The sequence below is a fragment of the Dendrobates tinctorius genome, unplaced genomic scaffold (assembly GCF_039654945.1).
Source record: "Dendrobates tinctorius isolate UK_male_01 unplaced genomic scaffold, ASM3965494v1 ptg000155l, whole genome shotgun sequence".
NCBI classification, from domain to species: domain Eukaryota; kingdom Metazoa; phylum Chordata; class Amphibia; order Anura; family Dendrobatidae; genus Dendrobates; species Dendrobates tinctorius.
This window is the reverse complement of record NW_027361822.1, coordinates 19729272-19873450: the sequence shown is the minus strand read 5'-3', so window position 1 is coordinate 19873450 and position 144179 is coordinate 19729272. Positions and strand designations below refer to the sequence as shown.

The 144179-nt window shown below is 43.7% G+C and overlaps 1 protein-coding gene across 1 annotated transcript; it reads right to left on the bottom strand.

The window, feature by feature from the left end:
* Positions 1-38405: 38405 nt before the first annotated feature.
* LOC141051184 (uncharacterized) lies at positions 38406-143846 on the bottom strand. Its single transcript, XM_073548047.1, has 24 exons — positions 143527-143846; positions 130718-130865; positions 130409-130588; positions 130202-130325; positions 130021-130118; positions 128240-128330; positions 126560-127519; positions 93856-94010; positions 93547-93726; positions 93349-93472; positions 93168-93265; positions 92879-92969; positions 88109-89190; positions 77678-77817; positions 52335-52485; positions 52026-52205; positions 51818-51941; positions 51637-51734; positions 51386-51535; positions 51082-51258; positions 50875-50998; positions 50694-50791; positions 50405-50495; positions 38406-40270 (listed from the first exon to the last, which is right to left on the bottom strand). Exons 2-24 carry the CDS (start codon positions 130793-130795, stop codon positions 38910-38912), a joined length of 5955 nt encoding a protein of 1984 aa, XP_073404148.1. The 5' UTR covers positions 130796-130865; positions 143527-143846; the 3' UTR covers positions 38406-38909.
* Positions 143847-144179: the final 333 nt, after the last annotated feature.

Sequence of the window (144179 nt, the reverse complement as noted above, 5' to 3'; positions counted from 1 at the left end):
TCTGCCCATTGGTCTGAGGGTGAAAAGCATAGGAGAAGGACAACTGAATTCCCAGCCTGGAACAGAAAGTTCTCCAAAATCTAGACACAAACTGGACTCCTCTGTCAGATACAATGTTCTCAGGAATCCCGTGCAAACGAACCACCTGTTGTAAAAACAGGGGCACCAACTCAGAGGAAGACGGCAACTTAGGGAGTGGTACAAGATGAACCATCTTAGAGAACCTATCACAAATCACCCAAATAACAGTCATCCTTTGAGAGACAGGCATATCAGAGATGAAATCCATTGAAATATGGGTCCATGGCCTCTTGGGGACAGGCAAAGGCATCAACAACCCACTAGAGCGAGAACACGATTTAGACCGGGAGCACGTCCCACAGGACTGCACAAAATTCCTGACATCACGAGACAAGGAGGGCCACCAAAAAAACCGACTCACCAGATCTCTAGTACCAAAAATACCTGGATGACCAGCCAAAGCAGAGCAATGAACTTCAGACATCACTCTCATGTTCCACTGGTCAGGAACATACAACTTTCCACTGGGACAACGCTCAGGTTTGTCCTCCTGGAACTCTTCCAGAGCACATCTCAAATCGGGCGAGATGGCAGAAAGAACTACCCCTTCACCTAAGATGGTAGCAGGCTTGGTCACCACAGGAGAATCGGCAAAGAAGCTCCTAGAGAGGGCGTCTGCCTTGACATTCTTCGTTCCAGGAAGAAAAGAAACCACAAAATCAAAACGTGTAAAAAACAAGGCCCACCTAGCCTGTCTAGGGTTCAAGCGCTTAGCCGACTCTAGGTAAATCAAATTCTTGTGGTCAGTGAGGACCACGACTTGATGCTTAGCTCCCTCCAACCAATGTCTCCACTCCTCAAATGCCCATTTCATGGCCAACAGTTCCCTATTCCCCACATCATAGTTACGTTCAGATGGAGAGAACTTTCGGGAAAAGAAAGCACAGGGATTCATTTTAGATGTTACAGGATCCTTTTGGGACAAAACAGCTCCTGCACCAATCTCAGAAGCATCCACCTCTACATGGAATGGAAGTGAGACATCAGGTTGCCGCAAAACCGGGGCGGAGGTGAATCTTCGCTTCGGCTCCTGAAAGGAAGAAACAGCCTCCGGAGACCAATTTAACACATCAGCACCCTTCTTAGTCAAATCAGTCAATGGCTTGGCAATACTAGAAAATTTTGCTATAAATTTCCGATAAAAATTAGCAAAACCCAAAAACTTCTGGAGGGCCTTCAAAGAAGTGGGCTGAACCCAATCGTAAATGGCCTGTACCTTGGCCGGGTCCATTTCAATAGTTGACGGGGACAAAATAAATCCCAAAAAAGAAATCCTCTGTACTCCAAAAAGGCATTTAGATCCTTTGACATACAGGGAATTCTCCCTCAAGATCCGGAACACAGTCCGAATATGTTCCACATGAGAATCCCAATCCTTGGAGAAGATCAAAATATCATCCAGATAGATAATCAAAAATTTATCGACAAAATCTCGGAAAATATCGTTCATGAAGCACTGGAAGACAGAAGGGGCATTAGTGAGCCCAAAAGGCATCACCAGGTACTCAAAATGTCCCTCCGGAGTATTAAACGCCGTCTTCCATTCATCCCCATGCTTAATGCGAATAAGATTATACGCCCCCCTGAGGTCAAGCTTGGTAAACCAGCAAGCACCTTTAACTCTGGAGAATAGATCAGAAATCAGGGGTAACGGATACTGATATTTAACAGTAATTTTGTTGAGAGCACGATAATCAATACAAGGTCTTAATGATCCATCCTATTTGGCTACAAAAAAAAACCGGCACCTAAAGGTGACGAGGATGGTCTAATATGACCCTTCTCCAACGCCTCCTTAATATAGGATCGCATAGCCTCGTGCTCGGGTACAGATAAATTGAAGAGCCGACCCTTGGGAAATTTACACCCCGGGCTCAGTTCAATTGCACAGTCATAACTCCTATGAGGAGGCAGAGACGCAGACTCATTCTCACTAAATACATCATAAAAGTCCGCCAAATAATCAGGAACATCATGCGACTGAGGAGAGGTGGAAAACACCGGAGCCTCACTAAAGGCACACCGACAACACCAACTCACCACAGACACAGATTTCCAATCCAAAACTGGATTATGAATTTGTAACCAGGGAAACCCCAGAACAATAGTATCATGCAGATTATGCAACACCAAAAATCTGCAATTTTCTTGATGGTCTGGGGCAACCCGCATTACCACCTGGGTCCAAAACTGAGGTTTATTTTTAGCCAAAGGAGTAGCATCAATCCCCTCAAAGGGATAGGCGTCTGCAGAGGTGTCATCGGAAATCCACAACGTTTAGCAAAATCCAAGTCCATTAGGTTTAGGGCTGCTCCCGAATCCACAAAAGCCTTGGTGGAAAATGTGGACAGGGAGCAGATCAGAGTAATAGCCAGAAGAAACTTAGGTTGAACACCCCCAACAGAAAACGTGTGTGCAAAGCGTTTCTCTCGTTTAGGACAGACAGAAATAATATGCGAGGCATCTCCACAGAAAAAACACAACTTATTACGCCTTCTGAACTCCTGACGCTGCTCTCTGGAAAAAACTCTATCACATTGCATAGGTTCAGACATTTGTTCAACAGGTGGCAACACCTCTCGTGCAGCTTTGCGTTCGCGCAAACGCCGATCAACCTGAATGGCTAATGACATAGAATCGTCAAGACCAGAGGGAACAGGAAATCCCACCATAGTATCTTTTACGGCTTCTGACAACCCCTTCCGAAAGAGAGCAACCAAGGCATTATCATTCCAGGTAGTAAGTACTGCCCACTTTCGGAATTTTTGACAGTACAATTCTGCAGAATCACGACCCTGGTTCAATGCCAGCAGGGTCTTTTCAGCCTGATCAATGGCATTAGGTTCGTCATACAACAACCCCAAGGCCTGAAAAAATGCGTTCACATTAGTCAGACTAGGATCATCTGGTTTCAAAGAAAACGCCCAATCCTGGGGATCGCCACGCAGCAAAGAGATGACAATTTTAACCTGCTGCGCGGAGCTCCCTGACGAGTTAGGCTTCAAGGCAAAAAATAATTTACAATTATTTTTGAAATTTAAAAATTTAGACCGATCCCCAAAAAATACATCAGGTGTAGGAATCTTTGGTTCAGCAGCATGTGAATGAGCAAGGTAGGCGGAAATTCCCCACACTTCCGCAGCGAGCTGCTCCACAGGATCAGACAATTGCTTTATCTCCATTGAGAGAAAAAAAAATTCCCCCTACGGCCTCAGAGATATAGAGGAAAAAATATACACACTTTTTTTTTGTACAATTCTTTTCTGCTATTGAGTACCCTAGGATCTGCGGTAGGGCGGGTGATTCTGTTACGAATGAGTCACCGTAGGAGGCAAAAACAGAAATACAAGCTAAGTCCAGAAAACCAGAGAAGTTGGCAACTATCAGATTGCAGACCCCTGAACCTATCAACACAACTAGCAGTAGCCGTGGGGGGTTCCTACGATGCCCTAGACCCCTCGATCACAGCCGGAGAATTAAATAGGCCTAAAGAAAGAAAGGGGAAATCTAAACTGCCCCAGAGCAGACCCCAAAGCAATAGGCAGCCCCCAACATATAATGACGGTGAAGCAAGATGAAAACACTAACACAGACAGAAAGATAGACTGAGCAAAGACGGGGCCCAAAACTACATAGATAGGAAAGGACAGGAAGGCTGCTGTCTGCAATCTGCCAAAACCCTATCAAAGACATAAGCCAACAAGCTGATATGAAAAAGGCCCTGAAGCAGCTAGGCTTCAAAAACTAAATCAGCACTCAGGTATTTTCAGAAGACAGAGCTAAAGGAATTCAGCAAACCCCAGCAGGGAATGGCAGAAATCCAGAAAAACAAAGCAAAACAAAGTCAAAGCACCAATGCAAAAAGCCGAGCAGCAAACTTAGCTTTAGAGGAGCAGGAATTCAGACTGGTCTCCAAGGATCCCACTGAGAAATCACCCGCAGGGCAGAAGGGCGTCGGCAGCCTTATATCCAGTCAGGAACTCCACTCAGCCAGTCATCATCATCAGCCTCAGGTGTTTGATAATCAGGCTCACTACCTTTCTTTACCAGAAGAGGGAGTTCCTCGGGCCTCAGTAGTGAAGGGGAAAATGAACTCACAACACCCTCCCCTCCTTCATGTTTTTAACATTTTAATTTTTTCTTTTATTAAGGAACTCTTTTCTTCCTTTTTTATTGATGTCTCATGTGATGATGGATAAGTCGGAATTCTATGCTACATGAAGAGATACATATCTGCGGTTGTCCACGATGTCCACTGCAAATCCATGGATGAAGATCTATACATATATATATATATATATATATACTCTCTATATACTCTTTAATATTTATTTTTCTTCTTTTTTATTTATTTAATATTTATTATTATTTTTTACTTATTTTGTTTTTTATTTATTTTATTATTATTTTTTGCTTATAATTTTTTTCTTAACATATTTTTTCACAAAATTACTTCATTGTACCCTTATGTGGCAAACTATTTGTGACATATTTTATATATCTTATATGGTACTTTAAATGCAATACGTCACCATTTTATAATGATGTAATTTTACAACTATATGTTTAAATTGTCTGTTGTGGGTCCTCTCTCTTTTTTTGATATTTTTGTATAGAGATGTATATTATCCTTATGGATTTACTACACATGCATATATGTACAATTTTTACTGCCTTTTTTCTCTAACATTGGTAGCATATACTCTGTTTTTCCATCAGATTATATATTTTTTATTTTTATTGTTATTCACAACAATTTCATTGCGCTCTATCTAATATATAGTATATACCCCCTTATGAAGCTATGTGCCTGGGAGCTGGAGGTGCGCGTGCGCGGTGAGTGACTTGGTGTTCTCGATATGTGTGCTGAAATCCCCATTCGGGTCCCTTTCGGACATTGTCAGAGACATCCAGTCTTGCTCACTGCGCATGCGCCGTCATATCCAGTCCCCCTTCCACATTTGGAGCAGTGTTTGTATCATGAGAGCGGACGGCCTGTGCGCGTGCGCAGCCGGAGCCTCGATTTCCCTGCTCCTATGTCCGTGTCTGGTATTCCCGTTGCTAGGTTACTGGTCACTTGATGTGGGGGCGGGTGTCATGTCTGAGACATCATGGCGGCGTGCGCGCCGCAATAGGTTGAATCGTATCTCATGTTTCATTCACAGGAGTATTTAGGGAGACCTGTTATAGCACACACCACCCCCTGATGAAGGATTCATTCCGAAACGCGCGTAGGGGCTGTGTTGCTCGTTTACCAGCGGTCCTTAAAGGTATACACCCTTATTTGTCCTTGTGCACTTTCATTCCTATTTTTTTGCACTCAGCACTCTAATTTGCACAATATGGATGAACATTTCACTATTGTTGGCTTATATTGCACCCTTGCAGTTTTGCCTTGAATATACCGACACTTTGTTTGAGCCTAGACATATTTGGTTTGGCTCTTTATATTTTTTGTCACTTCTCTATAGGACAAGTTTTTTAAAAAGGTGTAATTACATTACCTCATATATGTGGACCGTTGTGTATGTTGTCTATTAAACCTATACAGGTATATATTTTAATCAATCTGAGCACACATTGCTTTTCTATATATATGTACCACTATTATATAATAAAGGTATTTTAAATCTCATTAATGTTTTAAAAAAATTTTTTTTATTTTAAATATTTGTACTATTGACCATAAAATTTTTTCCTTGTGGTTCGGTATGTAAGTTTCTCTCGAATGGTCTACCATTCCCCCATGAGCATCCACTTTTAAACGTTGGAAATAGGAACCTTAAATGATTTCTGTTATATATTTCTTTTTAATTTTCTACTTTTTTTTTTTGTGGTATTGCTGGTAAACAGGTCATTTGGTTTCATTGTTATGTAAAAGGTTGAGGTGTACCCACAGGGGAAAATGTTGGACAGCCAACACACTTAGTGTAAGAGCATTCCAAGTCTAGGAGACCAGCTCCTTTTTAATGGGAAATTTTTTGTTAAGAGGCTTTCCTCCATGTTTTTTCCAAGGGGGGATTGGGGTTATTGAGATGCATATGACTTGGTAGCAGGGCAGACCTTGCAGTCAATGCATAAGAAAAGAGTTTGGGATTACGAAATGAATAATGTGAAGTGGATTTTCCAGTGGCCATCCAGTACGTGGCTTGAAAAGCTTACTGGGGTGCATGTAACTATGGGGAAAGCCAGGCCTTGCATTCAATGCAACATTTTTTCTGGAAGCCCTCCTGGACCTCTCGTGAAAGGGGTATTGGGGTGCGTCGTAATTCTTGTCAGCCCATCCACTCACTGCATAGGCTTCAACAGTTTAGGAGACCCACTGTTTAATAATGGCCGTTTAAGAAGATTAAAGCCGCCTGATGCCCTGGTAAAAATAGGCTCTGTGACTTTAAGAGTCCCTCCTTCATAAATGAAACAAGATGTGTCTGCTTATGTGTCACACACCACATGGCCAGCTAGGGTTGTTAAATGTTACAATGACATTTCCCAGTGAATGCATTTGTATTGGTTGAAAGCAATGTTAAAGTTGAAAAACGCTTCAAAAATGCTGCGTCTGAATATAGCCCAACTGGTGGAGGAACATTTTGATCTGGGGTTAATTATTTTGCCTTATATACAAGTCATAAACCTGCAAAGGATGTACCTTAACATATTTCCCAGCAAAATTTGTTTTGGTATGATTTTTGGTGCACCGGTAAAAATGGCATGACAACATTGTTTAAAGCTGTGAACTAGGAGTCAGGAATGCTTCCAGAGTCGATTCCCCATGATGTTCCTGTGTCATTTGAGCAGCGTTTCCATCATTTTCAGATGTTTTTAGACCTGTAAAGGACCCCCGGGAGGGATTGCAGTAAAAATGCTCAGGTCTCCCAAAGACTTACAGTGCCTTGCAAAAGTATTCGGCCCCCTGGAACTTTTCAACCTTTTCCCACATATCATGCTTCAAACATAAAAAGATACCAAATGTAAATTTTTGGTGAAGAATCAACAAGTGGGACACAATTGTGAAGTTGAACGAAATTTATTGGTTACCGTATTTTAAATTTTTGTGGAAACTCAAAAACTGAAAAGTGGGGCGTGCAATATTATTCGGCCCCTTTACTTTCAGTGCAGCAAACTCACTCCAGAAGTTCATTGTGGATCTCTGAATGATCCAATGTTGTCCTAAATGACTAATGATGATAAATATAATCCACCTGTGTGTAATCATGTCTCCGTATAAATGCACCTGCTCTGTGATAGTCTCAGAGTTCTGTTTGAAGCACAGAGAGCATCATGAAGACCAAGGAACACAACAGGCAGGTCCGTGATACTGTTGTGGAGAAGTTTAAAGCCGGATTTGGATACAAAATGATTTCCAAAACTTTAAACATCCCAAGGAGCACTGTGCAAGCGATCATATTGAAATGGAAGGAGTATCATACCACTGCAAATCTACCAAGACCGGCCGTCCCTCTAAACTTTCATCTCAAACAAGGAGAAGACTGATCAGAGATGCAGGCAAGAGGCCCATGATCACTCTGGATGAACTGCAGAGGTCTACAGCTGAGGTGGGACAGTCTGTCCATAGGACAACAATCAGTCGTACACTGCACAAATCTGGCCTTTATGGAAGAGTGGCAAGAAGAAAGCCATTTATCAAAGATATCCATAAAAAGTGTCATTTAAAGTTTGCAACAAGCCACCTGGGAGACACAGCAAACATGTGGAAGAAGATGCTCTGGTCAGATGAAACCAAAATCGAACTTTTTGGCAACAATGCCAAATGATATGTTTGGCATAAAGGCAACACAGCTCATCACCCTGAACACACCATTCCCACTGTCAAACATGGTGGTGGCAGCATCATGGTTTGGGCCTGCTTTTCTTCAGCAGGGACAGGGAAGATGGTTAAAATTGATGGGAAGATGGATGGAGCCAAATACAGGACCATTCTTGAAGAAAACCTGTTGGAGTCTACAAAAGACCTGAGACTGGGATGGAGATTTGTCTTCCAACAAGACAATGATCCCAAACAGAAAGCAAAATCTACAATGGAATGGTTCACAAATAAACGCATTCAGGTGTTAGAATGGCCAAGTCAAAGTCCAGACCTGAATCCAGCAAAAAGTGGCGCAACTGAATGGGAGGAGACACAGATTAGATATTAGAAAAAACTTTTTGACAGTTAGAGTGATCAATGAGTGGAACAAGCTGCCACGAGAAGTGGTGAGTTCTCCTTCACTGGAAGTCTTCAAACAGAGGCTGGACAGACATCTGACTGGGATGATTTAGCGAATCCTGCTTTGAGCAGGGGGTTGGACCAGATGGCCCAGGAGGTCCCTTCCAACTCTACGATTCTATGATTCTATGAACAAAGTATTAAGTTAAAGGGGCCGAATAATATTGCATGCCCCACTTTTCAGTTTTTGAATTTCCACAAAAATTTAAAATAATCAATAAATTTCGTTCAACTTCTCAGTTGTGTTCCACTTGTTGATTCTTCACCAAAAATTTACATTTGGTATCTTTATGTTTGAAGCATGACATGTGGGAAAAGTTCCAGGGGGCCGAATACTTTCGCAAGGCACTGTATATTGGGCTCATTGTTCTGTCCAAGTACCCAAGTATTCCAATTTGCTCGACCTGAGCAACGAGCACCTGAGCATTTTAGTGCTCACTCATCACTAGTGTTCTATGTTGTCTTTGTCTCCTCCATTCATTCCCTTCTGTTTTTTCCTTCCCCAATTAGATGTTGGAAAGTACCTGTATCTGAACCGGATTCTTGGTGTGGCGCCACTGAGGCTCAGTCGCCACAGAGGTACTGCACCTTCTCCTAAGGTGTAGTGCCCCACCGCCTAGGTAAGTTGGGGGCTCCTTTCCACACTCCAACACTCACACCCCACACAACAGGGTAGTTCTGCACAACCACATTGCGGCTCAGTGCTTAGAGAGTAGCAGAGTACCTTTGGTGGTTCCCTGCTTGGAACACTGGATGTGCTGGGAGGTGGGTGGAGTTGAGATCCATATAAAAGGTTGGGAAGGTTTAGAATTAGAGATCAGATCAGTCTGAGGAGAGGAGTCTGGAGGTCAGTCTGACAGGAGGTCAGGCGGGAGACGGACAGTCAGTCAGGAGAGTCTGAGGACGGGTCCGAGGAGAAGGAGTGCTGCAGCTGCCTCAGTGATCTGAGCCAGCTGGCACGGGAAAGGAATAGAAGGAGAAAGATGTAGAACTGCAACCTAAGCTTCCATAAGAGAGAGAAAGAAGAGTGTGGAACAAAGGAGTAGGAGAACAGAGAGGAGTTGTGGGTCGGAAGAGGAACCCTACCTATAGGTTCTCAGCACAAGGCCGGGGCCCGGTCCCCGAGGTTGTATGGACACTTATGGTTCTGCAGCAGACAGCGGTGGAGTAGTTGGCTGTAAATACATTACTCCCATCTAAGACTCGAGGCACAACAGCAACTGAATAGAGAGCCAGGACTCCGGAGAAAGGAGTCCCCGAGAGAGGCTACAGCTGTTTGCCATACGAGTAGAGTTGTTAGGAACATCTGACAGGAGGAACTTCAGAGTACCACGGTACTGGAGTTCTTCACACCTTAAGGCGCAATAGAGGAGTCGTTCAAGAAAGGTACATGTTGGCGGAGTGTTGGAGAGGAGAATCCTGACTTGCCCGGGAGGTTGATTGAGTCTCTGCCCCGGAGGACACGGCACGGAGGCAGGCACCAGTGTGTACCACGGACTGTGAGTAAAGCTTTGGAACTGCAAGCCCTGATGTCTTCCATTCATTTGTGCGCTAACACCGTCAGCACCGCTACACCTGGGTACCAGCATTCCTCACACCGCCTGTGCCTATCCTCATCTATTGCAATTACACTGCCCTGGGGTTACAGCTTCACCTGTGGGGAGCTACAGCATCTATGCTGCAACACACCATCAGCCCCAGAGGATCTGCACGCAGCGTTGACTTAACATCTTACTTGCCAAACACCACAGGTGGCGTCACGAACAATTCCATTAACTACATATACATTCCGCCATTGACTGGGGCGCCCAGGGCCACGGACCGGGTCACTGCTGCTGTGACACATTCCCCTGACACCGGCCCGGTACCGAGTACCCCACAGCCCTGGGAGGGGGACCCATAGGCACATGAGATTTATCACTTTTTCAAAATGTTACGTTTACTATCTCTGAATGTCAAGGGACTTAACTCCTCTGGAAAAAGGAGGTTGCCCTACGGGAGCTGAGATCCCAAAAAGCAGATATTGCCTTTCTTCAGGAAGCACATTTTGACAATACGGGTTCCTTTAGATTCGCTTCTGGCTCCTTTCCCGTGTCATACTCTGCGTTCTCAAACAATAAGAAAGGGGAGTGGCTATTCTGATCTCCTTGGGTTGCCCTCAGCAGGTGCATAAGGCATATTAGGATTCCAGGGTAGATATATCATTTTGGAGGCCTCTTTAACCCCTTTTCCCCCAAGGGTGGTTTGCACGTTAATGACCGGGCCAATTTTTAGAATTCTGACCACTGTCCCTTTATGAGGTAATAACTCTGAAACGATTCCATGGATCCCGGTGATTCTGACATTATTTTTCTCATGACATATTGTACTTCATGTTAGTGGTAAAACTTAAGTCATATAACTTGCACTTATTTGTGAAAAAAATGGAAATTTGGAGGAAAATTTCGCAATTTTCCAACTTTATATTTTTATGCCCTTAAATCACAGAGCTATGGCACACAAAAAACTTAATGAGTAACATTTCCCACATGATTACTTTACATCAGCACAATTTTGGAACCAAAATTTTTTTTGTTAGGAAGTTATACGGGTTAAAAGTTGACCAGCGATTTCTCATTTTTACAACACCATTTTTTTTAGGGACCACATCACATTTGAAGTCACTTTGAGGGGGTCTATATGATAGAAAATACCCAAAAGTGACACCATTCTAAAAACTGCACCCCTCAAGGTGCTCAAAACCACATTCAAGAAGTTTATTAACCCTTCAGGTGCTTCACAGGAATTTTTGGAATGTTTAAAAAACAATGAACATTTAACTTTTTTTCACAAAAAAATTACTTCAGGTCCAATTTTTTTATTTTACCAAGGGTAACAGGAGAAATTGGACTGCAAAAGTTATTGTGCAATTTGTCCTGAGCACACTGATACCTGGTATGTAGGGGGAACCACTGTTTCGGTGCATGGCAGAGCTCAGAAGGGAAGGGGCGCCGTTTTACTTTTTCAACGCAAAATTGGCTGGAATTGAGATCGGACGACATGTCACATTTGGAGAGCCCCTGATGTGCATAAACAGTGGAAACCCCCAACAAGTGACCCCATTTTGGAAACTAGACCCCCAAGGAACTCATCTAGATATGTGGTGAGAACTTTGAGCCCCCAAGGGATTCACAGAAGTTTATAATGTAGAGCTATACAATTAAAAATTAAAAAATCATATTTTTTCCACAAAAATGATCTTTTCACTCCCAATTTTTATTTCCCCAAGGGAAACAGGACCCCAAAAGTTATTGTGCAATTTGTCCTGAATATGCTGATACCCCATATGTGGGGGTGAACCACTGTTTGGTGCATGGCAGAGCTCGGAAGGAAAGGAGCGCCGTTTGACTTTTTCAAAGCAAAATTGGCTGGAATTGAGATCGGATGCCATGTCACCTTTGGAGAGCCCATGATGTGCATAAACAGTGGAAACCCCCCAAAAGTGACCCCATTTTGGAAACTAAACCCCTCCAAGGAACTTATCTAGATATGTGGTGAGAATTTTACACCCCCAAGGGCTTCACAGGAGTTTATAACGTAGAGCTATACAATTAAAAAATCAAAAATCATATTTTTTCCACAAAAATGATCTTTTCACATCCAATTTTTTTTTCCCAAGGGTAACAGGGCCCCAAAAGAATTTTGCAATTTGTTCCGAGTACGCTGATATGTGGGGGTAAACCACTGTTTGATTGCATGGCAGAGCTCGGAAGAGGAGCAGCGCCATTTGACTTTTTTGGCTGGAATTGAGATTGGATGCCATGTCGCGTTTGGAGAGCCCCTGATGTGCATAAACAGTGGAAACCCTCCACAATTGACCCCATTTTGGAAACTAGACCCCCCCAAGGATCTTGTCTAGATATGTGATGAGAACTTTGAACCCCCAAGGGCTTCACACAAGTTTATAACGTACAGGAGTAAAATGAAAAAATCATATTTTTTCCACAAAAATGATCTTTTCACCCCCAATTTTTATTTTCCAAAGGGAAACAGGACCCCAAAAGTTATTGTGCAATTTGTGCTGAGTATGCCAATACCCCATATGTGGGGGTAAACCACTGTTTGGACGCATGGCAGAGCTCGGAAGAGAAGGAGTTCCATTTGATGCAAAATTGGCTGGATTTGAGCTTGGGCACCATATCACACTTGGAGAGCCCCAGATGTGCCTAAACTGTGGAAACCCCCCACAAGTGACCCGATTTTGGAAACTAGACCCCCCAAGGAACTTATGTAGATGTGTGGTGAGCACTTTGAACCCCCAAGTGCTTCACAGAAGTTTATAACGCCCGGGCGTGAAAATAAAAAATCATATTTTTTTACAAAAGATCTTTTAGTCCCCAATTTTTTTATTTTCCTAAGGGTACCATGAGAAACTGGACCCCAAATGTTGTTGTCTAATTTTTCCTGAGTACGCTGATACCCCATATGTGAGAGAAAACTACTGTATGGGCACACGTTGGGGCTCGGAAGGGAAGAAGTGACGTTTTGGAATGCAGACTTTGATGGAATAATCTGCAGGTGTCATGTCGCATTTGGAGAGCCTCTGATGTGCCTGAACAATAGAAACCCCCCACAAATGACCCCATTTTGGAAACTAGACCCCCCAAGGAACTTATCTAGAAGTGTGGTGAGCACTTTGAACTCCCAAGTGCTTCACAGAAGTTTATAATGCCCCGGCGTGAAAATAACAAAATCATATTTTTTCCTCAAGCTTGATCTTTTAGTCCCCAATTTTTTTTATTTTCCCAAGGGTAACAGGAGAAATTAGAACCCAAAATTTGTTGTCCAATTTGTCCTGAGTACACTGATACCCCATATGTGGGAGAAAACTACTGTATGGGCACACGTCGGGCCTCGGAAGGGAAGTAGTGACGTTTTGGAATACAGACTTTGATGGAATGGTCTGCGGATGTCATGTCACGTTTGGAGAGCCCCTGATGTGCCTAAATTGTGGAAACACCCCAACACTTGACCCTATTTTGGAAACTAGACCCCCCAATGAACTTATCTAGATGTGTGGTGAGCACTTTGAACCCCCAAGTGCTTCACACAAGTTTATAACATAGAGCCATAAAAATAAAAAAATCATATTTTTTCCACAAAAATGATATTTTCCCCCCAACAGCAATTTGTCCTGAGTAGGCTGATACCCCATATGTGGGGGTAAACCACTGTTTGGGCACATGGCAGAGCTTGGAAGGGAAGGAGCACCGTCTAACTTTATCAACGCATAATTGGCTGGAATTGAGATCAGACACCATGTCGCGTTTGGAGAGCCCCTGATGTGCCTAAACAGTCAAAAATCCCCAATTCTAACTCCAATCCTAACCCCAACACACCCCTAACCCTAATCTCAGCCCTAACACTAACCCTAATGGGAAAATGGAAATAAATACTTTTTTTTACATTTTATTATTTTTCCCTAATTAAGGGGGTGATAAAGGGGGGTTTGATTTACTATTTATAGCGGTTTTTATGTTTGGCATCTGTCATACGCTAAAAGATGATTTTTATTGTAAAAATAGTTTTTGTATCACCACATTTTGAGAACTATAATTTTTCCGTATTTTGACCCACCGAGTGATGTGAGGTCTTATTTTTTGGGGGCGAGTTGACGTTTTTATTGGTACAATTTTTGGGCACATGACATTTTTTGATCGCTTTTAATTCCGATTTTTGGGACTCAGAATGAACAAAAACCAGCATTTCATGAATTTCTTTTGGGGTGGGGTGCGTTAACACCGTTCCGCGTGTGGTAAAATTGATAAAGCAGTTTTATTCTTCGGGTCAGTACGATTACAGTGAAATCTCATTTATATAATTTTTCTATGTTTTGGCAATTTTATACAATAAAAACAATTTTATATAAAAATTAATTATTTTTGCATCGCTTTATTCTGCGAGCTATAACTTTTTTTTATTTTTTTGATGATGATGCTGTATGGCGGCTCGTTTTTTGCGGGACACGGTGACGTTTTCAGCGGTACCATGTTTATTTATATGCGTCTTTTTGATCGCGTTTTATTGCACTTTTTGTTCAGCAGTATGATGATAGAGCATTGTTTTTTGCCTTGTTTTTTTTTTTTTGAAGGGGTTCAGTAATGGGGTTAACTAGTGGGACAGTTTTGTAGGGCAGCTCATTACGGACACGGCAATACTAAATCTGTGTATTTTTATTGTTTTTTATTTACAAAAAAAGACTTTAGAATTTATTTGGGAATTTTTTTTATTTATTTAGGAATTTTTTATAAATTATTTTTACACATGATTTTTTTTACTTTATAGTAAAGTCACAGTGAGGGACATTACTATAAAGTGTCAGATCGCTGATCTGACACTTTGCAGTACACCGTGTCAGATCAGCGATCTGACAGACACAGCAAGAGGCTTTCTCAGCGCCTGCTCTCAGAAGGCACTGAGAAAGCCGCCTCCCTACAGGACTCCGAAGACCCCCGTGGCCATATTGGATCCAGTGGCCTGCAGGGAGGAGGCCCTAGGACCAACACGAGCACATTGCGTTGTTCCGAGGGGCTCAGGGAAGCATGCAGGGAGACCCCTCCCTGCGCGATTCTTCTCTATGCCCCCAGTACACTGCGATCATGTTTGATCCCAGTGTGCCAGAGGTTAATGTGCTGGGTGTCAGCTGTGATAATCAGCTGACACCCGGCCGCGATTAGCAGCGCTCCCCTTGTGAGCGCCGCTGATCTATGATGACGTACTATTCTGTCCTGGGACTTAAGTCCCAGGTCACATGGACGGAATAGTACGTCCAATGTAAGGAAGGGGTTAAGAGGCAATCCCATAACCCTATGCAATCTCTATGCTCCTAACTTGGGCAGATAAAATTTTTGAGAAAAGTTCTTTCCCTAATCCAAATACTTATGCCGAATGCTTTGCTACTGGGGGGAGATTTCAACGTCCCCTTCTCGGAGGAATTTGACAGATTCCCTGTCACTGGTAAATCCCCTTCACAAAACTTGATCACTTTAACGAGAGAGTTCAGAAGGTTAATCAGAACTAACTCTCTGTTTGATTTGTGGAGAATAGACCATCCCAGGGACAGAGCCTCCTCTTTTTACTCTCCTCCCATTGCACCCATTCCAGAATAGATTATTCTTTTGTGAATACTCCAGTCTTCAGGATGATGGCAAAGGCAGAGATGGGTCAGGTCACATTACCTGGTCCAATCACGCGCCTGTGATTTTGGACCTTAAGTCTTCTCATCCGGCTTTTAGGAAATGTCACTGGCGGTTGAATGAGTTTTTAATTAAGGACCCAACAATTCGGAGAACCCTGTTGAACCGTCTCACTGACTTCTTATGTCTGAATGAGGGATCGGTTTCTTCTTCGACAATGCTATGGGAAGCTCATAAGGCGGTTATGAGGGGGTGCTGCATAAAGGAAGGTTCTAGATTAAAAATAAACGCTAGAGCGGAATATGATACATTGACCTCTCAATTGGCGACTGAGGAGCGAATGTTGGTAGCCTCGCCATCAGTAAGGGCCTTGAATAGGGTTGTGGGGCTTAGAGAGAAATTGAAAGATTTAACATCACGCAGAATCAAAAAACTCCTTTTCTACTCTAAACAAAAATATTATGAAAAGGGCAATAAAGCCCATACTCTTCTAGCGAGGATTTTAAAAGATAGAGCCTTAAATTCTCATCCTCAAGCCTTGAGGGGTTCTGATGGTATGATCCACTATGATCTTGCTGTAATTTCAGATATGTTCTACAATTTCTATAGCAAAATGTGCAACTTGCAAGACACTAAATATCCAAAAATATTTGATAGGTAGATTGCTGCATTAGTTCCTCTTAAGCCTAAACCTTCCAACTCTCCCCATGGAAGCCTTCGTGTCACGATGCATTTTTGGATCTGCGTCAGATTCTGGATTTTCTTATATAAACTTTTTCCCTTTCAGGCCATCGGGGGTTAATATTAGTTTTTGCCCCCGGTGGCCGCTGGTGTTACTACAAGTTTAGTTAGTCTGCTGGTGGGTTTTTTCCCCCGATGGTCGCTGGTGTTACTACATGTTTAGTTAGTCAGCAGGTGGAGACCACTCCCACCTTCCTATATAAGGTCACCTGGTACACCAGCTGACTGTTGGTAATACAGGTCCTTTGGAAGCCAACCATTCTGAAGAGAGGACCTATCTGGAGCAGTGGTGTCAGCAGCTTATCTGGTGCAGTGGTCATACAGCTGAAAGCGGTGTTCGGGTGCCTTACTCTGCTGTCCGCTGCATGACAGCAGAGGAAGGTAAGTGCTGTTTGTTTTTCCGTCTGTTATTTTTCCTTGGTGTTTTATTAGTACAGCGGTGGGACCAGTGACCACATTGGCCAGTTCCCTAGTAAGTGATAGGTGCAGGGCAAGTGAGGGACCTAGGTATCCTGGTTGGCGACAGGTTGCAAGAACCTGTATAGGGAACATCAGGAGAGTTCAGGGCACTTCCTTAGGTGAGTGCAGGAGGTGTCCATTTCCCCGGTCCCTATTGCAGGGCCCACCGTTGTAATTGTTTCCCCGGTGTCCCCTTGTTTGTCTTTGTTGGTTTTGTGACCGACCGATCGTCGGTTCGCGTCACGCAGGGCCAGTCACATGGTGGCACTTGGTGTCTCTTAACCAAAATGTGACACGGGAGATCCTCGAAATAGTAGCTGATCTCCCCATGGGCAAGTTTCCTGGCCCTGATGGGTTGACATACAGTACCTGTATTATAAAACCTTTGTAGAAGAGCTCTCCCCTCACATGGTCAATTTATTTAACTCTTTTCTGGAGGGTCCCCCCTGTTAGGTGTCGGGTTCCTGCAACTGCACAACAGGAATCCAGAGCCTTGCATTCAGCGGTCTCCCATTCTCCACCGACCGCTCAGGAGCCTGCACAGCAATCCCAGCATTCCAGATGCCCTGCTCAGACCAACTCTGTGGATCTGGCTGTTGCTGCCACCTCTGGGCCAGCAATAGCAGCGCGAGCTGCTCAGCAGCAAGTCACTCCAGAGGCTAAGTCCTCCCATCGCGCTACTGGGCATGCTCATGAGACGATCTCCCTTTGGAGATCGGGAGTCACATGCTCAGGTCCTTCTCGTGATCTGATTGGTCCATCTCAGGAATCTGGAAGCTTCCGGAAGTTTCCGGCTATAAAAGGTTCGCATGGCCGCTCGGCCATGCGCTAGTATAGACTCTACTTGCTACATGTGTGAATGATGACGGATGCATGAAACTGCGAATGACTCATTAAGACTCCCCTCCCTCTGATATTATGTGTGTGGATAGGGACTTAGTCATAGAGTCAGCGCCAGTAAGTGGCACGCTACAGGCCACAGTGCATATCATCACCTAACTAGCGTCCGACAGTGCGCCCCTCCTGGGCACTGTCGTATAGTGGCTGTGTTATTCGCCGCGCTGCAGTCTGCAGCACTTGTGGGCGTCCGCGGTAGCAACGCCGCATGCACGGTAGGTCTAGACGGACTCTGACCCTTTGCCTTGGGTCCAGCTCCTGTGACCATATACCGTGCGTGCATTTCTCTGAGACCTGTGAGTCCAACAGGCTCAGCACTTATGTTTATGTCTTAAGCGACTCTGTAAAGTTAACAGAGTACGCCCAGTGCACACCGGGTGACGTTCAACCCATGTGCGATATACCGTCATATTGTGCGTCTGCCATTATATAGCAGCAGTTTAACACCTCTGCACGGTGGACCCCGGGCGGCGAATGCACTATTATTTTATATTTACTGCTTTCTGCCGTCCCTAACACCCCCCTGCTGGAAACATTGGCCCATTCCTACTTGGTTCTTGTCCCAAAAGTGGGGAAATATCCCTTGGCGTGTTCAAACTACTGGCCAATAGCGCTGCTGAATTCTGACTTCAAGATTTTTATCTGCTTGTTGGCTAGTAGGTTGAACTGTTGGCTCCCTCAGCTTATCAACAAGGACCAGGTGGGTTTTGTTCCTAACTAGCAGGGGGGAGACAACACTAGAAGGGTGATAGACTAAATTGATGTGGCTAACAAAAACAAGCTACAGTCTCTGATGTTGAGTCTTGATGCGGAAAAGGCATTCAATCGTCTTAGCTGGCACTTCATGTTTGAAACCTTAAAGGCCTTTGGTTTTTCGGGCCCCTTCCTAGCAGCTATACAAGTTTTGTACAACGCTCCCTTCGCCTCAGTTAAGCTCCCCTTTCATTCGTCTTCTCCTTTTAAAATATCCAATGGGACCCCCTCAGGGTTGCACTTTATCGCCCCTATTATATGCTTTATACATCAAGCCACTAGCGGCTATGATTAGGCAAAACCCGAACATTTCAGGGATAGAGGTTCGGAATAAGGCATTTAAGATCTCTTTATTTGCTGACGACGTCCTTCTAACTCTGACTTATCTCCATGTTACGTTACCTAATCTGATGGAAGATCTTAAAAAATATAGTGACTTAACGGGATATAAGTTGAATATGTCAAAAACGGAGGCCCTCCCATTTAATATTCCCTCAGATATATTAGATCACCTGAAATTGAATTTTAAATTTAGGTGGAAAGCTGAGAATATTCAATACCTGGGGGTGAAACTTTCCTCCTCTTACAACAATCTATATAGATCCAATTACCCGCTGCTTCTGACTGAGCTGAAGAGATTGTTAGAAAAATGGAAGCCGCTCCCTTTATCATTTTTGGGTAGGATTTCCTCGCTCAAGATGTCCCTTCTGCCTAAACTACTTTATTATTTTGAGACCTTGCCGGTCAAGGTTCCCATGAGTGAGCTCAAGTCCCTCCAGGCAGCCATGATGATGTTCCTTTGGAAGGATGGTCACCATCGGATCTCTTGGCATGTCCTCATCTCCCCTAAGTCGCAGGGAGGACTATCGGTCCCGGATACAACTAAATATTACTGGGCTGCTCACCTTTGTAGATTCCCTTCGTGGTCCTCATTTTGGGCATACAATAAATGGACAGAAATTGAGAAGATGTGATTGGCCCTTGTCCATCCCAATTCTCTCCTGTGGTCTCAGAGGACTGCGACAATTCCAGATCCCCTTTTGGGCCCGATTCGATTTACAACTGAAATTTGGCACTCATGTATGAAGAAGTTTTGGTTTAGCTTCCCCAAATTCGCCTATGATCTCCTTCATATTCCACCCCCTCTTGCCGAGCAGTCTGGATCATGCAATTGGTCCTCCGCGGGCCTGTTTAGATTTGCAGATGTGGTAGACGGGAGCACGCTTGAGCTGCTTGCGTTTGATGATCTTAAATCTAAATTCTCTGTTACTAATAAACAGTTTTTCCAATACTTACAGATCAAGTATTTTGCCTCTTCCCTTTTTGGTTCTACAGGAATCTCCCTGCCAACTGATTTTGAGAGGTTCTGTAGGAGGGGAACAGCTTAATTTCAGAAATTTATAAAATTCTCTGTTCCCCTCAAGACGGTTGTCAACCAAAACATCCCTACATGAGCAGAATCTATTCTGGGAGAGGAACTCTCACCCCAGAAGTGGCATATTATTTGGGAAAAGGCGGCTAAATCATCTATGTGTACCCTCTATAAAGAGAATCAATATAAGATATTAACCCCTTTCTGACATCTGATGTACTATCCCGACCATGGGACCCAGGGGGAGCGCAGCTGGTTGTCAGCTGATTATCACAGCTGACACCCGGCACTATGTGCCAGGAGCGGTGACAGACCGCTCCCGGCACATTAACCCCTGGCACACTGCGATCATGTTTGATCGCAGTGTGCCAGGGGTTAATGTGCCGGGGGCATTGGAAAGAATCGCGCAGGGAGGGGGCTCCCTGCATGCTTTCCTAAGACCCTCGGAGCAACGTGATGTGCTCGCGTTGCTCCAAGGGCCTCTTACCTGCAGGCCCCCGGATCCAGTATGGCCACGGGGGCCTTCGGGGTCCTGCAGGGAGGCGGCTTTCTCAATGCCTGCTGAGAGCAGGCACTGAGAAAGCCTCTGCAGTGCCTATCAGATCGCTGATCTGACACAGTGCACTGCAAAGTGTCAGATCAGCAATCTGACACTTTATAGTAAATGTCCCACATTGGGACAATAGCAAAAAGCAAAAAAAAAAAACAAGAGTAAAAATCATTTAAAAAAAATTCCTAAATAAATTAAAAAAAATTCCCTAATTCTTTTTTTTGTAAATAAAATAACAATAAAAGTATACATATTTAGTATCGCCATGTCCATAATGACCCGCCCTATAAAACTGTCCCACGAGTTAACCCCTTTAGTGAACCCTTTAAAAAAAAAAAAAACCCACAAAAATTAATCTTCATACCGCCGATTAAAAAGTGCAATAACGCGATCAAGAAGATGTATATAAAAACTGGGTGACTAGACCTATAATTCCGTATCTGCTGAACTGGGAGGGGGAATTGGGGGACTCTATTTTCGAGTATGTGATAGAACCGATATACATGTTTTTGGTGGTTTGGATGGATGAGAGTATGGGAATTCTAGTTATGCCTATGCTTCAGTTTGAAGAGGTTCATGGGCATCCCTTGCTGTTTTTTCATGACCATTATTGGTTAGTGTTTTTTCCTTTAATCAGAAATTTAGCTGGAAACAAATGTTGCATCTTTACTTTATTATTCAGAGAAGATATGTATGTAACGGAGCGGATGGTGAAAGAGGTGAATGTTATTTTGGGCACAAATTTGTTGTGGAGCCCTCATGGCATTACTTAAATTACTTAAATTTTTTTCGTGGAACATAAGGGGACTGGGGACTGCTAGGAAGCGGAATATGGTGTTTTCTCAGATACGTAAGACACAGGCGCAGATAATCTACCTCCAAGAGACTCACCTGACACCAGACACTATATCTAGAATGAATAAACCTTGGATACAATGGCAGACACACGCCACACACACGTCTTATTCTAGAGGGGTGGTCATCATGATTCACAGATCCTTGCGATGGTCGGCACAAGTAGTTAAAAGAGATCCGGAAGGTAGATTTGTCTTCATTTATGCATTTATAGATATGGTGCCTTATGTGTTGCTCAATATTTATAATCCGCCACCAGCTAAGGTGGATATACTCCAACAGGCTGCGATTTTTGTTGCACAATACCCTGAGGCTAAAATGATATGCATGGGAGACTTTAATATGATTCTTAAAGCCCATTTAGATAGACTAAGTCCTACAGGTTCTACAGTTGTGGCCAAAAGTATTGACACCCCTGCAATTTTGTCAGATAATACTCAGTTTCCTTCTGAAAATGATTGCAAACACAAATTCTTTGGTATTATTATCTTCATTTAATTTGTCTTAAATGAAAAAACACAAAAGAGAATGAAGCAAAAAGCAAATCATTGATCATTTCACACAAAACTCCAAAAATGGGCCAGACAAAAGTATTGGCACCCCCAGCCTAATACTTGGTTGCACAACCTTTAGCCAAAATAACTGCGACCAACCGCTTCCGGTAACCATCAATGAGTTTCTTACAATGCTCTGCTGGAATTTTAGACCATTCTTCCTTGGCAAACTGCTCCAGGTCCCTGATATTTGAAGGGTGCCTTCTCCAAACTGCCATTTTTAGATCTCTCCACAGGTGTTCTATGGGATTCAGGTCTGGACTCATTGATGGCCACCTTAGAAGTCTCCAGTGCTTTCTCTCAAACCATTTTCTAGTGCTTTTTGAAGTGTGTTTTGGGTCATTGTCCTGCTGGAAGACCCATGACCTCTGAGGGAGACCCAGCTTTCTCACACTGGGCCCTACATTATGCTGCAAAATTTGTTGGTAGTCTTCAGACTTCATAATGCCATGCACACGGTCAAGCAGTCCAGTGCCAGAGGCAGCAAAGCAACCACTAAACATCATTGAACCTCCGCCATGTTTGACTGTAGGGACCGTGTTTTTTTCTTTGAATGCCTCTTTTTTCTCCTATAAACTCTATGTTGATTCCTTTGCCCAAAAAGCTCTACTTTTGTCTCATCTGACCAGAGAACATTCTTCCAAAACGTTTTAGGCTTTTTCAGGTAAGTTTTGGCAAACTCCAGCCTGGCTTTTTTATGTCTCGGGGTAAGAAGTGGGGTCTTCCTGGGTCTCCTACCATACCGTCCCATTTCATTCAGACACAGATGGATAGTACGAGTTGACACCAGGGGTGGATTAAGGGTAGCCAGGGCCCCGGGCTGTTCAGACTCTGTGGGCCCCCCGGTCATGTGACGGGGTCATGTGACGGGGTCATCATATACCTGAAACAGATTATTCCACAAAAAGAGTTGCTGAGTGAAACTATAACCTGTCAAACATCCATTGATCTAGTCAATTTACCCTTCAGTTAGGAAGAAAAAAAAATTGCACCAGGTGCCACCCACTCGATCGGATTAACCTGTTCCAATGTGCAAGGCTCCACCCCTCCCCCAATCAGCTGCGCCTCTTCCAGTACATGGGGTCCAGTAGCCCAATAAATCAATAAAGGTAAAACAGGTTCCTCTAAATCGCAATCAGGGCCAGTTTTAGGCAAAGTGGAGCCCTAGGCAAAGTTTAAAATGGGGCCCCAAATGCTAACATATTGCACATCACACAGAAGCATTTCAGTTGTATTTACATGCGCTGAGTTCAGGCCGCTAAACGAGTGTGATCGACAATACGGAAATCGTTCAACACTTGTTTCCTGGCCTCTTTCCACCGTCTGAGAAAGAATGATGGGGACAGAACAATCACTAATGGATCAATCTGTCCCCATACAGTATCATGTTATCAGCAGCACATCAACAGTTTACACCCCATAGTCCTCCATATAATATAATGTGCTCCATAGTCCTCCATATAGTATAATACACTCCTCAGTCCTCCATATAGTATAATACACTCCTCATAGTCCTCCATATAGTATAATACACTCCCTATAGTCCTCCATATAAAATGTGCTCCATAGTTCTCCATATAGTATAATACACTCCTCATAGTCCTCCATATGTTAAAATACACTGCTCAGTCCTCCATATAGTATAATTCACTCCTAATAGTGCTCCATATAGTATAATACACCACCAGTCATCCATGTAGTAGAATTCACTTCCCATAGTTCTTCACATAGTATAATGTATTTCCCATAGTCCTCAATACAGTATAATGCAGCCCACATATAGTATAATGCAGCCACCCCATAGAGCATAATGCAGCTACCCCACAGAGTATAATGCAGCCCCACCATACAATATAGTGTAACCCCCTATAGAATATAATGCAGTGTGATGCAGCCACCCCTTATAGTATAATGCAGCCACCCCACAGAATAAAATGTAACCCCCCATAGAATATAATGCAGCCTCCTCATAGAGGTTAATACAGCCCCCCAATAGAATATAATGCAGCCCCTTATATAGTAAAATGTAGCCTCTCCATAGAATACAATGTAGCCCTCCTCATATAATGAAGCCCCCATACAATATAATCTAGCCCCCCCTAGAATATAATGTAGCCCTCTCATAGAGTATGATGCAATCACCCCCCCTAGAATATAATAAATATAAAACAGCCACCATTAGAATATAATGTAGCCCCGAATAGAATAGAATACAGCCCACCTCCCAATAGAATATAATGTAGCCCCCCATATTATATAACACAGCCTCCCCCATAGAACATAATGTACCCCCCATGGTATATAACACAGCCTCATGGTATACAGCACCACATGGTATACAGGCAGCGGCACATGGTATGCAGGCAGCGGCTAATGGTATACAGCACCACATGGTATACAGCACCACATGGTATACAGGCAGAGGCACATGGTATGCAGGCAGTGGCACATGGTATACAGCACCACATAGTATACAGGCAGCGGCACATGGTATGCAGGCAGTGGCACATGGTATGCAGGCAGCGGCTAATGGTATACAGCACCACATGGTATAGAGGCAGCGGCAGATGGTATACAGGCAGTGGCACATGGAATACAGCACCACATGGTATACAGGCAGCGGCACATGGTATACAGGCAGCGGCACATGGTATACAGCACCACATGGTATACAGGCAGCGGCACATGGTATACAGCACATGGTATACAGGCAGCGGTACATGGTATACAGCACCACACAGGCAGTGACACATGGAATACAGCACCACATGGTATACAGGCAGCAGCACATGGTTTACAGCACCACATGTTATACAGGCAGCAGCACATGGTATACAGGCAGCAGCACATGGTATACAGCACCACATGGTATACAGGCAGCGGCACATGGTATACAGCACCACATGGTATACAGGCAGCAGCACATTGTATACAGGCAGCGGCACATGGTATGCAGGCAGCGGCACATGGTATACAGCACCACATGGTATGCAGGCAGCAGCACATGGTATACAGGCAGTGGCACATGGTATACAGCACCACATGTATTCGCAATAAATGGAAGCCAGAGCCGCAATGTGTGCATTACACCACAGTGACTGTATACACTAACTTTACCAGGCTTATGACACACAGCAGAGCGCTAGTAAGCGGCCATGTACCCCAATCACACAGGATGACTGCCATGCAGCCACAGCCCCAGCAATGGACACAGTGAGATACTTACACTTCCGCTGAGCGCCGGTGAAGGGTGCGGAGCAGCTACCGAGTATCACACATCTCCCACCCTGATTACTACAATCCCTTCCCGCCGCTGCATTCAAGTTTAGTATCTACTGTCTAGAGCAGCGGTCCGCCCACCTGAGATGCAAAGCACCATGGGAACTGTAGTGTCCCAGAACGTCCCAAGCAGTAAGGTTCCAAGGCAGAGGAGACTACAATTCCCGCAATACAATTGGGCAGCGTGGAACAACGCATGCGTAAAGTGTGCAGCTTGATCAAATGAGTCAGCTTTTTCATTTAAAGAGACAGCGTCCCAGGTAACCAGTATAGGTCAGCAGTAAAGTTGCACGTCCTGAAGCCAGTGGCGGATTATAATGGGGCAATTTACCCTGGGCTGGAGGGCCCCCCCACACCACAGAGCCCTGGGCTTCCGCCCAGATTGACCTCATTATAATCTGCCACTGGTTGACACTGTTGTACCCTCAGACTGCAGGGCAGCTTGAACTTGTTTTGATGTTAGTCGAGGTTCTTTATCCAACATCCGCACAATCTTGCGTTGAAATCTCTTGTCAATTTTTCTTTTCCGTCCACATCTAGGGAGGTTAGCCACAGTGCCATGGGCTTTAAACTTCTTGATGACACTGCGCACGGTAGACACAGGAACATTCAGGCCTTTGGAGATGGACTTGTAGCCTTGAGCTTGCTCATGCTTCCTCACAATTTGGTTTCTCAAGTCCTCAGACAGTTCTTTGGTCTTCTTTCATTTCTCCATGCTCAATGTGGTACACACAAGGACACCGGACAGAGGTTGAGTCAATTTTAATCCATGTCAACTGGCTGCAAGTGTGATTTAGTTATTGCCAACATCTGATAGGTGCCACAGGTGAGTTACAGGTGCTGTTAATTACGCAAATTAGAGAAGCATCACAAGATTTTTCGAACAGTGCCAATACTTTTGTCCACCCTCTTTTTTATGTTTGGTGTGGAATTATATCCAATTTGGCTTTAGGACAATTCTTTTTGTGTTTTTTTCATTTAAGACAAATTAAATGAAGATAATAATAACAAAGAATTTGTTTTTGCAATCATTTTCAGGAAGAAACTGAGTATTATCTGACAAAATTGCAGGGGTGTCAATACTTTTGGCCACAACTGTAGGTTTGGTAACCAAACCACTACGATGCTGGAGGCTTTTATAACAGAGATAAGATGGGTGGATTTGTGGAGGCAACGACATCCCTTTAAGAAAGAAATTTCCTGCTTCACGCCGGCTGCCCGCTGTTTGTCCAGAATTGATCACGCATTTGGAAATAATGCTGTATTTTAGGATTTAAGTGAAATAGAGTACCTCCCCAGGGTGATATCTGACCAAGCTCCACTAGTGATCAGCCTCTGGGTGGCCCTAATAGACCCAAGAGATTCCGCATATACCCATTTTGGCTTTCCCTCATAGGGGAACAGGACAGAATAACGGACCAGCTGGAGGTATTTATAACGGACCACGGTGACTTCCCTGATAGATTGGTGGTATGGGATAAACTCAAAGCATATCTGAGGGGGGGTGTTAGATCCACGATCTCATATATTAAAAGAGAATCCTGTATGAGAGAGCAGAGACTAGCTGAGGAATGTAAACTTTTGGAGGGTGAATATATCAGTAACCCCTCGGACAATTCTTTACATAGATGGCTTGGGAAAGGGAGGGAATATCTGTTGCACTTGCAGGAAAAAGCTCAGAGAAAACTTTTTTTCTCTAAACAGACTTATTTCGAATTGGGTAACCAGTCGAGTAAATTCTTAGCATATATAGTCCAGCAAAATCAATTGTCCCCACCTGTACTAGCCATAAATACTAAAGAAGGAACCCCGCTACTTAAATCTGATCAAATTGCAAATAGATTTGAAGAATATTTCAAAGATCTGTATAATTCGCAATTGAATCATACTACAGAAGAAATTGACGAGTATTTAGACCATATAATATTCCCCTCACTGTCGGATGAGGATCAGACATTTTTGGATAAAGATGTCATGCTGGAGGAGATCCAGGAGGCCGCTATGTCCCTCTCTAATGGGAAAACCCCAGGCCCTGATGGAATGCCCATATAACCCTATAAAAGATATATTGATCAGATAGGTCCGGTGTTGTTGCAGACCCTTTCCGAGGCATTGGCTGGACACTCGCTCCCCCAATCTTTTTATGATGCCACTATAGTGGTAATTCTAAAACCGGATAAGCCTACTGAGGAGTGTGGCTCATACGTCCCATATCTCTACTCAATACTGACTATAAAATACTCACCAAACTTATCGCCAATAGACTTAAAGCAGTAATTCTTAACATAATACATGAATATCAATCCGGCTTTATGCCAGGAATATCCACCTCCTCTAATATCAGAAGGATGCAGGTATTAACGCAAATAGGACATAAATATGAGAAACCTTGGGTGATAGCCTCTTTGGACACTGCAAAGGCTTTTGATTCAATGGAGTGGGATTTCTTACAGCGAGTGTTTTGGAAATTTGGTTTTTCGGATAAGTTTCGTGGGTGGATTAAATTATTCTATCATAGACCTAGAGCTAATATCCCTGTTAATGGCCTATTATCGGAGTATTTAGAGTTGGGCAGGGGAACTAGACAGGGCTGCCCACTGTCCCCAATGCTCTTTGCTCTTGAGCTGATTGCATTGAGGATCAGACAGGATGCTGGGGTGGCAGGAATTAATATAAACTCCAGGATGGATAAGGTGGGATTATATGCTGATGATCTAATACTTTTTCTGGATAAAATAGACCAAACCTTGCCTAGGGCAATTAACCTCATTAATCGATTTGGGGAACTATCCAGTCTTAAAATCAACTGGGGCAAGTCGATGATTATGCCGCCGATGGATAACATACCTGTGCCTATGCTATGCGGCCTACAGGTAGTACAAAAATTTCAATATTTAGGTATCATAATAAATCAAAACCCGATCAACGACCTTAAAGATAATATCTACCACCTGTAAGATATGATCAGGAAAAAATTTGTGACGTGGTCCCGACTTCCCCTATCTGTTGCGGGTAGGATTGGATTAATCAAAATGATAATTCTTCCCAAATGCTTATATATGCTGGAGCACATATCAATAAGAGTTCCTAAGGGTTTCTTTAAACAAATAAATAGTACGATGGCAAAGTTTGTATGGGGATCGTCTAGATCTAGGTTGAGTATTGGATCCCTGCAGAGACCCAAAAATCAGAGTGGTTATGCTCTCCCAGACCTGTACTTATACTACTTAGCTGGTCAATTGAGTCATCCAAAACACTGGTTATTTGGAGCAGGATTCAATAATGCAGAGGCACATCTCATGCACTTTCTGGATGGTCTTACACAGTAGGCAATATTGGAGGGCTTATATAGACCCCCCTAAGGGATTGTTATTTGCACATAAATTAGCGATACAAATTTGGCAAGAAAGTAAGCGTATTGTGCAATTTACTGATCAGATTGGGGATGTTCTGATATGGGATAATCCTGAGTATCCACACCTTCAGAACTTGCAGGATCCAAATTTTTGGAAACAGAATGGAATAATAACACTTAGATGTTTGAAAATGGAATTTTATTATCGTTTGAACAAATGCATGTGAGATTTGGAGTCTCTTATAGATAATTTTATAGATATCTGCAGCTGAGACACGCCATAATGTATTAATTCCCGTTTCCTAGAATGAGAATATCTAAATACCCATTGATAGGAATATTATCAACTCAGGGGCCTACAGGGATGATTTCCTCTTTCTACACCTTTTTATTGAACTCTAAGATTGTATCCACTCAGCTCGTTGTAGAGAGTAAATGGCGCCGCTTGATACCTTCTATCACTGATGTACAGTGGAATGACGCCCTGGAGGCACATACGATGGTGTCACCAGCTGCAACAACAAATTAATCCAATTGTATATTCTTCACCAGTCGTATTTGACCCCAAACAGACTTTATAAATTTGGTAGAAGGGCAACGGATGAATGCCATACATGTGGGGAATCGGGGGCGGATTTTTGCCACCTTATCTGGAGCTGTGGCAGCATACGGGGGTATTGGAGTGATGTCATGTATACATTGGAACGAATATTGGGAATACCGATTGAATGCACTCCTGAATTATGTCTCCTGGGTGTTGTGGATGAAGAGACGTGGGTTCATTATGATAGAATATTTCTCCGAGAGGTTTTATTTATGGCTAAGAAGGCAGTGGTGATGACATGGATGGGAGGGAGATCCCCTTCGATTAATCAGTGGAAGAAATTGGTGAATGACATAATTTCTTACGAGAACATATTATGTAAAAACAGGAAATGTCCCCAAAAGTTCCATAGGATTTGGGAAAGGTCGTGCGACTCCCCTTTAACACACTTGGCTCCTAATGATATGGTCTCTTCGATTTCGAGATATGATCCATGATGTGTGTTGCTTCTAGACTATGCAAGCTTTGATTTATGTGAATTTTAGAATGTGTATCTTCTATAATCTGACCTGATACGAGCTCACGGATCCTAAATCGACCCTGTAAGCTAAAAGATGCAACGAATGGTATACTGTACTGAGTAAGAATATTGCGTTGTAACTGTTTTGCTTGATGTTACTATGAATAACTCTGACTCTATATTGTAATGTTCTATGTTTGATATACTATGTTGTGGAATCCTTCAATAAAAAGAGTTTAAAAAAAAGAAGACGTATATAAACATGGTACCACTGAAAAGTCATCTTGTTCCGCAAAAACCGAGCTGCCACACAGCGTCATCAGCAAACAATAAAAAAGTTATAGCTCGCAGAATAAAGCGTTGCAAAAATAATTATTTTTTATATAAAATTGTTTTTATTGTATAAAAGCGCTAAAACATAAAAAAAGAGGTATCGCTGTTATCATACTGACCCAAAGAATAAATCCACTTTATCAATTTTACCACACGCAGAACGGTGTAAACGCACCCCCCAAAAGAAATTCATGAAATTCTGGGTTTAGTTCATTCTGCGTCCCAAAAATCGGAATAAAAAGCGATAAAAAAAGTCACGTGCCGGAACATGGTACCAATAAAAACGTCAACTTGTCCCGCAAAAAAAAAGATCTCACATGACTCTGTGGATCAAAATATGGAAAAGTTATAGCTCTCAAAATGTGGTGATGCAAAAACTATTTTTACAATAAAAAGCGTCTTTTAGCGTGTGACAGCCGCCAAACATAAAAACTGCCATAAATAGTAAATCAAACCCCCCGTTATCACCCCCTTAGTTAGGGAAAAATAATAAAATTTAAAAAAAATTGTATTTATTTCCATTTTCCTATTAGGGTTAGGGCTGAGATTAGGTTTAGGGGTGTGTTGGGGTTAAGGTTGGAGTTAGAAATGGGGGTTTTCCACTGTTTAGGCACATCAGGGGCTCTGCAAATGCAACATGGGGTCTGATCTCAATTCCAGCCTATTCTATATTGAAAAAGTCAAACGGTGCTTCTTCCCTTCCAAGCTCTGCCATGCGCCCGAACAGTGGCTTACCCCCACATATGGGGTATCAGCCTACTCAGGACAAAATGCACAACTTTTGGGGTCCGATTTCTCCTGTTACCCTTTGGAAAATAAAAAAATTGGGGGCAAAAATATAATTTTTGTGGAAAAAAATTATTTTTTTATTTTTATGACTCTACGTTATAAACTTCTGTGAAGCACTTGGGGGTTCAAAGTGCTCACCACACATCTAGATAAGTTCCTTGGGTGGTCTAGTTATCAAAATAGGGTCACTTGTGGGGGGTTTCCACAGTTTAGGCACATCAGGGGCTCTCCAAATGCGACATGACACCCGCATACCATTCCATCAAAGTCTGCATTCCAAAATGTCACTACTTCCCTTCCGAGCCCCGACGTGTGCCCATACATCAGTTTTCTCCCACATATGGGGTATCAGCGTACTCAGGACAAATTGGACAACTTTTGGGGTCCAATTTCTCCTGTTACCCTTGGGGAAAATAAAAAATTGGTGACTAAAAGCTCATATTTGTGGAAAAAATATGATTTTTTTATTTTCACGCCCGGGCTTTATAAACTTCTGTGAAGCACTTGGGGTTTAAGTTGCTCACCACACATCTGGATAAGTTTCTTGGGGGATCTGGTTTCTAAAATGGGGTCACTTGTGGGGGGTTTCCACTGTTCAGGCACATCAGGGGCTCTCGAAACGCGACATGGCATCAATTTTGCATCAAATGACGCTCCTTCCCTTCCGAGCTCTGCCATGCCCCCAAATAGTGGTTTACCTCCACATATGGGGTATCAGCGTACTCAGGACAAATTGAACAATAAGTTTTGGGGTCCTGTTACCCTTAGGAAAATAAAAATTGGGGGTGAAAAGATCAATTTTGTGGAAAAAATGATTTTTTAACTGCACGGCTGTACGTTATAAACTTCTGTGAAGCCCTTGGGGGTTTAAAGTTCTCACCACATATCTAGATAAGTTCCTTAGGGGGGTCTAGTTTCCAAAATGGGGGCAATTGTTGGGTTTTCCTCTGTTTAAGCACATCAGGGGCTCTCCAAACATGACATGGCGTCCTATCTCAATTCCAGCCAATTTTGCGTTGAAAAAGTCAAATGGCGCTCCTTCCCTTTTGAGCTCTGCCATGCACCGAAACAGTGGTTTCCCCTGATCAGGTATCAGGGTACACAGGACAAATTGCACAATAACTTTTGCTGTCCAATTTCTCCTGTTACCCTTGGTAAAATAAAAAAATTGGACCTCAAGTAATTTTTTTGTGAAAAAAAGTTAAATGTTCATTTTTTTAAACATTCCAAAAATTCCTGTGAAGCACCTGAAGGGTTAACAAACTTCTTGAATGTGGTTTTGAGCACCTTGAGGGGTGCAGTTTTTAGATTGGTGCCACTTTTGGGTATTTTCTATCATATAGACCACTCAAAGTGACTTCAAATGTGATGTTGTCCCTAAAAAAATGGTGTTGTAAAAATGGGAAAATTAGGGTAAACTTTTAACCCTTATAACTTCCTAACAAAAATAAACTTTGGTTCCAAAATTGTGCTGATGTAAAGTAAACATGTGGGAAATGTTACTCACTAAGTTTTTTGTGTGCCATATCTCTGTGATTTAAGGGCATAAAGATTCAAAGTTGGAAAATTGCGAAAATTTCAAAATTTTCGCCAATTTTCCCTTTTTTTTTCACAAATAAACACAAGTTATATGAATGAAATTTTACCACTGACAAGAAGTACAATATGTCCTGAGAAAAACAATGTCACAATCACTGGGATCCATGGAAGCGTTCCAGAGTTATTACCTCATAAAGGGACAATGGTCAGAATTGTAAAAATTGGCCCGGTCATTAACGTGCAAACTGCCCTTTGGGGTAAAGGAGTTAATGTTTTGGCATCACACTCCTGATCTTCTGAATAGACTAAATTCTGAGATTCCAAATGTGTGTTAGCAATGCGGCTTAGATGTTGGTACACTGTATCATATCTTCTGGACGTGTCCAGAGATTCAGAATTTTTGGATGGACGTAGGCTCACTGATTTACAAGGTGCTTTATGCTGAAGTTGGACTGGATCCGACTGTATATCTGTTAAATCTTACCCCTGGGGGATGGGGAAGAGGGCGGCAAAGCTGTTACTTCACATTCTTACTGCGGCTAGATGTCTGATTGCTCTTAACTGGAGACAGACATCTGCGCCACCCCTCTCCCATCTACTCCACAGAATTAAAGACATTAGACGGATAGAGTATATGACAGCGATACTTAACGCAAGGGTGGAGTATTTTGACTTGGTCTGAGCTCCTTGGGATTAATTCTGGGCATAAACATGAGAATAGATCAATATCTGATCATTGTTCTCCTCTCCTGCAGGTGCTTGCTTTCCGCTTTCCTCTACCTTCCTTTTCCTCCCTGTGGTGTGTCTCTTGTCTTTTGGTATGTCCATGTTAAGGTTACATTTTTGTCAGATTGTTTTATTTTTTTTTTTACAAACTGCCTTAGTTTCTCTTTTCGGTGTGTTGGAAGAGGTATTGTCTTCCGACTTTCTCTGCTTATGATTGCAAAAGACAGTTGTGATTGTTCGATATCTCTTAATAACTTATGTATCAATAATAAAAATTTACAGTTAAAAAAATAATTAGGTCAGATTTGAGGCCATCTATGACGGAGGATCTGATGGAGGCGATACTATTTCTCAGAACAAATTCATAGACTGCACAAATGTTATTAAGTATTTTTTTGTTGAAAACTTTTTTCCACTTACTACATAGTGAATAATAAATTGTAAATATGCAAAAGTTTTTTGTTCTAAAGTTGTATTCCAATAAATATATTTTATGTCCATGTAAATGGCTTGATTATTGTATCATAATAAAGATTAAAAACCCGATGTTACCATACTACAGTAAATTTAACACTTAAACATTAGCCATGTATGAGGGAGCCGGTGTCGTAGAGTCGGTGTCAAGGAAATTGAGGAGTTTGAGGTTTGGCTTACCAATTCCACAGCCCTGAGTGTGGGAGACGCTCAATGTGTGGTTGGAAAGGTATGAGGAGAGCCAGGATAGGGTGAGGTCTTTGCTGCAAAAGGAGAGGATCTGTAGTAGGAGGCAGTGGTTAACTGTGTCAAAAGCAGAGGACAGGACTAGAAGAAGGAGTATAGAGTATTGTTCGTTAGCTTTGGCTGTAAGTAGGTCGTTAGTAATTTTGGATAGTGCAGCCTCCGTGGAATGATGGGGACAGAAACTAGATTGTAGATTGCCAAAGAGCAAGTTAAGTGAGAGGTGTAAGGAAAGTTCAATGTGGACGTTCTGGTCCAGGAGTTTGGAAGCGAAAGGGAGCAGCGATATTGGGCGAGGGTTGGCCTTTTAAGGATAAGCGTGATTATGGCATATTTGAAAGCAGAAGGGAATGTACCAGAAGTTAGTGATAGGTTGAAGAGATGGGTTAGGGATGGGATGTGTAGTGGTGAGGTTGGGGAGGAGGTGATATGGGATGGGGTCTAGTGCACAAGTGGGGAGGTGTAATTTGGAGGAGACAATTAAGCTCCCTTTCAGTGATGTTGGACAGGGAGTTTATGGGATTTAGGCATTGTTCTGGTATACAAAGGGGTTGTGATGGTTGAACAATAAAGACTTGCCTTGTTTGATCGATCTTATTTTTGAAGTGTGTGGCAAAGTCCTCAGCAGAGATGAGGGAGGTTGAAGGGGGCAGTGGTGGGCAGAGGAGGGAGTTAAAAGTTTTGAATAACTGTTAGGGAAGATACAAAGGTTGTGAAGTAAGCCTGTTTAGCAGAGGTGAGGGCAGATTTGAAAGCAAGCGTTGCCTGTTTGAATGCAGTGAAATCATCTTGCAAATTTGTTTTCTTCCAATGTTGCTCTGCAACCCTGGACACTTGCTGGAGCTTTTAGGGGTGTTATTGTGCCATGGTTGTCTATTGGTACGTCGCACTATGCCATGAACGAGAGTTCATTGTAGAAAGCATTGGCACTGTGTCGTAGAGTGAGGATATAGATGCCAGTGGTAGAATAGAGTCAGAGAGCGTGTGGGTATCTAAGTTTGTGAGATTTCTGCTGGGGTTCGCATGTTGCTGGATATGGGTGACAGGTGAGGAAGACAGGGATGATAAAATGAGCAGATGGTTGTCAGATAGAGGGGAGGTGGTGTGAAGTTAGATAGAGAGCAGAGGTTGACTGAAGGGTATCAGTGGGAATGTTGAAGTCACCCATGATGATAGTGGGTATGTCAGTGGAAAGAAAGTGAAGCCAGGTAGAGAATGTCAATAAAGGCAGTTATCGGGCCCGTAGGTGGGTATATGATGGCCACTTGGAGGTTGGAGGGAGAGTAGATGCGGAGAGTGAACTTCAAAAGAGGGGAGGCTAAGGGAGGGTAGAGGTGGGATTGGGTTGAAGGTGCAGTTAGAAAAAAGGAGAATCCTTGTTCCGGGAGCTAGAAAACCTTGATACACCATTGTCGATGGTCATTTAACTGCCGTCATCTACATAACTATACCGCGCATGAGAATAGCATTATGTCCCTCTTAAGACTTTTTACTCTGTTATCAAAGCTAGCGATGAAAAATATTTTGCAATGTTTAAGTGCATAAAGCCATCAAAATAAAAGCAAAAAAGTTATATTGAGTTTTATAACAAAAAATACTCTCTGATGGGCTTTAATGTTTTATTTCAAGAATCATATATTTTATTTTTCCATCAACATAGCTGTATGAGGGCTTTTTTTTTTAATGTTGGATGAGTCGTAGTTTTGGATTAATCCATTTATAATATGCTGAATAACATGAAAATTCCAAGTGATGTGAATTTGTGGAAAAAATACAATATGATATTACTTGGGTTTCATTTTTGCAGTGTTCAGTGTGTAACATGATTGTTCAGATCAGTATTATTACGGCAATTCTAATCTTATAGACAGCATATTTAACTCTTATCCCCTAAGCCTGTTTTCACCTTCCTGACCAAGCCAAATATTCCAATACTGACCAGTGTCGCTTTATGAGGTAATACCTTTGGAATGCTTCAACGGATCCCATCAATTCTGAGTCTGTTTTCTCGTGACGTATTGCTCTTCATGATACTGGTAAAATTTGTCAGATTTCACTTGCATTTATTTGTGAAAATATCAAAAATTTTGAAAAATTAGCAATGTCCAAACTTTAAATTTGTATGCCCTTAGATCAGTTACATTACACAAAATATTTTATAAATAACATTTCCCACATGTCTATTTTTCAGCACAATTTTTGAAGCATACATTTTTTGTTGATAGTTATAAGGGTTAAAGGTTGACCAGCGAGTTCTCATTTTTCTCAACTAAATTTATAAAACCATTTTTTTGGGGACTACATTACAGTTGAAGTGACTTTGAGGGGCGTATATGACAGAAAATACCCAAAAGTGAAGCTATTCTAAAAAGTGCACCCCTCAAGATGCTCAAAACCACATTCAAGAATTTTATTAACCCTTCAGGCGCTTCACAAGAATTAATGGAATATGGAAGGAAAAAATGAATATTTTTCACCCAAAAATTATTTTAAGCCCAATTTTTTTATTTTACCAAAAATAACAGAACAAAATGGACCTCAAAATTTGTTGTGTAATTTCTGTTGAGTTTCGGCACACTGCAGACCTTGAAAGAGAAGGATCACCATTTGACTTTTTAAAATAAAAAATTTGCGGGAATAATTACGTTTGGAGAGGCCATGATGTGCCTAAACAGTGGAAACCACTCACAAGTGACCCCATGTTTGAAACTAGACCCCTCAGGGAAGTTATCTATATGTGTTGTAAGCACTATTAACCCCCAGGTGCTTCACAGAAATTTATAACGTTGAGTTGTGAAAATACAAAAAACAAAATCACATTTTTCACACAAAAATGTTTTTTAGCCCCAAATTCTGCATTTTTACAAGGGTAACAGGAGAAATTGCACTATACAATTTGTTATGCAATTTCTCCTGAGTACGCCAACCCCCATATGTGGGGTAAAACTATTCTTTCAGCGCACGGCAGGGCTCAAAAGGGAAGGTTTGCCACTTGCCTTTTTGAATGCAAAATTTGCTGGAATCATTAGTGGTTGTCATGTAGCAATTGGAGAGTCTCTGATGTGCCTAAACAGTGGAAAATCCCCATAAGTGACCGCATTTTGGAAACTATACCCCTCAGGGAACTTATCTAGATGTGTAGTGAGCACTTGGACCCCATGTGCTTCAAAGAAGTCTGTTATGTTAAGACATAAGAAAAAATCTTAGTTTTTCCCACAAAAAAAGTTCTTTTAGTCTCATTTTTTTTATTTTCACAAGGGTAACAGGAGAAATGCATGCAGATACCCAATATGTGGAGGAAAACTACTATTTGAGTGCAGGGCAGGACTCGGAAGGTAGAAGAGCCATTTGACTCTTTGAATGCAAAATTTGCTGGAATCATTAGCGGACGCCCTGTCTGATTTGGAGACTCTGATGTGCCTAAAGAGTGGAATCCCCCCACAAGTGACCCATTTTTTTTGCAAAAAACAAAATCAGTTTTTATGAAGAGGTAAGCTATAGACTAGACCAAGGTGAGTCATTGGATGTGGTATATCTTGATTTTTACAAAGCGTTTGATACCGTGTCGCACAAGAAGTTGGTACACAAAATAAGAATGCTGGGTCTAGGGGAAAATGTGTGTAAATGGGTAAGTAACTGGCTTAGTGATAGAAAGCAGAGGGTGGTTATAAATGGTATATTCTCTATCTCGGTCGCTGTGACCAGTGCGGTACCGCAGGGGTCGGTGTTGGGACCTATTCTCTTCAACATATTTATTAACTATCTGGTAGAACGTTTGCACAGTAAAATATCAATATTTGCAGATGATACAAAACTATGTAAAGCAGTCAATACAAGAGAAGATAGTATTCTGCTACAGATGGATCTGGATAAGTTGGGAACTTGGGCCGAAAGGTGGCAGATGCAGTTTAACAATGATAAATGTAAGGTTATACACATGGGAAGAAGGAATCAATATCACCATTACACACTGAACGGTAAACCACTGGGTAAATCTGACATGGAGAAGGACTTGGGGATCCTAGTTAATGATAAACTTACCTGGAGCAGCCAGTTCCAGGCAGCGGCTGCCAAGGCAAACAGGATCATGGGGTGCATTAAAAGAGGTCTGGATACACATGATGACAGCATTATACTGCCTCTGTACAAATCTCTGGTTAGACCGCACATGGAGTACTGTGTACAGTTTTGGGCACCGATGCTCAGGAAGGATATAATGGCACTAGAGCAGGTACAAAGGAGGGCAACAAAATTAATAAAGGGGATGGGGGAACTACAATACCCAGAGAGATTAGCAAAATTAGGATTATTTAGTCTAGAAAAAAGACGACTGAGGGGCGATCTAATAACCATGTATAAGTATATAAGGGGACAATACAAATATCTCTCCGAGGATCTGTTTATACCAAGGAAGGTGAAGGTCACTAGGGGGCATTCTCTGCGTCTGGAGGAGAAAAGGTTTTTCCACCAACATAGAAGAGGATTCTTTATAGTTAAGGCAGTGAGAATGTGGAATTCCCTGCCTGAGGAGGCGGTGATGGCGAACTCAGTCGAAGGGGTCAAGAGAGGACTGGATGTCTTCCTGGAGCGTAACAATATTGTATCTTACAGTTATTGTTAGGTTCTTTAGAAGGACGTAGATCTGGGGATTTATTCTGGCACAATTTTATAGGCTGAACTGGATGGACTAATGTCTTTTTTCGGCCTTACTAACTATGTTACTATGTAAAATCACTAATATCTGAATTAGAATTGGAAGAAATAAACAGAGAGTCAATCTTTTACCAATATTTGTGAGAAGATATCCAGCCTGATATCCAGCCTGCATAGGCCAATATTCTTGCATTTAAAATTTTTGTGACAAAAAATTGCGGCACTTAGAAAGGCCAGAGGATGTCCAATATAATACTAATAGAGGGGTGCCTCTAATAAGGTGCACAAATCAGTTTATAGATGCTTTATTTCCATTGTTTTATTTTTGATAACAGATGTATATTGGTAATTGCTTACATTTATTAGTCATCATTTAGTGCTTTAAACTTGTTTTCCATTTCTCTTGTATGACGACATGTGGATTTACATTGACTGTCACTCATACAATTTGCCAAGTAAATTATTTAAAAGACAATGTCTACCTGCCCGTCTGATTTCTCTGAGTAAAAAAATAAACATGTAAGAAAATTTTCCCCGCATTCTGAAAATGAAAATGACTTCTCCCCTGTGTGACTTCTCAAGTGTGTAACTAGATTTCATGTGTTTGTAAAACATGTCCCATATTCTGATCAGAAAAATGGCTACTCCCCTGTGTGATTTCTCAGACGTCTAGTAAGAGTTTTTCTCTGTTGAAAACATTTTCCACAGACTGAACATGAAAATGGATTCTCCCCTGTGTGAATTAGCTTATGTTTAGTAAGATCCGATTTTGAAGAGCAGTATTTCCCACATTCTAAACATCTCCAGTGTGACATCTGTGATGTCTAAGTAGTTGTGATTTTGTTGTAAAACATTTCCCACATTCTGAGCATGAAAATGGCTTCTCTTTGTGAATTTTCAAATGTGTCTCAAGATTTGTTTTCTGATTAAAACATTTCCCACATTCTGAGCATGAAAATGACTTCTCTCCTGTGTGAATTTTCAGATGCTGAGCAAGAGATGATTTGTCAGAAAAACTTTTTACACATTCTGAGCATGAAAATGGCTTCTCCCCTGTGTGAATTTTCTTATGCTGAGTAAGAGCTGATTTGATAGAAAAACTTTTTTCACATTCTGAGCATGAAAATGGCTTCTCCCCTGTGTGAATTCTCTGATGGTTAGTAAGATCAAATTTTGTTATCCAACATTTCCCACATTCTGAGCATGAAAATGGCTTCTCCCCTGTGTGAATCTTCCGATGCCGAGCAAGAGATGAATGGTCGGAAAAACTTTTTATACATTCTGAGCATGAAAATGGCTTCTCCCCTGTGTGAATTCTCTGATGTTTAGTAAGATCAGATTTCGATATACAACATTTCCCACATTCTAAGCATGAAAATGGCTTCTCCCCTGTGTGAATTTTCCTATGCCGAGCAAGAGATGATTTGTTTGAAAAACTTTTTACACACTGTGAGCATGATAATCGCTCCTCCCCTGTGTGAATTTTCTGATGCTGAGCAAGAGAAGATTTCGTTGAAAAACTTTTTTCACATTCTGAGCATGAAAATGGCTTCTCGCCTGTGTGAATTTTCAGATGTGCAGCAAGATTTGTCTTCCGATTAAAAAATTTACCACATTCTGAACATGAAAATGGCTTCTCCCCTATGTGAATTTTCTGATGCTGAGCAAGAGAGGATTTGTCAGAAAAACTTTTTTCACATTCTGAGCATGAAAATGGCTTCTCGCCTGTGTGAATATTCAGATGTGTAGCAAGCTTTGTCTTCCGAATAAAAAATTTACCACATTCTGTGCATGAAAATGGCTTCTCCCCTGTGTGAATTTTCTGATGCTGAGCAAGAGCTGATTTGTCAGAAAAACTTTTTTCACATTCTGAGCATGAAAATGGCTTCTCCCCTGTGTGAATTCTCTGATGTTTAGTAAGATCAGATTTCGATATACAACATTTCCCACATTCCGAACATGAAAATAGCTTCTTTCTTGTATGTGCTCTTGGATGTTCACCATCCCTTTTGTTATATTTATTTTTATTACGAAGGACGAGAGGTATGTCTGGTGTAATGGGATGCTCTTCAAAAGTATCAGCTGTGATACCAGGATCATTTGCATTAAAATGTGAAAATATCTGGTAATTCTCCGAGATCACGGTCAAGTTAGCTGCAAAAAAAAAAATTAAATGTATATTTATTTTTCAATAGACCTGGAATGAATCAATGCTAAAAATTGATCTTGGGTTGCTCCTGAACTGCTTCTTGCCTCATCCAATGCTTATACATCCATCTGCCTCACTACTCTGCATGACCGGGATTATTTTTTAACTTCTTAAACTGTAAAATGCCAGTCAGCGACTAATTCCTACTTCCTAGGGAGTACCTGCATGCCTGTCTACCAGATATTTCTTGGATCCACTGTCTGTTTCGGCCATCATCAGCTTTCCACAGTTTGCAAAACCTTGCTGGTAAGCATGATCATGACAGATCAACTAACTAATACCATTGAAGGGGTTGTTGCCTTTCAAATAAAATATGTCCATCGCTGCCTTTGGCTTTAAAAAAAACTATCTGCGGTGGACTCACAATATGCCAGACTTACCACACTCCTCAATATTGATATTGTAGCACCCAGAAAGAAAAGTTGTGAAGTTATGGAAATCACAGGATCGAAATACATGTTAGTAATTTGGAAATGATAAAAAATGGAAACAATTTTTTCAAAACATTTTTATCTTTTCTGTATCGAGTATGAGTGTCTTGTATAAATATGCGCTTACATGCTATGGTTGATATCAATGAAGTTATTAATGGTCGTATGAGGAATGTTCTGCCGCACTGAATGCACATGGGCAAGAAAATCATCAAGATCCGCTGCTGGCAGCTCAATTTGCAATTGCCAACCAATGATGTCTCAGAAATGCTCAATGGCAGAGAAGTCAGGAGACGCTGCAGAACATGAGAGCACGTTTAGACCACGCAGGCAGCTCACAGTACCACAAGCAATATGCAGCCTGGGGTTGTTGTGTGTAGAAATACACCTCCTGAGATACTTTGGAGAACTGGCCAGATCACTGCAACGCCAAGCTATTAGTACACTTGGAATAAAGATTATAGGGGTCCAGATACAGTACATTATGCCACCCCACAGTATAATCATGGGAGTAGGACCAGCGTGACATTCCCTCGTTAAGGCTTCTTCTCTGCATGGTCATCATAGTCTCCAGACCAATCTCTCGCTATCGTTGGAATCATCGCTGAAGAGGACAGACCTCTATTCCTGCCTCCTTTGCCATCTTGTTCTGCACCTTGATAAGCCGGTGGCTTAGTCGCTTACAAAAATTCAATACTTTGTAAAGAAAAAAGTGGCTGTATGAATCTATGCTATGATGGGAATAACAAATATGCTAACTTTTAAAATTCCTTTATTTTTAAGAATAGGTGAGTGATTTGGAGTGGGTTTCTTATGCTCTTAAGAACCTTTTTTAACCCCTTCATGACCTTGTGAATTTCCATTTTTTGCAATTGCATTTTCTTTCTTTCTTCCCAGAGACATATATAAATTTTTCTGTCAATATAACCGTTTGAGAGCTTGTTTTTTGCAGGACGAGTTGTAGTTTTGAATAATACAATTTTTTTAATATATCGTACTGGAAAACAGGCAAAGTGCAATTCCACATTTCTGTTTTGTGTTTTCCATTTACCATGTTCTCTAAATGCTAAAACTGACCTGGCAATATTACTTAGGTCATTCTGAGTTTGTAAATACCAAACATATATGGGTTCTTTTTTATTTACGGTAAGTGGTGAAATAAAATTAGCTTATGTGACCATTTTCTGAGACCCCTAGCGTTTCCATTTTTTGGGATTTGGTGCTTGTGTGAGGGCTTATTTTCTGCTCCCTGAGTTGATGTTTTTATGGATACCATTTTGGGGTAGATACAGTGTTTTTATTGCCTGTTATTGCAATTTTGCAGTGGCCAAAAAACGCAATTCAGGCATTTCAATTTTTTTTCTCATTAGGCCATTTACCGACTGGATTCATTTACTTCATACACTGCTCAAAAAAATAAAGGTAACACTTAATCAACAGAATATAACTCCAAGTAAATCAAACTTCTGTGAAATCAAACTGTCCACTTAGGAAGCAACACTGATTGACAATCAATTTCACATGCTGTTGTGCCAATGGAATAGACAACAGATGGAAATTATTGGCAATTATCAAGACACCCTCAATAAAGGAGTGGTTCTCCTGGTGGGGACCACAGACCACATCTCAGTACCAATGCTTTCTGGCTGATGTTTTGGTCACTTCTGAATGTTGGCTGTGCTTTCACACTCATGGTAGCATGAGACGGACTCTACAACCCACAAAAGTTGCTCAGGTAGTGCAGCTGATTGATGGCACATCAATGCGAGCTGTGGCAAAAAGGTTTGCGGTGTCTGTCAGCGTAGTGTCCAAAGGCTGGAGGCGCTACCAGGAGACAGGCCAGTACACCAGAAGACGTGGAGGGGGCCGTAGGAGGGCAACAACCCAGCAGCAGGACCGCTACCTCCACCTTTGTGCAAGGAACAGAATGAGCACTGCCAGAGCCCTGCAAAATGACCTCCAGCAGGCCACATATGTGCATGCGTCTGCACAAACGGTTAGAAACCGACTCCATGAGGATAGTACAGTATGAGGGCGCGACGTCCACAGAGGGGGGTTGTGCTCACAGCCCAACACCGTGCAGGACGCTTGGCAATTGCCAAAGAACACCAGGATTGGCAAATTCGCCACTGGCGCCCTGTGTTCTTCACAGATGAAAGCAGGTCTACACTGAGCACATGTGACAGACGTGACAGAGTCTGAAGATGCCGTGGAGAGTGATCTGCTGCCTGCAACATCCTTCAGCATGACCAGTTTGGCAGTGAGTCAGTAATTGTGTGGGGGGGCATTTCTTTGGAGGGCCGCACAGCCCTCCATGTGCTCGCCAGAAGTAGCCTGACTGCCATTAGGTACCGAGATGAGATCTTCAGACCCCTTGTGAGACCATATGCTGGTGCGGTTGGCTCTGGGTTCCTCCTAATGCAGGACAATGCCAGAACTCATGTGGCTGGAGTTTGTCAGCAGTTCCAGCAAGATGAAGGCATTAAAGCTATGGACTGTCCCACCTGTTCCCCAGATCTGAATCCGATTGAGCACATCTGGCACATCATGTCTCGCTTCATCCCCCAACGTCATGTTGCATCAGACTGTCCAGGAGTTGGCGGATGCTTTAGTCCAGGTCTGAGAGGAGATCCCTCAGGAGACCATCCGCAGTCTCATCAGGAGCATGCCCAGGTGTTGTAGGGAGGTCATACAGGCATGTGGAGGCCACACACAATACTGAGCCTCATTTTGACTTGTTTTAAGGACATTACATTCAACTTTAATTTTGTGTGTGACTCCAAATCCAGGCCTCCATTGGTTAATGAATCTGATTTCCATTGATGATTTTTGTGTGATTTTGTTGTCAGCACATTCAACTTTGTACAGAACAAAGTATTCAATGCGAATATTTTAGTCATTCAGATCTAGGATGTGTTATTTGAGTGCTCCCTTTATTTTTTTGAGCAGTGTACTTTGATAGAACGGACGTTTCTAAATGCAGCGAAATCAAATATGCATTTTTTTTCATTTATTTTTTGTAAACTTTTTTTGTATCTTTTTACTAGCTTCAATATATCTCTTAAGAGACTTAAAGCTGTAATCATCCGATCGCCTGTGCTACACATGGCAGGGCTTCAGCACCGCTATGGATAGGAGAAGTCATGATCTCCTATGAACGCTGGCCACGAGGTGGATCACGGATCCATCTGCGGCTGTTATAGGCTCATGATAGGGAATTAGATCAGCACTTTCTGGTACTCTTTACATTTCGAATTTATATTTTTCTTATTGTGATACTACATCTATTTTTCATTTATGTGTTTTATTACTTTACTTACACATGATTAGGGCTTTTGGAGTTGCTATTTTAGCGTTTTCTGGATATTTTGTACTTATTTGGACATTCAATTGGCTTTGGTGTGGTATACTGTGAGGTTATCATATGGATTTACAGTCAGTTTCTTATAGATATGTTTATTTCCTTTGGCTGATTTCACATTTGCATTGGGCAGAGCTGCGGAGGGCTGTGTACTTCTTCCGTTAAGCCCCGCCCACTGCCACACCTCTTCCATTCAGCTCCGCCTATGTCGGCATGCGTCCTGCGTACCTATCTTTAACATTGGGTACGCAGGCCATGCAAATGTATGTGGATGCCTCCGCATGCGACGTTTTGATGCTGCACCGAACTGCGTTGAACGCAACATGTTGCATTTTGTTGCGGTCGGCGCAGCGTCAAAACGACGCATGCGGAGGCATCCACATACATTTGCATGGCCTGCATACCCAATGTTAAAGATAGGTACGCAGGACGCAAGCCGACATAGGCGGAGCTGAATGGAAGAGGTGAGGCAGTGGGCGGTGCTTAACAGAGGAACTACTCAGCCCTCCGCAGCTCTTCCCAACGCAAGTGTGAAATCAGCCTTTGTGATTATTGGAACAACACAACAAAATTAGAGAAAGAAAAGTCAAAATGGACATTACTTCACTTACAACCACAAAAATGGGCAGGACAAAATTGTTTGTCCACAGGTGTTCAATGGGATTTCAATCCAGACTCATTGCTTGCCACTTCAGAACTCTCCATCGTTAGTTTCCATCCATTCCTGGATGCTTCTTGCAGTATGTTCGGGGTCATTGTCCTGCTAGAAGACTAATAACCTAGAACGCAAACCCAGCTTTCTGACATTGGGCACCACACTGCAACCCAAAATCCTTGGGTAATCTTCAGATTTCATGATGCCTTGTGCACAGTCAGGGCACCCAGTGCCAGAGACAGTAAAACAACCCCAAAATCCACAGTTTTGGAAAGGTGCTAACAGTTTTGTCAGGCTCATTTTTGGGTTATTGTGTGAAAATGATGTCCAGTTTGCCTTTTTTTCTTGTTTTTTTGTGTTGTTCTAATATACACAAAGGAAATAAACATGTGTATAACAAAACATGAAAGATTGTGATAATTTTATGGGATAAATTTGTCATTTTCTGGAACAATTCCAAGGGTGCCAACACTTTTGACCATACCTGTATAGCTAACTGCAATTATTTATTTCACCTAGGGATCCTTTAGTGCCTATACTGCTACACTGGTATGTGTTTGATTCTAATGCTTCAACTCTGAGAGATCTAATAGTGATTATTATTCTATATATGCATGATTGTGATAAATCATATTAATGGATATTGATCCATATAGAAGTGCTTCTCACAAAATTAGAATATCAAAAAGTTAATTTATTTCAGTTCTTCAACACAGAAAATGAAACTCATTATATAGAGTCATTACACAGAGTGATCTATGTCACGTGTTTATTTCTGTTAATGTTGATGATTATGGCTTACAGCCAATGAAAACCCAAAAGAAAGTCATTATCTCAGTAAATTAGAATACTTTATAACACCAGCTTGAAAAATTATTTTAAAATCTGAAATGTTGGTCTACTGAAATGTATGTTCAGTAAATGCCCTCAATACTTGGTCGGGGCTCCTTTTGCATCAATTACTGCATCAATGCGGCGTGGCATGGAGATGATCAGCCTGTGGCATTGCTGAGGTGTTATGGAAGCCCAGGTTGGTTTGATAGCAGCCTTCAGCTCATCTGCATTGTTGGGTCTGGTGTCTCTCATCTTTCTCTTGACAATACACCATAGATTCTCTTTGGCGGGGGTCTCAAACTTGGCAGAGTAAATGTGCCGCACATAAAAAAAAATTTAAGCTGGTGGGCCACATTCCTTTCAAACAATACAGTCACAATTGATAGCGGTATCTAAGGGGTTAAACGGCCGCGATCGGTGCTAATACTGATCGTGGCCGTTTAAATAGGTTGTCAGCTGCGATGTACAGCTTACCTCAGCGGATGATAGTGTCGTCTCTGCATGTGAGCCTGCACTATCCTCTCGCTGTATACGCACAACCAGTCACCTGCAAAATCCAGCAATTGGGGGAAAGTCACACCTCCGCTCTCTGCGCGCTGGCGTGATGTCATTACACAGCGCCAGAGGGATGTCAAAACGCAGGTCCACAGCCACTACAGAGCGGCACACTCCTCCTCTCTTCTAGCGTGAGCAGTGGCGTAACTTCAAAGTTATGGCCCCCCCTATGCCAAAATACATGCACGTCTCCACTCAGCACACCTCGTACATTCACATCTCCACTCCGCACACCTCGTACACATGCGGCTCGGCTCTGTACACCTCGTACACGCACGGCTCTGCTCTCTACACCTCGTACACACATGGCTCCGCTCCCTACACCACGGTCTTCGTACACACACGGATCCGCTCCGTTCACCTCGCACACACACGGCTCTGCTCCGTACGGCTCCGCACACCTCGTACACACTCGGCTCTGCGACATCCACATTGTAAACCCCTCCTGACCCCACACATAAACTTACCCGCACCCAGCACCATGACAACCAGCACAGCATAGTCCTGCCTACACAGAGGCCCGTGATCATGTGACCCGACTCCTCCCCTCCTGTGACCTCATCCCAGGTACTGTGCACACAAGAAAACACAGCCATCGCGCTCTTCTGAATGCGTGCCCTGCCTTCTCCCTTCTACCTGCCTCAGGGGGTGAGACATGTGGTGCACCGCGGGCCGCAGAGGACTGCCTCAGGGGCCACATGCGGGCCGCGTGTTTGAGACCTCTGCTCTATGGGGTTAAGGTCAGGCGAGTTTGCCGGCCAATCAAGCACAGTTGTGCTGTTGTTTTTAAACCAGGTATTGGTACTTTTGGCAGTGTGGACAGGTGCCAAGTCCTGCTGAAGAATGAATTTTCCATCTTCAAAAAGCTTGTCAGCAGAGGGAAGCATGAAGTGCAATAAAATTTCCTGGTAGATGGCTGCGTTGACTTTGGTCTTGATAAAACACAGTGGACCTACACCAGAAGATGACATGGCTCCCCAAACCATCACTGATTGTGGAAACTTCACACTAGACCTTAAGCAGCTTGGATTGTGGCCTCTCCACACTTCCTCCAGACTCTGGCACCTTGATTTCCAAATGAAATGCAAAATTTTCTTCCATCTGAAAAAAACAGCTTGGACCACTGAGCAACAGTCCAGTTCTTTTTCTCCTTGGCCCAGTTAAGACGCTTCTGGCATTGTCTATTGGTCATGAGTGGCATGACACAAAGAATGAGACACTTGTAGCCCATGTCCTGGATATGTCTGTGTGTGGTGGTCCTTGAAGCAATTTCTCCAGCAGCAGTCCACTCCTTGTGAATCTTCCCACATTTTTGAATGGCCTTTTCTTAACAATCCTTTCAAGGCTGCTGCTATCCCGGTTGCTTGAGCACCTTTTTCTACCACACTTTTTCCTTCCACTCAACTTTCCATTAATATGCTTGGATACAGCACTGTGTGAACAGCCAGCTTCTTTAGCAATAATCTTTTGTGGCTTACCCTCCTTGTGGAGTGTGTCAGTGACTGCCTTCTGGACATCTGTCAAGTCAGCAGTCTTTCCCATGATTGTGGAGCCTACTGAAACAGACTAAGGGACCTTTTTAAAGGGAATCTGTCACCTATTTTTTCGCATATAAGATGCGGCCACCGCCATCAGGGGCTTATCTAAAGCATTAAAGAATGCTGTAGATAAGCCCCCGATGTAACCTGAAAGAGAAGAAAAACGAGTAATATTATAATCACCCATTCTGTAATGTTGTAGAAAAGCCCCTGATGGCGGTGGCCGCATCTTATATACGAAAAATAGGTGACAGATTCCCTTTAAATGCTTAGGAAGCCTTTGCAGGTATTTTGTGTTAATTATTCTAATTTACTGAGATAATGACTTTTGGCTTTTCATTGGCTGTATGCCATAATTATCAACACTAACAGAAATAAACACTTGAAATAGATCACTCTGTGTGTAATGACTCTATATAATATATGAGATTCACTTTTGTATTGAAGAACTGAAATAAATTAACTAATTGATGATATACTAATTTTGTGAGAAGCACTTGTATGTCTATAGGGAGGCTTTCATTTTACTTGCTTTTAATCTTGGAGCTATATGGTGTTTAATAAAATGTAATTGCTTTTGTACTCTTAGGTGTGCACCTTTTCTGTATTGTTTTTTTCTCTTGATAGTATTGAAAGGGTTAACAAGACTTCAGGAGGAGGAAAATTGAAAAGAATCGTTCTAAGAGAGGAGACAAAATGAATACTAGATCTTGAAGCTCGAAGAGAAAGATCTCATGTAAAAATGTCAACATCTTATAATAATAAAAAGAGAAAAATATATTGTACATATCTCTTTTCTATGTTATTATGATTTATTTTTTACTGTTGGATTAAGTGATTATTCCTGTACCATGTAATCACCAGTGTTTAATACTCTGATAATGGGTATTGTTCCCCGAGCTATGAATAAGGGCTGTGAACAAGCATGAAACGCGTCGGCGGGGATGTCGCCATAAGTGTATGTGTTTTTTGTTAGCACATACCTGCACAGAAGGAATAGTTTTTTTTTGTTTTTTTTTTTTTCCCCAATAGTTTTTATTATTTTCAAAGATAAAATCCAGACAATATCGCAGTTACATACTTTTTTGGGGTCAATACACGAAAATTTTGATACTGTACAGCCTTTCAAGTCCTGGCCCCTTATCTGAATAGATTTATATACATAAAACATATCCATACATCAAAATACATAAAAAAAAAAAAAACTCCCCCCCTCCAAGCTATTAATTTTTCTACTTTGTCACAAGTATGCAGAGTTTATATTTCGAGTACACCATCCCTGCCGCTACCTTTCCTCATCCATTGCGTTATGTGTAACTATCTGTTGGCGGACCACCGGCACCTTCAGTTTCCCAAGTGAGCCGTTTATATCCACCAAGAGATACCACTCAGTGTATGTAAATGGCTTCATGTAGTTCACTATTTCCTGGTCTGTGTGATAGCCCAACAAGAATGCTTTCCATTTTTCTATAAACGGCTTTATTCCCTTCTCTTTATTTCGTTCTGCCTCCATCCAGTCTAAGTTAATCATTGACTTGAGTTGAGTTACAATCGCGCCCACCCCCGGAATCGAGTCATTCAACCAATACCTCAAGATATTTCTTTTGACCATGACGCATATGGAATGGAACAAAATCGGTACTGCCCTTTTTCCCTCTAAACGACTCTCCTCTCTCTCTCCTACATAGTGGAATAGATATAACATGGGATTCAGGGGTAGATCCCTTTTCCATAAGTTATTCATCATCCTTCTCACACTGTCCCAGACTTTCCTTACTAACACGCACTCCCATAACCCGTGAAATAAGTCTGTGTCTCTCCGCTTACATTTCGGGCAGTGTATTTTCCTATCCCTCATAGCAGCCGAGATCGGTATATTAAAAGCTATGATTGCTTTGTGCATAATGTGGAAGTGTGAATCTCTCCACACCTCGCTCAATACACTCTTCCTCAAGGTCTGCCACCCATCAAGTATCTTCTCTCCTGTGTCCTCGTCTGCAATTCCCAATTGCCTTACAGAAGGAATAGTTTTAACCAGGGAATAAAAGTGATGTATTAACCTTTCTATGTGTTGCTGGATTATCGCTGTACAAGTCCTGCGTCTACATATTCTCTGAATCCTTAACTTGAGGTCATAGACGTCTATCGCATAAGGGGTTACTTACCTCTTCTGTACTGTCACCGCATCAAGTCCATGGTGGGACTAATACACAACACATGCCCTATACACGCTGATGCCAAGTCCATGGCCCTCAAGGGTTTATCGCTCATGAGATATAATTATTACTAATAATCCCCTTTCCCTGATGGCCAGGTGCCCCGCCAGTCTCCATGCCTCCTCTTTAGGATGAACTAGTGACCGATTTATCCAATCACTATCCGCAGCCGAGACTAATCCTTTCCTGCTGTGGATGAGTTAGGCTGGAGCAATCACGTGATCAAACGGTCAGAGCAGATTGTACAGAGATCGGCCCTATATTCTTTTTTTGTGGAGAAACTATTACTTTAGTTTTAGCCTGTGAAATGTTGTAGCTAAAATGCTTTAATAGATGTTTAAGAGGGTGTTCTTCTGTTTAAGCACTAAATCCTTCGGTCAGTAAAAACGCACATCAAAAAGTTTTGAGAGCACAAACCCTAAAATGAAAACTAGAATTCTACAGGAAGGATAATCTGTGATTTCTCTGCAGTTAGTGGTCACTACTCACCTGGGCGCTTATCTGTAGGAATCTCCTCTTTACACCGCTCATCACCCCTCACATATATCTCTGTAGTATTAATATGGGTCAGATCTTTACCCTGAAACAAATATTGTAAAAGTCACAGACAGATGGAGAAGTCACATCTATGATCAGCTCTAATCCTGCCATCTCCACCGTTCTCATTACACAAGTATAAAACATATAATACTGGTGGATAAAACAAGACTGAGCACAAGACCTTCACAGTTATCTACACATCATAGGGGAGATCTCATGACACCTTCTCTCCATCTACCTGATGATCCTGAGGAACATTGGGATTTTCTTCTTTACAGTCCTGTGGAAGAAGAGGATGGAGACATCTCTCTGGTGTTGTCCTCTTACTGCATACAACTGGAGGAAACACATACAGGGACTGAATTCATTCTTTACATACGGATAATTATAGGCCATGTGTATTTAGTCCTGTCTATTACCTGGTGATGTGAGGGGCTGGGGAACCTCCATCATGACGTCCTTGTACAGATCTTTGTGTCCTTCTAAATACTCCCACTCCTCCATGGAGAAATAGACAGTGACATCCTGATTTCTTATAGGAACCTGATACATACAATGATACCGTCATCCCCCCAATCACTTCATAGTGTTAGTGTATAATATCCCAGCATTCCCAGCAGTGTCACCTCTCCAGTCAGCAGCTCAATCATCTTGTACGTGAGATCTAGGATCTTCTGGTCATTGACTCCTGCATGTTTCAGGGGGTAAGGTAGAGGCCCCATGATTGGCCTGAGGGGTCTTTCCCATCCCTCAGACACCAGGGTCTGACAGCGCTCACTAAAGATTTTCACTACTGTGTAATCCTGGTTATGGAGACACATTAATAAATCTCACTACAGACATTTCCAGAGTCCTCACCTCTCCAGTTCTGTCCATCTGTTATTCCTGTAGATAATTATTATGTAATGTGATGTCATCAGAATCTCTCACCTCTCCAGTAAGCCGGTAGAGGATCTCTAGGGTGAGGTGTAATATCCTCTCCGCGATCTTGTACCTTCTCCTATCCATCGTTGACGGGTCAATCAGGAAAATTCTCTTATATAGAAGATCTCCACTGAGAGGATCCGATATTGTTGGGACCTGAACGGCAAGAAGATCAACCAATGTAACATCATGAAAAAATCTATTCACAATGTTAAGAAATCTTCTCCATATAACATCTTCGTGGTGGCAGCATTTACCTGATGATCCTGAGGAACATTGGGATTTTCTTGTTTACAGTCCTGAGGAAGAAGAGGATGGGGACATCTCTCTGGTGTTGTCCTCTTACTGGATACAACTGGAGGAAACACATACAGGGACTGAATTCATTCTTTACATACAGATAATTGTAGGCCGTGTGTATTTAGTCCTGTCTATTACCTTGTGATGTGAGGGGCTGGGGGACCTCCATCATGTTCTCCTTGTACAGATCTTTGTGTCGTTCTAAATACTCCCACTCCTCCATGGAGAAATGGACGGCGACATCCAGACACCTTATAGGAACCTGATACATACAATGATACCGTCATCCCCCCCGATACCTTCATAGAGTAACGGTATAATGTCCCAGCATTCCCAGCAGTGTCACCTCTCCAGTCAGCAGCTCAATCATCTTGTAGCCGATTTCCAAGACCTTTTGGTCATTGATGTCCTCATGTATCAGGGGGTGAGGTGGAGGCCCCATGATTTGACTCAGGGGTCTTTTCCATCCCTCAGACACAGGGTCCAGACAACGCTCACTAGAGGTCTTCTTCACTACTGTGTAATCCTGGTTATGGAGAGACACATTAATAAATCTCACTACAGACATTTCCAGAGTCCTCACCTCTCCAGTTCTGTCTATCTGTTGTTCCCATAGATAAGAATGATGTAATGTGATGTCATCAGAATCTCTCACCTCTCCAGTAAGCCGGAAGAGGATCTCTAGGGTGAGGTGTAATATCTTCTCCACCATCTTTTTCCTGTCCTTATCCATCCTTGATGGGTCCATCAGAAAATGTATCTTATTATAAAATATCTCCACTGAGAGGATCCAATATTGTAGGGACCTGAATAGAAAAAAAAGATATAACATCATAAAGATTCTATGTTATGAATAAATGTTTTCCACGTTACATCCTCACGGTGGCCGCATATAGGAAACATGATCTCAGTAAACTATCATGCAACAGAACAGTTACATCTCAGACATACCGGCATCCAGTATCGTCATTGCAGCAATGTAAACAGACTGAAGGAAACAATGGACGCCTGAGTGATGGAGTGGAAATATGTCATAAACATGGAGTGCGGCCTGAACTCGATGTGTATTGTGTCCATTCCCCAGAATCTGCCATCTACACGGATAATGGTGCAGATTATTAATACAGGAGACGTTCTGGTCACAGGGACTCCGAAAATTCAAAGAGCAATGACACTGGGAGAGTCCTAGGGAGCGGCCATGAGGGGGATTTACAGGAGTCATTCATTGTAACTACCGCACTTATAAATGTCGTCTGAAGAAACCGCAATAGAAACAAGTCCGGTATATAGAACCACAGAGAGGCCTCTACAGGGGACATGTGCGCTTCTCTCTATTCATTGTCTATGGGACGGAGGAGAAACGAGCGCAGCTCTAACTGGTGACAATGCTGGAAGATGATGAGAGAATCACTGACGTTTTCTACCCTCATTGTGACAGGTTCCTTTATATCAGGGGTTGGGAACATATGGCTCGCAAGTCAGATGTAGCTCTTTTGATGGCTGCATCTGGCTCTTAGACAAATCTTTAATAGAGATGGGCAAACCCGAATGTCACGGGGTCCTTCTCCGATACCACACAATCAACAGAGCGAGGGAAGTCTGAACAATCCCAAGACCTTTATTATAGGCAAAACTAAAAGGTTCATAAACAATCCACCACACTGAGGATACAATAGTTCAGCACACGGATGCAATTCAGTAACAGGATGAATGTCCAAGGAGATGAGAGTCCAATAATTCAGCAGACAGAGGATAAAATGGGTCCATATGCTTCCCCTTCTCTCTGACGTGCTGTCCTCACACGATCATCACCACACAGGGTCTGACTTGAACAGCTCCTGTCCTCCCCAGCCCCCTCCTTATGTCCCGGGGTAGTTAGACAGGTTGGGGTGGTTTTCAGGCCTCCCAGACCTGACAAAGGTGCCTTGGGGATTAAGGCACTACAGGGGGTTCATCAAGAGGCATAGATACAGTCAGGCTGCAGACAGTAAGTGAGCTAATTCAATTATCAGACTTTTGGAAGGTAATTGAGACTCTAGACAATATGGGAATACACGGAATGATACAGGGCAACAAGCGAACACTATGGAAATCCGTAAAATATAAATATACACAAAATGATACCCATATAACATATCACACCGAACAACTACTGTTTGGGTTCGGCTGCCTCAACACCGGGTTTTTAGTCATTGTTACGATCGTGGATGCAGCGTGGCCCAGTCAATGCTCCCATATTGTCGAACAAAAACAATGACAAGGTATGCATCCCAGGTGATTGTGGAATGTGGACCCACTGGACCACAGGGGGGACGCGGCCTACCCGGAGGAGGGAAGGGCAGTGAACGGGGTGTGTGGCAGCTGAGCTTGTAGACAAGATGGCCATATACAGGATTAAAAGACACTGCACAACTTCAGGTATGAAGAAACAAAGTTTACTTAAATAAAGCAAATGACATCAAAACACCAGGTTCCGGATTATGCACCTCACGAAGGAAACACATCTCAGGTTGACAGGCGAAGCAAGAGGTCATCACGGGTTGACGGAGTCCAGGGTCGTCTGGCACAGGCATACTAGGATGGCCTCTCTCTCAGCCCTCAGGCGTAGCACAGGCACAACAGGAGAACATCAGACACCGACCTCAGACTAGCTTCAGACAATGGCAAGAGGGCATCACGGGTTGACGCAGTCCAGGGTTATCTGGCACAGGCATACTAGGATGGCCTCTCTCTCAGGCCTCAGGCATAGCACAGGCACAGCAGGAGAACATCAGACACTGACCTCAGACTAGCTTCAGACAATGGCAAGAGGGCATCACGGGTTGACTTAGTCCAGGGTTATCAGGCAGAACATCAAAACATAAGCAAAACACGGATAGCACAGGTCCAGAAGCATTGGCACTACAGCACCGGGCATCGGCTGGTCAGGTCCAGGACTCACTGGCAGGACCGTCACCGGGGAACAGAGCTAAAGACTCCCGGAAACCATTGATGAGGAATCCATACAGGAACACAAGTGGGACAGGCTCAAGAGCACAACTTGGACCACCAGAACCACGGACTGGACATCTGGACACAGGCAGGACATCGGAAAATGGACTGGACATCGGAACACGGATAGGACATCGGAACACGGATAGGACATCCGGACTCAGGCAGGACATCTGGACACAGACGAGACACCAGAACATCAGGGCTCGGGTCTGAGATAGAACATCAGAACACTGGCATTGGACTCCGGACATCTGGCAGCGATCGACAGGCTACGGACATCAGGCTGCAGAAATCAGGCTCCGGACATCAGGCCGCAGTCATCAGGCTCCCGACATCTGGCCATAAAAAGGAACTCAAGCGGTCTGGTGCAAGCCCCGCCGGGTTGAACTGGAGCCGGCCGGGAATTGAACCGTATAACAAGCTGAGCACAGAGTTTCAGAAACTCAGCGGACACACCGGACTCCTAGTTCCAAAATGAACCCAGGTTAGATCACAAAAAGTCAGTTAGCAAAGAGTCACAGTCACTGGGCACAGGGTTCAGGACACAGAAGAACTTCAAGAACATAACACAGCAGGAATCAGGACTAGGACTTCATAACACAGCAGGAATCAGGACAAGGACTTTGGTACAAACCCATAAACAGGATAAGTCCAGGAACTCAGACATCAGCTGACCCAAAGAAAAAACACCACAGGCAGGTGAACTTTATATAGTAGCTGCCTCACAGCGATAGGCTGGAGCAGCAATTCTAGCACACACCCATTCCTCATAAAAGCAGTGGAGGTGTGGCCGCGCGCATCCTAAGCACAGCCAGACACAAATCATCATAGCAAAGGACACCTCGCAGCGGCTCCAAGTCCGAACACACGAGGTAAGTCATGCACAACTGCAGAGGACCTTGCAACCCGTGGATAGCTTTCCACAGCAGCAGCCAGGGACCGCACAAGCGGGTGGTCATGCAGCGCAGCGGAGCCACTCACGCATGTACGGCTGCGCAGCGGAGCCGGGAACTGATCAGCATTCACACAGGTAACTGACAAAAGCATTCCAGCTCGTTAGAGGGAAAGGAGCGAAGGGTTAAAACAGAGATACACAGAGTAACGCCTGGTAAACAGAGTATAAACATAGCAGCGTTACAGTATCCCCTCCTCAGGCCCTCTCTTCTGAAGACCCAAGCAAAAAAAAATTCCCCAGAAAACTCACTTGGGTTTGGCAGATAGTCCCACAGTTCACACAGTAGCAGCAGAGTCCAACGCTCAAAAAATCCCATTCGCAGACCATGCGGGGAATAGAGCAATTTAGTTTACTTACTACGTGGGATCCGAGCCATCTAATTCGCTCACCAGGCGGGCTTGGAAATATCCTGCAGTCCTTATAGGCTCAGCGGAGTCCATGGCCAGAGCTTCCTGTTACAATCGCGGACGCAGCGTGGCTTACCCAGCCAACGCTACCGTGTCGTAGAACCATAACGACGATGGGGTATGCGTCCCAGGTGATCGTGGAATATGGACCCACTGGACCACAGGGGGGACCCGAGTCTACCCGGACTAGGGAAGGGTAGCGTCCGGGGTGTGTAGCAGCTGAGCTTGTGGACAAGATGGCCATATGCAGGACTAAAAGACACTGCACAACTTCAGGTATGAAGAAACTAAAAGTTTACTTTAATAAAGCAAATGACATCAAAACACCAGGTTCTGGATTATGCACATCACAAAGGGAACACATCTCAGGTTGACAGGCGAAGCAAGAGGTAATCACAGGTAAGACCCCAGGGAACAGGCAGGACAGGTGCTGAACACCAAACAGACAATAGAAGACACACAAACTTAATGTGAAGCTCTGGCAAGGCTCCACAGGGCAGGTGAACTTTATATAGGAGCTGCCTCACAGCGATAGGCTGGAGCAGCAATTCTAGCACACACCCATTCCTCATAAAAGCAGGGTAGGTGTGGCCGCGCGCACCCTAAGCACAGCCAGACACAAATCAGCATAGCAAAGGACACCTGGCAGCGGCTGCAAGCCCGAACACACGTGGTAAGTCATGCACAACTGCAGAGGACCTTGCAACCCGCGGATAGCTTTCCACAGCGGCAGCCAGGGACCGCACAAGCGGGTGGTCATGCAGCAAAGTGGAGCCACTCACGCATGTACGGCTACGCAGCAGAGTTGGGAACTCAGCACCAACCGCACAGGTAACTGACAACAGCATTCCAGCTCATTAGAGGGAAAGGAGTGAAGGATTAAGAGATATGCAGAGTAATGCCGGGTAAACAGAGTACAAACGCAATGGCATTACAGTCATGCTGTCATGTGCATGACAGCGCGTAAACACCACTTCTGATCGGCGGTGAAATCTTCCCTATCAGTCAGAAAGCCGCGGCTCCCACGCTGTCAAAAGACAGCGTGAAAGCTCAGCTGTGATCGGAGGTAAAAAGTTTACCTCCGGTCACTGGTGTCAGCTGATGGGACTGATTCCATCATCTGACACAAGCTGCCACTAATTACAGTGAGAGCAGGAGAGCGGATGGAAGCATTCATCAGCCGCTCCAGCACTGTAAATAAATAATAAAAAAACGGCTTGGGTTCCCCTAAATTTTTGCTAGCCAGCCAGGCAAAACTCACAGCTGGCAAACACTGGATGTTCAGACCCCCCATTCAAGTGAATAGGGTTCGAGTCCGGGTACTGTTCTGGTACCCGAACCCAAACTTTTGTAACAGTTCTGCCGAACCTGCTGGACCTGAACATCCAGGTGTGTGCCCATCTCTAATCTTTAACAAAAAAATAATGAAGGAAACCACTGATTTCCGAAACACGTAGGATAAGTTTGGTCCTTACGGCGCCTCGCATCTGTGGCAGTCACATGGGCTACATGTGACCACTGACGTCATGCAGGTCCTGCAATCTCCGGTCACCATCCTACGACAGTAAAAATAAAAAATATAAAAAACTAATCTGGCACTCAAAAGATCAATGCTAATAATGAGTATTTTATTTTATTTCAGAGGGCATAATCCAAAAAACATGACGTTTCGGTCTATTCATTGACCTTCATCAGACGGTTTAAGATTGAAGCCTATTAGAAGAGAGAAATCACGGGAGAATCATGAATAGGTCATAGGAGACAATCTGATGCAGAAGCGCTGTGCAGTAACGGGTAAAATATTCATTATTAGCATTGATCTTTTGAGTGCCAGATTCATTTTTTATATAGATTAAGGATTGGTTACCCTTATCTGGGCACCACCATTGTCATGTCCCACGACTTGGGAAATCATTTAATATTTGCATTGTTTGTGTTGCATCTCTGTTGCTAGGCAGAAGTTTGCCTTTCCCTGTATTTTGTTCCAACTCTCTCCCTGTAGTCCTGTGATGTATGTTTGTTCCCTCCTTTATTCTCCATTTTGTGATCGTCCCTCCATCTGTATGCTTCCTGTTACATGTCCTCTGAAGAATATTCCTTTTTACCTGCTGCTTTCATCATAATACAAGAATTTCAGTTAAAGCATCCCTCTTTTCCTGGAGTCTTCTTACATGAGATCGTGGCTGAGTTAAGCTGTCTGATTAATCGGTATGAACGTGAGTACAGGTTGATACGGAAGGGGCCCAGAAAGAGAGGTCTATCCAGGCACCATACGTTCTACATATCCATGAGTCAGAATAGTAAAAAGGAATAACCTGCCTTCAGAGACAGTAACTCAAGGTCTGTGCTAAATCTCAGTGGAAAAGGACATTTCCCAGATAGACTGTAACCCAGTTCCAGCCAGACCCCAGCGCGCATAGAAGCTACACACTGCAGCTGAACAGAGAGGAATATAACTCCCATAATTACACAGGACCCTGCAGCTGCTCCAGCATTAGATACAAAGTATCAACTCTGTGCAGAGTCTCTGTGTATTTCCTGTTGCTGAACAGTGGGAAGTATAACCTCCATCATCGACTCTTCCTGCCTGCAATCTAATCATGTCTGAAGCAAGGAATACAATGTCCCTACCAGACTTACAAGCACAGGAAAGAGACCCAGACCCCCATCCACCATCTAGCGAAAGGGGAAAATGTACAGTCAAACCCACATGGAAAGTCATGGAGAATTTAGAGACTGCAAAATGTGAATTATATAGTGATGTGTCTTCAGTATGGAAGAAAGTGGTGAGTCACATAGACACTGTATCAAGGCCTGCTTCTCATGAGTTACCACCAGAGGGAGTCCTAGAACAATTATGCACAGCATACCAAATGTATATGGAGAAGAGTGACCAATACATTATTCTCCTGAAGAAACTGAATCTCTCAGAGACTTTAAACGAATTGCAAGGTTTCCAGCAGCTTAATTCTGAAAGAGACTGCACTGTACGTGACATTAAAGCCAAGATAGAGGCTAGAATCGCACGAACACCAGATGCATCAACTCGCTCATCCAAATCGTGTAAGCACTCAAAACGTTCATCTAGGTCAAGTTCATCAAAATATTCTACTCTTACTGAGCAGCTTATAAGAGCACGTGCTAAGGCTGAAACTACTAAGGTACAAGCTGCCTCTGCACAAAATAGAGCAGAAATGGATGCAGAAGCGGCACGCGTGAAAGCGGAAATGGAAGCTCTAGAGAAGGAATGTGAGCATGCAACAGCCATGGCAGAATTAAAAGTACTCGAGCAGGCTATCAGTGGGAGTCAAAGAGACAGCGTCAGTTTGTGTGAAATGGAGGCAGAAGACCCTATTGAACGCACAAGAGACTACGTGCTAAGCCAAGATGGCGAACCGCAGATCATCACTAACACTCTTGATGGTGTTGACGCTTCTCTAGAGCACCAGGATGCCGATCCACTTACAGAATCCTGCATTCAAGGTCATTATACCCTCGACAACCACACAGTGCCACCTCCACATGTAGCAGAAACTATACCCACCAAACCAGTTGCTGGACTAAATGCATCTGCCACTCCATACTTCCCCATGTTTCAAGGTCAAGACGTCTCCACCTCTATGTACAACACCGCTCAGCCTACAATTGTGCATCCTAAGTCAGAAAGAACAGACATGTCCGACTTCGCAAGGTACATGATTCGCCGTGAACTTACTAAAACCAGTCTCACAAGGTTCGACGACCAACCTGAAAATTACAGAGGTTGGAAAAGTGCCTTTAGAACCGTAAATGGTGACCTCGGCATCACTGCTGCGGAAGAGCTGGACCTGCTGATCAGATGGTTAGGACCACAATCCACAGAGCGTGTCAAGAGACTCAGGTCTGTACATATCAGTAATCCAACGGCTGGGCTCATGGCTGCATGGGAAAGACTAGAGAGAAACTTTGGCAGTCCAGAAGCCATAGAGGATGCACTGTTCAAGCGACTACAGAATTTTCCAAAGATATCAAGCAAGGACAGTTCAAAGTTCCTAGAGCTCAGTGACCTGCTGTTAGAGCTCCAGCTGGCCAAGGCAGACACCCACCTACCTGGCCTTAGCTACCTGGACACTGCTCATGGAGTAAACCCCATTATCTCCAAGCTACCATACAATGTACAGGAGAAGTGGACTGCAATAGGGTCAAAATACAAGAAAGACCATCAAATGTCATTTCCTCCGTTCTCCTACTTCTGTGAGTTTATAAAAGACATTTAAGAATGTAAGAACGACCCAAGCTTTTCCTACAGAGAATCCAGTGGCCCAGTTTCACCTCCCTCTAAATACGTGAGCACACGCTCGAATGACAGAAACCGCAGGGGTCCAGTGTCAGTGAAGAAGATGGATATTCTTCCCTTACCAACATCAGCCCCAGGCAAGAGCAACAAGGGTGAAAAGATAGAGAACCCAAATCGTGAGTGTCCCATCCACAAGAAGCCACATCCCTTAAAAAAGTGCATCGGCTTCAGGAAGAAACCGCTCCAAGAACGCAAGGAACTTCTAAAGAAGTTCGGGGTATGCTACAGATGTTGTGCTTCTACTGAACACCTTGCTAAAGACTGTAAAACTACAATTAAGTGTATGGAGTGTGACAGTGAGGATCACGTACAAGCACTCCACCCATACCGTCCTGACTCTACACGTACTCCTTCCCCCACCACGAGCCATGGCGGGGAGGAAGCAGCTCAAACTGCAAGTCATACCACAATATCTTCTTCGTGCACAGAAGTCTGCGGAGAAGGTCTCTGGGACAAGTCCTGTGCGAAGATTTGCCTGGTGAAGGTATATCCCAACGGTCACCGAGAGAAAGCCGTGAAGGTCTACGTCCTCTTGGATGATCAGAGCAACCGATCACTTGCAAGGTCAGAACTCTTTGATATGTTTAACGTAAAGGGAAATGCTTACCCTTACACCTTAGGTACCTGCAGCGGTGTTACAGAGGTCTCTGGGAGAAGGGCCAGTGGTCTTATAGCGACATCCCTCGCCAATACCGTGGAGATACCCTTACCGACACTTGTCGAGTGCAACCAGATTCCATCCAATCGAGAAGAGATCCCAACGCCAGAGGCTGCTCTTCATCACCCACATCTCAAGGGGATAGCAAACAAGATACCAGCCCTCAACAACAGCGCAGATATCCTGATTCTGCTTGGCAGAGACATTCTCCGGCTGCACAAGGTACGTCAGCAAATTAACGGACCACACGACGCACCATTTGCCCAACGCTTTGATCTAGGCTGGGTAATTATAGGCGATGTTTGCATACACAAGATGAAGAGACCTAATAACATCTCCTCTTACAAAACACACATCTTGTCAAATGGTCGCAGCACTCATTTCAGCCATGCCCACATCATTACTGGGTGAAAGAGAAAGTGAGCAACACCAAGAGGCAACAGGAATCCTTCAACAACATGAACATGCTCCAGCCCTGGGACGAAAACCTCGGGTCAACAGTGTTCGATTCCACAAGTGAAGACAACAAGTTAGCACCCACAAGGGAAGATAAAGAATTCATAAAGGTTATGGACAAAGAATTTGTTCAAGATGACTCCAACAGTTGGGTAGCTCCTTTACCCTTTCGTTTCCCAAGAGCGAGGTTGCCAAACAACCTGCAGCAAGCAACTGCAAGGTTCTCATCCTTAAAACGTACCCTAAAGAGGAAACCAGAGAAGGAGAAGCATTTCATTGACTTTATGCAGAACATCTTTGACAAAGATCATGCTAAACCTGCGCCACCACTGAAGGAAGGAGAAGAATGTTGGTACCTTCCATCCTTTGGCGTCTATCACCCTCGCAAACCTAACCAGATCAGAGTGGTGTTTGACTCCAGTGCTCAGTATGAAGGCCTCTCTCTCAACAACCTGTTACTAACTGGACCCAACCTGAACAACAACCTCCTTGGAGTACTGATCCGCTTCAGACAAGAACCTGTTGCTATAATGACTGACATCCAGCAGATGTTTCATTGCTTCATCATGAAGGAAGACAGCAGAAACTATCTTAGGTTCCTATGGCACAAAGACAACAATGTCAACAATCAAGTCATAGACTACCGGATGAAGGTCCATGTCTTCGCCAACAGTCCTTCACCTGCTGTGGCGATCTACGGACTGAGATGGACAGCCCAGGAAGGTGAGAGAGAGTACGGATCCGATGCTCGTCAATTCGTAGAGAAGAAATTCTACGTAGACGACGGGCTCAAGTCCTTGCCCACAAGTGAAGAGGCAATTGACCTACTCTCCAGGACACAGGAAATGCTATCCACATCAAACCTCAGACTCCACAAGATCATCTCTAACAGTCAAGAAGTAATGAGCGCGTTTCCATCTGAGGACCATGCCACGAACCTAAAGGACCTCGACCTAGGTTCTGATGTTCCTCCCACACAGCGCAGCCATGGTCTACTGTGGGATATCAAACAGGACACCTTCACCTTCCAAGTGTCGCCCTGTGACAAACCCTTTACAAAACGAGGAGTCCTATCTGTCATAAACAGCATCTACGATCCTCTCGGGTTTGTAGCATCCATCACTATTCAAGGCAAGATACTGTTAAGGCAGCTCACTACCGAGAACACTGATTGGGACACCCCGCTTCCGACTCAGAAACAGCAAAGGTGGGAGACATGGAAGAAGTCCTTGAAGTTCTTAGAGCAACTCCAAGTCCCACGTTGTTATTCTCCAAGATCATCTTTGGCTGCAACCAGAAGAGAAGTCCATATATTCTGTGATGCATCTACAGAAGCCATAGCCGCAGTAGCTTATCTGAAGACCTTAGAAGCTGATAAGGTGCATTGTGGTTTCGCCCTGGGTAAGGCCAAATTATCTCCGAAGCCTGCACACTCTGTACCCAGACTCGAACTTTGCGCTGCAGTACTGGCAGTAGAATCATAGAATCATAGAATCGTAGAGTTGGAAGGGACCTCCTGGGCCATCTGGTCCAACCCCCTGCTCAAAGCAGGATTCGCTAAAACATCCCAGTCAGATGTCTATCCAGCCTCTGTTTGAAGACTTCCATTGAAGGAGAACTCACCACTTCTCGTGGCAGCCTGTTCCACTCATTGATCACTCTAACTGTCAAAAAGTTTTTTCTAATATCTAATCTGTGTCTCCTCCCATTCAGTTTCATCCCATTGCTTCTAGTCTTTCCTTGTACAAATGAGAATAAAGTTGATCCTTCTACAATGTGACAGCCCTTTAGATATTTGTAGACAGCTATTAAGTCTCCTCTCAGTCTTCTCTTTTGCAAACTACACATTCCCAAATCCTGCAACCTTTCCTCATAAGACAGGGTTTGCAGATCGGTCACCATTCTGGTCGCTCTTTTCTGAACTTGCTCCAGTTTGTTGATGTCTTTTTTAAAATGTGGTGCCCAAAACTGGACACAATATTCCAGATGAGATCTGACCAAAGAGGAGTAGAGGGAAATAATGACTTCACGTGATCTAGATTGTATGCTTCTGTTAATGCATCCTAGAATTGCATTTGCCTTTTTTGCTGCTGCATCACACTGTTGACTCATATTCAGTCTGTGATCTATTAGTATACCCAAGTCTTTTTCACATGTGCTGTCACTTAGCCCTATTCCTCCCATTCTGTATATGCTTTTTTCATTTTTATTGCCCAGATGTAGTACTTTGCATTTCTCCCTGTTAAAAACCATTCTGTTAGTTGCTGCTCACTTCTCCAGTTTATTTAAATCTTTTTGAATCCTCTCTCTCTCTTCTCTAGTATTAGCTATCCCTCCTAGCTTGGTGTCATCAGCAAATTTAATCAGTTTACCCTCAATTCCTTCATCTAAATCGTTGATAAAGATGTTGAGCAATACAGGGCCCAGGACAGAGCCCTGTGGTACCCCACTTGAGACATTCTTCCAACTGGATGTGCAGCCATTTACGACCACTCTTTGGGTCCGATCACTAAGCCAGTTATGAATCCACCTAACAGTTGCCTTGTCCATTCCATACTTAGTCATTTTTTCAATAAGGATTTTATGAGAGACTTTGTCAAATGCTTTGCTGAAGTCAAGATATACTATATCTACAGCATTTCCTTGATCCACCCAATCAGTGATACCGTCATAGAAGGAAATTAAGTTAGTCTGACATGACTTATTAGTTACAAACCCATGCTGACTCTGTTTAATCACTTCATTCTTATCCAGGTATTGACATACATGTTGTTTAATAATTTGTTCAAAGATCTTTCCTGGTATAGAAGTCAGACTCACCGGCCTATAGTTGCCTGGGTCCACCTTCTTCCCCTTTTTGAAGATAGGAACAACATTTGCTCTTCTCCAGTCTTCTGGCACTTCTGTTCTCCAAGAATTTTCAAAGATTATGGAGAGGGGTTCAAAAATTTCTTCTGCTATCTCCTTCAGTACTCTGGGGTGTAATTCATCTGGTCCTGGAGACTTGAATTCATTTAGGTTAGCTAAGTGTTTCCTCACTATCTTTCTGTTTATAGATATCCTGGATTCCTCTATTCCCTTAATAGGACAGTGAAGAACAGTTGATGTTACATTTCCTTTCTGAGAGAAAACAGATGCAAAATAGGAATTTAAAAGTTCAGCCTTCTCAACATCCTGTCTTACCATTTCATCATTTTCATCCTGTAAAAATCCTATAGCATCTTTGACTTTTCTTTTACTTTTGACATATCCCCAAAATCCTTTATTATTGCTTTTGACATCTCTTGCAAGCCTCAATTCATTTTCAGCTTTAGCTAATCTGATTTGTGCCCTGCAGGTTCTGCAAACAGCATTATATTCTTCTTTAGATATGCCTCCCTCTTTCCATTTTATAAACATTTTTTTGTTCCTTTTTAGCATGTGCTTAAGTTCTGTGTTCATCCATCCTGGTTTCCTTAAATGCTTCCTATTCTTCCCTCTTTTCGGAATTGTTAACAACTGTGCTTTGAGAATTTCATTTTTCAAGATTTCCCATCCTTCCTGGACATTTTTGTCTTTAAGGATATCCAGCCATTGGATCCCTCCAATTCTCTTTCTGAATCCCTTAAAATCTGCCTTTCTGAAATCTAACCTTGACGTCTGAGTCTTCACAGGTCTTCCTCCTCTAGTTATCCAAAATTCTAAAATAGCATGGTCGCTACCTCCTAGGGTCCCAGCCACTTTTACCTCCTCAACCATTTCCTCCCTGTTTATAAGGATTAGATCCAAGGTAGCAGTTCCCCTTGTTTTCTCCCCTACCTTTTGGAAGATAAAGTTGTCAGCAAGAGAGGATAAGAATTTCCTTGACCTGTTAGTTTTGCCTGAGAGAGATTCCCAACAAATGTCTGGATAGTTGAAATCTCCCATGACAACTATGTCATATTTTTTGGAGAACTTGGCCATTTGATGCATAAAGAGTTCATCCATATCTTCAGCTTGCACAGGCGGCCTGTAGTAAATGCCTACAATGGTGTCCTTTCCATTATTCTGTCCTTGTATTCTTACCCAAACAGTTTCCACAGAACTCCCAGTCTCTGAAGCTTCAATCTCTGTGCAGATATACGCGTTTCTAACATACAATGCGACACCCCCTCCTCGTTTATCAAGTCTGTTTCTTGCAAATACGTTGTATCCTTCTAGTCTTGTATTCCAATCATGTGTATTGGAATACAAGACTAGTAGAAATTGCTGAAGTTGTAAGAGACGAAATGGACATTGCAATTGATTCCTTTACCTTCTACACAGACAGCAGAGTGGTACTCGGGTACATACACAACCAAACAAAGCAGTTCTATGTATATGTGAGCAACAGAGTAGAGCGCATCAGAAGTTTTTCTACCCCCGAGCAGTGGCATCACATCTCCACCGATCTAAACCCAGCTGACCGAGGTACAAGACTTACATCTGCTTCTAAGTTTGGTGACAACATGTGGTTTACGCCTCCCAGTCTCCTGTACGAAGATTTCTGTGCGAGCAACACCAACAATGCTTATGAGCTGGTGGAACCAGAATCTGATAAGGAAATCAGACAAACTATCTCTGTTCACTATACTTCAACGACACCTAGGCAAGGGTTGAAGTCTCACCGCTTCGAACGCTTCTCTAGCTGGTCCTCCGCTGTACGAACTATAGCTTGTCTCATCCACATTGCTCGCTGTTTTACAAAGGACAAGCCCTCAAGGTGCCATGGTTGGCATGTGTGTAAGAGTCGTCTTACTGCCGACCACATACACCATGCTGAACAAGTCATCATCAGGTGTGTACAACAAGAAGAATATTCACACGAGATTGACAGTATTACCAAGGGAGTCGGTATGTCCAGAAACAGCACTCTGCTTGACTTGAACCCAGTAGTCGATCATCGCCAGTTACTAAGAGTGGGTGGACGTTTGAATAAATCTGACCAATACGATAAGGAGCAGAACCCTATCATTATTCCAGGTCGACATCACGTCACTACTCTGTTGATTCGGCACTATCACGAACAAGTGCAGCACCAAGGCAGACATCTTACTGAAGGGGCCATCAGGTCTGCTGGCTTGTGGATCATGGGGATGAAGAGGTGCATCTCCTCAGTTCTCCATAGATGTGTCAAGTGTCGAAGGTTACGAGGAAGACACCAACAACAAATGGCGAACCTTCCAGCAGATCGACTGAGCACAGACCAACCATTCTCATACGTTGGTGTAGACGTCTTCGGCCCATGGTCGGTTGTTGCCAGAAGAACCCGTGGAGGAGCCGCAAACAGTAAGTGGTGGGCTGTCCTGTTCACCTGTCTCAGTATCCGTGCAGTTCACATCGAGGTAATTGAATCCATGGATACCTCTAGCTTCATCAACGCCCTAAGAAGATTCTTTTCCATCCAGGGACCTGCCAAGCAACTCCGGTCCGACTGCGGCACCAACTTTGTAGGAGCCTGCAAGGAATTGCAGTTTGACAATTTCTTGTCCGACAATGGATGCACTTGGGTATTCAACCCTCCACACTCTTCACACATGGGTGGATCCTGGGAACGCATGATTGGGGTTGCACGAAGGATCCTTGACTCCATGTTGCTGGACCATAAACTTCCTCTTACTCATGAAGTTCTGGTCACTTTCCTCGCAGAAGTGTCAGCCATAATAAATTCTAGACCTTTGGTCCCAGTATCATCTGACCCTGATGCTCCAATGATTCTTACCCCAGCTACACTTCTTACACAGAAGATTGGAGCTGCTACAGTTCCTCTCGGGAATTTCGATAACAAGGACATTTACAAACGTCAGTGGAAGCAAGTACAACACATAGCCAACGTGTTTTGGCACCGTTGGAAGACCGAATACTTGCACCTGCTTCAAAACCGTCACAAATGGCAGACACCCAGTCCCAATCTCCAAGAAGGAGACCTTGTTCTCTTAAAAGACAAAGAGGCTCATCGTACCGACTGGCCAATGGGTCTTATCACCAAGGTCATGCCCAGCGAGGACGGAAAGACTCATAAGACAGAAGTTAAGGTGACAAAAGGGGGCTCTACCCGAACCTTCCTCCGTCCGGTCACCGATCTCGTGCTGCTACTGCCAAAGGAGGACGTCACATGAACTGAACATTGCTCCTGGACGTTGCTCACGGTGGGGAGCATTCCTCCTCATTCCCCAGTTTTTTATTGAACATTGACATTTTCCATTGGATTGCTGGGTTGGTGGAAGAGTTGGCATGTTTCCGGCTTCCCCAATCCGAAGATGGGTTTATAGTCTTGGACTTATCTCCCGGTGTGATCTACGGGTCAACAACAACGAGTTGGACTTTAAAAATGCTTGATGTTTATTATTGCATACATGTTTTTTTTTCTCTTTTTCCTTGTTTTTCAGGTTCGAACGACTTCGAAGAATTACAGACATCGTGAAATCCAAGGATTTCAGACGGGGAGTGTCATGTCCCATGACTTGGGAAATCATTTAATATTTGCATTGTTTGTGTTGCATCTCTGTTGCTAGGCAGAAGTTTGCCTTTCCCTGTATTTTGTTCCAACTCTCTCCCTGTAGTCCTGTGATGTATGTTTGTTCCCTCCTTTATTCTCCATTTTGTGATCGTCGCTCCATCTGTATGCTTCCTGTTACATGTCCTCTGAAGAATATTCCTTTTTACCTGCTGCTTTCATCATAATACAAGAATTTCAGTTAAAGCATCCCTCTTTTCCTGGAGTCTTCTTACATGAGATCGTGGCTGAGTTAAGCTGTCTGATTAATCGGTATGAACGTGAGTACAGGTCGATACGGAAGGGGCCCAGAAAGAGAGGTTTATCCAGGTACCATACGTTCTACATATCCATGAGTCAGAATAACCATAATTTGAGGAGTGACGTGTCTTTATATTTTGTACCATCCTACCACAGGACAGAACATCCATGCCTGCCCGGTAGAGCCGCATGGAGCGCCTTTTACAGGCCGGGACAGCGCTCCGCTCCTCTCCTTGCCTCATCTGCTCCACAGCAATACCTACAAACGGCATTTCCTCACCGGTTCCACATTGGTATGCAGCCTCAATTCCGGTGAAAGATGAGGTAAACACTGCTATCTACCATACCATTGTGGCAACTATCAACACAGGCTCTCCCAACCTCATCGGTTGAAACACTCGTAAACTGCTTTGACTGGTTTTTGACAACTTTTCAGTGGGGCCAACTACAAACTGACCAAGAGTCTCCTAGCACTCAAACCTGCGCTTGGTCCCTCTCCATCCCTCATTGGACGCTCTGCTGGTTGTGACTCTTTCCTCCCAGAAGCATACACTTGCTGGAATGTCATTGTCACGCCGCTCTCACCTGGGGGAGGGATCTAGGGTCAAACGTCACCACTTCCGGTGCCATAGCCCTCGGGGGGGTCCCGTCGGGTGCACACGCACACCTCTCCACCTAGTCCTGTAGTTGCGCTGTGTTTCCAGTGCGCACGTGAGCCCTTCTCATCTCTGTCTCCAGTCTTGTCTTGTATGGTCTTGGAGGACCTGACCCGGAAGTCCAAGTGCTCATTTTCTATATCTGGCTACCTCTTCCCATGGGATGTGCCTGATTATTGTTTTGCTTCCTAGCTTGGTCTGTTTGGTCCTTGCTTGGCTGCACACTGTACTCGGATCCTCTGCCTTGTGCTCCATTCCTGTACTCTGCCTTGCCGTGCTTCCTAGCACATGCTCCGTACCTAAGCTCTGCTCTGTGCTCTGTCTATCCTATACTTTAGCAAGCTTCCTTGCACGCGCCCTGCTTTGCCCGCTCTCGGACACGTTCGCCCGTCCTGTGTTCCCGCCTTGTACTGCCCAGTATCTAACGCACTCCAGTGTACACGCCCTGTATTCCCATGTCCATGCTTTGCACATTCATGTTTCCTGCTCACTCCCAGTTGCATCCACACTCATTCGTGTCTCCCGTGAGGCGGCCACCTGGTTCCAGCAGTTGTGGTACTTTACCCCCTTGGGCTTTCCCCTGACACTCCCTGTATAGGGGGTGGTCCTCACTAGGTCAGCTCGCCCTAGGTGGGTTGGTGCCACAACCCAGAGGGTCCACTCCAGGAGTCGTCACAGTCATTTTATAATACAACTGCGCTCGGTCTGTCTCCACCCGCCTCACTGGACGCTCTGCTGGTTGTGACTCTTTCCTCCCTGAAGCATACACTTGCTGGAATGTCATTTTACAATACAACTCTATAACTCTTACTATCATCCCTCTGTGTTGTGCTTACTGATAGTAACATATAAACATTCTAAATACAAGTAAAGACTTACCTAGAATGCACACATTGACTTGCATTTAGTTTTAAACATATTGTATGGCTCGAATGGAATTACATTTTAAAATATGTGGCGTTCATGGCTCGCTCAGCCAAAAAGGTTCCTGACCCTTGCCTTATATGAACCCCAGAATGACAAATACAAAAGTTATACAAATAAAATGGTGAAAGATTCCGGCACAACCATCCAGGGATAAAATGGATTCTTTATTTAAAGGTAGTTAAAACATTACATGGCCTCGTACCTTTCCTGTACAGTGTAGGGTTAACCATGGTAGTAATGCTGTCACCTATAAGCATGATGTTGAAAAAGGGAGAGTACTAATGGTTAATGGAGTACAAGAAAATCTGATATTACAGGAATTGGAATTGAGGTATGATGTGAATTCAGAATAAGTGGAGGCATCACCTTTCCAGACTAGAAGGACGTCTGTTATGAGCTCATTTTCTCCTTCACCTTTGATGTCTGATGAACTCCCTGAATCTCTGAGTGGATATAAGGCCGCCGACTCCCTGCTGGGTTGCTGGTGATTCTCTCTGCTCTGAGCTCTGGCCTCCAGTTTAGTCCTGTCTAGTAAAGCTAAGTTTTTGCTCTGCTATTGTTCCATGAGATTTAGAGAGAGGTAGAAAAAGAAACAACAACGATGTGTAATAAAATGTGTAATAAAAGAATATTATACAACAAAATATACATTAATAAATAACCGATGTGTTTCTTTCAAAGGTGGATGGCAGACCATCCGGTATACATAAGAATAAAACAAACTAGTGATGTAGATGGGAGAATCAGAATAATGAGAATGTATAAAAAAAACCAAAATAAAACGTGTATAATAAAATAAGCCTTTATTGTAAATTTGGCCAGACAACAACAACGGCAATTAAAATAAATATATGTAAGAAAAGGCAAGAAAAAACCGCTCATTAAATTAGTCAGCAAGTATCAATACTTATAATGGTATCACCACTGTACAGCAAAAATGATTCAGATAAGACATATATAATGTTCCCCATGTAGAACAGCAAAAACACATATATAATAAGTGTGATGGATGGTGAAGTGATAATAATAAAAAATCATGAAAATAAAAAATGTGTGTACATATAGACCAATGTTAATAAATAATGCAAAAAATTGCTGTAAAAAAATAGTGTCTAAATATATATACCACAAGTGAAAACAGTGATGGTGAAATCAAAAAAACTTTAAATATAACAACAAGGTCTTTGCTGAACTGACACAAAAGATGCTAAAAAATAGCGCTGTAAACAATAGGCTAAATGCAGAGATAAATCCAATATTTTTGAAGTAATAATGCACTAAAAAAATGGATAATAAATGTGCATTGAAAAATAACTATACAAACGGTCACTAAAAAAGATCATAGAAAACGCTATGTAGTAGAAGTGGGCCAAAGCCAGGAATCAGGCAGCAAAAACGCTGAACAACGCTGCACAATTAAAATGGGCCGAATCAAAAACAAGCCAGCACAAAAAAAAAAAAGCGCAAGGAGTAATGAAGCGCCTGTTGGAAACCGGAGGAAAGAGGAACCGGCCCAGATAATCCAGCACGATATAGTGCAGTGCGCCGCCAACAAGGCAAATGACCATAAAGTAATAGGACCGATGTATTAATGGGACATGCCCCAATACGATACCTATACAATAAAGTATACAGCGCAATGCAACATAGTGTGTTACCTGAAAGACAATGGAGCAGACAGTGGTGAGAGCGGTGTGCCTGAGGAACGCGCCCCGACGCGCGTTTCGGAAAATCTCCTTCGTCAGGGGGGTTGTTGTTGTCTGGCCAAATTTACAATAAAGGCTTATTTTATTATACACGTTTTATTTTGGGTTTTTTTATACATTCTCATTATTCTGATTCTCCCATCTACATCACTAGTTTGTTTTATTCTTTCCATGAGATTTAGTCTGGTTTACTTAGTGTTTGTGTTCAGCCAGCCCTGGTTGGGACTGGCTGAACTCCATTTTTGTCTCTGATCAGTTGATCTCTTTACTCTGTTTTCAGAATATACCTGAGTGCTGATATAGTGATTTTGAAGTCTAGTGACTTCAGGGCCTTTTCTATCAGACGTGTTGGACATTATTTTTGGCAGGGTTTTTGCGTGATTGCAGACAGTTGCTTTTCTTTCCTGCCCTATCTAGTTAGTGAGGGCCCCATCGTTTGCTCAGCCGGTCTTTCTGTCTGTGTTTTCATCTGTTTTCACCGTCAATACATGTTGGGGGCTGTCTATTGCTTTGGGGTCTGCTCTGGGGCAGTTTAGATTTCCCCTTTCTTTCTTTAGGGTTATTTAGTTCTCTGGCTGTGAACGAGGTGTCTAGGACCACCGTAGGAACACCCCACAGCTACTGTTAGTTGTTGTGAATAGGATCAGGGGTCTGCAACCAGCCTCTCCGGTTTTCTGGACTTAGCTTGTATTTTGATTTTTTCCTCCTCCGGTGACTCATTCATAACAGACGTCTGTTATGAATGGGAAACCGAGGAGGAAAAAAGACAACAAGCTAAGTCACAGAAAACCAGAGAAGTTGGTAACTATGCAGATTGCAGATCCCTGAACTTAACCGCACAACTAGCAGCAGTCGTGGAGCGTTCCTACGTTGATCCTAGACACCTCATCACAACCGGAGAACTACATAAGCCTAAAGCAGGAAAAGAGGAAAACTAACTGCCCCAGAGCAGACCCCAAAGGAAAGACAGCCCCCAACATGTATTGACGGTAAAACAAGATGAAAATACAAACAAAGGCAGGAAAATAGGCTGAGCAAACGATGGGGCCCGGCTAACTAAAAAGGACAGAAAAGGAAAGACACTGTCTGCAATCTGCCAAAAAAACCTACAAAAATATTGTCCAACACTTCTGATAGCAAAATTAACCCTGAAGTCACTAGACTTCTAAACCTATATCAGCACTCTGAAATATTCTGAGACAAAGCAAAAAAGAGGCCAATCTAATAAGTGACAAAAAGCAGATTGGCAAATACTGATTAATAGGAGTGGAATTTCAGCATAGCCCCATCAGGGGCAGGCTGATTACACAAAAAACTGAATTGACCAACAAGCGCAAGTGTGAACAATAGCAAAAAACAAACTTAACTTGAGAAGACTGGAAGAGAGCTGAAGTCCAGGACATGAGAAGCAGACTGAATCACCAGCACCCGGATAGGGCGTCGGCTGTCTTATATCCAGTCTGATACTCCAGAGATCCAATCGTTATCTTCCTCATCAGGTGGCAGATCACTACCATTTAAACCAACCGCACTACCTCCTGTCACCACCAGAGGGAAGGGGTACTCTCAACTGGTGGAGCAGAAAATGAGTTTATGACAGACGTCATCCACATATCTGGCATACTATACCAGGTGTGGAATGAAAGGGTTGTTATTGGTAAAGATATAAATTTCCTCCCACCAGGCTATATAAAGTGTTGCCAAAGAAGGAGAAAATTTAGATCCCATCGTGGCTCCAAGTGTCTGTAGAAAAAATTTTGATTGGAACATAAAATAGTTGTGTTTCAAAAGGTAATCAAGTGACAGTAAGATAAACTGTTTCAAAGGTGAAGGTTATGCACTGTATTTATCCAAATGAAATTGTAGTGCTGTCATAGCTGTGGCATGAGGAATAGAGGAGTATAAGTTTACAACATCGCATGTTGCACAAAAATATCCATCCTGCCATTTAAGTGTTTGAAAAACCTTTAGGACAATGGAAGAGTCCTTCAAAAACAGGAGTCCTGAAAGGAGGGGTTGAAGATATCCATCAAGCCATGCCCTAAGGTTTTCGCTATAAGTGAATCAATCCCAGGAATTATGGGTCTTAAGGGTAACATAGTAATTAAGGTTGAAGGGAGACTTTAAGTCCATCTAGTTCAACCCATATCCTGTCCTAACTTGCCCTAGCATGTTGATCCAGAGGAAGGCAAAAAAAAAACCATGTGGCAAACAGTAAGCTTCACATTGGGGAAAAAAATTCCTTCCCGATTCCACGTACAGCAATCAGACAAGCTCCCTGGATCAACGCAATATTAAGGAAACTAGTGTATATACCCTGTAATATTATACATTTTAAGAAAGGCATCCAGTCCCTTCTTAAATTTTAGCAGGGAATCACTCATTACAACATCATATGGCAGAGAGTTCCATAGTCTCACTGCTCTTACAGTAAAGAATCCGCGTCTGTGAGTATGCTTAAACCTTCTTTCCTCCAGACGTAGAGGATGCCCCCTTGTCCCCGTCACAGGACTAAGAGTAAAAAGATCATTAGAAAGGTCTTTGTACTGTCCCCGCATATATTTATACATTGTAAAAAGATCACCCATACGCTTTCGCTTTTCCAAATTAAATAACCCCAAGTGTAATAACCTGTCTTGGTATTGCAGACCCCCCAGTGCTCTAAAAACCTTGGTCGCTATAGGGATCCTTAAATCACAAGGCCCCCAAGGTCTCATCTCCTCTCTGTATACACATATGCTGTCAGTAGGGTCAGAATCTACTATAGACTCCGTTAAGAAGAAATGGGAAAGGCTCATCCCAGATACAAGGGGAGAGGAGTGGGAAGAAATCCTGGAGTCACCAATCAGGGCATCTCCGTCTGTTAATAACAGGATGATACAATTATATATTATAAATCAATCATATTTGACTCCAACTCGACTCTTCAAGATGGGCCGATACCAATCATCGGAATGTTTGAGATGCCATTCATTAGATGCAGACTTTATTCATATGATCTGGTACTGTCCTATCGTTGCACAATTTTGGAGGGAGGTGACATCATTATTGACATCCCTGGTACAAATTCCTATCCCCCTTGAACCACTGGTCTGTCTGTTTGGAGTATGGGATGAGGAGACATGGGGTCAATATGTTGGGATTTTCCTACGGGAGACACTGTTTATGGCACGAAAGGTACTGGCATTGCGGTGGATGGGAGGTTCATCTCCATCTCCCGGGTCCTGGATCAATTTAGTGAATTCGATTATCCCATGAGCGCACGTTATATCAAAACAGAGGGTGCCTGGGTAAATTTGAAAAGATTTTGGAGAGGTGGAATTCCTCTCACCTCACTTTGTAGAGTGGAAATGTAACATAATAAATAGCTAATTGTGTGCAAGTAGGCTGCGGAATAGTTTACGTTCTTGTAGATGTAGGTACGGTTTAGAAGTTAGGTAGATTTCATCACTCGAGTAATAACACAAGACCATTGTGATTTAATTGACATTATATTTTGCTTTATTTTGTATACAACTGGTATGCACATTTTGCCTCACATTTCAATGTCGTATGAAACATGTATTTTTTTGTATTATGCTTAACATTATATACCAGTATGTATATTGTACACCTGTTTATGGTTTAATAAACGAATTTAAAAAAAAAACCTTGGTCGCTCTTCTCTGCACCCGCTCCAGTTCAGCTATGTCTTTATAATACACCGGAGACCAGAACTGTACACAGTATTCTAAGTGTGGTCGCACTAGTGACTTATATAGAGGTAAAATTATGTTCTCCTCCTGAGCATCTATGCCTCTTTTAATGCATGCCATTATTTTATTTGCCTTTGCAGCAGCTGCCTGACACTGGCCGCTAAATGTGAGTTTGTCGCCCACCCATACACCCAGGTCTTTTTCAGTGACTGTTTTGCCCAGTGTTTTACAATTAAGCACATAATTATACATCTTGTTCATTCTACCCAAGTGCATGACCTTACATTTATCCCCATTAAAGCTCATTTACCATTTATCAGCCTAAGCTTCTAGTTTACATAAATCCTCCTGTAATATAAAATTGTCCTCTGTATTGATTACCCTGCAGAGTGTAATGTAATGTGCCAATATTGAAATTCTACTCTCTATGCCCCCTACAAGGTCATTAATATGTTAAAAAGAAGCGGGCCCAATACTAACCCCTGTGGTATCCCACTGCTAACCGTGACCCAGTCCGAGTGTGCTGCATTAATAACCACCCTATGTTTCCTATCCCTGAGCCAGCTCTTAACCCACTTACACATATTTTCCCCTATCCCCATTGTTCTCATTTTATGTATCAACTTTTTGTGTGGCACCGTATCAAAAGCTTTGGAAAAGTCCATGTACACCACGTCCACTGCGTTTCCTTGGTCCAGTCCGGAACTTACCTCTTCATAAAAGCTTATCAGATTAGTCTGACAGGAACGATCCCTTGTAAACCCATGTTGATATTGGGTCATGAGGTTATTCTTCTTCAGATACTCCAGTATAGTATCTCTTAGAAAACCCTCCAGGATTTTACCCACAGTTGAGGTTAAGTTTACTGGCCTATAATTTCCAAGTTCAGTTTTTGTCCCCTTTTTGAATATTGGCACCACATTTGCTATACGCCAGTCCTGTGGTACAGACCCTGTTATTATGGAATCTTTAAAGATTAAAAATAATGGTCTATCTGTGACTGTGCTTAATTCCTGCAGTACTCGGGGGTGAATCCCATCCGGGCCTGGGGATTTGTCAATTTTAGTGATTTTTAGACGCCGCCGTACTTCCTGCTGGGTTAAGCATGTGACATTTAATGGAGAATTTTTATCCCTGATCATGTTATCCGTCATGAGATTTTCTTGTGTAAATACTGTTGAAAAAAAGGCATTTAGCATATTGGCTTTTTCCTCATCCTCATCCACCATTTCACCCAGACTATTTTTAAGGGGGAAAACACTATCATTTTTTAGCTTCTTACTATTTATGTAGTTAAAGAATATTTTGGGCTTATTTTTACTTTCTCTGGCAATGAGTCTCTCTGTCTCAATCTTTGCTGTCTTGATTTGCTTTTTACAGAATTTATTTAATCTTCTGTATTTAGTTAATGCCTCATCACTACCTACTTGCTTTAATTCTCTAAATGCTTTATTTTTATCTCTTATTGCACCCCTTACAGCTCTATTTAGCCATAGTGGTTTCCTCCTATTTCTCGCATGTTTATTCCCATACGGTATATACTGTGCACAGGTCCTATTCAGGATGGTAATAAACGTCTCCCATTTTCTTTGTGTATTTTTATGTCTCAGGATATCGTCCCAGTTAATTGCACCAAGATCATCTCTCATCCGTTGGTCGGTGGAGAATGATTCTTATGAACTTTGGGCAAACCATGGGACACAGGAATGACCAGAAAATCTGGATTGAGCCACTTAAGTAGTTTGGAATTTAATACCCCCAATCTCATCCCCTCAATAAGGCAATGTGTAAGAGCGGATCTGAAAGCGGTGGTAGGATCTCACCTTACAGGAAAATAAGTGTTGGTGTCACTGAGAATAGAACAAACCAGAGAACAGTATAGGTCGGTATCTGGAGCCACCACAGATCCCCCTTATCAGGGCAAGTTTGCATGTCCTTCCCAGCATCACACCGCTGTCTGTCACATTGATCATTCTCCCCACTGCTCCCTACAGGAGAGTGGAGCTGTCTTACATCCTTCTCTACCAAAGCTCCAGCGCCGGCCCTCTGTATGGGGAGCAGGCAGGGTTAGAAGGTGGCAGGAATCTCCAGGGCTCGTGGCTTGCCAGTCTCCATTCCCATGTCTTGTACTCCATTCGCCACCAGTACTCCCTTTCTAGACACCGCGCTTATAGGTGACAGCATTACTACAATGGCTGACACTACACTGTACAGGAAAGGGACGAGGCCTTGTAAGGTTTACCTACAGTTATATAAAGGATCCATATTACCCCTGGATGGTTGTGCCGGAATCTTCCCCCATTTTTTGTCTCCCTCCCTGTGATCACCAGGAGGAACTCCGGCCCAAATTTCCAGCTCCACATTCTCAGCGCGGTAAGCTCCTTCAACCCTCTCCCTGCATCCTACAAATGTCCTAGCGCCTGTGTCCAGTAATGGGGAATCTCCAGCACCTACCTCCACCTGCAGGGGGCGCTATCTCCGGGAATGTAGGGGATACTGCCCCCTGTGCAGTCCAGTAATGGGGAATCTCCAGCACCTACCTCCACCTGCAGAGCCGCACTCCACATATATGGCTGCTCTGTGCGCACAGGACCTGGGATGAGGTCACAGGAGGGGAGGAGTCAGGGGTTACATGATCAGGGGCCTCAGTATATACAGGACTGTGCTGGCTGTCCTGGTGCTGGATAAGGGGAAGTTTCTGTGTGGGGTCAGAGGGGTTTACAGGGTGTACAGAGCAGAGCTGTGTGTGTGTGTGTGGTACGAGGTGAACGGAGCGGAGCCGTGTGTGTACGAGGTGTACGGAGCAAGAGCCGCGTGTGTACGAGGTGTACGGAGCAGAGCCGCGTGTGTACGAGGTGTACGGAGCAGAGCCGCGTGTGTACGAGGTGTACGGAGCAGAGCCGCGTGTGTACGAGGTGTACGGAGCAGAGCCGTGTGTATGTACGAGGTGTACAGAACGCAGCCGTGTGTATGTACGAGGTGTACGGAGCAGAGCCATGTGTACGAGGTGTACGGAGCGGAGCCGTGTGTGTACGAGGTGTACGGAGCAGAGCCGCGTGTGTATGAGGTGTACGGAGCAGAGCCGCGTGTGTACGAGGTGTACGGAGCAGAGCCGTGTGTGTACGAGGTGTACGGAGCAGAGCCGCGTGTGTATGAGGTGTACGGAGCAGAGCCGCGTGTGTACGAGGTGTACGGAGCAGAGCCGCGTGTGTACGAGGTGTACGGAGCAGAGCCGTGTGTATGTACGAGGTGTACAGAACGCAGCCGTGTGTATGTACGAGGTGTACGGAGCAGAGCCATGTGTACGAGGTGTACGAAGCGGAGCCGTGTGTGTACGAGGTGTACGAAGCGGAGCCGTGTGTGTACGAGGTGTACGAAGCGGAGCCGTGTGTATGTACGAGGTGTACGGAGCGGAGCCGCGTGTGTACGAGATGTACAGAGCTGAGCCGCGTGTGTACGAGGTGTACGGAGCGGAGCCGCGTGTGTACAAGGTGTACGGAGCGGAGCCGCGTGTGTACGAGGTGTACGGAGCGGAGCCGTGTGTGTACGAGGTGTACGGAGCGGAGCCGCGTGTGTACGAGGTGTACGGAGCGGAGCCATGTGTGTACGAGGTGTACGGTGCGGAGCCGTGTGTGTACGAGGTGTACGGTGCGGAGCCGTGTGTATGTACGAGGTGTACAGAACGGAGCCGTGTGTATGTACGAGGTGTACGGAGTGGAGCCGTGTGTGTACGAGGTGTACAGAGTGGAGCCGCGTGTGTACGAGGTGTATGGAGCGGAGCCGTGTCTGTACGAGGTGTACGGAGCAGAGCCGCGTGTGTAGGAGGTGTACAGAGCGGAGTCATGTGTGTACAGAGTGGAGCCATGTGTACGAGGTGTATGGAGCGGAGCATCGTGCGTATGAAGTGTTCAGAGCTGAGCAGAGTGTGCACGAGGTGTACGGAACGGAGCCGCGGGTGTACGAGGTGTATGGAGCAGAGCAATGTGTATGAGGTGTACGGAGCAGAGCCGCGCATGTACGAAGTGTGCAGCATGGAGCCGCGGGTGTACGAGGTGTATGGAGCAGAGCAGTGTGTATGAGGTGTACGGAGCAGAGCTGCATGTGTACCGTGTGCACTGAGCGGAGCCCCGGGTGAACAGGGTGTACTGAGCAAAGCAGTGTGTGTCAGAGCTGTGTGTGAGGTGTACAGAGCGGAGTCGTGTGTACAAGGTGTACAGAGTGGAGCCATGTATGAGGTGTATGGAGCGGCATCATGCGTGTATAGAGTGGAGCCACTTATGTACGAGGTGTACAGAGCGGAGCCATGTGTACGAAGCAAAGCCGTATATGTATGGCGTGTGAACAGAAAGAAGTCATGTGTGTACAGGGTGTATAAAGCAGAGTCGTGTGTATACAGGGTGTATGGAGCGGAGATGTGTGTATGGAGAGGAACCTCCGATGCGGTGCCCGGAGGTGAATACACCTGAAAACCCCTACTAAAAATATAAAAGTAGAACAAAAATGGGCATCTACGTGTGAATACAGTTACAGCACGCACTAGTTTCTTAGGTTCTTTCATAAATCGGATCATTCAAGTCTATGAGTGAGGATGCTGTGGATGTGGAGACACGGGGGGTCAGCAGGCACCTCTGTCTGGTAGCCGAAACCGCATGGACCAGGAATCATCCCACCGAACGCCCACTCTCCCTTTAATGTGGGCATAATGCTACTCAGACACCACAGGGTGAGGGTAAAACAGTGTGGCAATACTTCATTGAACCACAAAGCAGGCAGATAACACGTAGAACAGTCCCAGCACAGCACCCAAGATGGTGCACATTACAGAGTCTCACCCTTCTGCTGACTCACTGGGATAGGAGCAGCTGTTACTTCAGACCTCCCAGACAAGCGTAGGAAGATGACAGTCCATTCATGTACAAGGCCAGTTGACTGGAGGGTCATAACCTGGCTTCATCTTCCGGGGCCGACTACCCCACCTGTGGGACGCACAGAGAGACGGTAACGACAAGCTTAGGAAGATGACAGTCCATTGAGGTACGTGGCCAGGTGATCAGGTGTTCCCAAGCTGGTTTCTCCAAACATAGGTTCCAGGTGACCGGATGGTCCCAACCTGGGTTTCACAAATGTATCCATGGTTCAGCGATGGTTAATGGAGCAGATCTGTATTCTTCCAGCCGAGGTACCCTATGCTGGCATTCTGTAGAATGATAAATCTGTGGCTCTCATCATGGAGCCAAGATGTCTTGGCTGCTGTCCTGTGGAAACTCTCTGGATGCCTGGGCTCAATCTCTGTGTCTCTTATAGAGGCGTATCACTTTTTATATTTAACAAGTGTCCTTCATTCAGTATTTACAGGTAATATTGATAATCAAACAATGCGAATTGGTCTTATGTAATCTATTTGCATAGATTTTCCTCTAAGTCAACAAACTACCTGGCCTAGACAATGCACAATTATCATATCAGCAAACAATCACTAGTCATCTAGGGTAAGAGCACACTGTTACATTAAATGTCAACTTACAAGTCAATATTACAGCCTTACACAAGCATAAGTCTGTTTTTTTGACCAACAAGAAACACAACAGTTCTAAAGACAACATATAGATAACAGTCTATTCCTACTGGCTTGCTAAAAATAGACGTCTGGTTAATTCAGATACAATGCTGTGTCTCCACACCGTCCTGGAGCCACAGTAAAGCATTTGGTGTTTATGGATACATTTTCGTTCTGTAACACAAGAAACGCTAAATGACCGTGGCGAGTATCTACTCTTGCTACATCCAGTTCATTCCCTGTTCTGTCTGCGCTGCATAGCAATCCGTGTGCACTTGCTCATACTGTTTGTGTCCGATTCAAGTGCCATCCCGTTCCGCCACTCACCATCCGAACCCAAGGACTACGTCAAGGTTACTGGAGCCAGCTTCCTATCACCTACCCGAAACCTGACCTTTCTCACGAGTGCCAGCTTCACCACTCATACCCGGTGTCCGCCAGATAGCTCCATCTGATCTGTTATTTCAGTTACCTGTTTGTCCCACGTGTCCGGGGTCTAACTGGAGGTAGCACCTGTGTCCCCCAGGTATTCCAATCTGGTCCTGTTCGAGAGACCTTAGTATGGATACCTGGGGCTCACTAGTCAAGCCCCCTTCAGAGCCCCCCGGACTGTGTTCCCGAGGTTCCACTCTAAAAATAAAAAACGAATGTGAACTTCATCATATGTGCCTCCACTTCCATTCGCTACAGATTGCTCCGGCCATGGAACCCATTGGAACCCAGAGGCCTCCGACTGTGGAGCTTTGCCAAGAAGTGACCTGTTTAAGGGATCAACAGGACAAGATCATGACTTATCTTCGCAGCTTGTCTACCTGCATGGATTCCCTGCTGAGCTCGACTGCACCTGACTCGTCTACCGACACCCAGGTATTCGCCTGCACGGCAAGTAAAGGTCCTCGCCTGGCAGCTCCCACCTGCTTCCACGGTGACCCCACTCATTGTCGGGGTTTCATCAATCAGTGCACTCTGCACTTCAAAATCCTGGGGCATATATTTGCTTCTGACCGAGCCCAAGTGGGCTTCATAATGTCACATCTTGCTGGAGAGGTCCTCGCCAGGCTGAACCCTCTATGGGAGAGAGGGGACCCACTGGTTAGTGATCTTCAATCTTCCCTAGAAGCTTTTCGCAGGACCTTCGATGAACCTGGTTGTGCCACGTCGACAGCTTCAGCTTTGCTCCGCTTACATCAATGAACTCTCACGGTGGCTCAGTATGCTGTTCGGTTCCGTACTCTCTCGTCCAAGTTATCCTGGAACAACGAGGCCTTGGTGGCTACCTTCTGGGAGGGCCTATAGGGAAGAATCAAGGGTGAGTTGGTGGGACGGGACAGGCCTACTACCTTGGATGATCTGATATCCTTGGCAACCCAGATTGACCTGTGTTTTCAGGAACGTTCCAAGGAGATCAAACTAGACAAAAGGCCCTACCACCTGGGCTCTAGTTCTAAAACGGCTACCTTGCCTCCTTCCCCTGAGACCATGAAGGTTGAGTAAGTTTGGCCAGCCACCGCCAGGAGGCACGTCGCAAAGAGGGAAGTTGCCTCTACTGTGGTAGCCCCGAGCACCTGATTCGTACCTGTCCAAAGAGGTCGGAAAACTCCAGTGCCTAGGTTCGGTAGGAGAGGCCACCCTAGGTAGAGAACATTCCTCTCCCTCATTGCAAATCTCAGTCTCTGTATCCTTCGGAACAATAACATTTTCTGGACTTTGCTGGATTCTGGAGCCGCGGAGAACTTTATCCAGCAGGCGCGTGTGGATCATTACTGCTTACTAGTCCAGTGGCTTCCTGACCCGTTGCGGGTGACCGCCGTAGATGGCAAATCACTGACCGAGCCTGTCCAGTTTCAGCCCGAGCCTGTGGAACTCCGGGTAGATCTAACACACTCTGAAAAAATCCGTTTTGGTGTACCCCGGTTTGTCTCACCCCTTTCTTTTAGGTCTACCATGGTTCCAGATGCATAATAAATAATCTTTATTTTTATAATAATCTTTATTTTTATATAGCGCTAACATATTCCACAGCGCTTTATAGTTTGCACACATTATCATCACTGTCCCCGATGGGGCTCACAATCTAAATTCCCTATCAGTATGTCTTTGGAGTGTGGGAGGAAACCCACGCAAACACGGGGAGAACATACAAACTCCTTGCAGATGTTGTCCTTGGTGGGATTCGAACCCAGGACTCCAGCGCTGCAAGGCTTCAGTGCTATTCACTAAGCCACTGGTCCTCAATTGGAGAACAGGAGAGGTTCTGCGCTGGGGAGATTGCTGCATGGACCGATGCCTAACCCGGATTCTACCAGTTTTGCATCCTGTCCAACTGCTACCCTGCCAGGGTTACCTTCCTCCTACTGGTACTTCCGTGATGTCTTAGGGAAAAGGAGGCAGAGAGACTACCTTCACACAGGTCGTATGACTGTCTAACTGATCTTCTCCCCTGAACATCTCCTCCCCGCGGGAGAGTCTACCCTCATTCTCAAACAGAAACTCAAGCTATGTCAGACTACATCCAGGAGAACCTGGCCAGAGGATTTATCCAAAAGTCATCTTTGCTGGCAGGAGCAGGATTCTTCTTTGTGAAGAAAAAGGACAGATCCGTGTGGCCCTGCATCGACTACCGGGATCTAAACCAGATTACGGTAAAAAATAGGTATCCATTACCTCTTATTTCAGAGCTGTTTGTCTGCGAGGGTCCAAGATCTTCACTAAACTGGATCTCAGAGAGGCCTACAAGCTTATCCGAATTAGAGAATGAGACGAATGGAAAAAAGTCTTCAACACCTGTGATGGCCACTACGAATACCTGGTAATGCCATTTGGCCTAAGCAATGCACCTGCGGTTTTTCAGGAATTTGTCAATGACATTTTCAGGGATCTGCTCTATACTTGTGCTGTTGTCTACCTGGATGACATTCTGATCTTCTCGGCAGACTTGGCTTTGCACCAGAAGTAAGTGCGTCTGATCTTACAAAGACTCAGCGAGAACAGGCTTTATGCCAAGTTGGAGAAATGCCTCTTTGAACAATCCTCTTTGCCTTTCCTTGGTTACATTGTATCTTCCACAGGATTAAGAATGGATCCAGAGACGTTAATAATCTTTGTTTTTATATAGCACTAACATATTCCGCAGCGCTTTACAGTTTGCACACATTATCATCACTGTCCCCAATGGGGCTCACAATCTAAATTCCCTATCAGTATGTCTTTGGAATGTGGGAGGAAACCGGAGTACCCAGAGGAAACCCACGCAAACACGGGGAGAACATACAAACTCCTTGCAGATGTTGTCCTTGGTGGGATTCGAACCTAGCGCTAACCACTGAGCCACCGTGCTGCCCAGAAGTTGTCTGCCGTCCTCAAGAGGCCTCGTCTGTCTGGGCTGAAAGCCATTCAAATGGTTCCTGGGGTTGGCCAACTACTACAGGCAATTCATTCCACACTTTTCCACCCGAGTGGCACCCATCACAGCTTTAACCCGGAAAGGTGTAAATTCCAAGGAATGGTCCCTCGACGCAGAGGAGGCCTTTGTTTCTCTCAAAAAAGCCTTTGCTTCCGCACCCGCTCTTAATCGTCCAAATTCTAATGAGCAATTTTTCCTTGAGGTCGACGCTTCCTCCATAGGTGCAAGAGCAGTTCTTACTCAGAAATCGTCTACTGGTCGGATGATCTCCTGTGGTTTTTTTTTCCAAGGTTTTTTCCCCCCACAGAAGGGAACTATTCCGTTGGAGATTGGGAATTGTTGGCTATCAAATTGGCTCTGCAAGAAAGGAGGCATCTTCTTGAGGGAGCTCTTCACCAGGTAGTTATATTCACCAATCACAAAAACCTTGCCTACCTCCAAACCGCAAAGAGGCTGAATCCCCGTCAGGCCCGGTGGGCCCTGTTTTTTGCTCGATTTAATTTTGTCCTTCATTTCCGTCCAGCTGACAAAAACGTTAAGGCAGACGCACTCTCCAGAGCCTTTTTGCCTCCTGATCAGGAAGAACAACCTCAGCACATCATTGAACCTTCAAGGTTAGTCTCTGTTGCCTCTGCGGATCTTACCCGACTTCCCCCAGGGAAAACTCTCGTGACCGCCTCAGAACGTAATTGTGTCCTTTGGTGGAGTCACTCTTCCAAGTTGGCTGGTCACGCCGGTCAGAAGAAGACTGCAACTCATCACCCGTTACAACTGGTGGCCTACTATGGGTAAGGATATCCAGGAGTATGTTGCAGCCTGTCCTTCAAGTGCCCGTAACAAGACTGTTAAATGCCTACCCGCCGGTAGGCTTCAGCATCTTCCGATTCCGTCCGCTCCCTGGCAGCACATCGTGATGGACTTCAGCACGGATCTTCCACTCTCTTCCGGGTGTTCAGTGGTTTGGGTTGTGGTGGACAGCTTCTCTAAAATGGTTCACTTCATTCCGCTACCTGATTTCCCATCTGTCCCAGAACTTGCGGATCTCTTCATTCAGCACATCTTCCGTCTCCATGGTTTTCCTCTCCACATCGTGTCTGACAGAGGCGTCCAGTTCACCTCAAAATTCTTGAGAGCGGTTTGTAACTGGTAAAAATAGAACTGGAATTTTCTTCGGCATACCATCCCCAATCCAATGGGCAAGTGGAGAGGACCAATCAAATCCTGGCTGTATTCCTGCGTTACTTCATCAACGCGCATCACAACGACTGGGTAGAGTTACTGCCCTGGGCGGAATTCTCCTACAACAACCAAGCGAATCTTCTGGAAAGTCTCCCTTTCAGATTGTTTTTGGACTGCAACCCGGAATTCCTCTTCCCATCTCTGGACCGTCTGGCGTTCCGGCAGCCAATACCTTTTCCGAAAATTTCTCGAAAGTTTAGAAAGACACCAAAACTTCCTTGGAGAGAGCCTCACAACGTATGAAAAGGCATGTGGAGAAGAGACGTCTGGATGCTCCTACATTTCGTCCCGGAGACAAGGTATGGCTGTCCTCCAAGTACATCTGCCTGAAGATGCCGTCCTACAAATTGGGTCACCGGTTCATTGGGCCCTTTGAAGTCTTGAGACAAATCAACCCGGTCTCTTACAAACTGAAATTGCCTACTTCCTTACGTGTGCCTAACTCCTTTCATGTTTCCCTCCTCAAACCAGTAGTTTTGAGCTTCTTCTTTAAGGACCCAGGTACCACTCCAGGTCCTGTCTGAGGATGATGTTTTTGAGGTAGAGCATATCTTGGCCACTAGGGAAGGGGAAAGACCTATTACCTGGTGAACTGGAAGGGCTTCGGTCCTGAGGAGAGGTCTTAGGAGCCTAAAGAGAACATCCAGGCTCCTCTTCTTAAAAAATGTCACGCAGGCTTGAAAAAAAGGGGGCATAAAGAGAGGGATACTGTTACACCCAGTCTCGGTTCTGGCCTTGCACCCAGTTCTGGTGCTGCCCCCATTTCTGGTCCCTCACCTGCTCCTGCTCTCCACTCTGCTTCTGTACCTCAGCGAGGTCCCTGTCTGGATCCCCGTGCTGTGTCTGTCTGTCTCTCGGCGTCCTGCTGTTGCTTCTCTCCCCCACTTCCTGGCACGCTGCCAGCAGGTCTTCATGTAGAACGCTTAGAACGCAAGCACACTTCACTCTGGTCTCTTAAAGGGACAGCGCGCATTTTTTGAAAATAGCAATTATCCAATGGCAGCGCACTGATTACTATTTCTGGCCTCTCCTCCATAGGGAGAGTGCCGGAACAACAAGTATATACTCTTGCTACATCCGGTTCAGTCCCTGCTCTGTCTGCGCTGCGTTAGCAATCCATGTGCACTTGCTCATACTGTTTGTCTCCACAGAGTATCTGTGACCAGTGTTCAACTATCTCAGACGACATCAGTATCCATAGATTCAAGTGCCATCCCATTCCGCCACTCGCCATCTGAACCTGAGGACTGTATCAAGGTTACTGGAGCCAGCTTCCTATCATCTACCCGGAACCTGACCTTCCTCACCAGTGCCAGCTTCACCACTCATACCCGGTGTCCGCCAGTCAGCTCCATCAAATCTGTTATTTCTGTTACCAGTTTGTCCTGCTGGGACAGCTGCCACGTGTCCGGGGTCTAACTGGAGGTAGCACCTGTGTCCCCCAGGTATTCCACTCTGGTCCTGTTCGAGGGACCTTACTACGGATACCTGGGGCTCACTAGTCACGCCCCCTTCGAAACTCCCCGACCGTGGTCTCGAGGTTCCACTCTAAAAATAAAAAACGAATGTGAACTTCACCATCTGTGCCTCTGCTTCCATTCGTTACACATTACAAACGTCAATCTTAATGAATGGGAGTTTTATAGTAGGATGTGCCAAATTCATTAGAAGATGCACATCATTTAATGAATTCGATGCATCTTTTCAGTAAAATGTGTTTTGCCAGAAATGCTACCCCACTCATTGATTGGAGTAACATTTCTACAGTAAAAAATGCTGCCCCATTGATGAATTTGACGGGCGGGCTACACTTTGTGCTAAGATTTTGAGACTTATGAATGTGTTCAACATCATTTTACTGATGCCAACACTTGATGAAATGAGGCGATAGTTCACCAAATCCACTATAGTCTTCATAGGAAATACTGTAAAATAAACTTGAAAGGAGCTTTATAATTTTTTATTGGTGCAGTCTTTGTCCAGTATTATATTATCTTGGCCATAAGAATGATATTCCATGCTGGGCCACAAGTACTTCAGTTCGACACTGGCAATAATAGTCCCTCCTGATCGGCTCGACAGGTGATGTGATGGTTGCAAGACATGATAGGTAAGCCAAAGGCACATAAGCCTTCAATGGCTGATGCAATTTTCTGCAATGCATTAATGTGAATAACGTAAATTATTCACATTTGCCAGATTTAACAAATTCCAAAACATTTTACAAGAATTAGATTTGTGCAGAATTGATTCGCTCATCTCTAGTAACTAACTTTGAACTAGCATAATTTATCACATTCAGGATATGAATATGGAGTCTCCCTTTACAATAGATGAGTTCTATGCACCACTCTGTTGTCCATGCACACTTGGTGTAACCCTCTACAAGGTTGTAGCAATGCATAGAAATCTAGAAACCTGGGCACCGGCCGTCCTTCTTTAGTAATGTTATTGGTACAAGAAAATCACAATGGTTTGGCCACAGAGGTCCTTTATCAAGCCATAAAAAAGAGAGATAAGCAAAGCATGTAGTCTCCCCCTGTTTGAATATTTCAATGGTGAACAAAATTTGATTCCTTAGAAAAAAAAAATCCCACATTCTAAGAAGCAAAATGGCTTCTCTGCTGTGTAACTTCTTTGAAGCTTAACAAGATGTGATCTGTGGTTAAAATACTTCTGTGTATCAGAATGGCTTATCACCTGTGTGAATTGTAAGATGTGTAACAAGATATGACTTCTGTTTAAAACATTTCCCACATACTGAACACAAATACGGTTTCTCCACAGTGTGACTTATCTGATGTCTAACAAGAGATGACTTTCGGATAAAACATAGCCCACATTCTGAGCATAAAAATGGCTTCTCCCCTGTGTGAGTTTTCTGATGCACAGCAAAATTTGATTTATCATTAAAACACTTCCCACATTCTGTGCATGAGAATAGTTTCTCCCCTGTATGAATTCTCTTATGTGTAACAAGACCCCACTTCTGTTTAAAACATTTCCCACATTCCGAACATGAAAATGGCTTCTGCCCTGTGTGAATTTTTTGGTGTTCAACAAGATTTGATTTCCGAGAAAAACATTTCCCACATTCTGAGCATGAAAATGGCTTCTCTGCTGTGTGACTTCTCTGATGCTTTGTAAGATCTGATTTGTAGTTAAAACACTTCCCACAGTCTGCACAAGAGAACGGCTTCTCCCCTGTGTGAGTTCTCTGATGGGTAATAAGAAGTGATTTCTCTGAAAAAAATCTCCCACAATCAGAACATGAATATGGCTTCTCCCCCATGTGAATTCTCTGATGTATAACAAGTTTTGAACCAGCAGTAAAACATTTCCCATATTCAGAACATGAATTCTCCCCAGTTTTAGTATTTTGATGCTGAAAAAGATTTGTATTCTGTGTAAAACATTTCTTACATTCTGAACATGAAAATTCCTTTTCTTCTGTGTGACTTTTTTCATGTTTAACAAGATTTGACATATCTACATAACATTTTCCACATTTTAAACATGGAAATACATTCTCCCCTTTGTGAGACCTTTCTTGTTCAACATCCCTTTTGTTATTATTATTAACAGTCTGTAATGAATCAGAAGATAGGACATGTTGAAAAAAATCAGGTGATAGATCTTCGTTGTGAAGGGCGGATGGTGTATCTGAAAAAATCTCATACTCTTGATATGCATCTTGTGTGATACCATGATAATCTGCTTTAAAATCTGAAGATATCACACCTCCTTTTACTCTTCTGATACAATCGCCTACAAAGAATAAAAGTCTTTTTTATACATACGAATCTTAATCTTACATTGATATTTGATATCTGTAGTCTGATCCATACATCTTTCAAATTACATCTTTCAAAGTACAGATTTAGAAGTACAATGCTTTGAATTATTTCCAGTCCAATTCTAGTCTGACTGTAAGGTAATGGGATAGAAAACCACTACAATGTTTCTGTTTCTTTTCACTTTCACCCCCATACTATTTTATTTCTTAGTATCTCCTGTAATCCGTCCACCTATTAAAAAACTAGTAATTTCTACCTCCATCCTCCCCAGCCAACTCACTTCCTCCTCTGAACTGTTCCTCCACATACAATCCTTTTTCTCCAGATACACATGGCCACATCATGTCCTATCCTGTTCCCACATCATGTCCTATCCTGCTCCCACCTTCTAACGCTCTAATACTTCTCATTGCTGGCGACATATTCCCAAATCCTGGCCCTCCTCAACACGTCGCCACACTCATTTCTAACACCATGCTACGATCCTCTACAAGTTTTTGCAATCATGATAACCTCATACCCATTCACCCAGCCCCCACTCCCGCAGTCCCCCTACCTGGAGCACTATGGAACGCACGCTCTGTCTGCAACAAACTGTCGTATAGTCATGGCCTCTTTATCACTCTCAAACTCTTCTTCCTTGCCATCACTGAAAGCTGGCTCACCCCCTCTGACTCAGCCTCTCCAGCTGCACTCTCTAATGGCGGACTCAATCGTTCTCACACCACTTGCCCCAGCAACAAACGTGGTGGAGGAGTTGTCTTGCTCCTGTCCGATACCAGCCCCTTTACCCCAATTCTGCTACGACCCTCCGCTACTCTTCCCTTGTTTGAGGTGCACTCCATCCGCATCTATTCTTCCCTCCAACCTCCAGCTGGCTGTCATCTACCGCCCCAGAACTAGCCATCTCCACCTTATTGCCCACTTCACCACCTGGCTACTTCACTTAATTTCTGTTGACATCCCCTCTATCATCATGGGTGACTTCAACATCCCTATTGACACTTCCACCTCAGCTGCCTCTAAATTTTTATCGCCGACTGCCTCCTTCAGCCTCATTCAATGGTCCTCCGTGGCCACCAACAAAGATGGCCACACACTGGACCTTATCTTCACCCGCCTCTGTTCCCTTACTAATCTCACTAACCCCTCCCCCGTCACAACCTACTGACATTTTCTTCCCTCTCCTCTCCTAGTGCGCAACCCCACTCCACAAACTCACTCACCCTCGCAAAAATCTCAAACACCTCAATTTACACTCACTCTCCGAGTCCTTTCTCCCTCTTACAGACATAGCTTCCTTACATGACAGATGCTGCTGCCACTTTATATAACATTCAATTCGGCCACCCCTGTCATGCACAGCAAAACTTGTACAATCAACAGGCAACCCTGGCTGACCAGCCCGACCAAAGAAGGTCGCTAATTGGATATCGAAGAGATCCCGTTCTGCTGACCACTTTATTGCATACAAGTAATAAAGTCGTGTGATGCAGCAGCAAAAAAGGCAAATGCAATTCTAGGATGTATTAACAGAAGCATACAGTCTAGATCACGTGAAGTCATTATTTCCCTCTACTCCTCTTTGGTCAGACCTCATCTGGAATATTGTGTCCAGTTTTGGGCACCACATTTTAAAAAAGACATCAACAAACTGGAGCAAGTTCAGAAAAGAGCGACCAGAATGGTGACCGGTCTGCAAACCCTGTCTTATGAGGAAAGGTTGCAGGATTTGGGAATGTTTAGTTTGCAAAAGAGAAGACTGAGAGGAGACTTAATAGCTGTCTACAAATATCTAAAGGGCTGTCACATTGTAGAAGGATCAACTTTATTCTCATTTGCACAAGGAAAGACTAGAAGCAATGGGATGAAACTGAATGGGAGGAGACACAGATTAGATATTAGAAAAAACTTTTTGACAGTTAGAGTGATCAATGAGTGGAACAAGCTGCCACGAGAAGTGGTGAGTTCTCCTTCAATGGAAGTCTTCAAACAGAGGCTGGACAGACATCTGACTGGGATGATTTAGCAAATCCTGCTTTGAGCAGGGGGTTGGACCAGATGGCCCAGGAGGTCCCTTCCAACTCTACGATACTATGATTCTATGATTCTATAAGTAGTCCCTCACCAGCTTCAAGTCCACGCCCACTGCCGCAAAACAAACTTACTTCTCATCTCTCATATCCTCCTTGTCTCACAACTCTAAACAGCTTTTCAACACTTTCAATTCTCTACTCCATCCCCCAGCACCTCCTCACTCTCCTCTCATTTCTGCTGAAGACTTTGCCTCTTTCTTTAGGCAGAAGATCAATAACATCAGAGAAAGCTTTGGTCTGCAGCCCCCAATGCCCCTCCTCTTAACTGCTTAGCCCTGTTCTTCCAAAACCAGCTTCTCCACCCTTCTATCAAGATCACATCTCACCATTTGCACGCTTGACCCGCTCCCGTCCCATTTCATCTGTAACGTTGCCACAGTCTTCATCCCAACCCTAACACATCACTTCAACCTTTCACTTGCAAATGGTCTCTTCCCCTCATCCTTCAAACAAGTCACAATCACACCCATCCTCAAAAAGCCCTCCCTTGACTCATCCTCTAGGTATAGCCATAACCGCATACAAGACTTCTCCCGTGCTTCCCCCATACTCTGGAACTCTCTACCCCAACACATCAGACTTTCACCTACCACGGAAACCTTCAAAAGGAACCTAAAGACCCATCTCTTCCAACAAGTCTACAACCTGCAGTGATCCTCAGTCTACTGAACTGCCGCACGACCAGCTCTATCCTCTCCTAGTGTATCCTCACCCATCCCCTGTAGACTGTGAGCCCTCACGGGAAGGGTCTTCTCTCCTTTTGTACTTGTGTGTGCCTTGTATTGCTCATGTTTATTGTACTTATCTATGTATGCCCATTTTTTCACACGTATAGTGCCATGGAATAAATGGCGCTATAAAAATGAATAATAATATTTTACAGTATTAAAGCATCTACATTTATCAGCTCCACATAAATTCTGGGAACAGTTTAGCTGACACATTTCCACCTGAAAGGGACCGTACTAAGGGAAGAGTCAGACGGCCATATAACTGGAATGGGGATTGCAACGCAATGCTTGGAGTGGCTGGCTGCTCTTTCAACCCGAGCATGAGAGCATCAAGTATTTCTATACAGCATTTACGCTCCGGGCGGGAGAGACGCCACCAGTCCGAACATTACATTGTGATTCCAGCCCGAGTTATAAGTCAGTCTGACTTTTCCCTAAGGTGCAGAGTTTAAAAAAATCTCCTAGGTTTTACTCAGCAGTCTACAGTCAAATTTTCACCTACATTTATTTAGGGTTGGTGCAGCACGAGAGCTCAGTGATTAGTATTACAGCGCTGGGATCCTGGGTTCAAATGCCACCAAGAACAACATTTGCAAGAAGTAGATGTCCTTGTTTGTTTGGGTTTCCTCCGAGTATTTTGCTTTCCTCTCATACTCCAAATACATACTGATAGGGAATATAGATTGTGAGCCCCAATGGGGGCAATGATGATGTCTGTAAACCTAAAGCTGTGGAATTTATGGTTCTAAATAAACAGTAAGCAACACAAAATGGTAACAAGCAGGTGACAGAAAAATCTATGACTTCTCTGCATTTAATGGTTACTACTCACCTGGGTAGTCATTTGTAATAATCTCCTCTTTACACCACTCATCATCCCTCACATATGTCTCTGTAGTATTAATATGGGTCAGATCTTTACCCTGAAACAAATATTGTAAAAGTCACAGACAGATGGAGAAGTCACATCTATGATCAGCTCTAATCCTGCCATCTCCACCGTTCTCATTACACAAGTATAAAACATATAATACTGGTGGAGAAAACAAGACCGAGCACAAGATCTTCACAGCCGTCTACACATCATAGGGGAGATCTCATGACACCTTCTCTCCATCTACCTGATGATCCTGAGGAACATTGGGATCTTCTTCTTTACAGTCCTGTGGAAGAAGAGGATGGGGACATCTCTCTGGTGTTGTCCTCCTACTGCATACAACTGGAGGAAACACATACAGGGACTGAATTCATTCTTTCCATACAGATAATTATAGGCCGTGTGTATTTATTCCTATCTATTACCTGGTGATGTGAGGGGCTGGGGAACCTCCATCATGACGTCCTTGTACAGATCTCTGTGTCCTTCTAAATACTCCCACTCCTCCATGGAGAAATAGACGGCGACATCCTGATACCTTATAGGAACCTGACACATACAATGATACAGTCATCCCCCCGATCCCTTCATAGAGTTACTGTATATTGTCCCAGCAGTGTCACCTCTCCAGTCAGAAGCTCAATCATCTTGTAGGCGAGTTCTAGGATCTTCTGGTCGATGATGTCCTCATGTATCAGGGTGTGAGGTGGAGGCCACGTGATTGGGCTCAGGGGTCTTCCCCATCCCTCAGACACAGGGTCCTGACAGCGCTCACTAGAGGTCTTCTTCACTACTGTGTAATTCTGGATATGGAGAGACACATTAATAAATCTCACTACAGACATTTCCAGAGTCCTCACCTCTCCAGTTCTCTCCATCTGTTATTCCCATAGATAAGAATGATGTAATGTGACGTCATCAGAATCTCTCACCTCTCCAGTAAGCCGGAAGAGGATCTCTAGGGTTAGGTGTAATATCCTCTCTGCCATCTTGTCCCTGTCCCTATCCATCTTTGATGGATCAATCAGGAAATTTCTCTTACAGAATATAGAAGATCTCCACTGAGAAGATTCGATATTGTAGGGATCTGAATGGGAATAAGTGATAGCATATAAATCATAAAAAAAATACAATATCTGGTAATTCTAAGGTGAAATATATAAGGAGTTAAAGCAGCTTCTTAATATTTAAAAGGCATGTCACAACATCATAGTAATTATACAGCTAATCACTGGCCAGAGATGTTGCCAACATGTATGACAAATGAATGAATAACAAACAGTGCTCCATGCTTCACCTACAATGACCGTGTACGTAAGAGATAAAAACCAAACGATAACTGTGCTCTTGCGTATTACATTATTGCTGAGTAATACAAGTCCTTGTGATAAATTGCTTGTGGAACAAACAAAAAGTCAGTATAAAAATGACTGATGGCTGCTTGCACATTACAGTAGTATTGCAAGTGTTTACCCGAGTCACCGTTTATCAAAGAATTTTAAAGAAACATATATTAACCCTTCAGGTGCTTCACCGGAATTTTTTGAATGTTTTTAAAAAAAATTTTAAAAAATGAACATTTAACTTTTTTCACAAAAAAATTACTTCAGGGCCATTTTGCTTCATTTACCAAGGGTAACAGGAGAAATAGGACCGCAAAAGTTCTTGAGTTATTGTGCAATTTGTCCTGAGTACGCTGATACCTGATATGTGGGGGGGGGGGGAACCACTCTTTCGGCGCATGGCAGAGCTCGGAAGGGAAGGAGCGCCGTTTGACTTTTTCAACACAAAATTGGCTGGAATTGAGATTGGACGCGATATTGCGTTTGGAGAGCCCCTGATGTGCCTAAACAGTGGAAACCCCCTACAAGTGACCCCATTTTGGAAACTAGACCCACCCAAGGAACTTATCTAGATGTGTGGTGAGCACTTTGAACCCTCAAGTGCTTCACAGAAGTTTATAACGTAGAGTCATAAAAATAAAAAAATCATTTTTTTCCCCCAAAAAGGTTCTTTTTGCCCCCAATTTTTTATTTTCACAATGGTAACAGGAGAAATTGGACCCCAAAGTTGGTGTGCAATTTGTCCTGAGTAGGCTGATACCCCATATGTGGGGGTAAGCCACTGTTTGGGCGCATGGCAGAGCTTGGAAGGGAAGGAGCACCTTTTGACTTTTTCAAAGCAGAATTGGCTGGAATTGAGCTCAGATGCCATGTTGCGTTTGGAGAGCACCTGATGTGCCCAAAGAGTGGAAATCTCCCAATTCTAACTCCAACCATAATCCCAACACACCCATAACCCTAATCCCATCCCTAACCCTAGCGGGAAAATGGAAATTAATGCTTTTTTTTTAAATTTTATTATTTTTCCCTAACTAAGGGGGTGATAACGGGGGGTTTGATTTACTATTTTTAGCGGGGTTTTATGTTTGGCTGCTGTCACACGCTAAAAGACGCTTTTTATTGTAAAAATAGTTTTTGCATCACCACATTTTGAGAACTATAATTTTTCCACTATTGACTCACAGATTTATGTGAGGTCTTATTTTTTGCGGGACGAGTTGACGTTTTTATTGGTACCATTTTCGGGCACGTGACATTAATTTGATCGCTTTTTATTTCGATTTTTGGGACGCAGAATGAACAAAAACCAGCGTTTCATGAATTTCTTTTGGTGGGGCGTTTACACCGTTCCGCGTGCGGTAAAACTGATAAAGCAGTTTTATTCTTCGGGTCGGTACGGTTACAGCGATACCTCATTTATATCTTTTTTATGTTTTGGCGCTTTTATACAATAAAAACAATTTTAGATATAAAAAAAATTATTTTTGCATCGCTTTATTCTGCAAGCTATAACTTTTTTATTTTTTTGCTGATGACGGTGTATGGCGGCTCATTTTTTGCGGGACAAGATGACGTTTTCAGTGGTACCATGTTTATTTATATACGTCTTTTTGATGGCGCGTTTTTTTAAGGGGTTCACTAAAGGGGTTAACTAGCGGGACAGTTTTATAGGGCGAGTCATTAGGGACGTGGCGATACTAAATATGTGTATTTTTATTTACAAAAAAAAAAAATTCCCTAATAAATTCTTTTAGGATTTTTTTTTAAATTACACATTTTACACATGATTTTTCTCTTTTTTAACTTTTATTATATTGTCCCGGGGGGGGGACAACATCACTGTGTCAGATCAGCGATCTGACAGGCACTGAAGGAGGCTTTCTCAGCACCTGCTCTCAGCAGGCACTGAGAAAGCCGCTTCCCTGCAGGGCTCGGAAGGCCCCCGCGGGTCTTAGGGAAGCACGCAGGGAGCCCCCTCCCTGCGCGATTCTTCCCTATGCCCCCGGTACACTGCGATCATGTTTGATCGCTGTGTGCCGGGGGTTAATGTGCTGGGAGAGGTCCGTGACCGCTCCTGGCACATAGTGCCGGGTGTCAGCTGTGATAATCAGCTGACACCTGGCCGCGATCAGCAGCGCTCCCCCGTGAGCGCCGCTGATCTATGATGACGTACTATGCCGTCCTTGGGAATTAAGTCCCAGGGCACATGGACGGGATAGTACATCACCTGTCAGAAAGGGGTTAAGTAACTTTCACTATACAAAAGTATTGCTTTTTTTTGGTAGATGAGCTGTAGGTTTTTTCATTGCCATTTTGCCATAGTATGTAAGCATTTAAAGTGTTATTACATTTTGTATGTGGATAATGCAAGAAAAAAAACAAATTGTGCCATTTTTGTATTGTAGGGCTGGGCAATTAATCAGACATCTAGTGGAAGGCATCTATTGAGAGTGCTTAGTGATGAGCAAGTATACTCGTTGCTCGGAGATTTAGTTTCTGTTACCTCAGCTGTATGATTTGTGGCTGCTGGACAGGCTGAATGCATGTGTGGAATACCTGTTTGTTAGGGAATTCCAATGTGTATTCAGGCTGTCTAGCAGCCGCAAATCATGCAGCTGAGGTGACAGAAACTAAATCTCCGAGCACGCCAAAATACTCCGAGATCACCCGAGCAACGAGTATACTCGCTCATCACTAAATTAGCGCTGCAGAGGCCTCGACAGGGAGATGTTTATACAGTTAGGAGGTGGCAGGACGGTGCTCACGTCTATTGGGTCGTGTCTGGTCAGATTGGCAGCCTCACTACCGAGGATCAGGGTAAGATATATCCCCATCTTCAACACTCACAAAAGAATTCCAAAGGGGAATTCATCAGAGAATAACTTTACAGGAAGTACAGGGATTAGAAAGCAAAGGAATGGGGTAAAGGTTCTTTGATGAAGCCCCCTTCAGACCATGTGAGACATCAGATTATACAGAGAGTAGCTTAAGATAATGATGACCCTAAGCACACAGCTACAATAACAGAAAGAGTGGTTTCAGAACAACTCTGTGACCATTCTTGACTGGCCCAGCCAGAGCCCTGACCTAAACCCAACTGAGCATCTCTGGAGAGACCTGAAAATGGCTGTCCACCAACATTAACCATCCAACCTGACGGAACTGGAGAGGATCTGCAAGGAAGAATGGCAGAGGATCCCCAAATCCAGGTGTGAAAAACTTGTTGCATCATTCCCAAGAAGACTCATGGCTGTGCTAGCTCAAAAGCGTGCTTCTACTCAATACTGAGCAAAGGGTCTGAATACTTATGACCATGAGATATTTCAGTTTTTATTTTTTAAAAAAAGCTAAAATTTCTACATTTCTGTTTTTTTCAGTCAAGATGGAGTGCAGAGTGTACATTAATGAGAAAAAAAATGAATTTTTTGAATTTACCAAATGACTGCAATGAAACAAAGAGTGATAAGTTTAGAGGGGTCTGAATACTTTCCATATCCACTCAATATAGAGATGGATTTCGGTATACTAGTACAACGTGTCTGTAAAGCACACTACATATTCAAATAGAGAACATTTTCCTATACTTGGCAGCTCAGCCAGTAGTTCATAAATCTGCTGTTTGCAGTGCAAAAAAAGTGAGTTTGTATCCAAGGACCAAGTACAGTGCCTTGCGAAAGTATTCGGACCACTGGAACTTTTCAACCTTTTTCCACATATCATGCTTCAAACATAAAGATACCAAATGTAAATTTTTGATGAAGAATCAACAAGTGGGACACAACTGTGAAGTTGAACGAAATGTATTGGTTATTTTACATTTTTGTGGAAATTCAAAAACTGAAAAGTGGGGCGTGCAATATTATTCAGTCCCTTTACTTTCAGTGCAGCAAACTCACTCCAGAAGTTCATTGTGGATCTCTGAATGATCCAATGTTGTCCTAAATGACTAATGATGATAAATATAATCCACCAGTGTGTAATCAAGTCTCTGTATAAATGCACCTGCTCTGTGATAGTCTCAGGGTTCTGTTTGAAGCACAGAGAGCATCATGAAGACCAAGGAACATAACAGGCATGTCGTGATACTGTTGTGGAGAAGTTTAAAGTCGGATTTGAGAAGAACCTGAAGACCCACCTGTTCCGACAAGCCTACAGCCTGCAATGATCCTCGGTCTACTGAACCACCGCACGACCTGCTCTACCCTCTCCTACTGTATCCTCACCCATCCCTGTAGACTGTGGGCCCTCGCGGGCAGGGTTCCCTCTCCTTATGTACTTGTGTGTCCCTTGTCTTACACGTTTACTATACTTGTCTATACTTGTCTATATTTCCCCTTTTCACATGTAAAGCGCCATGGAATAAATGGCGCTATATAAATGTATAATAATAATAATTTGGATTTAAAATGATTTCCAAAACTTTAAACATCCCAAGGAGCACTGTGCAAGCGATCATATTGAAATAGGAGTATCATACCACTGCAAATCTACCAAGACCCGGCCGTCCCTCTAAACTTTCATCTCAAACAAGGAGAAGACTGATCAGACATGCAGCCAAGAGACCCATGATCACTCTGGATAAACTGCAGAGATCTACAGCTGAGGTGGGACAGTCTGTCCATAGGACAACAATCAGTCGTACACTGCACAAATCTGGCCTTTATGGAAGAGTGGCAAAAAGAAAGCCATTTCTCAAAGATATCCATAAAAAGTGTTGTTTAAAGTTTGCAACAAGCCACCTGGGAGACACACCAAACATGTGGAGTGGAAGAAGGTGCTCTGCTCAGATGAAACCAAAATTGAACTTTTTGGCAACAATGCCAAACGATATGTTCGGCGTAAAGGCAACACAGCTCATCACCCTGAACACACCATCCCCACTGTCAAACATGGTGGTGGCAGTATCATGGTTTGAGCCTGCTTTTCTTCAGCAGGGACAGGGAAGGTGGTTAAAATTGATGGGAAGATAGATGGAGCCAAATACATGACAATTCTTGAAGAAAACCTGTTGGAGTCTGCAAAAGACCTGAGACTGGGATGGAGATTTGTCTTCCAACAAGACAATGATCCCAAACATAAAGCAAAATCTACAATGGAATGATTCACAAATAAATGTATCCAGGTGTTAGAATGGCCAAGTCAAAGTCCAGACCTGAATCCAAATCAAGAATCTGTGGAAAGAGCTGAAAACTGCTGTTCACAAACGATCTCCATCAAACCTCACTGAGCTCGAGCTGTTTGCCAAGGAAGAATGGGCAAGAATTTCAGTCTCTCGATGTACAAAACTGATAGAGACATACCCCAAGGGACTTATAGCTGTAATCGCAGCAAAAGGTGGCGCAACAAAGTATTAAGTTACAGGGGCCGAATAATATTGTACTCCCCACTTTTCAGTTTTTGAATTTCCACAAAAATTTAAAATAACCAATAAATTTCATTCAACTTCACAATTGTGTCCCACTTGTTGATTCTTCACCAAAAATTTACATTTGGTATCTTTATGTTTGAAGCATGATATGTGGGAAAAGGTTGAAAAGTTCCAGTGAGCCGAATACTTTCGCAAGGCACTGTATATTTCAAGAGAAATGTATAATTAAATGAATGTATGTATGTACAGAGAACAGACACCTACAAGCCCCCATCCAGAGCCCGAGGAGGAACTAAACAATTAAAGCAGTGTTCTCCCCTAAGTAACAGATGCAGTGATCCCATGTAGCCAGTCTCCCACATCAATGAATAAGTGGTTTAACCCCTTCATGACCGGAGGTATTAAGTGCGGTGAAATTGCAAAAAATCCCACACTCGTTTTTTGACTTTTTTGCTAGGTTCCCTAAATGCTAAAACTGACCCGCCATTATGATTCTCCAGGTCATTACGCGTTCATAGACAACAAACATGTCTAGGTTCTTTTTTTATCTAAGTGGTTAAAAAATTTTTTAAAAATTTTGTAAAAAAAAATGGCGCCATTTTCTGAGACCCGTAGTGTCTATATTTTTCATGATCTCGTGGTCGGGTGGGGGTTTAGTTTTTGCATGCCGAGCTGTCGTTTTTAATGATACCATATTGGTGCAGATACGATATTTTGATCGCCTGTTATTGCATTTTAAAGGGAATCTGTCACCCTATTTTTCGCCTATCACCTGCCGGCACGGACATCAGGGGCTTATCTACAGCATTCTGTAATGCTGTAGATAAGCCCCCGATGTAACCTGAAAGAGAAGAAAAAGGAGTTATATTATACTCACCCAGGGGCAGTCGGTTTTGGTCCGATGGGTGTCACGGTCTGGTCCGGCGCCTCCCATCTTCTAGCGGTGATGTCCTATTCTTTCCTTCCCGTCACAGCTCCTGCGCAGGGGTAGAGCAGCGCTCCTGTGCAGGAGCCACGACAGGCAGCAAAGAAGACGTCACCATTAGAAGATGGGAGGCACCGGAGCGGACCGTGACACCCATCGGACCAAAACCGGACTGCCCCTGGGTGAGTATAATATAACTCCTTTTTCTTCTCTTTCAGGTTACATCGGGGGATTATCTACATGGCGGCACCGAAAGCTGATAGGTGAAAAATAGGGTGACAGATTCCCTTTAATGCAATGTTGCAGCGACAAAAAAAATGTAATTCTGGCGTTTTGACTTTTTTTTCTCGCTGCGCCGTTTAGCGATCAGGTTATCCGTTTTTTATTGATCGATCGGACGATTCTGAATGCAGCAATACTGAATGTGTCTATGTTTGATTTTTTTATTTATTTTTTTGAATGGGGGTGATTTGAACTTTTATTTTTTTTTATATCTTTAAAAACTTTTTTTTTTTTTTTTAACTTTTGGCATGCTTCAATAGTCTCCATGGAAGACTAGAAGCTGCCACAACTTGATCGGCTCTGCTACATAGAGGCAATGATCACATCTCCTCTATGTTGCAGAAGTGCTCACTTGCTATGAGCGCGGACCGCCGAGTGGCACTCACAGCAAGCCGGCAATGACAACCATAGAGGTCTCCAGGAGAGCTCAGGTTATCATGCCAACCCACCAGTGACCCGCAATCACGTGACAGGGGGTCACAGTTGGGGAGGTTTCCGGCCCAGTGGCCGGAAGCGCCAGTTAAATGCCGCTGTCAGCATTTGACAGTGGCATTTAACGGTTTAATAGCCACGGGTGAATCGTGATTCCACCCACAGCTGTTCCTAGCATATGTCAGCTGTTCAAAACAGTTGACTTGTCATGGTAAAGATGTGGGTTCACCGCCGGAGACCACATCACATGGAGGGAGTTCGATGTCGGCATAAATGTACGTTTGATGTCAGAAAGGGGTTAAGTTTTGGGGGTGAGAGACTACATTTAATAAGGCCCCAAATCTTTACCTGTTAAAATATGATATAAATTATCTGATAATATATTGCGCTATTGTTTTTTCTCCAGATTCGGCCCCACAGTCTCCTCCTCCGGGATCAGCGTCCTCAGTACAGGACCGACGCCACAGACATTTCATGGGAAATCCCTTTATTCCAAACTATTACAGCCAAAAGGAGGGAAATGACAGATTCTCAATTTCTCAAGATTTCTATGGAGAGAAAAACCCGACATTTCCATTATTCCCTGTAATCTCCACCCCAGAGAGAAAGCGTCATCTGCCCCCAACCCAGAGCGCCCTCCCCTGTATACATGAGCCCAGCCAGCGCTCTATTACTGTCCATATACACATGGCAGGGGGCGCTATCTCCGGGAATGGAGGGGTTACTGCCCCCTGTGCAGCCCAGTAATGGGGAATCTCCAGCACCTGCCTCCACCCGCAGGGGGCGCTATCTCCGGGAATGGAGGGGTTACTGCCCCCTGTGCAGCCCAGTAATGGGGAATCTCCAGCACCTACCTCCACCTGCAGGGGGCGCTATCTCCGGGAATGGAGGGGTTACTGCCCCCTGTGCAGCCCAGTAATGGGGAATCTCCAGCACCTACCTCCACCTGCAGGGGGCGCTATCTCCAGGAATGGAGGGGTTACTGCCCCCTGTGCAGCCCAGTAATGGGGAATCTCCAGCACCTGCCTCCACCCGCAGGGGGCGCTATCTCCGGGAATGGAGGGGTTACTGCCCCCTGTGCAGCCCAGTAATGGGGAATCTCCGGCACCTACCTCCACCTGCAGGGGGCGCTATCTCCGGGAATGGAGGGGTTACTGCCCCCTGTGCAGCCCAGTAATGGGGAATCTCCAGCACCTACCTCCACCTGCAGAGCCGCACTCCACATATATGGCTGCTCTGTGCGCACAGGACCTGGGATGAGGTCACAGGAGGGGAGGAGTCAGGGGGTCACATGATCAGGGGCCTCAGTGTATGCAGAACTCTGCTGTGCTGGTTGTCATGGTGCTGGATGAGGGGAAGTTTCTGTGTGGGGTCAGGAGGGGTTTACAGGGTGGATGTTTCAGAGCCGAGTGTGTACAAGGTGTAGAGAGCGGAGCCATGTGTGTACGAGGTGTACGGAGCGGAGTCAATTGTGTACGAGGTGTACGGAGCAGAGCCGTGTGTACAAGGTGTACGGAGCGGAGCCGTGTGTGTACGAGGTGTACGGAGCGGAGCCGCTTGTGTACGAGGTGTACGGAGCAGAGCCGTGCGTGTACGAGGTGTACGGAGCAGAGCCGTGCGTGTACGAGGTGTACGGAGCAGAGCCGTGCGTGTACGAGGTGTACGGAGCAGAGCCGCGCGTGTACGAGGTGTACGGAGCGGAGCCGCGCGTGTACGAGGTGTACGGAGCAGAGCCGCGTGTGTACGAGGTGTACGGAGCGGAGCCGTGTGTGTACGAGGTGTACGGAGCGGAGCCGTGTGTGTACGAGGTGTACGGAGCGGAGCCGTGTGTGTACGAGGTGTACGGAGCGGAGCCGTGTGTGTACGAGGTGTACGGAGCGGAGCCGTGTGTGTACGAGGTGTACGGAGCAGAGCCGTGAGTGTACGAGGTGTACGGAGCGGAGCCGTGTGTGTACGAGGTGTACGGAGCGGAGCCGTGTGTGTACGAGGTGTACGGAGCGGAGCCGTGTGTGTACGAGGTGTACGGAGCGGAGCCGTGTGTGTACGAGGTGTATGGCACGGAGCCGCGTGTGTACGAGGTGTACGGAGCAGAGCCGTGTGTGTACGAGGTGTACGGAGCGGAGCCGTGTGTGTACGAGGTGTAAGGAGCAGAGCCACGTGTGTACGAGGTGTACAGAGCGGAGCCGTGTGTGTACGAGGTTACGGAGCGGAGCCGCGTGGGTGCGAGGTGTACAGAGCGGAGCCACTTGTGTACAAGGTGTACAGAGTAGAGTCGCGTGTATCAGAATAAAGCCAAGTGTGTACAGAAAGGAGACACGTGTGTATGAAGCAGATCTGCATGTGTATGGAGCAGAGCCACCTGTGTATGATGTGTATGGACATTTGGACATTATTGAGAAGGGGGCAGTGGAGAACCTTACAGAAAACACCAAGTCCTGGTGTCTCTGAAAATTGTGACGTGCATTTGTAATCAGTCCCCTGTAGTCTGATATCCCTAAATAAAATCCTGAATGACAAATTGCCTCCAGAAATCACATAATTAGTAAATTGAGACCACCTGTGTGTAATTTATTATCTCTAAAATTACAGTTGTTATGTGAAGGCCTCAGATGTTTGATAACTTTACGGATCAAAGAGCATCATGAATACCAAGGGACACACCAGAAAGGCCAGGGATAAAGTTGTGGAGAAAAGTAAAGCAAGGTAAGGTAAAAAAAAATAATAGCGCAAGCTCTGAATATCTCACGGGGGACTGTTCAATAAGTCATCCAAAAATGGAGAGAGTATGGCATAACCGCAAACCTACCAAGACATGGCCTTCTACCTAAACTGACATACGAAGCAAGGAGAGAACTAATTAGAGTAGCAGCAAAAGGCCCATGGTCACTTTAAAAGAGCTGCAGAAATGCAAAGCTCAAATGGGAGAATCTGTCCACAGGACAGCTATTAGTTACTCCTCAAATCTGGTATTTCTGGAAGAGTGGTAAGAAGAAATCCATTTTTGAAAGCAAGCCATAAGCAGTCCTGATTGCAGTTTGCAAAAAGCCATGAGACACAGTGAGCATGTGGAAACGACCATATCTCACACCTTTCTCTGCTCCCACTCTACGATTCTCCGATCTTGATCCTTCTCCCAGCCTATCATCTGATAGGTCTGCTGCTGTAGAGAAAGTGATGGGCATGGACCCAGATTTCAACTGGAGATGAGTTTAAACATTGTCTCAGACCTGAGTAATAAGTCAAACCAAAGGGCTTGCTACTTTCACATAGCATTTTCACCTACGACCAGTGACTTCTTCAGGGCTTATGGCCAAATTTCCCACAAAATGGGATTCGGGCGTATGGACTGACTCCTGGATCCACCGGCTTTTAGCACGGCTACAGACACCACTCACTGTACTATGAGTGTAAATACGTCACTTTGATGTGATTGCAGACGCTGGTCACAGTGCTGTGAGTGCTGACTGATGCCACACCTGTAAAGCCTCCGTTACACTAAACAATGTCCCAGCGATCCCACCAACGATCCGACATGATGGGATCGCTGGGACATCGTTAGGTTGATCGCTGGGGAGCTGTCACATAGACAGCCCCAGCGATCAGGACCAGCGACGCTGGTTTCTAATGTAAACGGCGGGTATCCAGGAGCCGTGCGACTCCTGGATACCCGTTGTTTACCTTGGAAACCAGCGTACATCTTGGAAACCAGTGTGTGCCTCCTGGATACCCGACGTTTACATTAGCAACCAGCGTCGCTGATCGCTGGTCTCTCGCTGCCACATGCAGCGATGCGCGCTGGGCAGCGGGAGACCAGCGATCGAAAAACGGCCCAGGCCGCTCAAGCACGAACAGCGATAACTGGCAGGGGGGCCGGTCGCTGATCCCCGTCACACACAGCGATCTCGCTGGCGAGACCGCTGATGTGTCACAAAATCAGCGATCTCGCTAGCGAGATCGCTTAGTGTGACGGGGCATTAAGACTGAAAGCCATCGCCTCCCAGGAGGAATAAAGTTAATTTTGTCCTGGGTGCCGCACTTGCAGTACGGACCAGTGTCAGTTGCCTAATATTGTAATGTGTTAACACCTACATATCAAAAATGTATCACTGTAAATTTATTTAATGAACAAATACAGAACAATTAGATGGGGAAGCTGATAGTTTTAAATCCATCAAGTTCAACATGTTGATCCAGAGGAAGGCAAAAACCCCATGGGGCAGACATTAACCCCAACCATCATGGAGGAGAATTACTTCTCAACCTTGGATGTATGGGATACGTCCTGGCGTTTTATCACACACAGGAGTTGTGCGGGCGCGTTTGCCACCGGTTGTTCATTTAACTTCATAGCTGACACCCGGCTCTCGCAGCCAGGAGCGGTGCTCAAGCCGCTCCTGGCAGTTTAACCCTCTAAATGCAGTGATCGATATGAATCACAGATTTTAGAAGGGAGGGAGAGGGAAGTGGCTCCCTCTCCCCTCCAAGCGGTGCCCCCGTGATGTCATCACGAGGGCCCAATTGTTGCAAAAGTGACCAGAGGTCATCACAAAGACATCTGGGTCAACAGGCTATGATAAGTTCCCTACACCAAGGGCAGAGCATGGTCTAACAGGCTTGTGCCGGCACTGACAGTCACAACGCATTGCAATGCTCGTGCAGTGCAGTGCTTTATATAAGCGATCAAAGTGCTGAAAGTGAAAGTCCCATAAAGGGACTAAGTAAAAAAGTGCAATTAAAGTAAAAAGAAACTGTAAAAAATGGCACCAAAAGATGAGATGCTGAGAGAAAGCCTAAGGCAGCAATAACAACAGATCAGGAAGGAAGAACAGGAACATGAAGCACAATGGCAAGACAAGCTGCTGCATGGGATGTACCATCGACAGATAATGGAGGTGGCTGACATGGAGAAATCCTACCAATGGCTGGAGAAAGCTGGACTCCGAGACAGCACAGAGGCACTAATCAGAGCAGCACAAGAGCAAGCTCTAAGTACCAGATCCATAGAAGCAGGAATCTACCACACAAGACAAGACCCAAAGTGCAGACTATGCAAAGAAACCTCTGAAACCATCTAACACATAGTGTCAGGATGCAAACTGCAAGCAGAAACAGCGTATACTGAACACCACAACCAAGTAGCGGGCATTGTATACAGAAACATCTGCACAGCATATGGGCTAAGTCCTCCTAAGTCCAGGTAGGAGACCCCCAGAGAAAATGGTGGAGAATGAAAGGGCTAAAATCCTGTGGGACATCAAGATCCAGATGGATAAGCAGGTGTTGGCTAACCAACCAGACATTGTCATAGTAGACAAGGACCAGAAGACAACAATGATAATAGATGTGGCAGTGCTAAGTAACAGCAACATCAGACAGAAGGAATATGAGAAGCTGGAGAAATACCAGGGCCTCAAAGGAGAGCTGGAGAAGGTATGGAAGGTGAAGGCAACAGTGATTCCAGCAGTGATAGGAGCACTTGGAGCAGTGACCCCTAAGTTGGAAAAATGGCAACAACAGATCCCAGGAGCAACATCTGAGCTCTCTATCCAGAAAAGCGCAATGCTGGGCACAACCAAGATCCTGCGCAGAACCCTCAAACTCCCAGGACCCGAGAATGAGAAAGGACAAAAAAAGACCACCCACATTAGGGGGTGAGAAGAAAGTTTACATATCTATAAAGCAAATATAGCTGTCATAATATATAAAATTTGTATTATTTTGTGATTTATTATATATACAGTATATATATATATATATATATATATATATATAAATCACAAAATAATAATAAAAATTATATATACAGCTACATTTGCTGTATTTCTTTTTTTTTTTCCAATCAATTTTTATTGTAGGAAGTTACATTACAAATAGGAGAAATTCAGGTATCATTGGCAATAATACACAAAGAGAACAACGCTGTAACACGTGGTAGTAAATCCTTTGATTATGATTCACATTTCCTATCACACCACCAACAATCATGTCCGTTGCAACTTTTTTTTTTTTGGTTAATCAACACCCAATACGTATAGAGTCAACCTACCAATTTACTCTTTAATCCTCAAAACGAGGGTTCCAAACAACTAGAACCAGAGAGTAAGAAAGGAAGATAAGAAAAGGGAGGGGAGAAAGAGGTGGGGGGGGGGGAGAACCATGGATGGTTGCAAAGAGGCAACCAGGGAGGGGGGGGGGGAGCTAGGGAATTAGATGGCGTTCCGGGGTAGCCCGAGCAGTAACAACAGAGTTATAAACACCTTGAATATTGACATGTGGTACGGATGAACTCCCTGCGTAACACTCTCTTTGACCCTATTTGACGCATTTTATTAATCTCAGACAGTTTGCCCTGGAAACAGATGCCTGACAGGGGATGCATATACAGAGTTTAGCCACGTGTCCCAAGTCTGAAGTATTTTGTTTTTGGCGCGGATGGAGTGAGCCAGACAGAACTCGTATTGGCATTGGAGATTAATTCGGTTATATAGTTCAACTAATGTAGGTGTCTTTGGGGATTTCCAATAGCTACTTATGCAATATCTGGCAGCAACTAGAATGTGAACTAATAATCCCCTCGATTCCCAAGAGAACTCCTCTATACCCACGTTTAGCACTGCCAGACCCGGATTCGGATTAATAGGATTGCCTGTCAGCTCACCCATCAGGCCAAACACCTCCAACCAGAACGAGAAAACCTTGGGACAATCCCACCAGCAGTGACCAAGAGTACCCCTTTGGAGGCAGCCCTTCCAACAATGTGGCGAATAATTTGGGAGGAACTGTGCTAAGTTGGCTGGGGACCGATACCATCGCAGGTGTACTTTTTTCAGTTGCTCCAGATGAATTATACACTTGGAATATTTTTGGATATTTGCTGAAGCCGAGTGCCAGTTTGAAGGAGAGGTAGAGACACTCAACTCCACGTCCCATTTATTCATATAAGGAGATTTCAGGGGGGTTATTGAGCCATTTGTATGTTGAGGAGATACCTTTGGATTTAATTATCTTTTTAAATACCAAGGCCTTTGTTGTAGGTAACAGAGGATTCGACTTTGGAGGAAATTTAGAGACCAGAAAATGACTAATTTGGATGTGTTGATAGAAACAGCCCTTTAAAGAGGGGTGTTTCCGTACTATTTCATTAAAGGGGTTAACACCCAAATCAGAGTAGAGATCCGCCAGCACTGTAATGCCCGATCCCTCCCACCTGGCCAGATTCAAAAAGGGTATTTGAGATTCCAACGACTTGAGGGAAATCTCTGAAAGAGGAATCTGAATCTTATGAATCAAGTCATTTCGCCAGACCTCCAGGGAGGCTGACATGGTGGGAACACACGGGGAGAACCGTGAACGGCTCAAATATTCTGCTTCCATCATTCTTCTGACCGAGCCCTGGCGGGACAGGAAATTTTCAATCTGAGCCCATCTATGTGAATTACCTGGACGCCACCATTCCTTTAGTGATTCAATTAGTAAGGCTTTATAATATGCCATTATGTTTGGGGTGCCCAATCCCCCTAAGTCATATGGGGGATATAACACTTTACCTGCGACCCTAGCCCTTTTATTACCCCAGACAAATTTGTTAGTCAACGATTGAAGTTTCATCAGGGTTTTGTGAGAAATTTTAATGGGTAGGCATCTGAGCACATACAATATTTTGGGTAAGAAAACCATTTTAAAGGACTGTATCCTTGCCATCCAGGACAACGATATTTTTTCATACCTTCCCAATTCCTTTTCTAAATTTTGGATCAGAGGTTCTAAATTTTCTTTAATTAACATCTGCGATGGTGTCAGCTTAATACCCAAATAAGGTATCCTCCTGTCGCACCATTTGAATTGAAAGGCCCCCTCCAGCGCACTCCTGGCCTCCACCGGTACATTAAACGGCAATATCAAAGACTTTGCCGCATTAAGCTTATAATACGACACTTTCGAAAAGTTTGATAATGTGTTCACCACTGCTGGAATCGAAACTACAGGGTTAGAACAGGAAATTATCACATCGTCTGCGTATAGACCAAGTTTATGTTCAAATTCCCCAACTCTTATACCAGAAATGGCTATGTTTTTTCGTATAGCTTCCGCCAGAGGTTCTACCACTAAAGCAAAAATAGCGGGAGACAATGGACACCCCTGGCGAGTGCCATTACTTATTTGAAATTTAGATGACAGAAACCCCGATGCCAACACTGACGCATTTGGGTAAGAGTAGAGAGCTAGAATGGATGACTTGATTTTCCCCAAGAACCCGAATTTTGTTAGAACTCTCTCCAGGTACCCCCAGTGCACCCTGTCAAAGGCTTTTTCAGCATCAAGAGACAGGAATGCACTGGGTCCACCCGATATCTCCACCAGTCTAATCAAGTCAAGCATCCGTCTGGTGCCATCCTTAGATTGCCTGCCTGTCACAAAACCAACTTGATCTGGAGCCACTAAGGCCGGGATCACTTTATGAAGTCTATCCGCCACTAGTTTGGCATAAATTTTTACATCACAATTTAGGAGTGAAATGGGCCTAATATTACTCGGGGTGTCTGCAGGTTTCCCTGGCTTGGGTAGCGTGATAATAATCGCTTCTAAGTTGTCTGGGGAAATTGACCCTTTATTTTGCCAAAAATTGAAGGTTTTTAACATAAAGGGGGACAGAGTGGAGGTAAATTGTTTGTAATATTCGTATGGCAGCCCATCAGGGCCTGGGGCAGAGTTAGACTTAGTCATTTTGATGGCACCTAGGATTTCATGTGTAGTAAAGGGAAGATTAAGTTCCTCTAATTGCTCATCTGAGACCCGGGGAAGATCCAGGGTGTCTAGAAAACCCTGTATATCCACTTGAGTCGGCTGTGACGTGTTGGAATCATATTTTAGATTATACAGGGCCTCATAATATTTCGCAAATGCTTCTGCTATTTCAATGGGATGTCTAATGATTGTTCCGTTTGGGTCCCTCAGGAATTCTATTTTAGATTGGATCTCACGTTTTTTCGTCCTTCTTGCCAATAAGGACCCCGCTCTATCCCCCATAGCATAAAATGTCGATCTATTTTTTTTAAGATTATGTTCGTATTTTTGCAGGAGTAGGGATCTTAGTTGGAATCTATGGGTTACAATTTCTTTAGTCAAGTTAGGGGTTGCTTTGGCTTTATTCAGGGATTCAAGGTGATGAATACGGGTTAATATATATTTAATATCTGCGTCTTTTTTCCGTTTTTGGATGGAGGCTAGTTTTATGAGCTGCCCCCTGACTACTGCTTTATGAGCAGCCCACAGGGTCTCGTCAGAAATTTCCCCATTATTATTAAGTTTGAAATATTCTGTTAACACTGACTCTACTTCATCATGTACCTTCTGCCTACCAAGCAAGCTAGTATTCAGTCTTCACCTGGGGGAATTTTGAACATTAAAGCTACCCTGAACAGACAAAGAGATCGGCGCATGATCTGTCCAAGTGATTAAACCAATATCAGCTGCAACACAATTACTTATAGATTTGCTGTCGACCAAAAAGAAATCAATTCTACTGTACGAGCGATGCCTGGAAGAGAAGAATGTATAGTCTCTTTCTGATGCGTGTAAATATCTCCAGATGTCATGAAAATGGAATTCATTGATGAGATGATTAAGTTCCTTAGCATGTGAGATGTTGATGTTGGAGCAATCCATGGAGCGTATAACAGGTATATTAAAGTCTCCACAGATGATTTCCGCCCCTGTGGCAGTATCTTTGAATGCTTGGAAAAATTTCCTAGCAAAGGTCAATTGTGATGAATTTGGGGAGTAGACCGTTGCCAAGGTATAAGGGACGCTGTTGATATAACAAGACAAAATAATATATCTTCCATCCGCTCCATAACTTACATTTATCAATTTAAAGGCCACTGAGTTCTTTATTAAAATGGCCACTCCTCCTCTTTTTTTTGAGTCATTAGCAAAAAAGGCGTGTTGAAACCTGGGATGAAGTAGCCGTTTATTATCTGTGGAAAGAAGGTGGGTCTCCTGAATGCACGCTATATCACAGTTAGATGCCATCACCTCTCTCCACATCATTGACCTTTTTGCTGGGGAGTTGAGTCCGTTCACATTAATAGACAATATCTTAATTCTCATATTGGAGCCGCAGGGGGGTTTGAATTCCTAGGAACGCCATCAGGGATGAGAGGGGTTAGACCAACAAGGAATTGAAAGAAATTTCCGAAAAAAATTAAGGAACATTTGTGAGAAGAGGAACAAAAACAAAAAAGTTCCATCAACACCGGTTTGCCCCGAGTAGGGTGACCGGAGTATAACCGCTCACCATAGGCGAGAACATCAGGGGGGCTACGTGACATCCCGTGTCACAGGAGCAGAGACAGCAGGTGCCATAAGCAGGAAGGAGTCCCAGCTAAGTTGCTGACCATTCAGGGTTAATCCTGTTTGGAGAGCCTCTTTGATTCTCCCGCCCACCAGGGTTTGGTGGGTGGGCTATTCCCCAGTCATCCAGCAATTTGCCCAGCTGAGAAGGAGTATGACATATGTAAGTGCCTCCATCTTTGAAAATTATCATCCTCACCGGAAAATCCCACTTGTACTTGATGTCTTGATCTCTAAGGAGTTTAGAAAGGTGGGCGAATTCTCTTCTTTTATTAAGAGTTGTAGCAGAAAGATCTGGGAAGATTTTTAGTCCCATGAAAGTGTCTGGCAGGGCTGGACTTTCCCTCAGTGTGTACAGCACAGCTTCTTTTGTTTTATAGAAATGAAGTCTAGCCAGGACATCTTTAGGCAGAGCTGGATCTATGCCTTTGGATTTAGGGACTCTATGAATTCTGTCCACTATCAGGTCTCTGGCGTCCCATCCAGGAAGTATAAGCTGCAGAAACTTGTGGAAGTATTCATGGAGGTCTTTATCTGCTACAGATGAGGGAATCCCTCTGATTTTTAGGTTATTTCTTCGGGATCTGTCCTCTATATCACTGATTTTAAGTTTTAATGCCTCCACCTCCTTTTCCAAAGCTGTGTTAGCATCTATCAGATTGTTATGTGATGTTGCAAATTCAGCCATTTTAGTTTCTACATGCTCTGTGCGATCACCAAGAGACCTGATTTCTTCCTTCAGCTCTCTGACTATTTCTCTGAGATCACCCTGTAGGGAAGCCCTCAGCGTCTTCAGCAGAGATTGCATTGTTTCCTCTGTCAGAGGAATGCCTGTATTGCCTCTCACGCAGCCTGTATCTCCTTGTGAGGAGTGGGAAGACGCTGAGTGGGAAGACAGCGCCATCTTGCTAGGTGAGGAGACTTCCCTATCCCGGGGGTAGAAGTCTGTCAGCTTGGCTGGAGTGCCAGTTTTTTTAGGTCTCAACTTAGGCATCACTGAGGGCTGGGGTTACTCACACCTCCTGTAGCTGGTAATCCTGTTATCTGTGAGCTGGTTTATCCTGCTGAAGCACAGAGCTCTCCTTTCAAGCAGCCGTCGCCATCAGCGTGCAGGCCACGCCCCCATTTGCTGTATTTCTTATTACCCTTTTCCTTGTTTTGTAGCATTGCGCCTTAGTTAGGTTCCCTCAAGAGTATATACTTGAAAAAAACCCTGATTTATAACAAATCCCCTTTTAAAGATCCGTTATCCACACTGTGTGCGCAATTATTAGGCAGTGAGTATTTTGACCATATCAATTTTTATGCAGATTTTCTTCCTCTAAGCTGTATAAAATTGAATGCCGATTGGATGACGAAGATCAGGTGATGTGAATTTGTGTAAGGAGGGAGATGCGGCCTAAGAATACATCATCTTTTATCAAGGAGTGCTGAATTATTAGGAGCTTGTTTTCCACAAGCAAAATGGGGCAAAAAGAGATTTTGCAAACTCTGAAAAGTCAAAAATTGTTACAAATCTTACAGAGGGATGCAGCAATTTTTATATTGCTAACATATTAAGGTACCATCACAGAACCGTCACAAGTTTGGTGTAAGAATTATGTAGGTACTAAGGAATCTGATAGCGTGGGATAAAACCAGTCTGAGAACAAAGCTGCTGCAAAAAGATGTATTTAAACAAAACAAAAAAGCAAACAGAACTAACACAGATATTCCTGCAATTGTAATGAGGTGCTCAGCACAATATGGTAAATCGCAGCAAACTGAATAGCGGGATGAGACTACTAAAATGAACAAGTCCAGCAAGGATATGACATAGGAGTGCGCGAGGCGCTTAAAAGAGGAAGTCCATTAAAGATATCAGTGGGTATGCATACAGAACTTAAACGTGGTTATCCAGCAAGGGGGTAGTGGAAATGCACACAATACTTAAACAAGGAAGTCAAGCAATAACTTGGTCACACGTGGGTACGGCACTTGTTTGTGTGAGTTCAAAAAGAAGGTCTTTAAACGTACTTTTAAGGGCTGACAAGTCCCGCTCAAGTCCCACACCACAGCCCAACAGACGAAGTCCAGAAGATATGAAGTTACACTTCTTACTGACCTCAGCAGCTTCAGAGGCGAGAGGCAGTACCCAAGTATTCTGGTCAATAGGCAACCCCGGTCAGGATCCAGGAGCACACAGAAAATGGAAGACAGCTGAACGAGGCGAGGTAGACCACTGAGTATCGAGCAGCAGTAGCAGGGCATTCACCAGCACAACGGGCAGGAGCTCAGGAGCCAACAGCACAAAATACTCAGGCAAGTTGGAACACACAACCTGGACTTAAATAACAGGACAGACAGGAAGTTCTATGACAGGGCGAGATACAAGACTCCATCTTGGATAAAGGCAGACAGGCACAAAGGAAAGTCTTTAATCCTTACATTTGATTGTAAAGGGTCAACACAGTAATGACAAATGTGTTAAGAAAAAAAGCTGAAAATGAATTTCAAAATATTAGACAAGAATCAAACAGGAAGCTACCAGGAAGCCATTATCCTCCAGTGCTGTCATATTGCAGAGCCACAACCTTCCTGGAGGGCCAAAAGTACAAGGTGTTCAGTGCTCAGAGACATGGCCGAGGTGAGGAGGCGGAGCCCGACCACCATTAAACAAGACACAGTAGTAGGTGTTCAGTGCTCAGAGATACAGCCAAGGTGAGGAGGCTCCGCCCGATCACTGCTGAACAAAACAGAGAAGTACAAGATGCTCAGAGAAATGGCCGAGGTGAGCCTGACCACCACTGAAGAAGACACAAAAGTAGAAGGTGCTCAGAGACATGGACGAGGCAAAGAGACTGAAACCAATCACCACAGAGACAGAAGCAAGCAAGAGGACGTCATCGCTAGAAGATGGGAGGCGCCGTACCTGGATCGTGACACCCATCGGACCGGACCACCTCCTGGGTGAGTATAATCTAACTCATTTTTCTTATCTTTCAGGTTACATCGGGGTTTATCTACAGGATTACAGAATGAGGTGACAGATTCCTTTAACCAATACCATGATAATAAGGCTAATAATAAATATTTCATTACAAAAATCTTCAAAATTATTTGATGCAAAAAATGTGTACACCCCATATCAAAAACTACTGCATCTAATATTTTGTATGTCCTATATGTATCACCGGAATGCACCAAGTCTTCTAGACATGGAATGAACAAGTTGGTGACATATTGCAACATATATCTATTTTCTATTCTTCAAGAACAACCTCTTTTAGAGCCTGGATGCTGGACGGAGAGTGTGCAATACTTATAGTATGTACAATGCTGTGACCCTATCCCAGGCATCGGGGAATAATATGCTGGTACCTAGAATAGATCTGTGTATGTGACAAACTGCAGCTCCCCTCTCACAGCACTATAATGTCATTATATTATAAATGATATAACCGTTCTGTTAGAATAGCTCTGCAGCATGTGATTAGTGTATTACAAACACCCCTCTGCATTTATTCCAGGCAGGGCCGCCATCAAGACATTACTGCCCTGACTGGTGTATGGGGCCAAGTTATATGCTAAGCGTCTGATATTTTTCCCTAATACTCCATAGACGTATTGCTATTCAAATTTCACATATTCCATATTGACATGCCTTAGCATGATAGAGTGCAACCTTATTTTGTACATTGTATATGGAGGTAGCTCCTCCTGGTTATGCACCTATTCACACTAGTCTGGATGTGCCAGTCAGTTTTTTGCCAATTAAAAATGATATAACCGTTCTGAGACTAGCTCTGCAGCATGTGATTAGTGTATTACAAACACCCCTTTGCATTTACTGTATTCCAGGCAGGGCCGCCATCAAGGCATTACTGCCCTGACTGGTGTATGGGGCCCAATGAACAGAGTGGGCCTGCATCGGGCCCCAGCGGCAAGATTCTGCAAATGCAGAAACTGAACCTGCATCCGAGATGCAGGTCCAGTTAGACTCTATTGCCATGCGGGCCCGCACAGCAATAGTTAAAAGCCGCCAGCCAATCAGAGGCTGGCAGCTGACGTCAGCGCACACGTCGCCGGTGTATGACGTCTTTGTGATTCGCCTGCGAGTGCGTGCTTGAACTGCATGGAGGGAACATAGCCGAAGGAACGTGGTCAGGTAAGGAGAAAGGTTTTTTTTATTTTTATTGAAAGCGGCATGGGGGCAGGATGGGAGACATGGGGGCAAGATGGAGACAAGTGAGGCAAAATGGTAGATGCGGGGGCAGGATGGAGAAAGCTGGGGCAGGATTGGACACACAGGGGGCAGGATGGGAGATACAGGGTGCAGGATGGGAGACAAGGGAGCAGAATGGGAGACATGGGGCAGGATGAAGACAAGGGGGCAGGTTGGAGACACAGGGCAGGATGAGAGACAGATGGGGCAGGATGGAGACACATGGTGCAGGATCATGAGCTGGATGGATGCAATGGAGACAGATGGGGCAGGATCACAGAACAGATGGGGCATCACATGGGGACAGAATGGATAGTCATGAGGGCAGGATGGGAGACCATATGGGACCAGGATGGGAGAACATATGGCTAGAGCCAGGAATGAGACACATGGGGCCCAGGATAGGGGATATTATTACAATAAGGGTTAATTAAGGGACATTATTACTGCAGTGATGTATTTATTTTATTTTTGAGGATACTGTTTTAAATGGGGGAGGCGGTCTTGTTACTGTGCAGAGCGACACTATGTCGCCTTTTTTTCTTCATCTGGTGTAGTTTAGAAGTTGGGATAAAATTAAGTAATGTGTTCTGCAAGCAGTGCTCTAGATAACTGTTATTTCCTACAGAGATGAGCCCTGGCTGGATGAAGATGAAAAGCAAAGATGAAGGACTTCACCTAGAGACGTCACTGGTGAGTCAGTGTGCTACCTGTAGGCTGGCATAACACATGTGAGAAACTCGGACGAGGCTCGCATATTAATACCCGGCACTCGGAGCAGAACGTGCAGTCGCACAGCAATACATACAGCCGAAAAACAAGGAAAAACGACAAAAACCCAGATATATTGAAAAATAGAAAATATATATTAATTGGGATATACAGATATAAGGAGAGGAGAGGTTACCCCTATTGGCACAAGTTGAAAGAAGGACGCACCACGAATCAAAATTATCACAGTATATAGCATATGGAATGTAAACAATATATTACATACAGGGTGAATTTTTATATTGCTGGAGCAATGAACTTTAAGCTCACCAACAGTCAAAATAATTGCATATAATATATAGTAAACCTCATGTTATGCAATAAAAAGTGACATATAATCACCCACCAGCACATGCGACTATTTATCTGTCATGATCCAGGTTGTATTATGACAGATAAATGCACTAGTAACCTTTTTCTTTTCCTTAAGCTGTGTGCTTAAAGATAGTTTTGCCCCCAGTGGCCATTAGGGTCATTGCACTGTGGTGGTTTCAGTTCTAGTTTTGCCACCGGTGGCCGTTAGGGGCATTGCACTGTGGTGGTTTCAGTTCTAGTTTTGCCACCGGTGGCCGTTAGGGTCATTGCACTCTGGTTACTTTAGTTTAGTGCACGTGATTATAAAGCAGGTGTGATTGCTCTGGCTCTGCTATAAAAGAGTGTCAGGTGTTGCAATCACTGTTGGTGATATTGCTCATTTCCAACCAAGTCTGGTGGAGGGAGGAACTACAGAGAGGAGTTCCTTGCAGCTCAGGAGAGCTCTGGTGTAAAGTCTGGTGAAGGAAGAAATTACAAAGAGGTGTTTGTTGTGAGTTCATTTTCCCCTTCATTACTGAGGCCCGAGGAACGCCCTCTTCTGGTAAAGAAAGGTAGTGAGCCTGATTATCAAACACCTGAGGCTGATGATGACTGGCTGAGTGGAGTTACTGACTGGATATAAGGCTGCCGACGCCCTTCTGCCCTGCAGGTGATTTCTCTGTGGGATCCTTGGAGACCAGTCTGAATTCCTGCTCCTCTAAAGCTAAGTTTGCTGCTCGGCCTTTTGCTTTTGTGCTTTGAGTTTGTTTTGCTTTGTTTTTCTGGATTTCTGCCATTCCCTGCTGGGGTGTGCTGAATTCATTTAGCTGTCTTCTGAAAATACCTGAGTGCTGATTTAGTTTTTGAAGCCTAGCTGCTTCAGGGCCTTTTTCATATCAGCTTGTTGGCGTATGTCTTTGATAGGGTTTTGGCAGATTGCAAACAGAAGCCTTCCTGTCCTTTCCTATCTAGGTAGTTTTGGGCCCCGTCTATCTTTCTGTCTGTGTTAGTATTTTCATCTTGCTTCACCGTCATTATATGTTGGGGGCTGCCTATTGCTTTGGGGTCTGCTCTGGGGCAGTTTAGATTTCCCCTTTCTTTCTTTAGGCCTATGTAATTCTCCGGCTGTGATCGAGGGGTCTAGGGCATCGTAGGAACCCCCCACGGCTACTGCTAGTTGTGTTGATAGGTTCAGGCGTCTGCAATCTGATAGTTGCCAACTTCTCTGGTTTTCTGGACTTAGCTTGTATTTCTGCTTTTGCCTCCTACGGTGACTCATTCATAACAGGTGTTCCTTGCATCTCTGACAAAGCTTGGAGAAGTAGCAACGATTCTGGAGGAAAACTGCATTCTGGTGGTGGACTCTGTTGCTGGGAGCAAGAGCAACAGAGCAAAGCTAATTGGTGTTATCTCTGTTTGTGACTTTCCTTATGTGTGTTTCAGTGCAGTGGTGGGATTAGTTTCTGCACCATCCATTTCATTAGAAAGGACTAGGTGCAGGGCGAGCTAGGGTTCTTAGGTTCCAGCTCGGCGACAGGTGCAGAGCCTATATAGGGACTGTTAGGAGTGTAGAGACTGGCTCAGGGGAGTGCAGGAGGTCTCCACGGCCCCGTTCCCTATCGCAGGGCCCTCCATTGTATTGGTTTCCCTGGTGTTTCCCCTTATTATTTAAATAAGCCCTGCTGGAGGCGGTGTATCCAGTTTCACGTGTAATTCTGAAATTCGCCTGCTGGAGGCGGTGTATCCGGCTGCACGTTATATAATTTAAATTCGCCCTACAGGAGGCGGTGTATCCAGGGTCACGTGTGTGATAGAAATTCGCCCTGCTGGAGGCAGTGTGTCCAGTCACACGTTGACCATCACAATTACCTTTACATTGACCCTATATACAGAGCTCCGGTGTATAATGTCATTCATCACGGTATAACCTGTACAATATATACAGCGCTCATGTGTATAATGTAACTGTTGATTACTGTACTACCTGTACACTGATACTGTATACAGAGCTCCTGTGTATAATGTCACCAATAATCACTGTATTACCTGTACACAGACACTGCAAACTAAGTACAGATCTCCTGTGTATAATGGCACTTATGGTGATATTAGTATTGGTTTTTTTTTATTAATGATCAGTATTGTAGTATTCAGTCACAATGTGGTGCTAATTGTGGTCCAGCCATGGTGTGATGGTATTTGTTCCTTGTATGTGCTATTATTTGGTCACTATGTGGTGGTAATATGTGGTCTTTTCATGGTGTGGTGGTATTTGTTACTCATATGTGGTATTATTGGTCACCAGGTGGTTGTGATCTGGACATGGTACGGTAGTATTTGTCCCTTGTAAGTGATATTATTCAGTCACCGTGGTGGTAATATGTGGTCTAAACATGGTGTGACAGATTAGGTGATCTGGTGATGGGAACTGTTAGGCCGGCGTCACACACAACGTAGAAAAATACGGACCGTATTGTACGGCCGTAATACGCATAAATGGTCCCTAAATGTCATCCGTTGTCAGGGTGTGGCCACGTATTTTTCCCATGTAAGCATCCTTATGTAATCCGTATGGCATCCGTATGCCGAGAATTTCTCGCAGGCTTGCAAAATGGACATGTAATGGAGCCCTATGACAGGTTTTCAAACACAAACGAAAGAATAGATATATACACATAGAATGTGTATATATATATATATATATATATATATATATAAAAAAGATTTTTTGGCACAGCCAGCTCACCGCTTTGAAGAAAACTAGGAATAAGTCCAGCCTGTGGTAGCAGTTCACACGGAAAGCGGATTGGGATTAAATCCTTGCATGTAAAAGAGATAGTGTTGTTTCTCCAGCGATCAGTCCAAGGGTGGAGTAAAATATAACTTTTATTTTTCCACTAAAAAGGTTCCAGGTTTCTTCAATAACAATTTTGCATATGGTCAATCCTTTTTGGATGACATGTTTCGACACTACATGTCTCTTCCTCAAGGTCCAAGTAAGGAATGAATCAAAACCGCCTATATAGTATGAGGCCAGGGAAAAACACCACTGAATTTCAGGGTGTCACCCTTTCTAGATACTGGCTGGTGTGTATAGGAGATTCCCAGTGAATTTAGTTCAGCCAAATTAACCCTATAGCCAGTAGTAACCCTTTGCGGTGTTGTTCCATCCCCAAGGACTTCATCAACATGAAAAAAACAAATGATTAAAATCAATATTAAAAACAAATAAAATAAAATCAAGCGATACCTATAAGATACAGAGATTTGAATGAAACATTCATATATTCCACAGCACAAGAATAGTTAATATTGGAATTATTTGATACTGGATTAGCTACTGTTGCTATGAAACCATTATTGTAGTATCACCATTTATGTTTAATATTGCGTTATCAAGTCCATACGGTTATTCAAACCGCACGGCACTCAAGTTTCCAGTAGAAAAATCCACTTACTTTCCCTAGCCAGGATTTTTTCTTGTAAATTGCCCCCCTCGTGGGCTTGGACACTTTCTCTATTCCTTTGAAGGAGAAAGATGTTAGATCTCCATTATGTTTGTTAGCAAAATGCCGTGAAACTGCAGAGTAACCTGCCAGCGGTAAGTTAACCGCATCGGACAAGTGTACGGATACGTTTTTTCAACCTACATATTGAAGCTGACAGATGTTACATTGAATCAGATCAATGACATTATCCGTATTACAATTTATAAAACTGCGTATTGGAATCTCTTTATTTTTAAAGGAGACAATTTTTTTTATCTTTTGTGGCATATTGGCAACATTTGCACACGTTAGCTCCACATTTGTGGAAACCAACGGTACTGAGCCAGTTTTTCTTTTGATCTCGTTCCAAGTCCACAAATAAGCTAGGAGACAAAAGGTTTTTTAGTGTAGTCGCTCTTTTTGGCACAAATCGGACTGTGTGATTGTCCAAAATCTTTCTGAGAATTGTATCTTGTTGTAAAATAGGTAAATATTTCGGTATGATATTAGTGATCTGATTGTGGACTATGCCCTGTGGTGAATGGAATGATATTATTTTTGGTTTTATTTTCCTTACATTTATGTTGAAGTAAAGAATCTCTGCTGATGTTACCAACAATAGATTGGTCTCTTTCCAAACACCACTTGGGATGACCCCAATTTTGTAATCTGCTACAAACTTTTTTACTCTCACTTATATATGTAGAGTCATCAGAAGTATTGCGTTTAATCCTGATGAGCTCACCAACAGGTACGTTCCTGATGACATGTGGGGGATGGCAAGATGTGGCTGCCAGTATACTGTTTGAAGCAGTTGGTTTCCGGTAAGGAAGCACCAATACCCTATTTTCCTCAATATTAGCAACAAAGGTTACATTTAAAAAATCAATTTGTGACTTCTCAGAAAAACCAGTAAATTGGAGATTATAATCATTGTTGTTTAACCCCTTCCTGACATCAGACGTACTATCCCGTCCATGGGACCCGGGCCCCTATGCCCATGGACGGGATAGTACGTCTAGCGCGATCAGCAGCTCCCACGTGGTGAGCGCCGCTGATCGCGGCCGGGTGTCAGCTGATTGTGCTGGATGTCAGCTGTGATAATGTGTCAGGGGCGGTCACGGACCGCCCCCGACACGTTAACCCCTTGTACACCACGATCAAACACGATCGCAGTGTACCGGGGGTCAAAGGGAAGCATCAGCAGGGAGGGGGCTTCCTCCGTGCTTCCCTGAACCCCCACGGCAGCGCAATGTGCAGCGCTGCTGCGGGGGACTCCTTCCCTACAGGCCCCCGGATCCAAGATGGTGACTGGGACCTTCGGGTGCCTGTAGGGAGCTGACTTCCGCACTGCCTGCAAAGCGCAGGCATGAGGAAGTCTGCAGTAGTGCCTGTGACAGATCGCTGATCTGTCACAGTGATCTGTGATGTGACAGATCAGCGATCTGTCACAGGACAGTGATGTCCCACCTGGGACTATGTAATAAAGTAAAAAAAAAAAAAAAGTGTAAAAATAATTTAATTGCTAAATTAGTAAAAAAAAAATATATATATTCCCCAATAAATTCATTTTTTTTAAAATAAAAAAAAAAAAATAATAAAAGTACACATATTTGGTATCGCCGCGTCCATAGCGACCCGCCCTATAAAACTGTCCCATTAGTTAACCCCTTTAGCGAACCCCTTAAAAAATAAAAAACGAAGCAAAAAATAATGATTATTATACCGCCAAACAAAAAGTGCAATAACGCGCGATCAAAAAGACGCATATAAATATCCATGGTACCGTTGAAAACGTCATCTTGTCCCGCAAAAAACGAGCCACCATACAGCATCATCAGCAAAAAAATAAGAAAGTTATAGCTCGCAGAATAAAGCGATGCAAAAATAATTATTTTTTATATAAAATGGTTTTCATTGCAAAAAACCGACAAAACATAAAAAAAGACCTAAATGAGGTATCGCTGTAACCGTACCGACCCGAAGAATAAAACCGCTTTATCAATTTTACCGCACGCGGAACGGTGTAAACGCACCCCCCCAAAAGAAATTCATGAAACGCTGGTTTTTGTTCATTCTGCGTCCCAAAAATCAGAATAAAAAGCGATCAAAAAATGTCACGTGCCCGAAAATGGTACCAATAAAAACGTCAACTCGTCCCGCAAAGAATAAGACCTCACATGACTCGGTGGGTCAAAATACGGAAAAATTATAGCTCTCAATATGTGGTGATGCAAAAACTATTTTTACAATAAAAAGCGTCTTTTAGCATGCGACAGCCGCCAAACATAAAAACCGCCATAAATAGTAAATCAAACCCCCCCGTTATCACCCCCTTAGGGAAAAATAATAAAATTAAAAAAAAGTATTTATTTCCATTTTCCCCATTAGGGTTAGGGCTAGGGTTAGGGCTGGGGTTAGGGATAGGGTTAGGTAGCGCTAGGGTTAGGGCTCAGATTAGGGGTGTGTTGGGGTTAGGGTTGGAGCTATAATTGGGGGGTTTCCACTGTTTGGGCACATCAGGTGCTCTCCAAATGCAACATGGCGTCTGATCTGAATTCCAGCCAATTCTGCGTTGAAAAAGTCAAATGGTGCTCCTTCCCTTCCAAGCTCTGCCATGCGCCCAAACAGTGCTTTACCCCCACATATAGTGTATCAGCATACTCAGGACAAATTGCAAAACAACTTTTGGGGTCCAATTTCTCCTTTTACCCTTGGGAAAATAAAAAAAGGAGACTAAAAGATGTTTGCTGAAAAAATACGATATTTTTATTTTCATGCCCGGTCGTTATAAACTTCTGTGAAGCACTGGGGGGTTCAAAGTGCTCACCACACATCTAGATAAGTTCCTTAGGGGGGCTAGTTTCCAAAATGGGGTCACTTGTGGGGGGTTTCTACTGTTTTGGTACATCAGGGGCTCTCCAAAAGCAACATGACACCTGCAGACCATTCCATCAAAGTCTGCATTCCAAAACGTCACTACTTCCCTTCCGAGCCCCGACGTGTGCCCATACAGTAGTTTTCTCCCACATATGAGGTATCAGCATACTCAGAACAAATTGCAAAACAACTTTTGGGGTCTAATTTCTCCTGTTACCCTTGGGAAAATGAAAAAATTGGTGACTAAAAGATCATGTTTGTGGAAAAAATATACGATTTTTTTATTTTCACGCCCGGGCGTTATAAACTTCTGTGAAGCACTGGGGGGTTCAAAGTGCTCACCACACATCTAGATAAGTTCCTTGGGGGTCTAGTTTCCAAAATGGTGTCATTTGTGGGGGGTTTCTACTGTTTTGGTACATCAGGGGCTTTCCAAACGCGACATGGTGTCCGATCTCAATTCCAGCCAAAAACGTCAAATGGCGTTGCTTCCCTTCCGAGCTCTGCCATGCGCCCAAATAGTGGTTTACCCCCACATGTGGGGTATCAGGGCACTCAGGACAAATTGCACAATATCTTTTAGGGTCCTGTTACCCTTGGAAAAATAAAAATTGGGGGTGAAAAGATCATTTTTTTGGAAAAAATATGATTTTTTAATTGTACCGCTGTACGTTATAAACTTCTGTGAAGCCCTTGTGGGTTTAAAATTCTCACCACATATCTAGATAAGTTCCTTGGGGGGTCTAGTTTCCAAAATGGGGTCACTTGGGGGGTTTCCACTGTTTAGGTACATCCGGGGCTCTCCTAACGCGACATGGCGTCCGATCTGAATTCCAGCCAATTTTGCATTGAAAAAGTCAAACGGCGCTCCTTCCCTGCTGAGGTCTGCCATGCGCCGAAACAGTGGTTCCCCCCACATATCAGGTATCAGCATACTCAGGACAAATTGCACGATAACTTTTGCAGTCCAATTTCTCCTGTTACCCTTGGTAAAATAAAAAAAATTGATCCTGAAGTTTTTTTTTAGTGAAAAAAAGTTAAATGTTCATTTTTTTTTAAATATTCAAAAAATTCCTGTGACGCACCTAAAGGGTTAATAAACTTCTTGAATGTGGTTTTGATCACCTTAAGGGGTGCAGTTTTTAGAATGATGTCACTTTTGGGTATTTTCTATCATATAGACCCCTCAAAGTGGCTTCAAATGTGATGTGGTCCGTAAAAATAAAATGGTGTTGCAAAAATGAGAAATCGCTGGTCAATTTTTAACCCTTATAACTTCCTAACAAAAAAAAATTTTGGTTTCAAAATTGTGCTGATGTAAAGTAAACATGTGGGAAATGTTACTTATCAAGTATTTTTGTGTGTCGTATCTCTGTGATTTACGGGCATAAAAATTCAAAGTTGGAAAATTGCGAAATTTTCAAAATTTTCACCAAATTTCCGTTTTTTTCACAAATAAACGCAAGTTATTTGAATGAAATTTTACCACTAACATGAAGTACAATATGTCACGAGAAAACAGTGTCAGAATCACTGGGATCCATGGAAGCGTTCCAGAGTTATGACCTCATAAAGTGACAGTGGTCAGAATTGTAAAAATTGGCCCGGTCATGAACGTGCAAACCACCCTTGGGGGTGAAGGGGTTAAATATTCAAGGAAAAACTGGGCATCCTCCATATCTTTTAAAACAAAGGCCCCGTCACACATAGCGATCTCGCTAGCGAGATCGCTGCTGAGTCACAAGTTTTGTGACACAAGAGCGATCTCACCAGCGAGATCGCTGTGTGTGACAGCGATCAGCGACCGCCCCCCCTGCCGGTATCGCTGATCGCTCTTGGAAACCTCTGGACATTTCTTTCATCGCTACCAGTGATCAGCTGGTAACTAATGTACACATTCGGTATCCAAGGGATGTGCGTCCCTTAGAAACCCGATGTGTACGTGAGTTACCAGCGCGCTGATGCAGGGAGCTGGTAACTAACGTACACATCGGGTATCTAAGGGATACCTATTGTCAGACATGCAATAATTATGTAATTGGTCTGTATCCATCTATTCCCCATAATATAGCTCTTAAATGTTTATCTTTCTATCTCAGGAAATATAGCAACTATTTGGAGGTTCTATGTAATTTTTTACTTGAAGCAACAAAATTTCTCTTGAGCCATAATTATTGCATGTTTGACAATAGGTATTTTTTGCAGATCAGCGGTGTGAGTATGGGGGCAAAATTTTCCCCTTCACGCGCTAATATCGTAATGGCAACCTGGGAAGAGAACTTTATCTGCATATCTTCAAACCCATTCGGAGCAAATCTGGTGTGGATGGGAAGATATATTGATGATCTGGTCTTTGTTTTAAAAGATATGGAGGATGATGCTCAGTTTTTCCTTGAATATTTAACAACAATGATTATAATCTCCAATTTACTGTTTTTTCTGAGAAGTCACAAATTGATTTTTTAGATGTAACATTTGTTGCTAATATTGAGGAAAATAGGGTATTGGTGCTTCCTTACCGAAAAACCAACTGCTTCAAACAGTATACTGGCAGCTACATCTTGCCATCCCCCACATGTTATCCTGATATTCTAGATATGCTTGAGAAAAAAAAAAATTACTCCTCCAAGATGGCGCCGCCAACACCTGCGCAGTAGCAGCTATTGACTATTTTCAGCCTATTGCAATAGTTGAGCATGAGAAGCAGAGTCCCTTTTTGCAGTGAGATTCAAGTCATGTATAGCGAGCTGTTTTGAGCTACCTGTAAAATATTGACCACATTCAGGACATGAATATGGAGTCTATCCTGTTTGAACAATTTAATGATCAACAAGGTTTCACTCTATAGACAAACATTTCCTGTATTTTAAACATGAAAATGGCTTATCTCCTGCGTGACTTCTCTGATCCGTCACAAGAAAATTTTTTTCGTTTTTTTGATATCAGAACAACTTCTCAACCTGTGTGATTTCTCTGATGTATAACAAGACTCCACTTCTGTTTAAAACATTTCCCACACTCTAAACATGAAAATGGCTTCTCCCCTGTGTGAATTCTTTGATGAGCACTAAGACTTGATTTCCGAGTAAAACATTTGCCACATTCTGAGCATGAAAACGGCTTCTCTCCTGTGTGAATCATTTGATGGTCAACAAGATTTGATTTCTGAAAAAAACATTTCCCACAGTCTAAGCATGAAAATGGCTTATCTCCTGTATGACTTGTCTGATGGCTAGCGAGATGAGCTTTTTGGTTAAAACGCTTCCCACATTCTGCACAAGAGAATGGCTTCTCACCTGTGTGAGTTCTCTGATGTGTAACGAGACTTAACTTATGTCTAAAACATTTCCCACATTCAGAACAAGAAAATGGCTTCTCCCCAGTGTGAGTTTTTTCATGGTCAACAAGATTTGATTTCTGAAAAAAACATTTCTCACATTTTGAACATGAAATGGACTTCACTCCTGTGTGACTTTTCTGATGCTTCGTAAGATGTGATTTTTGATTAAAACACTTCCCACATTCTGTGCATAAGTATGGCTTCTCCCCTGTGTGAATTCTCTGATGTGTATCAAGATGTATCTTCTTTTTAAAACATTTTTCACATTCTGAACATGAAAATGGCTTCTCTCCTGTGTGAGTTTTTTGATGGTCAGCAAGATGTGATTTGCGAGTAAAATATTTCCCACATTCTAAACATGAAAATGGCTTCTCCCCTGTGTGACTTCTCTTATGTTTAAATAGTTTTGATTGACATTTAAAACATGCTCCACATTCTGAACATGAGAATGGCTTTTTCTTATGGTGACTCCTCGCATGTGAAATAAGTTGCGATTTCTCCGTACAGCTATTCTTGGTCTTAAAACATGAAAATGGCGTCTCTCCCGTGTGAGACTTTTGATGCTCAAAAAAAATTGATTTCACACAATCCGAAAATGGAAGTTCCTTTGCTTCCATGTGACTTGTCTCATGTTTAACAACATTTGACCGATCTATTTTACAATTTCCAAATGCAAATCGATTCACCCGTTTGTGAGATTGTTCATGTTCGACAACCCTTATGTTATTCTTATTTTTCTTTTTAGTATGTAAGGAATCATGTTCAAAAGGATCAGATAATATATCTTCATTGTGAAGAGCTGATGGTATATCTGGGATAATGGCATTCTCTTCACATGCTTTTTGTGTGATACCCGGATCATCTGCTTTAAAATCTGAAGCGATCACATGTTCCTCTGAGTTTCTGATACAGTTACCTGGCAAGAATAACATGGTTTATTTTTAATAATAGAAATATTAATATATTAAAATGTGTAAACATTTCCATATAAATTGCAGATTATGTAATAAAATTCAAATTCAATAAAAGATATAAAAATCAGTAACAACATTAGCCTTCTGATAATAGCCTATGTAATGTTATGGTGTTATGTTTTTAAGGCAATACTTACTAATTATGGGACAGCGACTTTATATTGCTTTAAAACTATGACAAATACATGAGTACAAACTGTATTATAATTCAAAACTTAGAATACTAAAACATTGCACAAAACCCATGCATATTTATATAAAAATGTCTGGATGGTCATCATATGGCTGATTAATACTCCCCTATTTAGCAACAGAGAAACAAAAGAATTACTACCACAATTAAAGCTTCTATATTTATCAGCTCTACATAACTCCTACTAATAGAGTATTACTGACACAACACAGAATGTCCATCTGACACTGGTCAGAATAAGTGGCAAGTTCTAATGATTCCCCCTAGTCTTCACCCTGCGGCTTAAACCTTGCAAGGATTTAGAGGGTTTGCCTCAGCAGTTTGTCGTCCGAAAGAGAGTTAAGAATATTGTAAGATACTGTGCGCTAGGACAATTGACCGCAGAGCTCACAATAATGAACACAAAAAGTCACTAGTCAGTGATTGAGAAGAATCTGTGACTTCTCTGCATTAAGTGGTTACTACTCACCTGGATCATTATCTATAGGAATCTCCTCTTTACACCGATCATCACCCCACACATATGTCTCTGTAGTATTAATATGGGTCAGATCTTCACCCTGAATCAAATATTGTAAAAGTCACAGACAGATGGGAGGAGTCACATCTACAGTGGGTACGGAAAGTATTCAGACCCCTTTAAATTTTTCACTCTGTTTCATTGCAACCATTTGGTAAGTTCAAAAAAGTTCATTTTTTTATTAATGTACACTCTGCACCCCATCTTGACTGGAAAAAAAAAAACAAATGTATACATTTTTGCAAATTTATTAAAAAAACTGAAATATCACAAGGTCATAAGTATTCAGACCCTTTCCTCAGACACTCATATTTAAGTCACACGCTGTCCATTTCTTTGTGATCCTCTTTGAGATGGTTCTACTCCTTCATTGGAGTCCAGCTGTGTTTAATAAAACTGATAGGACATCATTTGGAAAGGCACACACCTGTCTATATAAGATCGCACAGCTCACAGTGCATGTCAGACCAAATGGGAATCATGAGATCAAAGGAACTGGCCATGGAGCTCAGAGACAGAATTGTGGCAAGGCACACATCTGGCCAAGGTTACAAAAGAATTTCTGCAGTACTCAAGGTCCCTAAGAGCACAGTGGCCTCCATAATCCTTAAATGTAAGAAATTTGAGACCACCCGAAGTCTTCCTAGACCTGAACGTCCAGCCAAATTGAGATATCATGGAAGTAGAGCCTTGGCGAGAGAGGTAAAGAATAACCCCCAAGATCACTATGGCTGAACTCCATAGAGGCAGTAGGGAGATGGGAGAAAGTTACACAAAGTCAACTATCACTGCAGCCCTCCACCAGTTGGGCCTTTATGGCAGAATGGCCCAACGGAAGCCTCTCTTCAGTGCAAGACATATGAAAGCCCGCATAGAGTTTGCTAAAAAACACATGAAGGACTCACAGACTATGAGAAATAAGATTCTCTGGTCTGATGAGACGAAGATACAACTTTTGGGTGATAATTCTAAGCGGTATGTGTGGAGAAAATCAGGCGCTGTTCATCACCTGCCCAATACAATCCCATCAGTGAAACATGGTGGTGGCAGCATCACGCTCTGGGCTTGTTATTCAGCTGCAGGGACAGGACGACTGATTGCAATTGAAGGAAACATGAATGCGGCCAAGTAAAGAGATATCCTGGATGACAACCTCTTGCAGAGTGCTCTGGACCTCAGACTTCCCCTTCCAACAAGACAATGACCCAAAGCACACAGCTAAAATAACAAAGGAGTGGATTCAGAACAACGCTGTGACCATTCTTGACTGGCTCAGCCAGAGCCCTGACCTAAACCCAATTGAGCATCGATTGAGTGTAAAAAACTTGTTGCATCATTCCCAAGACTCATGGCTGTACTAGCTCAAAAGGGTGCTTCTACTCAATACTGAGCAAAGGGTCTGGATACTTATGACCATGTGATATTTCAGGTTTTTTTTAAATAAATTTGCAAAAATTTCTATATTTGTTTTCTCAGTCAAGATGGGGTGCAGAGTGTACATTAATGAGAAAGAAATGAACTTTTTTGAATTTACCAAATGGCTGCAATGAAACAAAGAGTGAAAAATTTAAAAGGGGTCCGAATACTTTCCGTGCCCACTGTATAATCAGCTGTAATCCCGCCATCTCTACTGTTTGCATTACACAAGTATAAAACAAGACTGAGCACAAGACTTTCACAGCCATCTACACATCAGAGAGGAGATCTCACGACACCTTCTCTCCATCTACCTGATGATCCTGAGAAACATTGGGATTTTCTTGTTTACAGTCCTGTGGAAGAAGAGGACGGGGACATCTCTCTGGTGTGGTCCTCTTACTGGATACAACTGGAGGAAACACATACAGGGTCTGAATTCATTCTTCACATACAGATAATTATAGGCCATGTGTATTTAATTTGGTCTATTACCTGGTGATGTGAGGGGCTGGTGAACCTCCATCATGACGTCTTTGTACACATCTTTGTGTCCTTCTAAATACTCCCACTCCTCCATGGAGAAATATACGGTGACATCCTGACACCTTATGGGAACCTGATATATACAATGAAACTGTCATCCCCCCGATCGCTTCAAAACATTAATGTATAATGTCCCAGCATTCCCAGCAGTGTCACCTCTCCAGTCAGCAGCTTAATCATAGTGTAGATGAGTTCTAGGATCTTCTGGTCATTGATGTCATCATGTATCAGGGGGTGAGGTGGAGGCCCCGTGATTGGACTCAAAGGTCTTCCCCATCCCTCAGATACAGAAGCCTGACTGCGCTCGCTAGAGGTCTTCTTCACTACTAAGCAATCCTAGTTATGGAGAGACACATGTATAAATCTCACTACAGACATTTCTGGAGTTCTAACCTCTCCAGTTCTGTCCGTATGTTATTCCCATAGATAAGAATGATGTAATGTGACATCATCATAATCTCTCACCTCTCCAGTAAGCCAGAAGATGATCTCTAGAGTGAGGTGTAATATCTTCTCCACCATCTTGTCCCTGTCCCTTTCCATCCTTTACTGGTCAATTAGGAAAAAAATCTTAAAGAAGATCTGCACTAAGAGGATCCAATATTGTACGAACCTAAATGGGAAGAAGACAAAAGGTTCAGAGCTGGGCTCCCTATTATTTATCTGAAGAGGATTCTTCACTGTTAAAAGAATAAAATCCATTTAATCTTGATAAAAAGACACATAGCGGCGACTGGCCCCCCGCTGCGATATCGCTGATCATGCTCAAATGTCCTAGGCCATTTTTTGATCATTGGTGTCCCGCTGGCCAGCGCGCATCGCTGTGTTTGACGCCATAACAACAACGAGCGACCTCGTTGGCGACTCAGAACTCAGGGATGCAGGCGTGATTTTGCGTTGTCTTTTCAGTGCCCCCTCAGCTCCGACTGGTGGCCACTACTGTGCTATCATTCTCTGATTGGGCGACCTCGTCATAAAAGAAGACAACGTAGTAGCGCTTCCATCCTTTGTTCCTGAGCGCTGTGGATCGTATTATACGGTTTTCAGACAGGGACACTGAAGCAAACCGCGTAGTGAAATCCACGAATAATAACGCACTAGCGACCCCGTGAGAGTGACTGTGGATCCTAGAATAAATAGCGCACTAGCGACTCAGACAGAGGTGCTGAAGCAAACCGCGTAGTGATAGCGCAGTAGTGGCCACCAATCGGAGCAGAGGGGCGTGAAAAAGGCAACAATGAAGCATGCCTATCGAGGTCTGAGTTGTCAGAAAAGCTGCTGTGTGACAAGGTCCCAATCACTGCGGAGGTTGCTATACGGATCGCTGTATCGTTGCTGCGTCATTGAGTAGATCTGCCTGTTTGACAGCTTACTAGCGACCATGCAGCGATGTACCAGCGATCCTTACTAGGTTGTATCGTTGTCGGGATCACTGGAGCGTCGCTATGTGTAACGGGACCCTAAGTTGCTTCCCCCTTGTTTATCTCCCTTCTTATCTTTAGTGTTCAGTGGGGACTGACCAATGCTTATCTTTCCCCTTCAGGACCTAGCTCAAGCGATTTACAGGGCTTAGGTTCCTGCTCGGCGATTGGTGTGGAACCAATATAGGGATGGTAGGAGGCAGGGTGCTTTTAGATCTGCCTAGGGGTCTCCACTCCCCCTTTTCCTAGTGTTTGGGCCTCCTTCCATTCGTGTTGCACTTAGTCTTCCCACATTATGCATCACACCTCATGAGCAGAACACAGTGGGAACCTTCGATAGTTTAATAAACACCTTAGATACTTTTTAGATGGGAATAACAAATACTTTTGCAATGTGATTAATTCTAGTTCTGAATGTTGATCCAGGTGATCAATATTTGGGATTAGGAGGGAACTACTTGCTCTTTAGGACAGACAGGATCATGCATTACGAATTTGATTTGCATCAAAGTGATTTACTCATCTCTAATGGAAAATGATCATTATAGACCAGGGATCACGACCATTCAAAACATCGTGTGACCTGGCCTCCATTACTCTGTGCTCATAGCCAGCACCTTTCACTGTGGATATAGTCCTTTCACGTTATTCCTTCATCCACCCATCTCCTGCTATTTTATATAGCCAGTGTTTCGTTTCTTCAACTGACCGATAGCTGGTGAGACCCACCAAGTAAACAATGCTGTCCACCACCAGACATCTGTCCGGGAATCAATGAACTACTATTTAGGTCTCTGGGTGACGCAACAAGAATTTTGTGGGGAGCACTGCTTCCCACAGTGAAGGGTGTTGGATGGTAGACAGAGAGCTACGGGGACTGGTCATGATCGGTCCTCTTCACATGTCAGCTTAAAAAAGTATGACTGAGAAGGTCCATTTTCACTATCCGTGAGGTTTTCTGTTGGCTGTATGTGTGTCCTTGAGACATATACGGAATAGAATGCAGAAGAGGAATTATAGAATTTTAGGTGTTAAAGATGTGCAAAGGTTAAAAAGGTAATTAGACCTACCGGTAATTCTGTTTCCAGTAGTCTCTCAGGACAGTACCATGGAGGTAGTCCTCTCTTGACCTATAGCGGGACAGGATCACAGAGAGGTTAAAAGGCACCTCCCACCTCCAGTGTTTTTTCAAAGTACCACCGAGGATGGATGGAAATGGTCTACACACGCCCTTACAAACGCGTATATAAGAGACCATTTAACAGCTTCATCTTAGTCTCGAGCCATGGCGACCTGACGGACAAACGATCTGCCGGAAGATTGATCCCGTGCAAGCCTAAAGACAAACATAAGGGTGGGAATTAAGGGTGCTGTCCTGAGGTACTACTGGAAATAGAATTACCGGTAGGTCTAATTCCCTTTTTCCATTTCGTCCCTCCGGACAGCACCATGGAGAATACCAAAGGAAAGATCCCAGGGAGGGTACAGAAACCCAAGGACCAAAGTCTCAGGCAAGAACCAGGCCAGATATAGAAATGATCTGAAAGATCAAAAGAAATATAGATATCTAAAGAAATCCGCAAAGATAAACACCGTAGTGAGTGTCTGATCTATGTCTATAATGGCCAATTTCAGTATGGATGTGGTAAACAAGGTATGCAGCAGAAACAGAGTGAAACACACACCTTGTACCCCAATACCAATAATGAACCGCAGTGAATTATAGTTGTTGTGACGATACTTATAAACACCGCCGCCACAGAATAGGTTTAAAAACCTTATTGCCCAGCAAAGTATGGTGATAGCCGCAGCCACAACACCATGACGACTGTACAGACCAGTAATCCGCGGCATGTGGTTAACAACAAAAGACTGTTCCTTCATCGGTCCTCCTGGGCTCAGGTTAAACCCTGGTTAGAGATCAGCTTACCATAGTACAAGGAAACCTGCAAGACAGAGACCCTGGACTGCGGGAAGATCAAACCAGTAACAGTTAGTACATGGATAATGGCAGAGCATTGGGATGCACATACATTACTCATCCAGGAGATCACGTCTATTCCGAATCCTTTGATGTCTAAACCCCAAGTAAGGGTTTTATATATTATAGAAACTTAGGAAATACGCTATCTGGCAGGTAATAAGTCCTGCCATTACCAACATCAGGCTTCCCATTAGAAGCACGGAAAGGAAAACGTGATCACCACTCCTGTTTTACCTACAGTATGTTAGACACAGGGAGTCTGGACTCGATGAAAGTGGTGTTGGTGGGGGGTTGTCGGTAAAAATCCTCTGATACGAGAGATTATTTCGAACTGCCTCTATACGAGTCATTAGTCCAGACGTTATATATAAGTCAACTTATCTATTAACCACACACATATATACCCGCAGAGCCTAAAAGGCAATATTCTCAGTGATATTTATACACCCAGACTGCCATGGTGGGAGTAACCATACCCTATAGCTAGAGAGTAGTTTTCTCCCCATCACAGAGGGGGATTACCTACTGTGAGGCAATGGAACTATGGACTGTAAGAGTCCTGGTTACCGATTCTTTATCTCCGGAGCCCTGACTGCTGTAAGAACAGTGGGTGTGGGATCATCTGCCACCTGACGCAGTGCTGCTGTTTCGCCACAAGGTACAAAGGCAGTGCTACAGTCCCTGGTAAACATAATACAACAGACTTACGTGACAAGAATCTGTCTACAGGATGTTAATCAAGGCAACTAGTCTGATTGCTGTATGTGGAGCTGGGAAGGATTCTGTCCTTCCCCCTCCTGGGATTTATAGCTCCCAGGACAGTAGTATATTCCTTGTAGGATGAACCCAAAGATGTATGTCTCCCTTTAAAGCTTATTATGAAAGAGACTTGCCTTTAGCACTCAAGGCAGTAGCTTTGTTCCAGACGGAAGAAATGCTATTATACTAGGCCAATTCAAGCATAGGTTTGTTTTTTTTTTGGCTATCCCGGATGCCAAGAATGAAGCAACAGAAGTTGGATCTGGGTCCAAAACTCAAGGACTCTGGGCCAGAGACAAAATGTAAAGTGGTAGGCCAACAATACAGGGTGCGGCCACGCAACAAGGCACAAGTCAGATGGTCCAAGCCAGAAGCCCCAGCCAGAGGCACAAAGCCACCACGCCCGAAGTACTATAAAGCACTAAGGCACCATGATGTACTATGAAGTACTATGAAACACTAATGATACACCATGAGGCACAGGGGCACCAAAGCACTATGATGCTATCTGATGCACCGAAGCATTATGACGCAATCTGATGCATAGAGACGCTATGAAGCACTATGATGCCATATGAAGCGCTATGATGCAATATGATTCATTTAGCCACTAGGAAGCACTCCGATGCAATATGATGCACAAAGGCTCGATGAAACACTCCGATGGAATATGATGCACGAAGGTACTAGGATGCAATATGATGTAATATGATGCAATAGGATACAGAGGCACTGTGAAGCACTATGATGCAGTGGCACTGTGAAGCATTATGATGCAATATGATGCGGAGGCACTGTGAAGCACTATGATGCAGTGGCACTGTGAAGCACTATGATGCAATATGATGCGGAGGCAGTGTGAAGCACTATGATGCAGTGGCACTGTGAAGCACTATGATGCAATATGATGCAGAGGCACTGTGAAGCACTATGATTCAATATGCAGAGGCCCTATGATGCCATCTGATGCATAGAGGCACTATGACGCCATATGGTGCAACCTGATGCACTCAATATAATGCCTAGAGGCACTATGATGCAATCTGACGTACTATGATGTGATATGATGCAGAGGCGCTGTGAAGCACTATGATGCAATATGATGCATAGAGGCACAATGATGCAATATGATGCATAGAGGCACAATGATGCAATATGATGCATAGAGGCACAATGAAGCCATATGGTGCAACCTGATGCACTCAATGCCTAGAGGCACTCTGATGCAATATGATGTACTATGAGGCGATATGATGCAGAGGCACTATGAGCACTATGATGCAGAGAGGCACTATGATGCAATATGATGCAGAAAGGCACCATGAAACATTATGATGCTCAAAGGCACTATGTAGCCCTATGATGCAATATGATGCATAGAGGAACTATGCAGCAATATGATGCAACGTGATGCACTCAATATAATGCATAGAGGCACTTTGATGCAATATGATGTACAGACGCACTATGCTGCCCTATGATGTCCCAAGGCACTATGGATGCCATATGATGCAATATAATGCAGAGGCGCCATGAAGCAATCTGATCCATAGAGGCACTCAACATAAAGCATAGAAGCACTATGATGCAATATGATGCAGAGGCAACCTGAAGCAATATGATGCATAAAGGCACTCAACAAAGCGTAGAAGCACTATAATGCTATATGAAGCAAAGAGGCACTCAATATAATGCATAGAGGCAATGTGATGCACTGAGATATTCAATGTAATGCATAGAGGCACTATGATGCACAGAGGCACTCAATATAAAGCATAGCAGCACTATAATGCAATATGAAGCATAGAGGCACTCAATATAATGCATAGAAGCAACATGATGCAATATGAAGTGCAGAGGCACAGACAGACTACGGCTCTGCTTGAAGGTGCCAAACAATAGACCAGGCCCCCAGTTACATCCAAGAGAGCAATCTCTCAGGGTTCTGGATAAACCTCCGCTCTTAATGGAACATCTCACTTGTGAGACTGACCCCACCCGAAGGAGGTAATTACTGAGCTGCAGCTGGAGGGCCGTCTTCATGGAGACACTGTGCTGCATTAACTCCATGTGTCCTCCTATGAATGGAGTAGTTAAGTCGAATCATGGGATGTAACCTGGACATATGGCCTTATTATAGCCCAGACTTACAAGGCTTAGCTGCATATATGTGAAAATATACCTCAGCACATGAGCAGCTTCGGCACAAAGGCATGAGACTAGCATCAGCCCAGAGGCCTAGGCCATCAACACAGCATCCCACCGTGCACTTACCTGTGCTGACTCTATACCTGCTAGAAAACCAGGGGGAGCTGGTAACGTCGAGAGCCCACAATAGAGGGAAGCAGCGTCCCTTCAGGAATGCTGCATTACTGCCAATGATTTCCTCTCCTGTGCCCCACGAGATCCAGGAAACCAGCCTGTTGCCTGTCTTGTTCTGCACTTCTGCGTTCTACCATGGAACGCACGCCGACCTGCTCTGGCATCACCGGAGGAGCGACGACCTTCTCCCCCACACGATTTCCAGAAGTAGCAGTGGCTTGCAGGCCGGCGTCGGAGCAGAGAGCCTCCACTGCGAGAGGAAGCAGCTCTACCCAGGGGCCTTGTCCGCACCCTGGTCTCTGTGGCTGAGGGACCCCCACCCAGGAGGGTTTCAGCCCCGGGCTACTTGACAGGGGAAAGGTTTGGACCAGCCGCCCGATCCCCCTGGCCCTGGTCTCTGTGGCTGAGGGACCCCCACCCAGGAGGGTTTCAGCCCCGGGCTACTTGACAGGGGAAAGGTTTGGACCAGCCGCCCGATCCCCCTGGTCTCTGGCTGAGGGACCCCCACCCAGGAGGGTTTCAGCCCCAGGCTACTTGACAGGGGGAGGGTTTGGACCAGCCGCCCGATCCCCCTGGGCCCCATCAAACATTCACCTTCTATCTTCACTCCTCATGGAGCAACCTCTCATACAACCGTCCCCTTTGGGACAGGAAAAACACTCGAGGGTGGAGGGGCCTTTTATCCTCTCTGTGATCCTGTCCCGCTATAGGTCAAGGGAGGACTACCTCCATTGTGCTGTCTGGAGGGACGAAATGGAAAGATAGATAAGTAATAGATATCTGAGAGATATATAATTAGTGCCTTGCAGGGCTGTGAAGTCGGTAAGCCACAGTTGCGACTCCGACTCCTGGATTTTATCAGGCTCCGGCTCTGGCTCCTTCATAAATGGCCAATTCATAACAACAAATTTACTGTTGTAAAATATTAAACATCGTGCTTATTCAGTTTCTCACCATCATATAAGTAATCAGACCACTTAGAGCAAAAACTACATTAGAATACAATTAGAATATAGCAAATAACTTTTATAAACTTTTCTAAACTGTAAGTAAATATGCAATAAACACTTTTATGCAGTTAATAAGAAGAAATCTATAAATTTGTCCTCAGAAAAAGTATTGCCTCTGTCAGATCCTCCTTCATGGATGCCCTCAAATCTGATCTAATTATTTTGAGAGCAGAGAACAACCTCTCTACATTAACTTGTGTTGGTGGCAAAGCAGTAACCACTCGGGCAACATCTCTGACAATGTCAGGATACAGAGGAATCGCTTGTTGCACTGTTATTTTTGATGAACGGTCAAATTTCTCAATTTCTTTTAGTGCACATGAAAAATTCTGCTGAAATGTACTGGCTGTGTTCCTTGATGGGGATGACTCCTTCTATGCGGGAACGCTTTGCACGGTCCTTGTGATCCAAATATTTTTCGAAATTAAATTCTTCATCAGTTGATGATGAGGGTGAAGATGTGGCAGGACGACCAAATTCTTCTTGTTCCTCCTGACTGTTCTGCAACCCTTTCATCCTTACTGCTATTTCAAACAGAGCTTCTTTTCCTTTACTTAGCTGTTGATCATCTAGAAGAATCCGATGCATTGGGTCTACATAAACAGCTGCCAAAAGAATGTTATTTTGTAATAGTAGCTCCTCTCTCTGTTTCATTGATGTAGCAATGCCACTTGCAATTAACCCTCCTCTTTGGGACAGGCGAAACATCAGAAACATCAGGTTCTTCCACTCCTTTAAGAAAATACCTGGAGTTAAGTCCTCTGCTTGTAATTTTTTAGTCACTGTAAATGGGTGCTCTAGCAATTTTTCCAGCTCAGTCACCTGATTTCACTGACTTTCATTTAGCGTCAGTTGAGGGTTAGCCATGTCTACAAGAAAGGTTTTCAGTTCAACCAAGCGCTGAATCGTTAAGTAAGTACTGCCCCATCGTGTGGCTTGATCAATAATTGCCCCTTTTCCAGCACGTCTCTTCAAAATTGAGTCAACTTTAGGGGTTCTGGCAACAGTAGCCAATTTTCTCACCTTGCCAATCAGTGCAGCAGCATGTCCTTCTTGCAGACTGCCTCTTATAGCCAGCTGTAGCGTATGCACAACACAGCGCATGTGATGAATGAAAGAACATATTGACACAGTTTCAACAAGATCATCTAAACTATCATGCTGCTGTTCATCTGAAGCAACTTCAGTTTGCTCCTCAGTTACAATACTGTGTTCCTCTATTTCAAACATTTCTGTGTCTGTGGACCCAGAATGTTCTTCTAGCTGCTGGTCACCATCATTACTCTCATTCATTAGCTTAATAGTACTTATCATATTTGAAGCATTGTCAGTTACGACAGAAAGAACTTGCTCTTTTTTAAGTTCATAGTCTTGCAGAACCTTTTCCACCAAGACCTGGAGAAACTCACCGGTGTGATGAGCTTTGGTGTCTTTTACTGCCAATGTCTTGGTAACTATTTCATTTTTGTCACAAACAAATCGGACATTGATGGCAAAATAGTTCACTCTGTGACGTGTGCAGGCATCCATTTTAAGAAACAGAAAGCGTCCCTTGAGAGTTTTTTTAAGTTCTTCCTTTTGTTTAAAAGCTTCTTCGATTACTAATTTTCTAATACTCTCTCTCTCCAGAGAAACACCAAGCTTGCGGGCCATTTCACCATTCAGACACATAAAAGCTGGTCGTGAAAATAATGAAATAGGCACACTATCCTTTACAACAAGCTCTATGATCTGTTTTTTAAATGTATCTACTGTCATTGTCACAGTAACTTTGTCACTGACAAAATATCTTGCAACTGATGGCTGCAAAGTTCTCTGCTCCTTTGTTTGGCTGGAAGAGCTGGGCACTGGTTCATTGGTTTGGATGCAGTCTTTCTCATCCACTGCTTTCAGTACTTCAGGATGAAAGCGCTGTAAATGTCTCTTTAGATTAGAAGCTCTGGTAGGAGCATTTTTATCTTTGCCTGAATATGCACTCATCTTGGCTTCACAGCATTTGTTTTCGTCTGGATCATTTGTCATACACTGACAGACATAATGTTTTCTATCTTGAGTGATGGTGAAATGTTCAAATACAGCTGATTTAATGTGATGCTTCTTTGACACTCAGGTTTTTAATTCTGCATTCACAATCCAAATGACAATTGTTTTTCCTAAAAACAATTGTACAAAATTATTGCCAGGTCGTACAACTGATATAGTGGTCAGTAATACTGTTATTATTCCTCATGTACTCACAGTTAACTGATGCAAAGTTTGATGAAAGGATAATACTTCTTACAGTCTTCCTCTTCTGAGTAGCAGGCAGCTGTGAGATGCTTGGAAGACGCACACCTAGTATGATCTAGTCTAGAGGAGGAGCTTTACTACTAAGAATTTGCAACACATTTTCACTTTCAGTTTCATACATTGTAAGTAGGGGGGTTGGGGCAGCATGAGGTTAACCAAGTATAAGATTAGATAAGGGCAGTGGAGAACAGTGACACACAAGAAGTAAGAAATGTCTCTATCTCCAGCAGAACTGCTTATCACTGTTGTTCATAGTTTGATAGAACATATATATTTGAGTAACATTTATAAAATTCATATGAAAGTTCAATTATGAAATATTAATACATTTTTTTTTAATGCTGGAGTCGGTACATTTCTACCGACTCCAACCAAAACTAACTCCGACTCCACGACTCCGACTCCACAGCCCTGGTGCCTTGCGTGTGTAGCTTACTGTACTTGGTTAAGCTAATAAATAAATGAAAAAAAATGACGTGGGGTCCCTCCCATTTTTTGGTAACCAGCAAAGGTAAAGCAGAAATCTGAAAGCTGATATTATCAGGCTGTGAAGGTCCCTGGTTATTGGGCCCTCCCCAGCCCTCAGCTGCCACAGAAGTGAAGCATCCCATGAGATGCTCCAATTCTGGCACTTCGCCTTTGCTCTTCCCTATTGCCCTGGTGTGTTGGCAATCTGGGTAATGGGGATTGGGGCTGATGGGAGCTGTGAATTGTCCAAAAACACAACTGACATCAACCTCTTCATTGTCACCAGGTCTCACGGAGCACAGCATGACCCGTGATTGGCTGCTGCTAAAGCCTATGGAGCTTCAGAAAGAGACTCCATAGGCTTTGGACAACCGGAGCAGGGAACGTCGTGGAAAGTGCTGGACTATGTCAGACTTGCGTGAGAACCTTGCTTTCTAATAAATTGGTGAACAAAGGACAGTGTTTTGTTTGTATTTCTCTTTTTTATGTTTTTCAGATTTCCATTTGTGGACTATGTTGGATTTATGTTTTTCAGAATTCCATTTGTGGACAATGTAGGACCTGAGTGATATTTCTTTTTTTTAATAAATTGGTGAACCAGTAGTGTTTTTTTTTTTTATTTTTGTGTGTACCTTTTTCTTTTTAATACATGGTTAGTAATGGAGGCATCTAATAGACAACTATTACTAAACCCATGCCTTGATGTCAGCTGTACTTTTGACAATTCACAGCTGACATCAACCTCAAGCCCGATTACCTATGCACCAGGGCAATCAAGAAGATAGAAGGCGAAGTGCCAGAATTAGAGCATCTCATGTGATCCTCCACTTCTGGGATAGCTGTGGGCTGGTATTTTAAGCCTGGGAAAGGCCTAATAATCAAGGACCTTCCCAGCCTGATTATATCAGATCACAACTGTCTGCTTTACTTTTGCTGGTTTCCTAAAATTGTTTTTTCATTTATTTATTAGGTTAACACACGTACAGTACGCTATACACGCAAGTCACTAATTATATATTTCATAAATATCTCATATATATCGATTTACCTCATATCTAGCTATCGTTCTCTGTCTTTGCACATCTTTAAAACATTATTTTAATGGATTAAAAACTTATGTGACATGCACAAGTGTGAACAAGTCGGTCAGACAATGCTCATACCACCCAATGGCTGAAACACAAGAAAACACAAAATGACAAATTTGCAAAAATACTCTGCAGTAAAAAAATATGACAGTAATCAGCAAGTGCTGGATAACAAATACAGGGTATTTAGTCGATACGTTTTTTGCAAAAAATGTATACCAAGCCGCTTCACCATGTCACTGTAACCCTTCACGAAGGGTTTTTTTTTTGCAAATTTGTCATTTTGTGTTTCCTTGTTGTGTTTCAGCCATTGGGTGGTGTGAGCATTGTCTGACCGACTTGTTCACACTTGTGCATGTCACATATGTTTTTAATCCGTTTTTTCCGTGCTCAGCACGGTTTGGGAGACCCCACCCTCCTCCTGTGTGACATGCACATAAATGAGCTGTCTTACACCACAAGCCCATACACTAGGAGGCGCCTGTCTGTATCCTGTTCATTTAGACACTGTTCACATGTTCAGGTTTTAAATACATTAGATAGGGACTGCTTTGTGAAGGGTTACTGTGACGTGGTGGAGCAGCTTGGTATACATTTTTTGCAAAAAACGTATCGACTAAATACCCTGTATTTGTTATACAGCACTTGCTGATTACTGTCATGTTTTTACTGCAGAGTATTTTTTGCAAATTTGTCATTTTGTGTTTTCTTGTTGTGTTTCAGACATTATTTTAATGGCCTTCTAGTATGTGCCACATGGATGGCATATTTTATGTACAGTAATAAGTGAGGAATGTATTGACTTCTGTGCTGCCAGAAAAAATGGACATGTCTAAGTGTGGGTGACACGGTCTGTGTAAGCACACGGACATGTGCGCAGCCCCATAGATTATAATGGATGTGCATGTGTCTACAGTATGTGTGAAAACGGACGCCACACGTACTGGAAACACTGACGTGTGTTGGAAGCCTTACTGTGTAGTTTGTGACACACAGGTCTATTCCTCCTACATTGAGGCTAAAGAATAAAAGGACAAAAGTGAGAAAAGACTTTTGAATTTCGGATACCATATTTTTACTTCCTCATCATGTAATAGTGCAGTAAAATTTGATGTGAAAGATCTTCCCCCCTATAAACTTGCTACATGCCTGGATGAAACAGGCATTAATCTGGATGATATTGCGACATGCACAAGGGCAGGCGGCTGCTGGCATCATGGTTAGATGTCAGCATTGACATATCTTTTCGGTTGATATATTTTATAGCGAACCTGTCAGTAGGATTTTGCTAAGTAAACTACAGACAGTGTCAGGTTGGCGTTGTTATACCGATTAAAATCATCCCTGGGGTGAAGAAATCCGTCTTGTGGTTCTTGTGTAATCAGTGTTGAATATTTTCAGTTAATGATATGCTCGTGTTCTGGGGTGGGATTGTAGGAAGAGTCTCATCTTCCTGCTCTAAGACAGAGAAACCAAGGAAAGACTCTGCCCACAGTCCCGAAGCACACACGTTCCTCATCATAGAGACAGAGAAAGAGACTGTTTGTGATCATGTGACGCCTCTGTGTTTTCTCCTTATTCGGCCCCACAGTCTCCGGGATCAGCGTCCTCAGCACAGGACCGACGCCACAGACATTTCATGGGAAATCCCTTTATTCCAAACTATTACAGCCAAAAGGAGGGAAATGACAGATTCTCAATTTCTCCAGATTTCTATGGAGAGAAAAACCCGACATTTCCATTATTCCCTGTAATCTCCACCCCAGAGAGAAAGCGTCATCTGCCCCCAACCCAGAGCGCCCTCCCCTGTATACATGAGCCCAGCCAGCGCTCTATTACTGGCCATATACACATGGCAGAGGTCGCTATCTCCGGGAATGGAGGGGTTACTGCCCCCTGTGCAGCCCAGTAATGGGGAATCTCCAGCACCTACCTCCACCTGCAGGGGGCGCTATCTCCGGGAATGGAGGGGTTACTGCCCCCTGTGCAGCCCAGTAATGGGGAATCTCCAGCACCTACCTCCACCTGCAGGGGGCGCTATCTCCGGGAATGGAGGGGTTACTGCCCCCTGTGCAGCCCAGTAATGGGGAATCTCCAGCACCTACCTCCACCTGCAGGGGGCGCTATCACCGGGAATGGAGGGGTTACTGCCCCCTGTGCAGCCCAGTAATGGGGAATCTCCAGCACCTACCTCCACCTGCAGGGGGCGCTATCTCCGGGAATGGAGGGGTTACTGCCCCCTGTGCAGCCCAGTAATGGGGAATCTCCAGCACCTACCTCCACCTGCAGAGGGCGCTATCTCCGGGAATGGAGGGGTTACTCCCCCCTGTGCAGCCCAGTAATGGGGAATCTCCAGCACCTACCTCCACCTGCAGAGCCGCACTCCACATATATGGCTGCTCTGTGCGCACAGGACCTGGGATGAGGTCACAGGAGGGGAGGAGTCAGGGGTCACATGATCAGGGGCCTCAGTGTATGCAGGACTCTGCTGTGCTGGTTGTCATGGTGCTGGATGAGGAGAAGTTTCTGTGTGGGGTCAGGAGGGGTTTACAGGGTGGATGTAGCAGAGCCGTGTGTGTACGAGGT

Excerpts from the sequence above, each read along its gene's own strand:
- LOC141051184 (XM_073548047.1), bottom strand. The coding sequence starts at position 130,795 with ATGGAAAGGGACAGGGACAAGATGGTGGAGAAGATATTACACCTCACT. Across the intron at positions 94,011-126,559 it reads ACATCAGAGAACTCACACAG|ATCCCTACAATATCGAATCT; the intron begins GTGAGAAGCCAT and ends ATTCCCATTCAG. Across the intron at positions 51,259-51,385 it reads TCTACCGGCTTACTGGAGAG|GATTACACAGTAGTGAAAAT; the intron begins GTGAGAGATTCT and ends CTCCATAACCAG.